At 36.2% G+C, this 144,179-nt stretch overlaps 4 protein-coding genes and 1 long non-coding RNA gene across 12 annotated transcripts in view; 3 read left to right on the forward strand and 2 right to left on the reverse strand.

The window, feature by feature from the left end:
• The window catches only part of LOC117330964 (peroxisome assembly protein 26-like), an 11,810-nt gene extending 5,599 nt beyond the window's left edge, over nt 1-6,211 (forward strand). Inside the window, exons 3-5 of the mRNA XM_033889548.1 lie at nt 2,044-2,393; nt 3,083-3,208; nt 4,906-6,211. Coding sequence (XP_033745439.1) covers nt 2,044-2,393; nt 3,083-3,208; nt 4,906-5,000 — 571 coding nt within the window. The 3' untranslated portion in view covers nt 5,001-6,211. The remainder of the gene's footprint in view (nt 1-2,043; nt 2,394-3,082; nt 3,209-4,905) is intronic.
• On the reverse strand, nt 3,964-4,432 carry LOC117330965. Its single transcript, XR_004533428.1, has 3 exons — nt 4,347-4,432; nt 4,108-4,250; nt 3,964-4,043 (listed from the first exon to the last, which is right to left on the reverse strand). It is a non-coding gene; the product is annotated as an uncharacterized LOC117330965 (long non-coding RNA).
• Nucleotides 6,212-13,847: 7,636 nt separating the features above from the next.
• On the forward strand, nt 13,848-25,678 carry LOC117330966 (DNA-binding protein HEXBP-like). Of its 4 annotated transcripts, XM_033889550.1 has the most exons (6): nt 13,906-13,966; nt 17,611-17,717; nt 18,814-18,955; nt 20,088-20,195; nt 22,246-22,510; nt 22,922-25,678. In XM_033889550.1, exons 3-6 carry the CDS (start codon nt 18,832-18,834, stop codon nt 23,040-23,042), a joined length of 618 nt encoding a protein of 205 aa, XP_033745441.1. In that variant the 5' UTR covers nt 13,906-13,966; nt 17,611-17,717; nt 18,814-18,831; the 3' UTR covers nt 23,043-25,678. The 4 variants fall into 4 exon arrangements, with proteins under 4 accessions (XP_033745440.1, XP_033745442.1, XP_033745441.1 ...); XM_033889549.1 differs by lacking the exon at nt 17,611-17,717 and having other exon boundaries at nt 13,848-13,966; XM_033889553.1 differs by lacking the exon at nt 20,088-20,195 and having other exon boundaries at nt 13,912-13,966.
• A 10,972-nt stretch (nt 25,679-36,650) lies between these two features.
• Nucleotides 36,651-93,336, reverse strand: LOC117330967 (kinesin-like protein KIN-14E). 3 transcript variants are annotated; one of them, XM_033889554.1, is made up of 19 exons: nt 92,982-93,336; nt 89,546-89,880; nt 87,995-88,036; nt 56,521-56,628; nt 55,817-55,903; nt 54,879-55,058; nt 53,545-53,767; nt 51,575-51,669; nt 50,324-50,374; nt 49,094-49,213; nt 48,531-48,680; nt 47,147-47,263; nt 46,268-46,441; nt 45,604-45,740; nt 43,911-43,974; nt 41,206-41,411; nt 40,004-40,190; nt 38,963-39,058; nt 36,651-37,709 (listed from the first exon to the last, which is right to left on the reverse strand). In XM_033889554.1, exons 2-19 carry the CDS (start codon nt 89,849-89,851, stop codon nt 37,572-37,574), a joined length of 2,481 nt encoding a protein of 826 aa, XP_033745445.1. In that variant the 5' UTR covers nt 89,852-89,880; nt 92,982-93,336; the 3' UTR covers nt 36,651-37,571. The 3 variants fall into 3 exon arrangements, with proteins under 3 accessions (XP_033745445.1, XP_033745446.1, XP_033745447.1); XM_033889555.1 differs by lacking the exon at nt 87,995-88,036; XM_033889556.1 differs by lacking the exons at nt 87,995-88,036; nt 89,546-89,880; nt 92,982-93,336 and adding an exon at nt 63,732-63,816.
• A 7,428-nt stretch (nt 93,337-100,764) lies between these two features.
• Nucleotides 100,765-144,179, forward strand: part of LOC117330968 — a 53,116-nt gene continuing 9,701 nt past the window's right edge. The window contains exons 1-4 of one of the 3 annotated variants that reach the window (XM_033889557.1): nt 100,765-101,013; nt 108,410-108,454; nt 130,751-130,817; nt 133,695-133,814. In XM_033889557.1, the coding sequence (XP_033745448.1) occupies nt 100,828-101,013; nt 108,410-108,454; nt 130,751-130,817; nt 133,695-133,814 (418 nt within the window). In that variant the 5' untranslated portion in view covers nt 100,765-100,827. Of the gene's footprint in view, nt 101,014-108,409; nt 108,455-114,567; nt 114,946-130,750; nt 130,818-133,694; nt 133,815-144,179 lie in introns of those variants that run through there. The other 2 variants (XM_033889558.1, XM_033889559.1) reach the window with 2 other exon arrangements.

The raw sequence follows: 144,179 nt of genomic DNA on the forward strand, positions 1-144,179 counted from the left end.
ATACAACTCGGACTCAGATATTTTGCAATTTTAATTAATAACTCAGGCCTGCGGCCTTCGTTATTAATTTAATTGCAAAATATCTTGTCCTCGTTGTATATCCTGCAACAATACACGAGTCATAGTTAATTATTTCTGAAACAATTCCATAATAACATACATTGTACTTTATACTCATATGGTGATGCAAGTCTTGGTCCCCACCTCGCACGTTCTCAGTGGGAGCTCGTGAGACTCATGATATTCAAAGCTTGTTCCCACAAAGAACTTTTATTTCAATCCAAGATATTATTCAATACTATACGGCATTTAAAGTGAATATTATTCCGTCCTATATGATACTCTTGTTACCTTTTAAAGCCATTAAAGTGGCATTCCTTCGTTTGATTAGTGTTTAAGTCATCAGAATTAAACTTACTGGAAAATATGTATTTTTCCAAGTAGTAAAAGTTATAATCTTTACATTAATACAGCAGTTTTATTCTCAAGATAATCCAAAGTTCTTCGAGTATTGAGTCTTAATTTGACCCAAAGTATCACTAATTACTGCAAAGACATACAGGATACGCCTTTTCCTTGTACATTTCGGTGTTAATTTCATTACATATACTCATATAATCATCATTCGGACATAGATTTCATTAATAGAAATTGGGCATGTTTCTGATGTCTGAACACATGATTGCTCATCTAAATTATCGGATACATCACAAAGTAATTCCATCCTAATGTATTTCAGGTCTTGGTATATAATTTTCATTCTGATATCAAGTGATCTGATTTAGATATTAATTTTTTGATTTGTTGAATTACCTCTATACCATGTGATTTTGTGTATGTTTGGGAGAATTTGTATTATGTGTTGTCAACAGTGAATTTATCATCCTTACCTAAAAAGTCAAACTTTGACTTATTTATATCAGACAATATGTCAGAATTATCAATGATCTAGAAATAATTTTCTATTTGTGAAAATTGGCAATTCATTTATTAAAAATGAGACCAACATCAGTGTTGAATGATATACAATGTATTGTAGTTCTACTTTCAATGTGAAAAATATGATAGAAGGGAGATAACTCTTGTAAGCCACCAGATGAATCAAATGTACTACAGGACCCTAGTAAAATATTTAATGTACATCCCTCAAGGTTTGTGACACATGTACAGGAGCCACAAATTAAGTGATTCAAATTAAGCTGTGCTATATAATTATGATAAGACAATTTTTCCCCTGTACTCACCATATATCAAATTTCTGAATTTCTCAAGTCCTCTCATGGGCTTAACATTTTACTGGAACAGGTCTGAATAGATTTCCATTTAAAACATATTGTGATTAAGTATATATAGTGGTTACACAACGAGTGGTTGCTGGATATGGAATTTATTTCACACGAGTAAGTTATTTTTTAAAAGTTACAAAAGATGGGACCTTTGCAAGTGTCTTGTGTAACTTTTAAAAAATAACTTACAAGTGTGAAATAAATTTCATATCCAAAAATTAGGAGGCGTGTGACCTGTTTCTACCACAATAATATCAGCTTGAATCAAAGGGAAACGAGGTAAAGTCTTATATCGCATATACAAATAAGGCGTAAGGCGTGATGGCCGGGATCCGGTAATGTGACGTCATTCTATTATTGATGACGTCAATAACAATTGCAGCTCGGGTCAAAGTTCGAATTCTTGATCAGTCAAAAGACCGAAAGGTCATATATTTATCCAACAGTCGGGACATTTATGCAATGGCTTGAGAGTGGAATAACACAGCGTATTGTGGTAGAAATTCACTTTAAACTGAAAAAATCTGGAGACAAACAGACATGTACTGTATATGTAACAAATTAAAATAAATTTCATTTCTTCTTTGCCTTTATTAAAAACTGATTGTCAAACACAATGCATTCTGGGAAAAATATATGGCTTCTCCACTTGAAACTCAAAAGTATTATATATGAAAATAATGCGGTATTTAAATGATGTTAACTTATTTTCCAAACATATTAATGATATGCTAAGTATATTTACCTATGTTTACAGTATCCTGTTGCATTCTAAAATCAAAGAATACACACAATGCCACGTCCTATCGGGCATTTGGCTGAAGCATCCGGGAAACGTCGGGAGTGAGGGTTACATCGATATAGTGGATGTTTGTATACAGCATATGCTCGTCCCCCAAGGAAAAGTGACTCTGATCCCGAGATATCTGGAATCTTGCCCCGGGGTGACTTCTACTCAGCAACAGGATCTTATAAACTACTACAGCACACTACACGCATCGAAACACGATGAGAGTAAATCCGTCAAGTTCAAAGATGCAAGTCAGGAAACAGACGTCAAGGAATCGTGTAACAATGAGAAGGCCGAAAAACACAAAATACAGACAGGTATATATATATATATATATATTATCCCCCGTATATAAGAAATATAAACTTTATCTGTTTAAAACAATTGCAAAATAAATTAACTTTTATTGCATTTTTACCAGTGAAATAATAAAATTATTCATTAATTTTTTGTGAAAAATATCACTTTTCTGATTTGACCAATCAAAACACTGCTTACAAATGACAATGGGGAAAATTAAAAGCTGAAAATGTAATAAACAGAATATCTAACAATATCTTCAGTAATACCAAATATATTTGACGACTGGGGCTAATATTTTAATATTTTTCATGAGTGCGGAACTATATATTGTAAATTCACTCACTCTTGTTGGTCCGGAATGAAAGCATTCAAAGAGTCTGTAGGAAGAAACTGAGAACCCAGAGATAACCCAAATGACCGGGCAGATGACCCCAGTGTCTTTTTACACCCATTTTGGTAATCAAAATGTGGCCACCTAGGGGAAAGGCTACTGTATTACCACTGTGCCACATGACCACCCAATTTATACCCATTTTTGGTATCAAAATGTGGCCACCTAGGGAATGCTTTCATTCTGGACCAACTAGAGTCACTGCATTACCACTGCTACCTGACCGCCCAACTCACACCCATTTACAAAAATATTCCCGCCATGCTACGCTGTGTTGTGCCCAGATTTATGTAGCTGCTGCCTTTGTTACAGATCATCGCCTGGTCACGTTTGCCAAGACCCTAGTGAGCCGTATGAAATTGTACAGTCTGGATACCATACTAAAGGTGGCGGCACTAACAGTGTGTCTTTACCTCCTCACATTTCAAGGTCACAACGGTAAGTATCATTCCAGTAGTAATCGGCTATCGCTTGTAATTCCTTAATCAATCCTTGGTTATGATTTGAAAGTCCAGGGCTTTTTCTGGGGGATTTTTGGGGCCGTTAATAGGCCCCATTCCCAATTGAAATTATTTCATATTCTAATTTAACTAAGCCAAATACCTAAAGTTTGAAGTTTACTCCTGAAAAAATCTTTCCCAATTCACCAATTTTCTTCCCAAAACAGGAAGAAAAAAGCCCTGAAGTCCTGTTATAGATAATTGATTATATAGGTAATCGGATGATTAGTATTCAAATTTTCTTTGAAATTAAATATTTTCTCAGTTGCTGTCATATTAGATTACAGTTGTTAAATTGTACAGGGTTTATAGTCATAACATGAACTGTTTTTCTGTGTTAAATTTCGTGCAAGCGAGCCTTGTAAACAAATGCAGTAAACACCGCTATGTATCTGTGTGTATTTATAGAAAATCTCTATTTATTTTTGCATTATATAAGATGACATGGCATGAAATCCTCCACTAAATGTTTCAACATTTAATTTTTTGGTAAATTTAAAGCCCACCTGTATACAAACACCTGTCTGTAAAGGTCACCTATACAACAAATATCTGTTTATAAAGCCCATCTGTAAACAAACACCTGTCTATTAAGGTCATCTATACAACAAATATCTGTTTATAAAGCCCACCTGTAAACAAACACCTGTCTATTAAGGTCACCTGTACAACCATACACCTGTCTTTAAAAGTCACCTGTAAACAAACACCTGTCTGTAAAGGTCACCTATACAACAAATATCTGTTTATAAAGCCCACCTGTAAACAAACACCTGTCTATTAAGGTCACCTGTACAACCATACACCTGTCTTTAAAAGTCACCTGTAAACAAACACCTGTCTGTAAAGGTCACCTATACAACAAATATCTGTTTATAAAGCCCACCTGTAAACAAACACCTGTCTATTAAGGTCACCTATACAACAAATATCTGTTTATAAAGCCCACCTGTAAACAAACACCTGTCTATTAAGGTCACCTGTACAACCATACACCTGTCTTTAAAAGTCACCTGTACAACAAACACCTGTCTTTAAAAGTCACCTGTAAACAAACACCTGTCTATTAAGGTCACCTATACAACAAATATCTGTTTATAAAGCCCACCTGTAAACAAACACCTGTCTATTAAGGTCATCTATACAACAAATATCTGTTTATAAAGCCCACCTGTAAACAAACACCTGTCTATTCAGGTCACCTGTACAACCATACACCTGTCTTTAAAGTCACCTGTACAACAAACACCTGTCTACCAAGCCCACCTGTACAACAAACACCTGTCTATTAAGGTCACCTGTATAACAAACACCTGTCTACCAAGCCCACCTGTACAACAAACACCTGTCTATTAAGGTTACCTGTGTACAACAAACACCTTTCTTTAAAATTTACCTGTACAACAAACACCTGTCTATTAAGGTCACCTGTGCAACAAACACCTGTCTATTAAGGTCACCTGTGCTACAAACATCTGTCTATAATGGACACATATTTCAATTACTGTTTTAATATATCTAATTTTATTTAATCCTCCTAATAAATACGACTTGCCTATATATATATGTACCATTTTTTCTATCATGAGTTACCTTTATAGATAAGTTGGACTGAATGACACTTATATTTTTCAGGCGATACCTCCAGCAATTTCAGTAGGCTTGCATCAATTGGACGAAATCTCATCAAAGCATTGAAATCTCTTTTGTGGCCCAGATCATCGTCATAGCAACAGAGAGAGACTTCTCTCAGCAGTATTACATTGTTATTCCAGTGACTATAATGACTAAAATAGTACCGGATCAACATGGTTGTTATTTAGTATTGATGTAGGACAACTTCCTGCATACCAGGCAGTAATTTGTATTGCCTTTTCATTTGTTTAATCACCTCATAAATAGCCAAGGTCATTTTGAAGTGGGATACCATTGTAGTAGTTGGTGGCTACCTCACTGTGATATCCATGATATCAAAGGTCTGCAGTCTCAATCGTCAAATGGGTCAGGGGAGGGGAGAGCAGACATCTTTGTGTTTTCAATAAGCTGGGTGGGCTTCAGTCGTTACTCATTTTACAAATGTAAGTTCTGCCAGTGCTCAGTATTCAGGAAGGGACAACTGGTTCGTCTGTTGTCAGTATGATCAGACTGGATGAAGTGTCTTGTTGATATCCTCAGTAGTATGCTTACTGTAAACATGGTTAATTTTGCGATTTAGATATGTAAACTATACATGTTGGGGTAATTTTCGCGATCGATATGCAAATTGATATGAAAATAATATGCGTGGGGAAATTTTCGCGATCAAAAGGACTCTATGTCATTAGCGTAAATTTCCCCCACACGTAAATTTCCACATTTATAGTAAGTGAGGAAGCACTCTCGAGTCAATATCAATTTTGTGCTCTCACAAGGAGACAAACACAAGCATACAGCAGTCTCCCAAAACACACACACACACATTCTGAGATTGCTTTTCAGGTCCGAAGGGCAAAGGTCAATGTCACTGTTACTGAAAATAGAAAATTCATTTCCTTGATATAACTTTTTAAATCACCCAACTTTCTGCACAGACAACACGTCCACTTCCATGGATTCTTGTTTTAGTGATGTAAGAGTCCACTAGGTATGGAACCTAAGACCTCTGGGTCACTAGCCATATGCTCAACCAATCGAGTTCAGACGGGTTGTCTCTAGCAGAGAAGTATATCATGGCTAGTATTAACCAGGGTTACATACCCCCCCCTCCCGCCAGTTTAGACCTGTCCCTCAAGTTTTCCAGGAGTATCAGCGATGCTTTTGGAGCAAAGCTTCCATGAGGGATCAAACCTGAGATTTCTGGCTTGCTAGTCTTAGGCATAACCAATCAGGCTAAGAGAAGTTCTCACTAGCCGAGTGGTATTTTGCGCTAGTATTGACTATGGCATCTTCGCTAGCCAAGGATTCTGATTACGTTACACTCCACGAACCCTTGGCGGATATAGTCGTGTTCAAACCGTCGCGCTCTGGAATCCCAGGGCACCCAATCAAATCGTGTTTTACATTCTGGCTTGGTTTCGCAGTAAACAAAAAATGCGGCACCCAGTACAGAGCTACATTGCCGACTATGTCATGGCATTTTACCTAAATACAAAAATCACAATCTTTGGGGGAACATTCGCAGTGTTTGATCAATTCATATAAGTCATTGATCACATATCTCATCGAAATGACACCAAACCTCGATGTGTGTTTGTAAACATCACCGATGAAGTAAATCGGTAACGCTTGTTTTGATTGCTCGAAAATTTCATGCGTGAAGGGTGGTAATTTCGAATCACCGCTAGAGGGCCAGAACTGACGCCTATATCTGCCAAGGGTTCGTGGAGTGTAACGAAACAGAAGCCTTGGCTAGCGAAGATGTGACTATGGCTACATTGATGTTAGTTATAAATGTGATATACCTGTGATTGCCATGATAGAGTGCCAGTGTTGGAGTGATGTGCTGCAGTTATAATTTTATATAAATAACAATACAAAAACAAACAAGGGATTTTTGTGCAATACACATCCAGGTTAATTTATTAGAAAATGATTGTCAAAATTAATTAAAGTTGTTTTGATATGATATTTTTGTTTGTATTTCACATTGTGACAGAATCTTTTGACAATTCAATTGGCGTCTAACTGATTATGACAATAATGACATCTGATCACAGGATTGACTACATCTGATCACATGACTCACTACATCTGATCACAGGACTCACTACATCTGATCACAAGACTGACTACATCTGATCACAGGATTGACTACATCTGATCACAGGATTGACTACATCTGATCACAGGACTGACTACATCTGATCACAAGATCGACAACATCTGATCACAGGATTGACTACATCTGATCACAGGATTGACTACATCTGATCACAGGATTGACTACATCTGATCACAGGACTCACTACATCTGATCACAGGACTCACTACATCTGATCACAAGACTGTCTACATCTGATCACAGGATTGACTACATCTGATCACAGGATTGACTACATCTGATCACAGGACTCACTACATCTGATCACAGGACTGACTACATCTGATCACAGGACTCACTACATCTGATCACAAGACTGACTACATCTGATCACAGGACTGACTACATCTGATCACAGGACTCACTACATCTGATCACAGGACTCGCTACATCTGATCACAAGACTGACTACATCTGATCACAGGACTGACTACATCTGATCACAGGACTGACTACATCTGATCACAGGACTCACTACATCTGATCACAGGACTCACTACATCTGATCACAGGATTGACTACATCTGATCACAAGACTCACTACATCTGATCACAGGACTCACTACATCTGATCACAGGATTGACTACATCTGATCACAGGACTCACTACATCTGATCACAGGACTCACTACATCTGATCACAGGACTCACTACATCTGATCACAGGACTCACTACATCTGATCACAGGATTGACTACATCTGATCACAGGACTGACTACATCTGATCACAGGACTGACTACATCTGATCACAGGACTGACTACATCTGATCACAGGATTGACTACATCTGATCACAGGACTCACTACATCTGATCACAGGACTCACTACATCTGATCATAAGATTGACTACATCTGATCATAAGATTGACTACATCTGATCACAGGACTGACTACATCTGATCACAGGACTGACTACATCTGATCACAGGACTCGCTACATCTGATCACAGGATTGACTACATCTGATCACAGGACTGACTACATCTGATCACAAGATTGACTACATCTGATCATAAGATTGACTACATCTGATCATAAGATTGACTACATCTGATCACAGGACTCGCTACATCTGATCACAGGATTGACTACATCTGATCATAAGATTGACTACATCTGATCATAAGATTGACTACATCTGATCATAAGATTGACTACATCTGATCACAGGATTGACTACATCTGATCACAAGACTGACTACATCTGATCACAAGATTGACTACATCTGATCACAGGATTGACTACATCTGATCACAGGACTGACTACATCTGATCACAGGACTCGCTACATCTGATCACAGGATTGACTACATCTGATCACAGGATTGACTACATCTGATCACAGGATTGACTACATCTGATCACAGGACTGACTACATCTGATCACAGGATTGACTACATCTGATCACAGGACTCGCTACATCTGATCACAGGATTGACTACATCTGATCACAGGATTGACTACATCTGATCACAGGACTCACTACATCTGATCACAAGACTGACTACATCTGATCACAAGACTCACTACATCTGATCACAGGACTGACTACATCTGATCACAGGATTGACTACATCTGATCACAGGACTGACTACATCTGATCACAGGATTGACTACATCTGATCACAGGACTCACTACATCTATCACAAGACTGACTACATCTGATCACGTGACTCACTACATCTGATCACAGGACTCGCTACATCTGATCACAGGACTCGCTACATCTGATCACAGGACTCGCTACATCTGATCATGAAGATAACAATATCTGATCACGAGGATCACTACATAGGATCACAAGATAAGTTTTCCATAGGACCATTTAGTGGTGGGCATCATGGTCCCTCTGGGATCCCTTGTTTTAAGTGATTACAATTTGCAACCAACACAAGTTCTTGAGAGTTCTGTCTCGCTTCACTCCTTTGTACCGCCTCAAGCCTATCGATATGATGGGTTAGATTTGAAGGGGTGCCATATGCATACACACCGGGTTCAATCGTACTGACCAGGCGCCGTTGCTTACACCTGGGCGTCGATGAATTTTACATCCGGGCAACGATTAATCCTATAGAACATGAACAATAAACACGGGGTTGAATTTTCTATCTGATAATGCAGTCCTTCAAGGAAAATTACTCGACCACGGACCAAAGATGTCCCAATCCACGAATTACAAAAAATGTATGTACAAATGTAATATATACAGAAAAATCTGCGGTCAAAATGACAATAAATATCACAGTTAAAAAATCCGGCGCCCGGGTGTCTCAAAATTACTATACAATACAATTCTTTATTAACGAATTCCGGCCCACATGGGGCAATATAGGAAATACAATCATAAAGAGGTAGAGTGGCCAAAAGACAGATGAATGGACATGCATTTATACTGATATAAATTACAAACATAAACAAAATTGCTTGTAACATGCTTATGTAATCTATGACTTGGAAGTCAGCTAGATTAGCTATTACAAAATCATTATACAATGGGTACAGAAATAGTTTGTATTATTTCAAATTTGACATAATGAAATTAGACAACAACTTTAAAATATCCCCATCTTCATTATTCATCAACCAGATGTATTTTTGTTCTTGATATAAACTTGAAAAATTGAGAGCTTTCATACAACATAAATTAAATAGCTCCTTCCTATCAGCATTGTATTTAGCACATGATACTAGAAAGTGAGTTTCATCCTCGATTCCGGGGAATGTTTGTATAGCGACCCTGTGCTATCATGAGTCTATGCGCAGATATGAGAAGCTTAGCAATATGTTTTCTTGCATGAAAATTTGCTATAGAACTAGTATAGGGTTCATCCCCAAAATTACATTTCAGCTTAAGGTAGCGTACCAATTTCCCATCTAATAGTTTTTTCTCTATTTTGATGCCATTTTTCAATATAATATTTTCTCAGGTATTTTCTTATTAAACCTTTAAATTGAGTAGCAAAGGAAAATCTGTCTAGTGTGTTCTGCTGTATGTTTAAAGTAGATGATACAAATCTAATACAATTATGACAAAGAGTTATTATTATTTTGGCTTAGCAATTTTGAGCAATTTACAGCTTCTTGCAGTAGTGGGAATTTATCTACAGAGTGTTCCAGATGGAACCAGTATAAAAGCATATTTTTTAAGATATTAAAATGTACCGGGAATCTTCCAAGTTCAGAACGAACTGCAAAATGAGTACTTTTGGCATGAACTCCGAATACCAATTTACAAAGCTTCATGTGGAGAATTTCACTTTCCCACTTGTTATAGATATCATCTAAACTTATGAACTGATTATGCTTAAATCTAGTTGTAGTGTTGTTAAAACAACCCCTTATTTCAGAGGCATACAACATTATTGGATTGATAGTATGATCATGGACGTTTAGGCTAGTTCTTACAGAAGGATCGAAAGCTAAACAATCTTTCCTTAGCTTGAAATAAGCTTTTCGTGCCTTGTTGGTACAATTCTTTCTGGCTCCAGCAAAACATCCAGTAGAGGAAAATATAATACCTAAGTATCTGTATTGTTGAGCACACTCCACAATATGATTGTTGAAGTAGACTGGATATTTGATAAGTTTACCAGGACTATTAAATATTAGAACTTTAGATTTATCAACATTGGCTTTCAGGCACCAGTCTTTACAGTATTTTTGTAATATGCCAAGTTTTTTTCTGCACGCCACTAGCAGAAGAGGATAATAAAACAATGTCATCTGCATACATTAAACAATCAGTGGAAGACGACTGGAAATACACCGGGCCAGAAGATTCATCAAAGTAATCTGGAAGGTCATTTTAAAAAATCTTGAATAAATTTGGACTGAGATTATCTCCCTGGCGAACACCTAATTCTGAAGTTATCAGTTAGTGTTTGGTTGACCTTATGATTCACTATTGTTGTACATATCTTTTATTAAATCAGAGAACTTACTGCCTATTTTCATATTGAGTAATTTAAGCTTTAGGCCTGACTGAATTATTTTTTGGTTTCATAGGGTTATGAAAAAAAAATTGTTTGCACAGATTCATACAGTTTGCAAACAATTTTTTTTTTCATACCCCGATGAAACTAAAAAAATTGACATCAATGCTTAAATATACCGTGATGATGATCTCTAAGGTGAACTCTCTATGTTTTACATGTACTACACGACCCGACTGATCTATACTGTAGTCTCGCATTCCCCAGACTCTCGTCCTCGCTCGAGACTGCCTCAAACGTTTGAGGCAGTCTCGAGCGAGGACGAGAGTCTGGGGAATGCGAGACTATCTATACTGTAGCAGAGACCTATATACTAGGTATCTGACTGTAGTTAATACTATAACTACTTGTTAAGATATTGTATTATCTTTCAATATTACGAATTGTCTTCATTTGGTATTAAACTGACTTTATTTTTTTTATGTTTCTGGTAGCGACAGAATACAGCACGACAACTAATTTGCTAGTTACGTGACTCCGCCTATTGATAGATTTCGTCACCTGTCACCGTCTTCCATTGAACACAAGGCTCATTCCCCGAACACCAACTCTGGTAAAGACAAAAGGGAGGTGTTTATGTAGGAAGTTCTTTGAAGTTTAGTTATAGTCTGTTTCAATATGAAATACCAACTCAGGTAAAAAAAAATAGGGTCAGCTCAGGTATATGAATCAGATATAGTTGTCTCAATTCAAAGCACTATCATATGGAATATTTGACTAGCAATATTGAAATGACAATATTAAATAAATAAATATATATATAATAAATGAGTAATCAAAATTTAAAAGCACTATGCCTAATTATATATTTTGCTATTGATAATTGACAATATCAGATCAGAGACCTATATAGGTCTCTGATCAGATTAAATATACAAATAAAAATAATAAATAAAATTAGAAATTGTTTTCTAAATTCAAAGCACTAATTTTAGATGTTAGCTATTAATAATGACAATATCTGTTGACGATGAAGTTATAACGGAAGACCCCGAACACAAGTAGGCGGAGACGCGGGTTAGTTGACAGCTAGACAGGCGCCAAAGTTATATAAACCAATCCAATTTAGACAACACCGCAGGTGGGCGGAGTCACCGATAGATGATCTTTCATGTCAGGGATTGTCATTTGTCTCAGTGATTGTTATATTCAATATCAATGCATTTATTGATCATTTCGAAATTGTATGTATGTATTCATGGTCATGATGAAATAATAAGTTTTTGTAAGTATTTTATTTCAGGTTTCAGATTTGAAATTCTGTAATTAACATATCCCAGGGATGGCAGAAATAAAATGGCCTGGACAGTGAAATGATCACCGAAGGCTGGATTCAGTATCAACATACATCGATATATACTCGTCCGATTGCAGTAAAATGTTGCACAATATTAGATATAAGTACAATTTGTATGTTACAGAAAAAAAATAATAAAAACATTAATTAACGAATTCCTGGGCGTTCAAAAGTCCCTGGGCACTCCCTGGTTACTCATTAGGTACACCGATATATACATTGTATATAAAATTCTATAAAAATTTTCATTAAAAGGACGTAAAAAGACGTCAGTTTCATTTGAATTATTTTTGTAAGATGGGTACGAGTTCGCCACTTTTAGGTACGAATCCGCCAACGTTGGGTACTATGGGGTGCCGTTTTACTATTTATTCCCATTTGGTGATATCACCTATTCAATCAGTGATATCACCTATTCTAATAGGTGATATCACCAATTCATTTTTCAAATAAGTGATATCACCTATTCGTTTCATTAAGTGATATCACCTATTCGAATGAGTGATATCACCTATTCGAATTGGTGATATAACCTATTCGTTTCAATAAGTGATATCACCTATTCGCATGAGTGATATTACCTACCTATTCGAATAGGTGATATCACTTAAAAAAGTTCTTAAGTGATATCACCTATTCGAATATGTGATATCACTCATTTGAATAGGTGATATCACCAAATGGGAATAAATAGTAAAACGGCGCCCCATAGGGTACGAGTTTGTTTGGGTACGGGTTGGAAAGGGTACGAGTTAGCCATAATTCTTACATGTGATATACCTTTAGTTCGCGGCTCGGGTACATTCCGGGTTCTCCGCGTCAATAAAACATTTTAAAGATGTGTCCTGTATTGGACGTTTTCGGTTCCGTCTCGATCCGTGCTCTGCGCTAGGTCAACCTCAAAATGAGAAATGTCAAAAACATTTTCAGACAAGCTCACGGTGTCATAACACAAAACATAAAAAAAGACAAGAAGATAGTTCTAAAGTTGAGGTAGGCGATCTCTGAAACCTGTTCAAAATGGCCATTCCTATTGCGGAAATTATTGGGACAATTAAAATGCTGTGTATAGATACCGAACTGTAATACGTACGTATGTACTTTGATTTATATTATTTTTGTATCCCAATCGTATGTAAATGACTTATATTTTCTCTGTAAATAATATTCATTAAAACAGAGACGTAGAAATCTGATATACAAGTCTCTGATTATTTTTTTTAATGCTAACTGGTGTTCTATATGATACCCCAGCCGAAATCTGTCCGAGTGTAATGCTACCGAATGGAAAAAGCCCGAGGAAAACCGAAATAAATGACGTATAGCATGAGTTGACACGGGATTTCTGCTAGAAAGAAAATGGAGTCGGGAGGCAAAATTCGAAGAAACGACGAGAGCAGTCCGATAAAGCTCGGATCTATTATCACATATGTGATATGGTAAGCACCCCGAAGGAATGCCTGTCTTTGTCCCCATAGGGGCCTCACAATATGCCATGTAATTTAAATGAGTTCCCCGAATAATGTACCGTGTGCAAAATCGTACATGATCACCGCGCGCAAAGGAGCTAGGCTGAGATTGAGGTGCAGGGAGAGAAGTGAGGTAAAATATAACATGAAGGAAGGAAAATATGTTTTTCTTTTGTGTGTTTTGTTGAAAACGAGACATTTGTGATAAACGCGTTGATATTTTGACATGGCATTGGTTTTAGGACATACAAATGCGTAAATTTGACCAGTGCAATGAACACCACATGGTCCCAACAACAACCGCGTGGTTTACAATACATTCATACGACTATGTTGCCGTTCTGAGTCTGTCAATAATTTCGGTAATATCGCGATAAGATTAGTCACCGATTTCCTGATATTCTTTATCCACAGGAAGACTTAATGAAATAGTGAGCAACAAATTTGAGTATTCCAGTTACTGTCTTTGGCAAACATTGGAAAAATTCGGTCAGGCGGAAGTTGTTTGTTGAACTTCCGCTTGACCGAATTATCGCTGGTGTTTACCACATGCGTCCAGGGTTTTCCCGGACGAAGGTTTTCTGCGTCTTAGACGCAAAAAAATCACGAAGGACTCGCAAAAAATGTATTTGCGTCCATGGGACGCAATAATAAATAGACAAACATCTAATGAAATAACTTTTTGTCGGTATTGTGCCGTGTTGATTTCTCGCTGGTATCAATGTTTTTACAAATCTAGGCCTTGAATAGCTATATATAGGTCATTTATGATCAGGGTAAATCTGAGTCTTCCGCGAGTTTGAAATGGTAAAAATCTTAGGTTTGGCAAATCGAAGCGTCAAACAACTATGATGTAGCTAGACAAAGTTTAATATGTAACAATGCAGCGAACCATCAGAAGTTTCTTTGGTTGCTATAATGATTACAGTACACATGACGATTTCACAAAGTTTAAAAATGGGACTCCTCAATTTCTGCTGGGACTCCCAATTTTAAAGTTGAGGAGTCCCTGGGACTCTCTAAAACAAAATGACAGGGACAACCCTGCATGCGTCTGCTGCTGGTTAAGGTCTATACAAAAATATTAGTTATTATATATATATTGTAGGCCTAGGAGTAGGGTCTAATTTTTCTTCTTCTATAAATACTAACCAGAAGCTGACACATGTGGTTCCGAATGGACGTAGCCTCGTGTTTGATTTTGTGGAATAGATAGTAGCAATAACAGGCTACTTTTTAAAATTATAGGAAACATTTCATGTTATACATTGTTGGAAAGGTCTTTGCAAATAGAGTTAAATGGTGCAAAAATGAAGACTATACCTTCAAAATTGACAGTTATGGCACTTTGAAATGTAGGAAAAACATCTGGATTCTACCATCAAAGGATACTTTCCTATTTCTTCACAAAATAAGGCAACTATCTTCAGGAAGATGTGTTTATTAGCCCATTTTTACTACCGAAATAAGGTAGTATTCCCCACTGATTTTGTTTTCCCCAATGAATAAAAACAAATTCCCCATCAAGAAAAATATTCCCCAAATCCTAGATTACCTTCGTCCTTTGATCTGAAACATGTACAAATTAACGTTCTATTTGAGTTTGGGAGCATTTCCAGCTAAATTCCAATAATTCATAAGCAGAATGTAAGCTATGTTTAGGGGTTTTAACTTACAAAGGTACTATACATCCAACATAGCAAATCATCTCTGGGGGGGGGGAGGGGGGCATTGAAAACGTGTTCTTTCATATCCGTACTGTGTACAGTACTGCCAACTATGTGGTGCGCCATATGCATTACGTCAGTGTCAATAAAACGCTTTGAAACAATAGCAACATTCCCGGTTACAAGCGCTCAACCGACAGAGATAAATTTACCATGTGGAAAGTTCGCGGTCGTTTTTATTTCATGTTATTTTACGTACGGACCCAATGTAGTGAACGTTGATTTTTTATAATTATTTGTTGGTCTTATAATGCAAATATTCCTTCTCTTGCCATTGACAATATGACAGACACAAGCTCGTCAATCAGGTAGGCCAGCCATGTTTACTTTCGCGAACTTGGTAATTTTTTTACGATTATTAAAGTGAGCTTTCGACTTAGTTCTGTCCATTCTTCAGTTGTATATATAACTGTTACTTATTTAAAGCTTTTCAGTCGTCTATTAAGCTTAGTAAATCAGAAATAATTACATTTTCTTAAGTATCGACTGTATATTCGAATGCCAAAATCTGCTATTCGTTTCAGCTCTATTGTAGGGTAAATAAAATGTTCATGAAGTACAAAGTTTCGCGGACAAAATGTTCATGATCGAATGACGCCGTTGAAATTTGACAAATTTGCCTACACTGGCAGTCTGGTGTTCCTTAATTAAGAAATTTCTTGTTTTTCTGTATGAAAATGGAAATATATTTGATTATTGAATTGATTTCTTCGTGAAAAAAATGAGTCAAGTGCAATCTGAATCTGCATTTAAATTAAAGAACATACTGTTATATTATAACCATCCATAAAAACAAGTGATCACCACTCAAATTGACCACTTTTTTTGTGTAACAACGCTATATTAATAGGCCTACCGTACATTTTTATATTCCATTAGTAAACTTCGACTACTTGATTAGAGTTATCTCCCCTTCGAAAATCATGGCGAATTACATTTCGGTGTCGGGACCCAGGAAAAACTTTCAAAAGCACTCGTCCATCGGACGAGTTGCCAGAATTAAAGTACTCGTCCAAACAAAGAATTCACTTGTCCAGAAAATTTCAGAATTATCTGCTATACAACATTCTCATTTTTCACATGGCTGTTTACCAATTGTATTCAATACGTTTACGCTTGATCTTATAATGTTCATTACGTTAGTAAAAATTTAATCCATCGATAGAAAGACCGATGATTTAACTAATACAGGAATGTAGCGAATGTAAACATCGGGAAATAGGTCACATTACACGAGAAATTGTGAGAAAGTTTTCGATGAACCAGTATAAAATATAGCTGTGACTTAATCAGTTATTTGTCAGAAATCATAAGGGTTACCATTTTCATTTGAATCGGTCGTGTCAACACAACTGCCATCCTGTTTTTCAGGTTGACTGACAATAAAAATAACCATCCAATTTTCGTTGTGCCATTTTTATGCAGACATTCTCGGACAACACCCATTATACTAACATGTCACCCGGAACCCTCGGAGGTTATTGGTCATCGTACATGACTTCCGATTTACAGACGACGATAGCCCTACTTACCTGCTATCATGCAGAAATTTTGCTATTTTTCGTAATAATGGCACAAAAAAGAATACAACTAACAATGCATCAAATTTTAAGCAATTTTATTAACGAATACTGAAATAACAGAGAAATTCTACTCGTCCGACGGACTAGTTGACAATTAAAACCACTCGTCCGTCGGGAAATCTACTCGTCGGGATGAGCGGATGAGTGCTTTTCCTGGGCCCTGCGGTGTGGAATACTCATCTTCTTTGACCCTGCCCACGGTTGCGCTTCATTCTAAAGTTTTGAAAGTTATGTTTTCTAAAACAAATGTGCCCTAGCTTTCATAATATCACTGTCAAGGGGGTGTCACAAAGGGTAAGTAAGGAAATATTAACGATTTTATCGGTACCTCTGTCTCTTTGCTCCAGTTTCAGTTGCCAAACTGTTTTCTTTCTTGTTTACCACATGGTTAGATATTGCTTTGCATTCCTATTAAGTCAAAACACACAATTGATTCCGATTAACACATGTCTTTATATATATTTTAGGCCTCTTTTGCTATCACATGGCTACCAAAATGGCAGCAATGACGCCATATTTACGCTGTGGGAGGCTATGAATAAAGGCGTTTTTGCTGAAGAAAACATCGCTAAACGTTAAGTTAACATTTTGTATAAATAATATTACTTACCGCAGTCGGTTTTGCGGGTAATGAATTATTGGCAGTAATAATTGGTGTTTATTAGGATCAAGAGAATGATCCATCAACAGGAGTTGGACGTTTTATCATTATCAAGAATATGAAATTATACAATGACTCGACATGTGTTCACACATTTAACCCTTTGAGCGCTTGTCACCGCAAATGTTGTTCCGCTAGTATCGGTCTCGTAATGTTGGTGACCGCAAATGTCTTTCTGTTGACAACCTTTTCACACGGCTCGTAGTGTTTTTCCATCCACGTGTTTATAAATATAAACAATTCTGATTGGTTGTGTAGGCCCCAAACTAACATAATATGGTGTGTATACGTATACACATTGCAGGAGTACTACGATATGCTCTGTTGAACAGGCCCCGACAGCGATCGTAAACAAATCGTAAAATTAAATCATGGCGGCCGCTTTTGACTCTGACTGGGACAGTGACAACGACGATAATATTGGAAATATCTTTAATGAAAATAGTGACATTGAACCTGATTTTGAAGGTTTTGGACACGAGGATATTGTTAGGCAGGGAGCGGTAATTGCTCACATTGATATGGACGACTTCTCGCCCGAGAATGACGAGTAAGACATAGCGGAGGGTTGGATGAAATCATCCACGGCACCTTGTGTGCCCCGTTTTCAGGCGAATGTTTGTCAATAAATAATTTATATATATATAAAATGGTATGGTTTTGAAAATTGCATGAATTCACAAAACATAATCTGATCCAAGTAAACAATATAAATATTATTAATGCAATTTGCGAAACCATTCCAATTAATATATTTTAATTATTTATTGACAAACATTTGCGAGACAAGCTATGCTGTTCTCCAACAGCTCTTGTTGTTGTTAAATCTTTTAACATTATAGGAGTACTAGCGTAGTTGTTGCCTGCATGAACACCAGTATTGGTGTAATCAAGAGAAAAATAATCCAGTATTTGTTAGCTGATTATTTGTACATAATTATCCATTTATAAAATTAAACCATATCAGACTATCATTAGTGTTAAATGGATCTTGTGTTTTGTTTTTTAGCAGCTTTGAAGAGTTAGGATGAGTTCGTTGTCGACATGTTATAGTTGTGGCCAGCCTGGCCACTTCGCAAGAGAATGTAGCAGTGGTGACCGACGTGGTGGTGGTGGTGGCAGGGGCGGAGGCAGGAGTGGTGGCAAAGACAGTAGGTCTCATTATACAATAAGTTCACCAAAAACATCAACAGTTTAAGATTTCTGTGATTTTTAACCAGTAATATCATTATTAAGGTTTAAACATTGATTGATGCTATTGGCATCCTACAGATTTTTGAATGAAACTTGATACATGAGTAGAGGATGAAAATATCTTTTTTTAACTATTAATTATAGTACCCTGCTTTTTGTTTGCTAGCCAAATATTTATTGGGCAATAATTTATTTCACTTTTAAAAAAAAAAATGAATTTGGAAGGCATTTGCTAATTTTCAGTTAATGCATGTTTTAAGATTTTTGCACATATCATTCTTTTCAGCATTCTTCATGCATTTATTCATTATTCCTTGCTTATAATTATATGTAAATTTCTGAAAGCAGACCACTGGACTGCCAGGTTTTGAAATGAGGTAGTCCTTTTAGGGGGATCCAGAGACATATCCTCGAACCTCCAACTCTGGGGGGAAATGTTTAGAATTTAAGATGCAATTGCTTGCAATTTAATTTATTTTGAGCACAAGATATTAGATCTTACTCCATGGAGTTTTATTTAAAGTTTGGAAAATGATATTTTTTTTTAAATAAATAAATGAAGAAAACATGCTTTAACATACATTTGGCTGTAAATGTTGGCAGCCCTGTGGGATTCAGTTGAGTATTAATCTCTGCTACTTTGGGGTATAAGTTTGCACTGCAGTTTATAATATGGAGGGCATCTTAGGTTTGATTAATTAAGCACTGGAATATGTTTTATATGCATAATGTAACATGTGAATGTACATTTTATATTTATATTAAGACATGTGTGCATCTTTTGATTTTATATATTATCGGACTATAAATGTCAGAATGTATTCACAGTGTTAAGAGTTCTGTTGATATATTATTAATGACATGTCACAGCATATAGTTACTGAAGACAGACAACCAAGAAAACAGCATTCTTCAAAAAAAAAATTGGTCTTACTCTAGTCTTATATAAAAACAATTTCATTGTACCTAGTTTTGCTGAAAAAATAGTCTATGAAAGTATATGTGTGTATTAGATATACTCTCGTATTTCTGATCATTATGTATAAGCAGGTACTGGTTTATATTGTTTATTTGTTTATTTAATATCAGTGAAGTGTTTCAAGTGCAATCGATTTGGCCATTTTGCTCGAGAATGTCGGGATGAAAAAGAGCCACGCTGGTACAACTCTAATGGATTTGGCCAGGAAAGAGAGAAGGGTGCGTCTCCCTTTATGGCGTCAGGGTCTACTTTTAGACAATTAACATTTTTTACCTGGTAATGCAAATGTTTGATAAAGTTAACTTTTTTTTTTCTTTTGATTTAGGCAGCATTGGTAGTCTAGGATAAATCAAATCACATTAACAAATACCTGTGGTCATGACTATGGTCTGGTGCATGTCTTCGTCTGTCACCATGTATAAAATCGAGAAAACCAGTAATACCTAATACCTAGCATCCTGGTGTCTTTGACCACTTCATGGGTTATTGAGTAAGATCTCGCTGGGCCAGAAGAGCCCCTAACAAGAAAATGTATTCAGTGATTTTTCAGCCTATATAAATGGGGTCGGGATACCATCTGGCCCGCTGAAATTCAACAAATTGCCAATTTTAATTCCAGATATTTTGACCCTGACCAATTTTTTCCCATGATGTTGCATTTCACTCACTCTAAAGCACTTGGATGATCATGAAATGCAAAAAAAATGGTTGCACTATTATGATGAAAAAAAGAAATCAAACAAATTGAAGTGATCAAAATATATCCAATATGTATGTTTAATGGCTTTTATATATGTTTCAAATTTCTCAATTTCTGCATTAAAATTTCCAAATTTGTAGGAAATATTTTTTTCCCCAAAATAGCCCGATTAATCACTGGTTTTTTGCCATGATTAATACATCATTATCCTTGCAGTGTTTTTGTTTGGCCCATTTTACTGCCGAATATCGGCTGTTTCCCCTATGCCAAAAATGTTGTATTTTCCCAAAATTTCAATGAAGTTTCGCAATTAATAAAGTTGAGGAAAAAAAATTTGTTTCTTTAACCTGACATTTTGTAATATAACATCGCGATTTCCGAAGCCATTAAGTATTTTCCAAACCTAACTAATTTGAACGTTGTCACTTCAAACATGTAACATCTTTTCGATCTTGATCATTAAAATGCTCTGTCAGTGATTTCAAGCGCTAAAATGATGCAGACATCGTAAAACCAAGTACTACACAAACGACCGACTGAAAAAGACACGGAGGTCTTGTTAGAATTAACGATACATTAATTATGATACTGATAGTAATTATCAAAACCATATATTGTTATGTAAATTCTACTCAAAAATATGTGTACATACAACCGCCTGGTGCGGGGCTTGCTACACTATCAGCTGTAGCCTGAGTAGGACGGATTTCTATACCCTGTCGGAGTGCAGTGCATGCAGGGTAGATGAATACTCGTTCTAACCAGGATTTGCCACCTGAACAAGGAGCTTTCGTTGACTGATTTAGAGGAACTTTTCAAAGGATTGAAACAACGATAAAACTTTACTAGCAACAAGTCATATCTCACCATGATGGCATATTATGGGCACATTTTGATTTTCCTTTAATAATCCTGAAAACATGGTGAACTATGTATTAATAAATTTATTTGACAAAATCGGTACTGTTTTTTTTTTTTGCAATTTGGTATTTTCCCGAATTTCTCAAAATGTCGATGAGTTTTCCCCAACTCGAAAGCCATGAGAGGCTGAAAAATAATGGGAACAAAAACACTGCCTTGTGAGCAATGCAGGCTCTTTCAAGAGTTATTCCCCCTTATCTATGTTGTATAGCTGTCGTGTTAGCATGTACATTTATGCATAAGAAATGGTCTTACAGAATTTGAATCAAGGTGCAAATCAGTTGTTAACATGATAGATTATATGACGTCTGCCTGGCGTGAGCATGGGAAATAAAAAAAGGATTGGTACAGCACAATTACTATGATCATTGTTAAAAATGTGAAGCTATTGTTTTACAGTGTAATTCCTTAATTACAAGGATTTAAGAAATTGTTAGCAGTGGTAACATCAGAGACAGAACACTACTAAATTATCCCCAAGTTTGAGCTCTTGCTGTATCTATAGTTTTGTATAGAATGTAAAATTTACTTTAATATAGTTGATGGACGAGACAAGAAGAAAGTGTTGTAAGAAGAAAGCCATTAGTGCTAGGAACAGAAAAAAATTAAACAGTTCAAATTTTGTTAACATTTCTTTTGTATTTCAGGCAGTTGTTTCAACTGTGGCAAGATTGGTCATTATAGCCGTGAGTGTGAGGAGGCTACCAAGCCAAAGAAATGCTACAACTGTGATAGGGAGGGCCATTTGGCCAGAAGTTGCCCTAATAATGATGGCCAAAGTTCAAGTGGTGGTGGTGGTGGTGGTCGTGGTCGTGGTGATGGTTGCTTTAACTGTGGCGGGCGCCACTATGCCAGGGACTGCACAGAAAATCAACAACAATCATCACGTGGTCGTGGCGGAGAATGTTACAAGTAAGGTTTTATAACATCTGCTAAAGCTAGGTTGATTAAATACATTCAGTAAGGAGTAGGTGTGTTGTCATTTCTTCACCGTCTTATCCAGAGTCTTATCTCCTACACTACTGGAACTCTGGAAAATAGCCAGGAAAAGCGATTGTAAATACATTCTGTTCATAACTTATGACAGATCTAGCCAGTTTGTGTAAGCTATTCAGAGATGAAAATGTTCAGCCGATTGGCTGATTTCAGCCTTTTTGAGAATATCAGTGTAATGTAAACTTGTAATTTTTCCCGTTGAAAAGATTGAGTAATCTAATTTTTAGCCTTTTTGCCCTTAGTCCATTTTCATCTCTGGCTATTAAACAATTAAACTTTCCTGGTTGTACCAGATACAATTTAGTAATTTTTGCTTCCTTCTTTTAGATGTCATGAGCATGGACACATTGCCAGGGACTGTCCCAGCTCCGATGATTCGAGTATGAAGTGCTATAAGTGCGCTGAATTAGGGCACAAAGCTCGGGACTGCCCGGAAAATGAAGCCTAGAAAGAGACACCCACCACGGAACTCACAAACAACACAAGTTGTGACAATATCATGGGACAATTGTAACATCTCCTTGTTTAATTACAGTATTTGTAGGAGCTGTGTGTGAACCTCCCTTGTTTTTTTTATGTCTGCATCAAATTATGGTCTACCACTACCCATTAAACTTTTTTTTGTAAGTGTTAATTTTTGCTTAGTGTCTGAATCATCCTTGGCTATTGTTGAAAACATTTCATTGTCATTCTTGTACTGGTCTGTTGTTTTGGTAAAGGGGTTGGTAATATAATGAAACTTTGATGTATTGTCTTCTAACAAGGGAGGTTGTCATACATATATAGGTGACATTGTTATATACTGTCCGTTTCTGTTTTGTGAAAAGTTTATTACTATTTTGTATTTGAATAAGCATCATCAACAACAAGTTTTGGTGATTGTAAACTTTATTTTTGGTCATTATTTCATTATGCATGCTAAACAAACTGCATTAAGGATATTGGAAAAGAAATAGGTGGATTTATGGATTTACAAAAAAAAAAAAATTGTGCCAAATTAATTTTGGAATAAATTCTAATGTTTTGTTTACTTCAGAAACTTAATTGCAAAGAAACTGTTTTGCCGAGGTCTTGTGTATTTTGGGCTTGGTTTGTTGTACTGGGTGTTGACCTCTCCCAAAGCCCAGTTCCATTCCACAAAGTGTTAGATGCTTATTCACTTTTGTACATAGATGTTTGTATTGTGTTTCTGTACTGAACTCCGAGTCGTGGTGAGGTAGGGCACGTTGGTCCAGATTCATCGTTTATCCATAGTTGCATTTTGATTTTAAAGTCTGGTGACTTTTCAACTCTCATATCTGTTAAAAAGTAAATCTGGAAGTTGAGAAGTTCTGTTTGAGCTGGAAATTGAGGAAAATTTTCAGTAAAGGCAAATTCAGGAGTCGAAGTAGATCATATTCTTGTACCATTCTTCATGTCTATTTAGGCTGATGGACTTGATGAATGAGTATAAATGGGTTTTTTGTGTGCTTTTTAAAGCAAGGATCCAAGAAGAGTTGTACTGTGTTCCTTGTTAAACAATTATTTAATACAATAAAATCATGGATAGGACATTAATTAAAGCTGTGATTTTAACTCCCTTTTATTCATTTTTGTTGAAAAAGTTCAGTTGGGAGACATTGCAGATTTGTTTGCTTTCAGACAAATTAAATGGAAATATCTGAAATACATAAAAAATAGTGGGAATTTAAAATTCTAATATTACAAAGTGTATTAAAGTATTACATTGTAAAATAAATTTCTTGACATAATGTGAAATGTCTGTCAAGTATGATGAAATGGAAGTATTGAAGTTTGGTTGTAGTGCAATATCGAGCAACTTATCCCACACGTATTGTTCAAATGTTTTGATGAAACTGATGCAGGATTTTTTAGTCATGTGCATCATTTCAGCTTGTCAATAAATGTTCATGGAAAGGTTCTAGAAATAAGGTTTGTACAGTAGGTTTGATATATTTGAATCTATTGTCTAGGTCAAAGTCATGCTTGTCAGTTGAAGTTTTTGATGGAGACATATTTTTATACATTATGAGGCAGATTTAATTTCACTTGAATGTGTGAGATAAAATTTTAATACTTTTAAAGAAATGTTGAAATATACATATTTCAAAGGAGCCATACACCAAACAAAAATTAGTGGTGTAGTTTTTGTTAAATTGTTCAGTTACTTCAGTTATTTACTGTCCAAGTAAAGTCGTATAACCATTCGCTGTATGTAACTGTTTTTGGCAGCCATTGCTCTGTTTGGTGGAATGGCTTCCGTGCTGGTGGTGTTGATGGTCGGGAGGAGATGGTGTCTAAAAAGCAGAGGATACAAAACTTTTGAGCCCTAGTGTCAAATTTTTGTGGTGATTAAACCTATCTAGTGTGTCTCTACGAGAAATCCTCGTATCATCACTTATATACCCCAACTATTTCAGCTTGGACGTTTATGTTGGGCCCAGTTTGGTATCCCCTGCTTTGTCTACAGGAGGTAGGCCTAGTAGGAGGTTGAAGAGGAGGTGGTGTTCACATTCTCTCTAAGGCAGCTTATTTTTCAAGTTGGTGGAGTGAGGAGTTTACATAGTTTATCAATTATATTAATAAGAAAATGTTTGATCAGCCCAAGCCTGGCTTGTGTTATGCTTTGTTTTGGAGATAATCAATGTAGATGATACTTTACAATACTGTGGAAATGTGGACAGATGTGAATTTGGAAAAGCAATGGTGTATCTGGTGCATAGTCGTTATGGCGTGGCCTCTCATTCGGAGGTGCCAGTCACTGGTATTTCAATGTCCTGTAGATCTGTTGGATACAAAAGAGAATCTGCAGGATTTCACATCAAATTTTCTTCACAGTTCTAAAATATCACCAATATTGATGCAGTCCACTGCTGCCAAACCTTGGTAGACTGGATAACTAGCAGTGGGGACTATTGAAATATCAGCATTATGTACTTGTCGTCCCAAAATCATTCCAAGTTGTTTGGAAGAAGTCGTTTTGTGTTTGATACGCGACTTTGCTTGTCCAGTCCAATGTATTGGAAGCAATGAACTGATGATTATGAAAATTTTTCCAATAAAACTGATGTACAAGGAGGTAAACTTGTCTTTTTGGTTGTTTATGTTTGCCGAGAAAGATAAGTAAACAGTTGTGAACTATATTGGAGTGGTTATACACACAATACAACAAAGATGATGATTCAATTACTTGATAACAATTCGCATAAAACCTGGGAGGATTTGAATTCTTAAATGTTCAGTGTTATCGGATAACAATTGTTGAAGTAACGGGTACTTTAAATAAATATAAACAAAGTTTGCCATCAATAGGCAAGCTTTGCTGAACAATTTACTCTAGTTAAAGTTTGGATTTAGGGTTTACACTCGCACTGGAGGCGGTCTAGTTGATCCTTGGAAGAACCGAGGATTGGTGTTGGTGTTGCTGAACCCCAAAAGACCTAAGCAATGGTTGATGTTAATAAACCTCGAAAGGTCTGAGGTATGGATAGTACTGTTGCTGAACCCCCAGAAATATAAGTGATGGCTGGTGTTGTTAAACCCTCAAAGAACTGAGGATGGTTGGGTTCATTTTATTTAATGTCATATCAACAACCAGGGTAATTCAAGGACGTGCCAGGCGGTGGGGGGAAAGCCGGAGTACCTGTAGAAAAACTACAGGCCAACAGTCGGTACCAGGCAAATGCCCAATGAGGATTTCGAACTTGCAACCCAGAGGTGGAGGGCTAATGGTAAAGTGTCAGGACATCTTAACTACTCCGGACAATTACTACACACTAGCCCTCCACCTCTGGGTTGCAAGTTCTATCTGAGGAATGGTGTTGCTGATCCTCCAAGGTTCTAAGGGGTGATTGACATTATTGAACCACGAAGGATATGAGGGATGGTGTTGTCGACACCTCAAAGGTTATGAGGAATGGTGTTGACTCTCCAAGGTTATGAGGAATGGTGTTGACTCTCCAAGGATATGAGGGATGGTGTTGTCGACACCTCCAAGGATATGAGGGATGGTGTTGTCGACACCAAGGATATGAGGGATGGTGTTGTTGACACCTCCAAGGATATGAGGGATGGTGTTGTCGACACCTCCGAGGTTATGAGGGATGGTGTTGACTCTCCAAGGCTTTTAGGGATGGTGTTGTCGAGCCTCCAGGATATGAGGGATGGTGTTGTCGACACCTCCAAGGTTATGAGAGATGGTGTTGTCGACACCTCCAAGGTTATGAGGAATGGTGTTGACTCTCCAAGGCTTTGAGGGATGGTGTTGTCGAGCCTCCAGGATCTGAGGGATGGTGTTGTTGGACCCCCAATTCGGTAAAAAATGAACACTGGGGGAGTAAAAATGTATATAATGAACACCGGGGTAGTCATTTTTACCGAATTATAATCTAGTTCCCCAAAACGTCTGAAAATGTGCTATACACACTATGGGAGGTCCAAATACAGCTGTAACTAATTCTCAAGTCCCTATGCCTATCCTAAGAAGACTCCTGCAGATGTTAATGTTTTAAACAAATGTCTTGTCAAGTGTTGGGAGTTCATAAATGGTCAAAATTACAACCTTACCAATAATGTTATGTGCGGGACACAAATGGAATAACAACTGAACAGGTACATGTAAAACAAAATTGTATTTTTACGTAAAAATCATAATATAGGAACAGCGTCTGGAATCTAGAACACAAACCATCCTTGTTACTCTGAAATTCACATTCCTAGATCTCTTGTATGGAAATGGCTTGTCACAAACAATGATACCTATCTCTATCTTTGCTCCATACATATATGACAGTTTATAAAGTTAACCAAAAAATGCTTTAATTAGACAATAGTATACCAGTCGTTATATTTTTCCTAAATAAGATAACAGTAGTAAATTAAACATTTTGGATACCTGAGCACAAAATCAATATATATAGAAAAAATGTGGCTACCATTCTTTGTTAAACAGAGGCCCATTAATTGGGTCTGTATATCGCTCATCTGTTCTACAGCTTAAGGAAACAAGAGGCCCATGGGTGTTAAGGGTCATCTGACAAACACTTACAGCAGGGACACATTGGTTCAGATCAAATTTAGTTTTTATCCATTTTGGCTTACAGAAGAGTAGCATCTTAAAGCAAAATTTCAGCCATGTTCCCAATTTGGGGCCATACCCCTTTGTCCCCATGGATCGGACCAACCTCATTTATATCAATTATGATTGCCATCACCTTTATTGTGATGTTTCATACAAAATATCGTTGTAATCCATTGAACGGTTTAGGAGGGGGGGGGGGGGGGGGGGCCCAGAGGTCACTCAGCCTCATTTGCATAAAATATGATCGCCCTTCCCCAATGATGTTTCACACCAAATTTGGTTGTTATCCACCCAAGTGAGTAGGGTTGTTAAGCAAAAATTCAGCAAAGTTCCCCATTTGGGGCCCCGCCCCTCCGGCTCCAGGGGTCAGACCAGCCTCATTTAATATGAAATATTATTGCCATCCCCAAATGATGTTTCACACCAAATTTGGTAATAATCCACTTTGGGGTTAAGGAGGAGTAGGGTTTTGAAAGAAAAAATCTTAACGGCGGACGCAACGGACAGAGCACGATGGCTGTAGGTCATCCTGACCCTTTGGGTCAGATGACCTAAAAAGTCACGACTATTGAAAGGTTTAATGATAATTTATTTGTATGTTAAAGCTGATTTAGTTCATGGATGGGAAACTCAATTTTATAGCTTTTCATTTCAGTTTATAGTTATAGCTGGCAAAGGGAGAGAAGCCACACCACAGCAAAAGCTTGGTTGTCCTTCAGGCAGGTGAACTAAATAGAATTTCATTTACATATTACCTGTTAAAATTAACACATAAAAGCTGAAGTGTACCCTCAGGGTAAGATACTTAAGCTGCCAAATACTCGGCAAGCCTCGTGTTTGGCAAATTAAGAATCTTCCCCTTTAAGTTGAGATTCCCGCCTACCCCCAAGGGAGTGAAAGATTCTGTAAGTCTCGTAATGGGACTGAGAAACTAACTCCTGACCAATCAGATTGTAGTTACATTTATATGCAACAATGATTTTCAGGATTCCTGACACAATACTGATATAAATTCTACAATTGGTTAACCTTTATTGACAGATTAAGACAAGGGAAACCTACATATGAAATTTCAGAAAGATCCCTGCAGTACTTTCTGAGAAATAGCAATAACAAACTTCAATTGTCAAAATCCAAGATGGCTGCATGTCTGCCATGTTGTTTTCCCGATTGGTCCCAAAATGCAATATGTGTAAATACAGACCAAGGGGAACCTGCATATGAAATTTAAGAAAGATCCCTTCAGTACTTTCTCAGAAATAGCGATAACAAGAATTGTTTACGGACGGACGGACCACTGACACAAGGCAATTTGAATAGTCCTCCATCTGATCAGATAGTGGGCTAAAAACTGATATTTCACGATATTGCAAATAGACAAACAGGTGCATTAACAGACAAGGTGATTCATTAGATAGACTACTGTACCCCGATTTGGATAACAATAACCAGACAATTCTATTTATAGATTTATCAAGAAATCTGGCTGAATAGTGTGTCAATATCTTCATAATTCACCTGACATAACAGGAGGCACATGGGCCTTAACAGTCATCTGAGTTTTGAAATAGTATCTGGCTACGAGGACTATGATAGTACGCACAGACTACAATTGGGATTGGGCAAGACTGTATGTTGGTCAAGGTGCCCATCTTGGATTTCTGAGCAATTAACTTCCCAAAAAATAACTAGGTCAGAACTTTCTCGGAATCAATCTTTTGAGTTAAATCCCACTTGTTGAACTACAGAAGTAAGAATTTTTTTCTTCAAAATATGGTAGCCATAGCAGTAATCTGGAATTTCAGATTAAGAAGAAGTTTAAAATATGTATATTATTAAATTGTTCATGAAAACCATGATTACTTTACAAAATGGCTGTAATTGCTATGCTGGCCGAAGAATAACAACACTTTGTCGGCTTCCCTTCCTCAACATTCCCACCAATTTCCAGCTGTCAATGGCAACAGTGGAACTGGAGAAGAAGTTTAGAATATGTTTTTTTTTCAGAATGGCGGCCAGTTAAGGTGGCCATCTTAGATTTTGGACCGACCCAAAAAATACCAACACTTGGTCAGGACCATCTCAGGATCATTCAGGTAAGTGAAAGCTGAATCCCACTAATGAAACTTGAGAGGAAGTTTGAAATATGAAAAGTTTTGAGATGGCGCACAGCTAGCACATGGGAAATGACGACGAATGGAGCATGATGGCTATATAGGTCATCCTGACCCTTTGGGTCAGATGACCTGATATCACAAAGCTTTCTTGAATTATATTCAGTCTGATTTTTGAGCTTTATCCTTGTTTTTTTATGATACATTTGTTGTAGTATGCAATATGAATAAATACAATAAAAATAAAGATGATGAAACACTTAACTGTCTTTACAATTATAACACTTTATAAAAATAAATTAGTATCACTAATCAACATTATCAACACTACTACATTTCTAATGTACCACACTTAAATCAATTCATAGGTATATGTCATAAATTTATAAAATTACATTTTTAATCAACTAATTGTCCATTTGTATTATGAAATAGAAATTCATGTCCTAAGACCTCTCAAAGGACATATAAGATACTACAGTACTTCTCAAAATGTCATTATCACTTGACCTCTCAAAGGTCATTTAAAATATATTTCTCTAAGGTCACAATCACATGACCTTTCAAAAGTCACACCTCTCAAAGGTCACATAAGATATAAATCTCAAAGGTCATTATCACTTGGCCTCTCAAAGGTCATGTAAGATATATTTCTCAAAGGTCATAATCACATGACCTCTCAAAGGTCACATAAGATATATTTCTCAAAGGTCATTATCACTTGGCCTCTCGGAGGTCACGCAAGATATATTTCTCAAAGGTCATTATCACTTGGCCTCTCAAAGGTCACATAAGATATAAATCTCAAAGGTCAAAATCACTTGGCCTCTCAAAGGTCATGTAAGATATATTTCTCAAAGGTCATAATCACATGACCTCTCAAAGGTCACATAAGATATATTTCTCAAAGGTCATAATCACATGACCTCTCAAAGGTCACGCAAGATATATTTCTCAAAGGTCATTATCACTTGGCCTCTCAGAGGTCACGCAAGATATATTTCTCAAAGGTCATAATCACATGACCTCTCAAAGGTCACATAAGATATACTTCTCAAAGGTCATTATCACTTGACCTCTCAAAGGTCACATAAGATACTACTTCCCAAAGGTCACAATAGCATGACCTATCAAAGGGTCACATAAAAATATTCTACTTCTGAAATCTTATTCACAATCACAGGTTTTGAAAGATCAAAAATATCTGTTAAAAGATACTGAAATTATAACCTGACAAATATCAACCGAAGAAAACATATCTTAAATTTTCTAGTTCAAATGTATTTCTCCTACAACTACAATATTACGCTATAACATAATAAATATTTAGGATAAAAATCACTGCAAAACACTACACAAGTCAAACTGTTCATTTCAATAACATCATAATGCCGATATGTTAATTACAACAGAACACGGAACATGCATACCCAGTCAATCGCTTTATGACTCTAAGCTATTGCACAAGCCAAGACAATGTGTCCCATGTAGTTTGTAACACACTACCAACACAAAGAAATACCTTAACACTTTGTCAAGGTTTCCTTCAATACATCAGAGGACATGTTGTTTAAATTACATGAATGCTGTATTTATCCCCAAATAAGACCCTCCCCTATTTATCTTTAAATAAGCCCCTCCTCTCGTGTAAAAGATCAGTACCATATTTATCCTCGAATAAGCCCCTCCTCTCGTGTAAAAGTAACGTACCATATTTATCCTCAAAAGCCCTATATCTTCTAGTGTAAAATACATGATTCCTCAAGGCTTACTTGTGGGCAGGGGCTTATATCTACAGATGAATATTCTACAAGTATACTAGTCTATTCTGTTGTGGAACAAAGTTGACATCTAGAACAACATGTTTATTAGCATGGACTAAAAATATGCCGATACATACAAAGTTTTTTTTACTGGAGTTAATTTGTCAAATTTCTAACAATTTAGAGAGGATTAAATTTATTCTATATGCTTCTTTTAACATTGTAAGTTGAATATTTTTCCAAAAGATTATAATTATTGAAAAAAAAAAGGTCCTACTGACAATATGTTACACCCGGTAGGTTCTTCATTATAAATGTAACCCATCACATATAAAGCATACTTAGAATAGATATTCATTCAAACAAATAATAAATTTCCTCATACGAAAAAAATTGTTTTTTACTACAGAAGTCATTCATGGTAGGATTTAATTGTTTAATGGTGAGTAGATATGACTAGGTATTGTCACTTGGCCCAGACAGGCAATGTTAGTGACAATTTATGTGTAGAATTGTCACTTGGCCCAGACAGGCAATGTTAGTGACAATTTATGTGTAGAATTGTCACTTGGCCCAGACAGGCAATGTTAGTGACAATTTATGTGTAGAATTGTCACTTGGCCCAGACAGGCAATGTTAGTGACAATTTATGTGTAGAATTGTCACTTGGCCCAGACAGGCAATGTTAGTGACAATTTATGTGTAGAATTGTCACTTGGCCCAGACAGGCAATGTTAGTGACAATTTATGTGTAGAATTGTCACTTGGCCCATACAAGCAAGGTTAGTGTCAATTTATGTGTAGAATTGTCACCTCGCCTAGACAAGCAAGGTTAATGACAATTTATGTTTAAAATTGTCACTTGGTCCAGACAGGCATGGTTAGTGACAATTTATGTAAAGAATTGTCCAGCAGTTTTAGGGTTAACAAAAAAATATAGATTAGATAATATTTTACAAAATATCTGTGATATTTTTTCAGAAATGATCTATGACATCCTTTGATATCTGCCATTAAAAGGGAGGTAGATATAGATCTGACTAAATACATTGTCTGAATGAGAGGCAGACAATTACCTCCAACAATCACACACATTCAAATATTTAACAAAAATTCTTTACAATGAACAGTAAATGGGATAACATACACAAGATTGCCATTTCATATAAACAAAAAAAATATGCTGAATGAGTTGATGAAATAAATAATATATAATGACCTTGAGAATACCCAAGGTCACAGATCTATCACAGAATGCAGGTCAAAATATACACAGTACATAAGTAAAAGTCTTTTAACAACTAAAAATAAATACATGTACAACAATACTTATGTACAAAAACATAAAAACACATACAGTCAATTCTTATTACTATAAATAAATTGCATGTACAAATTCTGAGAGCAGCCCCATACAGATCGTTTTTAAGAGAGAAAATCTATTTCCAGGTGACACAGAATATAAAACAAGGCCCAATGGGCCTTAATGGTCACCCAAGTTTTGATATACAGATTGTACAAATTGTTGTTTAATATCATACAAACATCATAAGTAGATCTCTAGTACATGTTTAGAAAATGAAGCAACCGTGAATTTATCAACAACATGATGAAAACAGAGTGCTCCCCAGGTGTACACTGTAAACAAGAGGTCCAGAGGGCCTGGATCACTCAATTGGACAGTAAAGAATAATGTTTTTTTTTTTTTTTTTTTTCAAATTTAACGTTGGACTTTTGTAAGCTTCAGGAATTTATTTTTTATAATAAAGATTTAAAGATTCACTGATGTATTGGTGAATTGTAAGATAAAGTCTGCTGGCATAAACCTTAATTAGGACCAGAGACCTATATACTAGGGATTCGCAACAAGCTCATTGGCTTACCAAACGTCACCGCCGAGCGGAAGTTCGGGTGATTTATCCCAGAGTGCATTGCTGCTCCTAATGTTTAGACGCCATATTGAAAGTACGCCTGAAACACGGTCAGCTTTATCACAGCTCATAGAAGACTATTGTCCGATAACAAATCACGGGAATCAAACGTAAGTGCAATTTTTTTTATGTAAACTGGTGTTTCAAACGTATTCCGCCGTACTTTATGTTCGGAAGACTGCACATGTGACCGTTCAACTTCTTTTCACGGCGATTACCGCGCTGGTTAGCTTATGTCGGGCCGCTTATGTCTGGTGTTAAGGACAGTGCTACATGGTTTCAGTTTAACTCCTTTTTTATTTATTGACCAATTTCAAAATGGTTTTCAAATAATTCTTGCTCGATAGTTACTCTATCGCGTTTAGTCAAATTTGTTGTGTAATTCATTGTGAATATTTAGTAATTGCCCAGTGAAAATAGTAAACAAAACAAATTATGGTTATACTGTGAATGGCTGGTGTTAAGGACAGTGCTACATGGTTTCAGTTTAACTCCTTTTTTATTTATTGACCAATTTCAAAATGGTTTTCAAATAATTCTTGCTCGATAGTTACTGTATCGCGTTTAGTCAAATTTGTTGTGTAATTCATTGTGAATATTTAGTTATTGCCCCGTGAAAATTGTCAACACCTGTCTTGAGGCTGGCCATGTCCATCTCCATCTCCCCAAAATACTAGAGTTTACTAAAGGCATGCTGTGCAGTATACAATCTAAATATTTACCTGTACTCTGGAAGACAAAAATCCCTCAGGTGTGTCCTCATTCCCTAATTAAACTTAAATGAGTCCATTCATATTTAGATATATATCTTTTTAGGTTAATTTTGAATTTACGAATCTGTTTAATCAACATTTGGGGTATATGAATTTACTGCAGGGTATTTGAAATTTGAATGTTTCAAATTTAAATCTTATAGAAGCTTCTCTGCCTATTTTATACCATAATGTATCAATACTTATTAAACTTTATTTTTTTTTCAGAATGCCAAAGAAGAAAAGATCTACCATTGGTACATGACCTAAGTACTATCAAAGTTTTTAATACTAAATAATAAAATATAATCAATCATCAAACATGACAGTGGTTTTTTTTTTTTTTTCATTTTACTTAAGACTTTTGCTATAGCATTTGTCTAATAAACAAGAAATATCTCTAAAAAAAGATAAAAGGCATTGTTTTTAATGCTGGTTTTTATACTGTAAAACTGCTGGTGAAATAAATCAACGAATCACTGGTCTAGTGGTGGGTGCAGATGAGCTCTATAAGGCCTATAGGTATACAAGATATATAACATTAAACAACTACAGATGTGTACAGGAGAGTGTTCAATATAAAATTATCTACACTAATAAATTTTGTCTTTTGCAAGCCAAATATAGATATTACATGTAACCTAAATTTGACAACTCTCTAACATTATTAACAGATAATAGTTGGATTAATTTAAAAACAGAATGTCTTTTGTAGTAATATTGTTTTATACATTTTACCCTCAGACCTGTATATAATGGACATATAAAAAAAAAATGAAACTCGCCCTCGATGTCACCAAAATCACAATTGTTAAAGGTTCTATTTTTTTGGGTAATATTATTATGTCTACCTATTTCTATATTTAATTTGTGTGAGGATGCTCCACATACATTTATATTTAGTTTCTATAGGTTTAAAACTGTACACAGTGGCTATCTATCAGATATCGATATATAATCTACCTTTCGACGAACTAGATATCTGTTAACATGTTTTGTTTTGTAACATCGGTCAATCTCTGCTCAATGCTTTTAAAAACATAGTCTACTGGTGAATTAGAATAAAAAATGTACTCAATACCTAAAGCGGCTAATTCATTCTTAATGTCACATATCCACACGTCATTCTCATTTACCATTTCATCAAGACATGTTTTCAATACCAGATTATCCGACTGTTTCACCAATATTTGAACACTCTTAATTTTCTCATAATAGTTAATGGTAATCTACCCAATTCACAGTAAACGAAGTCATTGCAAGTTGATTTAGGCACCTTATTAAGTTAAGTATTTTTTTTTACAGAATTTCTAATGTACGCTTTCGACATCTGGTGCTTTATGAAATCCCCATATTTCCGGTGCATAACGTAAAATACTATTTACATACGAATCAAAAATAAAACAATAAGTTTCTACATTCAAGCAATGATTTCTAAGAGAAGTTGTCAGAGAAAATAAAGCTTTTCTGCCTTGTTCTGCAAAATGTTTTTGTGTTTTGTAAAACTTCCCATTGTAGTTGAACAGCATACACAATAATTTAAAACTGTCAACAATTTCTATATTGTCATTATTATTCATTATATTTCCATGGCTCATTATTTTTTATTTGTCCACAATTTCTAAACACCATGATTTTAGTTATATCAACATTGACCTCCAGATTCCATTTTATGGTATAATATGCATATACAGAATCCAACATAATTTGTAAATCTTCTGGGCAGTTAACAAATATATCCAAACATAATTTGTAAATCTTCTGGGCAGTTAACAAATAAAGCCATGTCGTCGGTATGTATACATAAGCAAGAAAAGATTAAGCATCTGTAATTCAATACTTGGACAGTTGTCATTAATAAACTGTATTTAGATACAAAGAAAATAACACAGGTGATTATATTTCCCCTTGTAAGAGTCCGGTATAATTAGGGAAGCACTGACTGAAGTCAGTATCACTATCGAAAATATAAGAATCGTCGTCAGTATATTTCTCTATAACATCTAAATTTAGATCATCGTCTAATGGCAGAAAATCGGACGACATTTTCCATGTGTTTCTATATGAATCTTTAACGGAAAAATGGTGCTTTTTTCGATTAGACACTACTTAAATATCGTTGTTCACATCTTCCGATATACATTACAGTGCATAGGTATAACTGTCGCCAGTGTGAAGTTATCTCGGCCAAAACGCGGTGACACATGTGCACAGACAGTCGTCGCCATCTCTTGGCACGGCACATGTCACTAATATAAACAACTCCGATATCCACCTATTGCGCAGCCGCAGCGCTTGGTCTCGCTAGATCTCGTGCTAAATATACCTCCGGTTATGAGAACAATAGGTGAGGTCGTGACTATGCGAGAAAAGCGGTTGTTGCGAGTCCCTAGTATATAGGTCTCTGTTAGGACTCATGGGATGTCTTCTGGACCTTGAGAAAATTCTTTAAAGTTTAAATGAGGAAACTCTGGTGATCCATCCTAAGGTAAATTTGGACAGAAGATTCTTATGAGGACTTTTAGTCTTCTGGAACTTTGGACAGAAGATTCTTATGAGGACTACCAGTCTTCTGGAACTTTGGACAGAAGATTCTTATCAGGAATCCAAGTCTTCAGAAACTTTGGACAGAAGATTCTTATGAGGACTTTTAGTCTTCTGGAACTTTGGACAGAAGATTCTTATGAGGACTCCCAGTCTCCTGGAACTTTGGACAGAAGATTCTTATAGATAGTTGACATATTTGACCTCTTGTGGGTGAAGGGAATTTAAAGTCGGGGAGTTCTGAAATTCCACAAATTTCCATAAAGGACAAATCCATAAAATTTATTTTATTCCAGCATATATTTGTGTCTGAAGACCCTACCCAAGAGCCCTGAAGGGCATGGATCTTCTGATTCCACACTTTTGGCTATGGAAGGTTCCTGCTAAATGTTATCAAAATCAATTCGTCACTTTTTAGTAGAAGTTGAGAATGTCAATAATTTACAGATGCACAATAGACGACTCACGATGACGGACAAAAGGCAATCACATTAGGTCAAATACGATTCTGTACTGACCTGGAAATAAACTACTTATATTCACATTGTCCCCTCCTCAACTCCAAGGCCTTGGCCTTATTTTACAATGATTGCTTTTATATAAACCTTGATTTTAAAACATTTACATAAGGGCAGCTGCTCTGTAAACAAATGGATTATAGACAGTTGATATCCCGACTTCTTCAATGGTGGGATTGAAGATTGAGGATGGAGTGGTCATCGAGAACAGGAACAGTTAGAGTCCTTTGTTACGTCAGTGTTAGCAGAAGATTGTCTAGCACTGTTGCTCATCATCAAGATCCCAGCCCTTTCTTGATGTTCTGCTTCGCCTGACCGAGAGCCACTTGTTTAGCATTGGCACCAAATGTCAAAGTACTGACGGTTTCGCTGGAGTTATTCGCGTCAGGACTCACATTCACAAACAGACACGCCTGAAAAATTCAATAAACATCATGGAAAAACACTGCCTAAGTGAAATTAAAATCCAATATCAATTATAGAGAACATTTATCCATGGTTTAGGCTTTCACAGTCGCGGTGGCCGAGTGGTTAAGGTGTCCCGACACTTTATCACTAGCCCTCCACCTCTGGGTTGCGAGTTCGAAACCTACGTGGGGCAGTTGCCAGGTACTGACTTTAGGCCGGTGGTTTTTTCTCCGGGTATTCCGGCTTTCCTCCACCTCCAAAACATGGCACGTCCTTAAATGACCCTGACTGTTAATTGGACGTTAAACAAAAAACAAACCCAGTCGCCCAGCGGTCAACTAACTAGGTGGGAAAGTTCGTCATCCAGTAGAGTAATTTGCCCATCTACTATCAGTTACAGAAAACGAAATAAATCTGGGTTATTCTGCCAATCAGTATCGTAGTTATGTTCATCAATGACAATTAAATGTATCATTATTTTTGTCAAACAGAATTAATATTACCTATATAAATCTCGATCAGAATTAACATGATCAATCAGTACAAATAACTTCATCAATCAGAATTGGAATTAATTTTATCATTATAAATCACTAAGTTTATGTAAGCATAATGTTTTGATATCCAGACACCAGATCAAGCAATTGGACACCAGACAAGGACACTGGACACAAGATAAGGACACTTGACACCAGATCTGGTCACTGGACACCAAATCAGGCTACTGGACACCAGATCAGGTCACTGGACACCAAATCAGGACACTGGACACCAGATCAGGCCACTGGACACCAGATAATAGGACACTGGACACCAGATTATAGGACACTGGACACCAGATTATAGGACACTGGACACCAGATTATAGGACACTGGACACCAGATCAGGACACTGGACACCAGATCAGGACACTGGACACCAGATTATAGGACACTGGACACCAGACAAGGACACTGGACACCAGATTATAGGACACTGGACACCAGATCAGGACACTGGACAACAGATCATGTCACTGGACACCAGATCAGGCCACTGGACACCAGATCAGGACACTGGACACCAGATCAGGTCACTGGACACCAGATCAGGACACTGGACACCAGATCAGGTCACTGGACACCAGATCAGGCCACTGGACACCAGATCAGGACACTGGACACCAGATCAGGTCACTGGACACCAGATCAGGACACTGGACACCAGATCAGGTCACTGGAAATTTGGATAGTAAATTGAACATCTGTCATTGCTTACCTTTGCATCGCCGCCCAAGGAGGGCTGCAAGATCTGTGTAAGTTTGGAGTTCCTATAAGGGATGTGTAGCTGGCTGGTCCGTAAGGCTTGGAAAACCTATAAATAAACAACAACAGCAATTTAGGCCCTAGTTACAATAGTGTAAAGCTTTTGTGTTGGGGACACTTGACAGTGATTTAAAAAAAAACACTTTTTGTCCAAAATTATCCATGTCTTTTGTGTCAAAAGAAGAAATTTCACAACGCAGACATTTATGAACTAGGAAGTTTGATTGGTTTAATGCTATAAAAAACGTTGCCTGATTCAAAACTGTTATTTTTCCCTGACACAAATCAAATAGTTAGCCATGTGACTTTGACATATTCAGGGGTACCGAGAGTGAAAACAAATAGTTAGCCATGTGACTTTGACATATTCAGGGATACAGAGAGTGAAACATAGTCCTCAAAGGACCCAGGGTTGTATGGGGTGGTGTTTCTCTGTGTATAGCCGGCTTGTTTTCTTCCATGTATATTTAAATCATGATCACCTTTAATATGTTACAGAAGCATGTGAATGGTGGTTATCAAATGTTAACACAAACACTCCAGAAATCCGTTCCAAAATTAACAAATAGCAAGATTCACAGCAATAGGACTGAGATACTTTTGGAACTTTTTAACAATGAACTGTTTAAAATCGCATGCATGAACTAAATAATCGACCAGACAACCACATAAGCAATATAAACCACATTTTACGCACTGTAGACATATTTTATCTGTCCGAAGAGTGACAGAAATTTGTTTTCCCTGTCCGTTAGTCAATAAAGTTAATGTAAATGTGGAAATTTATGCGAGGGGGAAATTTACGCTAATTATGCGGAGTCCTTTTGATTGTGAAATTTTTCCCACGCTTATCATATTGATATCAATTTGCGTTATCTCGAACTACCAACGAAGGTTGATCGATGGCGAAAATTACCCCCACATGTGTAGTTTATATATCGAAATTGCGAAATTAACCCCCCACAAAAATAACCATGTGTATAGTATCTTTTACCTGTCCGAGAGCTGACAGAGATTTGTTGATTGCGGCTGCCTCTACAAGACGTTGGCCCTCTGCCTCAGTCTTTGATATCCTTTCTGACCCGGCCAAATCACACAAGGTCAGTGTGCCCCTGGTCACTGATCCTGTGACCTTGTCATGACCTTCAACTCTCAAAAGTAGAAGAAGATGTGATCGGGAACTGCAATTACAAGAAAACTAGATTGATAATGTGTTGTTACACTGGAATACGACATCTGTCTTCTGGCATTGGGACTATGGAAGACTACACTCGCTTCATGGATAATACTGATAAAGTCTGTGTTTCGTATAGGTTATTAAAAACACGTACTTAAGCTGTTTGAAATTATACTTATTAATTGTCACATTATGATATACAGTAGGTTAAAGGGAACTTAAGTTATTGCACGAAAATTTCTGTGCGGACAATGCTAACACCAACATATATAGTGATACCTATATGTCGTCTGCTTTTTGCAGGTGACACAAAAACGATTTTTTACAGAAAATATTTGTTTTTATAACATCATTGTGGATTAGATATTCAAAAGTGTGGGGTGGGCTAATTCCTGAGCAGGGACTTATACTCGGTAAAATAAGGAACAGGAATGCACAACCAGGGACCATGGAGCTCATATATAAAATTTGAGAAAGATTGATACAGTACTTTCTGAAAAGTAGTGGTAACAAACTTTAACCTGTCAAAAAAAGTCCCCGTCATCAAATTCAAAAGAGTCAGCTTGAAATGCTTCCTGTTCAAACTTTAATATTTCAGATTTACACTAGGAGAGAGATTTGAGGACTGACACAGCAAGTCTACCTAAAACAGTTACGATAAATTTACCTCTGACACAGTAAATGCACCTAAAACAGTTACGATAAATTTACCTCTGACACAGTAAATGTACCTAAAACAGTTACGATAAATTTACCTCTGACACAGTAAATGTACCTAAAACAGTTACGATAAATTTACCTCTGACACAGTAAATGTACCTAAAACAGTTACGATAAATTTACCTCTGACACAGTAAATGTACCTAAAACAGTTACGATAAATTTACCTCTGACACAGTAAATGTACCTAAAACAGTTACGATAAATTTACCTCTGACACAGTAAGTGTACCTAAAACAGTTACGATAAATTTACCTCTGACACAGTAAGTGTACCTAAAACAGTTATGATAAATTTACCTTGTGGAATTCATTTTCGTTGATGCCACCGATCTGTTCTTGTCGCCCTTCTTCATGACACTTTTGATGCTGTCTGGAGATTTGATCTCAATTTCGATCAAGCCTGGGAGGTTGACTTTGTTCCCCACAGTTTTTAAGTCGATCACTTTAGCATCGTCGGAGAGAAGGTCCACCACAGTCTCGTTATAGATTTCAATCAGCCCAACCTACGATACAATGTTGATATGTAGAACTACAATCTGACTTATTTTACACAATTGTGAAACAGGTTATAACAACTTACAGTAAAACTCGGATAAGTCGAAGACGACGGAACCAAGCAAAATATTCTACTTATCCGATGGTTCGACTTATCTGTGTCCGATGGAAATTTTTGTATAGTTTAGAAGGGAGGGACCAAACGAAACATTTGACTCATCCGATGTATTCGATTCAAGCGTGTTCGACACAAGTGAGTTTTACTGTATATTGTAACTGTATATATATTCGTCACATTTGTTGACCTGGATGGAAGCATGAGGTCTTACTGTGGGAGAAAACTTGAGTATCCAGAGAAAACTTGAGTATCCGGAGAAAACTTGAGTATCCGGAGAAAACTTTTGTTGCAGGAGACCAAGTAGCTTTTCACCTCTGATAGTGGAATTGAACTAAGGTCATCTTTTTACAAATAGTTGATTTGTAGCATCAAAATTAGAAACAACCCAGGAGTATAAGACACCCTCATTATAAAGCATAATTATAGGTGTCACCCTATACAACATACCGTCATTATATAGGTGTCAACCCTATACAACTTACCACCATTTTATAGGTGTCACCCCACACAACTTACCACCATTATATAGGTGTCACTCCACACAACATACCACCATTATATAGGTGTCACCCCACACAACTTACCACCATTATATAGGTGTCACCCCACACAACTTACCACCATTATATAAGTGTCAACCCTATACAAAATACCACCATTATATAGGTGTCACCCCACACAACTTACCACCATTATATAAGTGTCAACCCTATACAACTTACCACCATTATATAGGTGTCACCCCACACAACATACCATCATTATATAGGTGTCAACCCTATACAACTTACCACCATTATATAGGTGTCACTCCACACAACATACCACCATTATATAGGTGTCACCCCACACAACTTACCACCATTATATAGGTGTCACCCCACACAACTTACCACCATTATATAAGTGTCAACCCTATACAAAATACCACCATTATATAGGTGTCACCCCACACAACTTACCACCATTATATAAGTGTCAACCCTATACAACTTACCACCATTATATAGGTGTCACCCCACACAACATACCATCATTATATAGGTGTCAACCCTATACAACTTACCACCATTATATAGGTGTCACCCCACACAACTTACCACCATTATATAGGTGTCACCCCACACAACATACCATCATTATATAGGTGTCACCCCACACAACATACCACCATTATATAGGTGTCACCCCACACAACTTACCACCATTATATAGGTGTCACCCCACACAACATACCACCATTATATAGGTGTCACCCCACACAACATACCACCATTATATAGGTGTCACCCCACACAACTTACCACCATTATATAGGTGTCACCCCACACAACATACCACCATTATATAGGTGTCACCCCACACAACATACCATCATTATATAGGTGTCACCCCACACAACTTACCACCAATATATAGGTGTCACCCCACACAACTTACCACCATTATATAGGTGTCACCCCACACAACTTACCACCATTATATAGGTGTCACCCCACACAACATACCGTCATTATATAGGTGTCACCCCACACAACATACCATCATTATATAGGTGTCACCCCACACAACTTACCATCATTATATAGGTGTCACCCCACACAACATACCACCATTATATAGGTGTCACCCCACACAACTTACCACCATTATATAGGTGTCACTCCACACAACATACCATCATTATATAGGTGTCACCCCACACAACATACCACCATTATACAGGTGTCACCCCACACAACTTACCACCATTATATAGGTGTCACTCCACACAACATACCACCATTATATAGGTGTCACTACACACAACTTACCGTCATTATATAGGTGTCACCCCAAACAACATACCGTCATTATATAGGTGTCACCCCACACAACATACCATTATATAGGTGTCACTCCACACAACTTACCACCATTATATAGGTGTCACCCCACACAACATACCATCATTATATAGGTGTCACCCCACACAACATACCACCAATATATAGGTGTCACCCCACACAACATACCACCATTTTATAGGTGTCACCCCACACAACATACCGTCATTATATAGGTGTCACTCCACACAACATACCACCAATATATAGGTGTCACCCCACACAACTTACCACCAATATATAGGTGTCACCCCACACAACTTACCACCATTATATAGGTGTCACCCCACACAACTTACCATCATTATATAGGTGTCACCCCACACAACTTACCATCATTATATAGGTGTCACCCCACACAACATACCATCATTATATAGGTGTCACTCCACACAACATACCGTCATTATATAGGTGTCACCCCACACAACATACCACCATTATATAGGTGTCACCCCACACAACTTACCACCATTATATAGGTGTCACCCCACACAACTTACCACCATTTTATATGTCTGTGTTTCCTTCCTATCCAGACACACTTGGAACAGCTCCTTAATTGCCCTACAATCAAAATATTGTAAATAATATTGTGTTGTATTCAGCAACCATTACAGACAAATTGTCAGACACGCTCATTGAAATCCTAGACTGACGTATAAAATAAACAGAATTTTTTTCTATCTGGACCTTTCTGCCCATACAGTAGCTCTTCTGAAGCAACTTTGCTCCATAATGTCTAACAAAATGTTCACCAGTGAAAAGATAAAAAATTGACCCTGACCATGAACTTTGACCTTGACTTTCAACCAACGATTTATACAAAATAGATTCCCCTTCACCCAAGGATGCTTTAGACCAAATACCGACCAAATCCTTTCATTCTTACAGAAGAAGGATCTTAAAGAGTTTGGTATATTTCCCCTATGGCACCAGCCCTCCAGGCCCCTGGGGGCCAGACACACAGTTTACACAAAATTGGTTCCCCTTCACCCAAGGATGCTTCAGGCCAAATATTTCCCAATTCCATTCATTCTTACAGAAGAAGGATTTTATTGGGTGCCAGACCCATCACTTATGCAAAATTGGTTCCCCTTCACCCAAGGATGCTTCAGACCAAATTTGGTCAAAATCCATTCAGTGCTTCATGACTAGTAGTGATTTTCAGGGAAAGTTGACAGATTGATGATACACGGACAATGGTCCTTTCCATAAGCTTACCAGCCCTTCAGGCCAGGTCAGCGAAAAACCAGAGCACTGCAAACTGATGTATGATATGCCTTTCTGACCTATTCAATGACTTTTTAAAATTATTTTCTGAAACTGAATCGATACCATCATTGTTAGACCACACAAGAAGATTCATTTCCAATTAGAAAATGTCTGTAAGACATAAGTGCCCCTGCTGCTACTTAAAACACCCTGAAACAGTTTGGTGAGATCCCATCAGCAGTTCTGAGATTGACAGGACGGGACTAAATGGGACGGACACTGGTAACACTATATGCTCCCCCATTTCATGAAGGCAGCATAAATATTAGCACTATAACACATTTGACAGAAATGTTGACCGCTGAAGAAACCTGCACCAAAATTGTATCCAATCGTTGACAGACAGATGGACAGACAAAGATGGCGTTCCATAATATGTCCCTAACTGGTAAAATTCTCGCACTGCTGATCACTCTGCAAGCCTCATGTTGGTAAACCTAAGAATCTTCCCCTGTCTCATCACTAGGGTGTGAAAGATGCTATTATTCTCACATACTTCACAGGGTTATCCGGCGGTTGCTAGGGAAAAGATAAATCGATCTTACACAGGGGAGGTAAAGACAGCCGGTACGTGCTATATAACGCTGTCTCAATAACGTAACGTCATCATTTTACGTTGAGTAACTAAGTCGTAAATGATGACGTCATAATTTTGACGTACATTCCAAGGAGCATTGAAGATGGCGCGATGAAAAACTTTCATAAAAACTTACGTTTGGTTGCAAGTATGTGAGAAAAATAATCAATCATGGGTCTGTTCCGCGAAAAATGATATCTCAACCTTCTTGTAAGAGTTTGGCTGGCCAGCATGAGGCAAGACTGGCCGAACTCTTATACTCGGGTTGAGATATCCCTGTCCACGGAACAGACCCATGATAGATTCTATTAATCTATACAAAGTGACGACAGTATCAATAGTACCTGTTGTTGATACCAGGGTTGTTTTCCGGGCCCATCATGGTGAAAGTTTTTCCAGATCCCGTTTGACCGTAGGCCATCAGGCAAACGTTGTAACCATCCACACACGACGATATGATTGGTTTGGTGTCTGCAAATACCTGAAAATAACAAAACCATGTTGCACGATGTCGTGCATAAAATGTCACTCTTTACCAAAAAGTATGTGACGTAATTTTTATGAAGGTGTAAAATACTCCCCTCTTCCATAAATAGTAAACTCAAATTTAAGCACATAACTGAATTCTAAGAGAAGAACTGGCAAACCTACGGTAATTGCTGTAAACAAGAGGCCCAGAGGGCCTGCATCACTCACCTGGATATTTCTGTTTATTGTGGAAATATACTCTTATGTAAGTATTATAATCAACATTTTAATTTTTTTTGAGATGCTTCCCTCAAGAATAGTTCAAATATAATGTGGACCAAATACTGTCATTCTTAAACGTCATGCCATGGCATAAACCCATCAACCACCCTTCAGGCCAGGTGATCTATAGGCTATATACAGAAACTAAAATCATAGATTTAGTGGAAGGTTTTTATACTGAAATAAGATTTCTGCTCTTGTCATATATTTCCAAATACAGAATTATCGATTGTCTTTCGTAGATTATTTGAAACCAACCTGTTCTTGAGTTGTGTCAATACCAAACACACGGTCGAAGGTGAACATCTTCTTGCCCTGCTGAGGGTGTATGGCGACGATGTCCTGATCAGAAGGGAATTTGAGGCAGTTATCAACACGGTCATCCTTCCTCGCCCTACAGAATACTCGGATGTTGCCCCGAAGTTCTTGAAGCTGTGATTAATATAACAGATAACTTAATACCAGCCCAATTTGAACTATTGTGAGCTGGTAAACTAGCATGGGGGGTGGGGGCAGCAATATGAAAACTGTAATGTATACATAAAGTTTTATGGTGATATCTTTTACAGTATTACACTAAACCTCACCATATATCTGGTTGTAGATGTAAACTTTACTTATTTAACAACAACTGAAACAAGTTACATCAACTTATATAAATCATTTTTGTTAGCCTGGATGGAAGAGAGTAAGGAGTCTTATTCTATGAGGAAACTGGCCGGCAGAACCGGAACACCTGAATCTATTCACATCTGATCGGGGAATCGAAACACCTGAATCTATTCACATCTGATCGGGGAACCGGAACACCTGAATCTATTCACATCTGATCGGTGGAATCGAACACCTCCCACTGAGGTGATTTGCCTGCATACATATTTGTATGTATTATATATGTATATGAATTGTTAATGAAATATTTTGAAATTGAAAAAAAGGCCGCTGTGCCTGACCCGGCCACCCTAAAAAATATCTGGTTGTTCCATATATAAATTTCAAGTTTGATTTAGATAATTACAATGGTTTGAACATTATTACCGACACAACATTATTCTAAAACTGCAATTTGACCTTACTAAGGGTTGGAGTGACCTAATTTCACTGTCCATATGTGTGGGTGATGTATAGAATAATTACCTGGTTATAGAGGAGTCGTCGCTGCAAAGCCTCCTTTCTGTAGAGAGCTCGCACTTCCTCTAGTTCTTCCACCTGGCCTTGACCAGAATTCTTCAGCATCTTCACATGCTTCAATGCCTGGATTTAAATATCAAATTTATATTACTTGAATGATCCATAAATCATTCCCCTTCAAATGCAGAGAATCATTAATTCTAGAATAGTAAGCTAAGAGTGGTTCACAAACAAGAGGCCAAGAGGGCCTGTATTGCCCACCTGAATGCTTCAGTAATAATGGCAAAAAACTCTAATTTAAGCTATATTACAAATATTTTATATATATTGTTCAAATCCTGTAATTTTTAAAGAAGAAGGATTTTCAAGTTTTTTGTTATATTTCCCCTATTGGGCCCCCTCAATCCAGCTTCAGGGGAGCCACACTCCTCATTTATACAAACATTGAATCTCCTTTGGCTAACAATGCTCCAGACCAAATTTCACCAAAATCCATTAAAGCTTTCAGGACGAGCAGTGATTTAAAGGAAATTTTTTTAATGGACAACTAAAGACTAATGGTGGACACTGCACCATGGTATAAGCTAAAAAGCCCTCCTCAGACTTAAATATTAAACTTTAACACTACAAGAGGAGGCTTATTTGAGGATAAATATGGTAATAAACTTTTACACTAGGGGAGGGGGCTTATTTGAGCATAAACTTGGTAAGAAACATTTACACTAGGGAAGGGGCTTATTTGAGGATAAATATGGTACTAAACTTTTTCACTAGGGGAGGGGGCTTATTTGAGGATAAATACGGTAATAAACCTTAACACAAGGGGAGGGGCTTTTTTGAGGATAAATACGGTACTAAACTTTTACACTAGAAGAGGGGCTTATTTGAGGATAAATCTGGTAATGAACTTTTACACGAGGAAAGGGGGCTTTCTGACAATAACTACGGTAATGCTCGTTGGTCCAGAACACATTTCACCCCTTCAATCATTACGTGGATTCTAAAATAACTCTTAATCTTTTCCAAAATGATTACCCTATGTTTCGTTTTTATTCTGAACAAGTTGTTGAAAGTAATAATTGTCAGAGGATGTGTGTATACTGTATAGTTAGTAATATTTGTGGGGGATTTAATTTAACTCAATTTGTAGTCATTAGTCTAAGATAAAGCACGAGAAAAGATTCCATACAAATATTGTGTACATTGCAAAAGTTTTGCACAAAATTAAAAAAAAAATGAACTACATGTATTTCGGAAGAATGGGAATATTAGGATATTATCTCATGATTTTCAACAATTATAAAACATCCTGTAAGTTTAGGCGAGGCTAGTCAACAATTCAGACACTGTCTGACTAAAATCTTAACTGAACAAAGTCTATTGTAATAACCTGGGCCATCATTCCTCCGAGGCTCTCAAAGTTCCGCTGAACCTCCATCTTAAGCTGTACATGTGCTTTCCTCACAGTCTTCGCTGTGTCGTTCAGCTCCTCGATATCATCAGGGTTCACTGTTTCCTCCTTCACAACAGTTGTAACAACCTAAATTCAAAGTTGAATGAATTAATGAGACTGAACAGTTGCATGTTTTTTTCAGAATATATTTTAGTTTAATATTTCTCATCTGTGATTGTTTACCTAAACAATACACTCCGAGCAGTACAGTGTATTTGGGTTTACCTGTACGTGTCTTCTTTCATTTACTTGTGCTTACCTATATGATATACTCCGAGTACAAGGGTTCCACTATCATTTACCTTTGATTGTTTACCTATGGTGTACAAGGGTGCCACTATCATTTACCTTTGATTGTGTAACTACGGTGTACAAGGGTTCTGCTATCATTCACATTTTATTGTTTACCTAAATGATATACTTGGTGTACAAGGGTTTCACTATCATTTACCTGTGACTTTACCTATCCTACAGTGTATAATGATTCTGCTACTGCTTACCTGTGGTGTTTTTGGACGCATGCTGGATTTTGGGCGTGTCGAGGCCATAGAAGACAACTGAGCTTCAGCCTGTTTGTAGTTCACCTCTAGATCAGTCAGCTTCTCCTGTTGGTCTTTTACCTGTAAACATCCAACATTTGTCATTAAAATGTACAGCATTACAATGTACATCATGACAATGTACAGCATTATAATGTATATCATTACAATGTACATCGTTACAATGTAATCATTACAATGTACATCATTACAATGTACATCGTTATAATGTACATCATTAAAATGTATATCATTACAATGTACATCGTTACAATGTACATCGTTACAATGTAATCATTACAATGTACATCGTTATAATGTACATCATTACAATGTACATCATTAAAATGTATATCATTACAATGTACATCATTACAATGTACATCGTTATAATGTACATCATTACAATGTACATCATTAAAATGTATATCATTACAATGTACATCATTAAAATGTACATCGTTACAATGTACATCGTTACAATGTACATCATTATAATGTACATCATTAAAATGTACATCATTACAATGTACATCATTACAATGTACATCATTACAATGTACATCGTTACAATGTAATCATTACAATGTACATCATTATCATGTACATCATTATCATGTACATCGTTACAATGAACATCATTACAATGTACATCATTAAAATGTACATCATTACAATGTACATCATTAAAATGTACAACATAACAATGTACATCATTACAATGTACATCATTACAATGTACATCATGACAATGTACAACATGACAATGTACATCATTACAATGTACATCATGACAATGTACAGCATTATAATGCAAATCAATTCAATGTCTGATATAACATCATTCCAATGTACATTTTTACAACTCGTGTCATTTCAACATTACAATGTCATTTAATTACAATGTATACATCATTACACCTCACACAATAATTTCAAAACATACTTAGTGTTATTTAACCAGAAAGGAATCATTATTCAAAATAACAAAATATTTTTGGCAACATCTTGTGTAAAATAACTTAAACAAGTTCTATAATATGCTTGTCCGGCATAAAGTGTTTCTGAGTGTCCAACTGACTTTACGATATTTTGAAGGGTCTGATGTTAAAGCAAAAATCTATCAACTCCTGTTATCATCATTCTGGAGTCAGTAAACAAAACATGTACATCTATATCAAACAAACTTACAATCTTTTCTGCATCCTGTCGTTCTTTGCGTTCTTTATTAAGTTCGTTTTGCTGTGAAGTAGACAACACAATTATCATAATTACTGTGAGTCATACAAGGAAACATTAATCTGATATATTAATCCTAATCATCTCATTATCCCAGAAATCACTAATCCTGTAGTTTGTCTGTTTAGCCAACAATTACTCATTATCCCAGAAATCACTAATCCTGTAGTTTGTTTGTCTAACCAACAATTACTTATTATCCCAGAAATCACTAATCCTGTGGTTTGTCTGTCTAGTCAACAATTACTCATTTCCCCAGAAATCACTAATCCTGTGGTTTACTCATTATCCCAGAAATCACTAATCCTGTAGTTTGTCTGTTTAGCCAACAATTACTTATTATCCCAGAAATCACTAATCCTGTAGTTTGTCTGTTTAGCCATCAATTACTTATTATCCCAGAAATCACTAATCCTGTAGTTTGTCTGTTTAGCCAACAATTACGTATTATCCCACAAATCACTAATCCTGTAGTTTGTTTGTCTTAAGCCAACAATTACTTATTATCCCTGAAATCACTAATCCTGTAGTTTGTCTGTTTAGCCAACAATTACTTATTATCCTTGAAATCACTAATCCTGTAGTTTGTCTGTTTAGCCAACAATTACTCATTATCCCAGAAATCACTAATCCTGTGGTGTCTCTGTTTAGCCAACAATTACTTATTATCCCTGAAATCACTAATCCTGTAGTTTGTCTGTTTAGCCAACAATTACTTATTATCCCAGAAATCACTAATCCTGTAGTTTGTTTGTCTAACCAACAATTACTTATTATCCCAGAAATCACTAATCCTGTGGTGTCTCTGTTTAGCCAACAATTACTTATTATCCCTGAAATCACCAAATCTGTAGTTTGTCTGTTTAGCCAACAATTACTTATTATCCCAGAAATCACTAATCCTGTAGTTTGTTTGTCTAACCAACAATTACTTATTATCCTTGAAATCACTGATCCTGTGGTGTCTCTGTCTAGCCAACAATTACTCATTTCCTCTGACCAGATAATGTTTTAGAGGATAGATCAGACATTTTCTACAAAAGCAATTGTCCAATAAAAAATAATACATTCTACATTGTAATAACAATCAGCTATCAAGGTTCTGCTTTAAAAACCTTTATGAGCTCAAATGTTATGCAAATTTGTTAATTACATACACTCTATCAAAGAAATCAATATCAAAATGTGACAAGAAATACCTACCAATTCCTTAACTTTCTTTTCTAGTGCCACAATCTTTTCATCCTTTTCTTCACTACCTTTAACTTCCTTTGATGTTTTTGCTACTTTTAGCCAAGCTGGAAAGAATAATAACATCTTGTATACCTGATAATAACATTAACATATCTCATAATTTATTCTCATAACAAATGTAATTTTGAAGCTTAGACTTGAAAGTTCCAATACTGAAAATGCTTGGCATATAACACATTAATAGTCATCTTTCTGATCTTCCCTATTCCATAACCTTTTCAAAAGCATTAAAAACAGCCTACAGCCTAGCTATACACTTAGCTCACAATCCCATTTAACCACTTTACACAATCCCTCCTCACAGCCTACATTACTCACACAATCCCTCCTCACAGCCAACATTACTCACACAATCCCTCCTCACAGCCTACATTACTCACACAATCCCTCCTCACAGCCAACATTACTCACACAATCCCTCCTCACAGCCTACATTACTCACACAATCCCTCCTCACAGCCAACATTACTCACACACAATCCCTCCTCAAAGCCTACTTTACTCACACAATCCCTCCTCACAGCCAACATTACTCACACAATCCCTCCTCACAGCCTACATTACTCACACACAATCCCTCCTCACAGCCAACATTACTCACACACAATCCCTCCTCAAAGCCTACTTTACTCACACAATCCCTCCTCACAGCCAACATTACTCACACAATCCCTCCTCACAGCCTACATTACTCACACAATCCCTCCTCACAGCCTACATTACTCACACACAATCCCTCCTCACAGCCTACATTACTCACACAATCCCTCCTCACAGCCAACATTACTCACACAATCCCTCCTCACAGCCTACATTACTCACACAATCCCTCCTCACAGCCAACATTACTCACACAATCCCTCCTCACAGCCTACATTACTCACACAATCCCTCCTCACAGCCAACATTACTCACACAATCCCTCCTCACAGCCTACATTACTCACACAATCCCTCCTCACAGCCAACATTACTCACACAATCCCTCCTCACAGCCTACATTACTCACACAATCCCTCCTCACAGCCAACATTACTCACACACAATCCCTCCTCAAAGCCTACTTTACTCACACAATCCCTCCTCACAGCCAACATTACTCACACAATCCCTCCTCACAGCCTACATTACTCACACACAATCCCTCCTCACAGCCAACATTACTCACACACAATCCCTCCTCAAAGCCTACTTTACTCACACAATCCCTCCTCACAGCCAACATTACTCACACAATCCCTCCTCACAGCCTACATTACTCACACAATCCCTCCTCACAGCCTACATTACTCACACACAATCCCTCCTCACAGCCTACATTACTCACACAATCCCTCCTCACAGCCAACATTACTCACACAATCCCTCCTCACAGCCAACATTACTCACACAATCCCTCCTCACAGCCTACATTACTCACACAATCCCTCCTCACAGCCTACATTACTCACACAATCCCATTTAACCACTTTACACAATCCCTCCTCACAGCCTTTACTCACACAATTCCATTTAACCACTTTACACAATCCCTCCTCACAGCCAACATTACTCATACATTTCCATCAAACAACTAAATTATACAATCCCGAATAGCCTACACTTCACCCTGGTGACAATCCAATTTAACCACTTTACACAAATTCCCAACAGACTACACCCAGCCAACAATGCCATTTAACCATTCTACACAATCCCTTCTGAAAGAATTTGCAATCCAACTTACCCACAAACCCCTTCCAACAGCCTACATTACGCCAACAATCCCACTCAAAACACTTTATACAATTCCCTTATGGAAAACAAAAAAAATTACAGTTTTGTTTTTTTTACACAATCTCTTGTAACAGCTTACTCTACAATCACAATCCCACTTAACCACTTAACATAATCCCTTCTAACCGCCTACAGTTTACTTACGATCTCCCTCCAGTGCCAGATATGTAGAGATACATTCATCGATGTCGTAATTACACTGCCTCAGAAGTGCCAGGATGTCGCCACGGTCACCCCATGACGGCAACATTTCCTCGACTTGATTGACCAGTCGCCCAACCATCTCATGATGAAGCTCCCAGCCAATGGGCATTCTTGACCATTGGCCCTGGTCTTGGTCATAGAAGAAGTGTACATTGTGTTTCCGCTGTAGAATAGGGACACAATAATCAGTGTCATTAGTCTTATCCGACATTAGTGATATCATGGTTTTAACAACAGTGGCGGGGTTGTCTCAAAAGTGTTTTATACCCACAGGGACCAGACATTATAAACAACAGTGGAGGGGTTGTTTCAAAAGTGTTTTATACCCACAGGGACCAGACATTATAAACAACAGTGGAGGGGTTGTTTCAAAAGTGTTCTATACCCACAGGGACCAGACATTATAAACAACAGTGGAGGGGGTTGTCTCAAAAATGTTTTATACCCACAAGGACCAGACATTATAAACAACAGTGGAGGGGTTGTTTCAAAAGTGTTCTATACCCACAGGGACCAGACATTATAAACAACAGTGGAGGGGGTTGTCTCAAAAATGTTTTATACCCACAAGGACCAGACATTATAAACAACAGTGGAGGGGTTGTTTCAAAAGTGTTCTATACCCACAGGGACCAGACATTATAAACAACAGTGGAGGGGGTTGTCTCAAAAATGTTTTATACCCACAGGGACCAGACATTATAAACAACAGTGGAGGGGTTGTTTCAAAAGTGTTCTATACCCACAGGGACCAGACATTATAAACAACAGTGGCGGGATTGTCTCAAAAGTGTTTTATACCCACAGGGACCAGACATTATCAACAACAGTGGAGGGGTTGTCTCAAAAGTGTTTTATACCCACAGGGACCAGACATTATAAACAACAGTGGAGGGGTTGTCTCAAAAGTGTTTTATACCCACAGGGACCAGACATTATCAACAACAGTGGAGGGGTTGTCTCAAAAGTGTTTTATACCCACAGGGACCAGACATTATAAACAACAGTGGAGGGGTTGTTTCAAAAGTGTTTTATACCCACAGGGACCAGACATTATCAAGTACAGTGGAGGGGTTGTCTCAAAAGTGTTTTATACTCATGAAATGTTTTATCCAACATTTGTCATAATGTCACAGGTAAGACTATATACTGTGTCAACACAGTAAAATTTAAATGATTGCGACAAACTCAATTTATAGCTGTAGTTAGTGTTCAAGTTTGAGTATGTCTACCTGTCTGTGATGTCGATATATGTGGATTAAGTCTGTGATTACCTGATATATATACGTGGGTATCTTCCCCTTTGTTGGATGTTTGAGAATCCCCTCTCTGTCGTCCCCACTCCTTCGCGATCGTGGAGCCCCTTGTTGAGATGCGGCTGCCTCACCTGATCCGGATGCCCCTGCCCCGGAACCAGAAGCTGCCCCTCGACTTTGTTGTGCTGCCTGACTGGCCTGTGGAATAAACAGAAACTATCACAATATCTTCGTTTTATCTGGAGTTTCAATATAAATGGTAAAAAACATTGTATACAAATTCAATGTATTTATTCTATGTTTGATGATAATATTATGAAACATTGGAACATTGTTTTAACAAAAAACAAAAAAAAATGAAAAAAATGAAGAAAAAAAACAAAGAAAATAAACAACAACAACAAAAAAAAACCAAGAAAATACCAACATGAACAGAAACTGTAATTCTAACTCAGAATCTATAAAAAGGGGACAAAATATTATCAAAGTATAGATTTACGTAGAAACCTTTGAAAAAGTGCAAGGAGAATAAGACCAGGTGTTCTTGGGGAGTAAGCATCTTCTGCTTCATCGACGACACCCACGCACAAATCTAGGTCAAGATGACACCCAATGTACAAATCTAGGTCACAACGACACCCAACGCACAAATCTAGGTCAAGATGACACCCAACGCACAAATCTAGGTCAAGATGACACCCAATGTACAAATCTAGGTCACGACGACACCCAACGTACAAATCTAGGTCACGACGACACCCAACGTACAAATCTAGGTCACGACGACACCCAACGTACAAATCTAGGTCACGACGACACACAACGCACAAATCTAGGTCACGACGACACCCAACGTACAAATCTATTATAGCACAAGGAAATAGAATATTTACCAATGAGAACAAGGCAACCGTTAAACTCCTGGATATTTAATCAGAATATTGTTTTATTCTTACCTGAGCAGCAGCTTGCTCATCCTTGAGAACTGTGTTAGTGACGAGAAGCCCTTCATTGTACCAGCGCTTCGGGAAAGCCTGCCATTCCTGTCAGGACAGAGGAAACATCAGCCATTATAAACAGATATATCCAGTAAATACCGTATTTATCCTCAAATAACCCCATCCTCTTCAGTAAGAGTTTAGTACCGTATTTATTCTAAAAAAAGCCCCTCCTCTTCAGTAAAAGTTTAGTACCGTATTTATCCTCAAATAACCCCCCTCCTCTTCAATAAAAGTTTAGTACCGTATTTATTCTCAAAAAAGCCCCTCCCCTCTTCAGTAAAAGTTAAGTACTGTATCCTCAAATATTTTTATCAATCTTTGAAAATTTTGATATTGGAGAAAATTGCTTTTCATATTTAATACAATGTATATAAATAGAGAAATAATTTGACCATATTTATCCTCAAAAAAGCCCCCTCCCTAGTGTAAAAGTTAAGTACCATATTTATCCTCAAATAAGCCCCTCCCCTCATGGAAAAGTGAAGAACCATATCTTTTTTATCAATCTTTGAAAATTTTGAGATTGGAGAAAATTGCTTTTCCTATTTAAGGTATACGTATAAATAGAGGAATAATCTGACATCTGTTGGCTGATAAAAAATATTTTTTTTGAGGAATTGACCACGTAGTCTATGTAAGATATGTTTTTAAGGCCTTACCTTGGATCCCCAGTCGTCGAGGTAGTATCGGATGTTACCGAGGTACATACACTGTATTTCCTTCCCACTACGATGGTAAAACGTCTCAAACACGATGTCTTCCTGACCCTGTAATTCAGAGAAGACAACAGGTCTGTGTACTCAAGTTCATAATACAAGGCTATTTTTAGTAAAACAGCATATATATCTAGGTCAAATATATATACAATTTTTTTTTGTATGTTACCAATGAGTGGGGTTAAAAGTCCACAAAGTCGTTTGTTTGCATGCAAAATTGAAATAACAAAAAAGTTAAAACTATTCAGTATTCATCTCAGTTTTTAATGATGAACAAATCTGTAATAAACTTCAAAATATTTTTTTCATAAGCAGAACACAACAATTTTGTATTGCAGACAATTTTCCTTATTAGCCAAGCAATGAATAATGAGCATCTGTATTGATGTAAATACATTGCTTAATTAAAGGATTTTTAACTGATATCATTTCTTTCTAAAACAGTAATTTCCGATAAATATACATCTCAAAATTTTAGCAATCTGTCATGTTACAAATCAAATACTGACACATCATGTCACATCAGGGTGAACTGTAGGGCAAATACTGACCGACAAGGCTTGTGATAACCTCCTCAATGGTATACAGACTATACACATATTAAGGGTGCATGCATGATTACTTACACATAAATGTGTGAGAGTGATCTCCCTTAGATATTAATGCAGCATTACCTTATAACAATTTAAAATGGTTATCTATCATAGTAATCCATTCTAGTGTAACCAGCAGTTATTTCACCATTAGTCTGATGTTTTACTGAATGTCTTTAGTCAGAGCTCTTTTGGTAAGGAAAACAGTTAAACACATTGTAAGGTAGGATCGAATGCCCTTAAGTCAAATGCTTTCCATACAACAGTTAAACACATTGTAAGGTAGGATCGAATGCCCTTAAGTCAAATGCTTTCCATACAGGCACCTGAAAATCAATTCCTCCAAGACTTATTCTGCGTTTTAAATCATTTTGCCCTTCGGAATTCTGATATGCACTCCAGGATTCTTACATGTCAAAATCGAAATCTGTATGCCATCCAGAATTCTGACTTATCCAAATCAAAATCTGTATGCCCTCCAGAATTCTGACTTAATTATCCAAATCAAAATCTGTATGCCCTCCAGAATTCTGACTTAATTATCCAAATCAAAATCTGTATGCCCTCCAGAATTCTGACTTAATTATCCAAATCAAAATCTGTATGCCCTCCAGAATTCTGATATATATGTAAAATTTAAATCTGTAGAGATCCTGTGTCTCGATCAACACAGGAAAAACATGTTGAAAATTATGTAAGTACCAATTAAGTTATACAATATTGTATCACATGGCCATTACAAATCACTTTAAGTTATAAACACAAACTTACTAGTATGTACGGCGTATACTATCAGATAGCTGCAGGTTACCTGAGTATACATGTGATACGATATCATAATACCAATTAAATCATGTGATACAATATCATAATACCAATTAAATCATGTGATATACTCTATCGTAATACCAATTAAATCATGTGATACAATATCGTAATACCAATTAAATCATGTGATATACTCTATCGTAATACCAATTAAATCATGTGATACAATATCGTAATACCAATTAAATCATGTGATATACTCTATCGTAATACCAATTAAATCATGTGATATACTCTCTCATAATACCAATTTAATCATGTGATATACTCTATTGTAATACCAATTAAATCATGTGATATACTCTATCGTAATACCAATTAAATCAATCAAGTTATCAACACAAATTTCTCAATTGTAACATCATGTGGTTATTTGGCAAAACAGGTCTAGATTTGAAATTTAATTTTCAAATCTAAAATCAAAAAGTCTATCACAAATTTTTGAAACAAATCTTGAATCATGATTAGCCGAAGCTTACATAAGTTATATGAAATTTTCATTTATATCTTAGCTCACCAGATTCTGAATGACTAAAACTTATAGTGTTCAGAAAAGAAAGATTCCCTTTTATGATAGAAAAGTCAAGACATTCCTACCAACATGATGAATTTCAAACTGTGTCAATATGTCTCATGGAGTCTAGACCTGGGTCTCCCAGTCGGTCACTCCGCTGACCAACACCATGGTGTTGATATAACAGAACAATACAAATATTTTCATAACAATGAATGTAACAATGGCAGGGAAAGTAATCAAGTTTGAAATTTAAGGACAATAAATTCAGGTGACCAACTCAAATTCAACTTTTCTGTTAATCCATTTTTTGACCTTTACCGTTAGACAAGTAAGACTGCAGATCTGTCCCAATAAGCTCTAATACTGATTAGTGAAGTAATTTATCCACAAAGACAAACTATACCTATAGTTTACATACAACAAAAGGTTTAAAGGTTTAATCCCACTGACCCACATCTGTTGTCTTAAAGGAGATTAAATTACCAGGCTAATATCGCTTCATCAAGCATGCATGACTACCAAAATAGCGACTTTGGACTCCATGAATACAAGGATATAAAATTTCAGGTGGTGATATATTTTTTCTTGAAGTTATTTATTAGTACTCTCCTGACCCTCGCCGGTGTACAAACTATGTACACTTTAACCCTTTCAACCCTAAGAAACTTAAGTGGACTCTTCCATACAATCATCATTTGAAGTCCAATATGGTCAGTAGGGGTGAAAGGGTTAAATGATTTTTAGACTGATATGTCTATTTGGTGACATATATAGTACAGATCGTGTAGGCGTCCTAAGTACGAAGTCCTACTTCTTCACCCTAGTCACACGACAAACAAAGAATATTGAACTTAAATATTTTGTTCTGCTATTGTATACGTCCAACATATTGATTAGCTGTTACGTATCATCTGACGTTTCATATTTAAACACTGTTATGTCAGGATTGATCTCGAACTTTTACCTGTAGGTGTAAAAGTAGAGAGTTTAAGGTCGCCTTACCAGCTCAGACTAGCGGGAATGTCCCTTTAGGTTAGTGGTAGGATGTTTGCCATGAGAGCAAAAGGTTGATGGTTCGAAGCCCAGCATGAGTAAGGTATTTTTCAATACTCCTGCCAATTACAGATTTGGTGCCGTTGAGCACTCCAAGTGAAAGCTATAGGAGATTGAGAGGCTTCCTTGGAGCTATAGAACCTGGGATGGGTTGTGGTTGTCTTTGGGGCAAAGACTTTGTGAAGGAGGAAATAGTGTAAAAGTAGAAAGTATAAGGTCACCTTACTAGCCCAGACTAGTGGGAATTTCTCTTTAGCCTAGTGGTAGGATGTGTAGAGTATAAGGTCACCTTACTAGCCCAGACTAGTGGGAATTTCCCTTTAGCCTAGTGGTAGGATGTGTAGAGTATAAGGTCACCTTACTAGCCCAGACTAGTGGGAATTTCCCTTTAGCCTAGTGGTAGGATGTGTAGAGTATAAGGTCACCTTACTAGCCCAGACTAGTGGGAATTTCCCTTTAGCCTAGTGCTATAGGATGTTTGCCTGCTTCAGAGCGAAATGTCGCTAGTTTGAATAATTTACAATACATAATCACATAATTAGCTCTAAATGAATGCATATCAGGGCTCTGGTAATGATTGGCCTTAGGCCAGCCTAAACATGGCATAATACAAACTGAAAACAATCAGTCCTGACCAAATTCCTCTTGTGAAAATCCTGAAGAAAATGTCAGAAGACCAAATTCTGGATATTCAAACTACATGTATCATGTTGCTCATTTTCAAGCATATACAGACAATTTCTTAAAGTTGGACCCAATCTCACCTGTATTATCTTGGGACAGTTTTATTCTGTTCTTAATGACCAGCTGCACGGCCTGTTTTAACCCTGTACCTAATGACCAGTTTGACAGCCTGTTTTAACCCTGTACCTAATGACCAGTTTGACAGCCTGTTTTAACCCTGTACCTAATGACCAGTTTGACAGCCTGTTTTAACCCTGTACCTAATGACCAGTTGGACAGCTTGTTTTACCCTGTTCCTAATGACCAGTTGGGCAGTTTGTTTTACCCTGTTCCTAATGACCAGTTGGACAACTTGTTTTACCCTGTTCCTAATAACCAGTTGGACAGCCTGTTTTACCCTGTTCCTAATGACCAGTTGGACAGTTTGTTTTACCCTGTTCCTAATGACCAGTTGGACAACTTGTTTTACCCTGTTCCTAATGACCAGTTGGACAGCCTGTTTTACCCTGATCCTAATGACCAGTTGGACAGTCTATTTTACCCTGTTCCTAATGACCAGTTAGACAGTCTATTTTACCCTGTTCCTAATGACCAGTTGGACAGCTTGTTTTACCCTGTTCCTAATGACCAGTTGGACAGCCTGTTTTACCCAGTTCCTAATGACCAATTGGACAGCCTGTTTTACCCTGTTCTTAATGACCAATTGGACAGCCTGTTTTACCCTGTTCTTAATGACCAGTTGAATAGTTTGTTTTACCCTGTTCCTAATGACCAGTTGGACAGCATGTTTACTGTGTTCCTAATGACCAGTTGGACAGCCTGTTTTACCCTGTTCCTAATGACCAGTTGGGCAGTTTGTTTTACCCTGTTCCTAATAACCAGTTGGGCAGTTTGTTTTACCCTGTTCCTAATAACCAGTTGGACAGCTTGTTTACCCTGTTCCTAATGACCAGTTGGGCAGCATGTTTTACCCTGTTCCTAATAACCAGTTGGGCAGTTTGTTTTACCCTGTTCCTAATAACCAGTTGGACAGCTTGTTTACCCTGTTCCTAATGACCAGTTGGGCAGCCTGTTTTACCCTGTTCCTAATGACCAGTTGGACAGCCTGTTTTACCCTGTTTCTAATGACCAGTTGGACAGCTTGTTTTACCCTGTTCCTAATGACCAGTTGGCCAGCCTCACTGTCATGATCAGTGATAACCCTGGTACAATGTAGATAGACATATATTATCTCCTGTGTCTGTAATTAACACAAAGTCATAACACTGTGTAACACAGTACATATTTTCAGTAAACAAAGACTGAGTTAAGGTTTAAAGACTATTCATATAATGCAGGAACACTCTCAACAGGGATAGCATTGAAGATTATCAGCCAGAGAATACATACAAATTCTGATAGCTGTAATCAGCAAATTTCTCTAATCTGTCTTGTCAGAGTTGAACAGAAGGTGTTGAGCTCTTCACATCAAACCTCAGTGTTGATTAGTCAAAGACACCCCTAGGCTTCAAAAGTTGACGACAATTTTTATAATTGAATGGTGTTTCTCTTATTCCTGGTGTAACACTGTGAACCAGGAAAAAAGCTATTTAGCTGGGATGTCTTATCGAGTATAGTTCATACCAGTAAAGGTAGAAATAGCTGGGACGTCATACCCAGTAAAGGTAGAAATAGCTGGGACGTCATACCCAGTATAATTCATATCAGTAAAGGAAAGAGAAACACTCGATGCTATGGTATCCTAACATACATACAATTTTAATGAAAGATATTTTCCAATGACATTCAATATCCATCAAGTTTGATAACTATACAATCAGAGACATATATACAGAGAGATTGGCAGCTCTCTATTTGCCCTTGTGTTTACATAGTGGCCCCTGACCTTCCCACAATCCTTTGCGGTCGCTCGGTTCAGTCTTCACTAGACGCCATATTGGAGAAAACTTGAAAACCAGACACATAATTATCGATAATTTCTATTTGAAATCATCACCAAGATCCAATTATGTGCTTTAATTTTATTAATATCAAAGTGCAGAAGTGTCATCAATATGAAATATATCACAATTTGCTGTCCAAGTGTTTGTATTTTGAGTATGAAAGTCAAGCACAACGCAGGAAAGATCGGCGGGAATCTCCAATTTTCGAAAAGTCCCTATGGGGTTTTCGAGAATACGGATAAATGACAACAATGTGCATGATAATCAAGACCACATTCCATAAGTATGATAGTTTTTGGTTAATGTGGTAACTTTTGTAGTGGCCTAAATAAAACGATGTGCTTTTTGTGTGCCTTTAAAATTTACGATGTTTTGGTCTGACGTAATGGCGGCTATTTACAAACTTGGACATGTCGAATAGGACCCAATGGATTTTAGAAAATACGGATAAATGGCAACAATGTGCATGATCAATAAGACTATATCCCATAAGTATGATAGTTTTTGGTTAATGTGGTAACTTTTGTAGTGGCCAAAATAAAACGATGTGCTTTCTGTGTGTATTTAAAATTGACGATGTTTTGGTCTGACGTAATGGCGGATTAACCAGAACATGTTGAATAAGTTCCAATACTACGATACACACATGCGCATAGCCCGATTTACCTGCGCTCGCGTGTGTTTGATAGGAGACAGGACGCTCTCGATAAGGGATATGCTTGAGTGGTCACGAATATGCTTGAGTGGTCACGAATAAAGGGAGCCACTATGTGTACGGGGAAATAGCGATGTTACTAATCTCTCTGTATATATGTCTCTGATACAATTCAGCAACCTTGAACAACATTTTTGAAATAAATCTAGTTAAATCTAGACAAAGTTACAATAGGTTTTAAAGTTTTTTATAGAAAATTTCAAAAATGAATTCATTTATTTATAGTTCACAGTTTTAGATAATTAAGAAGTTGTCAGTGTATCAGCTAATACCACTACCCCATTAACTGTAGTTAAATTTGAATAAAGACCATATTCCTCTGTATAAATCGTCAGTGACACAAATGTTATACTCAAAAGACAAAACCTCTCGATATATATGGAGCAATATATCTCGAGTACGTACAATATGTATTCACTAATGAAATATTTCCAGAAAACATGTATATAACCGAATACTCATTATATACTCATCTCCAAAACAAATATATGTATTTCCACAACAAATATGTATTTCCAGAACAACTATATTTCCACAACAAATATGTATTTCCACAACAACTATATTTCCACAACAAATATAAATACAACAACAAATATGATTATATTTCCACACAAAAAAATATATTAAATTTCCACAACATATGTATTTCCACAGCAAATATATATTTCAACAACAAATACCTGGTATATATTTCCACAACAAATATGTGTATGTAGGATACACCTTCGTATACATATAATTTTGTGGTTGTAATGTTTAAGGATAAATTGTAAAAATTCAGCTAATAAAGAAACTCTGAAACCAACGACAAAGTTTACCTGGCCTTGTGGTCGCTGTGCTTGGCTCTTTTGAGGGGCCGGCTAATTAAAAAGAAACAGACCTTATTGAAAACCATCCATGTACATAATTCTGTTACGAACGATAATCCTGGTTCTAAACTGGAGAAAATTTGTGGTCTTTATTATATTCACATTATGAGATAATGTATAATAATTAAATAAAAAATACAAAATGGTTGTCAATGCACATCGCGAGGTACAGCTGTAATGGTGTTCTACAGGACCAGAGGGGTCTACAACAATATGATGGTTAGATAGAAATGAATCTGGTAACAGGGAGTTTAACATAGTAACATAGAATTGAATCTAGTAACAGAGAATTTAACATAGTAACATAGAATTTAATCTAGTAACAGGGAATTTAACATAGTAACATAGAATTGAATCTAGTAACAGAGAATTTAACATAGTAACATAGAATTGAATCTAGTAACAGGGAATTTAACATAGTAACAAAGAACTTAATCTAGTAAAAGGAATTTAACATAGAATTGATTATAGTAACAGATAATTTAACATAGTAACATAGAATTGATTATAGTAACAGATAATTTAACATACGTAACATAGAATTGAATCTAGTAACAGGAAATTTAACATAGTCACATGTATAATTTAATCTAGTAATAGTGAATTTACCATTATAACAAATTAAAGAATTCAACAACAAAAAATAGAAAATTAATCAAACTAAAAACTGAAAATTAATTTTAACAAAGAAATAGAGAATTGTAAGGCTATAGTAACAGAAAAATAGATAAGGGTACAGGCTGTATGTAAAAACACCCAAGGAAGACCAAGACACTCCAGATATATCCATCACAATTAGTAAACTTTAAGAAATGTATTGTTAATGTATTCAGAACACTCCAAGGCAATAGGAGATATGCATATAATATATGGATGTCAAAGAAATTATTTCAGTATTCGGTAGGTCGGTATTCCATGGCTGACATTCAATTATACAATATGGTGGAAGATCCATTTACATTTTATCATCAATTATTACTAAAATAAAAAAAAGGTGCTTGCCTACCGGGAAATAAGCTCAAGCTGAATTTAAATTTTTCGCATTTAAATAATCAAAAGCATTATATACCACCTATTACTATTCTACCGTGATAATTTTTTGTGTTTTCTTTGTTACTGGGACAGATTTCATATAAATGCACATTTAAACAAGTTTTAGCGGCCTGGTGAATCTTTGATTAAATATTTTCCAGTGCACGTTGAAATGATTTATATATTAATTCATTATGCAAAAAAAAAAAAAAAAGGAAATAATTTGACAAGCAAATTCATGGAATTTATATCTCTGTTTTCCTGACATATTGCAGGTAAATATTTTTTGAGGTTTGCAGTAAACATGTCATTGTCGACAGAATGATATATTCGTTGAGCCATATAATGTTTAATTTGAAACTCAAAGAAAAGAGAAAAACCTTATACAGAAGTTAGATGTTTTATTGAACATGTGTTATGGGATAAAGTAAACTGATTTTGTAAGGCTTATCTTCTTATATCTGCCATTAACAAACCTGAACACAAATTTGGCTGAACCCTTAATACATTTAATCTTGTTCCTAAGTTTGAAGACTTTCAGAAAATATTTGGGAGAGTTATTTAGTGGCAAATAACAGTTTTTTTAGTTTGATGATAAGCGGATAATAGCAGAATACAAACATTTTTGTTAGTAAAAGGGGCCATAACTCTGCCAAATAAAGTCAGAAAAAAGAGGCAATCAAATCTGGCTGAGCCCTGAGGCAATTAACTTTAATTATCAAGTTTGAAGAAAATCTGTTAATAATTGTTCCAGTTATTTCTAGGAAATGGAAGAAGACAAGGTTTTTGATTAATTACTTGGCCATAACTCTGTCAAATAAAGTCAGGCAATCAGCCTTGTCCGAGACTTAAGGCTTTAAACCTTGTTTCAAAGTTAAAAGAAAATTTGTTAACATTTGTTGCAGTTATTGCACAGGGACGAGGCATGGAGACATCCGAATGAATCCAAATTAATATTTTCAGTGAATGTGGATGATAAACCATTAGCATTCATAAGATATTTCAAGTGAAATATTAAAATAGATCAAAAATGGAAAGTGTATTTAAGCGTTTCTTTAATGACGACCTTCATGGCGCCTCAGTCAATATTGATATAAAGATCAAAGGTAAACACGAGATGTGTGATATATGTTATATATAGGTATGTAAATAGGTATAGAGTATTATACTTATATAAGCCATTGTTTGAGACTTATTACCACAAATGGGATCAGGATCAGTATACAACCAGCTATATATGTTTTAGTTCAGAGAAGCAACGAAAAAGCACCTTATAAATCTTCAAACCACACCAGTTTTAAGTCACCGTACAACCACATATAAAGCTTAAATAAAACTTCCACATGGCTCTCACCGGATACTGTGGAGGAGCGGGCTTGTTAGGAGACTGGTACAAATAAAGAGACCATTGTATAGAAAAATGGTAACAATTTAAAACATTCATTAGAAAATAAAGGATATTTTTATTCCCCCCATTTTTTATATGTAAGATGTAAGATGTCACAGTCATCATATTTATAATGTAGAGTAAAAATAACTATCATCACACCAATATTTATACATGCTGGTCAGTTATATATCTATCAAGTTGTAAATGTCAGGATTATTAATTAAAACAAGATTAAAATCTCATCACCATATAACAACCGTCTCACCTCAGACTGCTGGGGTGTGGACCCTTCCGATACCTGTGGGTACAATCAATGTTCCTTATAGTTACTTTTGTGTTTAGTAACAAATGTTCCTTATCATTACTGCACTGTTGAGTAATGTTACTTATGTTTGCTATAGCAGTAACAAATGTTACTTATGATTACTATATCAGTAAGTAACAAATGTTCCTTATCATTACTATATCAGTAAGTAACAAATGTTACTTACAATTACTATAGCAGTGTTGAGTAACAAATGTTCCTTATCATTACTGTAGTGTTGAGTAATGTTATTTATGCTTAATATAGCTGTAAGTAACAAATGTTACTTGTGATTACTACAGCAATCAGTAACAAATGTTACTTACAATTACTATAGCAGTGTTGAGTAACAAATGTTCCTTATCATTACTGTAGTGTTGAGTAATGTTATTTATGCTTAATATAGCTGTAAGTAACAAATGTTACTTGTGATTACTACAGCAATCAGTAACAAATGTTACTTACAATTACTATAGCAGTGTTGAGTAACAAATGTTCCTTATCATTACTGTAGTGTTGAGTAACACATTTTACTTACAATTACTGAAGTGTTGACTCACGTTACTTACAATTACTGAAGTATTGAGTAACAAATGTGACTTACAATTACTGTAGTATTGAGTAACAAATGTTACATACAATTACTGTTAAGTAACAAACATTACTTTTAATTACTGTAGTGTTGAGCAAAAAATGTTAGTTATAACTATTTTTGTGTTTATTAACACATTTTCCTAGCTAATGCTGTGGTGTTTTAGCAAAAATGTTCCTTACAACCACTGTGTTATTCAAATAACTTACAATCTTATTTCAACCTCAAGATTAAATCTAGATAGTAAAATTTTATTTCAGAAAATATAAATCGAGGTTTATTTTGTCATCATTATTAAGTTCTCACCTTGGAATACTGGGGTGGTGGAGCCGTCTTGTTATCTGAGTCCTGGGTAAAATAGAATCCTATCACAGTGATACAGTTACCATGTATACAGTTACCATGGTTACCATGTATACAGTTACCATGTATACAGTTACCATGGTTACCATGTATACAGTTACCATGTATACAGTTACCATGGTTATAGTTACCATGTATACAGTTACAACGGTTACCATGTACCATACAGTTACCATGTATACAGTTACCATGGTTATAGTTACCATGTATACAGTTACCATGGTTATAGTTACCATGTATACAGTTACCATGGTTATAGTTACCATGTATACAGTTACCATGGTTATAGGTACCATGTATACAGTTACCACGGTTACCATTTATACAGTTACCATAGTTACCATGGTTATAGTTACCATGTATACAGTTACCACGGTTACCATTTATACAGTTACCATAGTTACCATGTATACAGTTACCACGGTTATAGTTACCATGTATACAGTTACCATGGTTACAGTTACCATGTATACAGTTAACATAGATTTAGTTACTTTTAATTATTTTATAAAAAAAGAATTATCAGCAAACATCAGTGATAATAGCTGTCCTTTAAAACAATAAACCGTTTTGTTTATGTCAACAAATATTTTTAGTCTGCAGACAATATGACGTTGTCCTCACATCTATAGAAATACTATAAGCCAACCATAAGCTAACCATTCACACACACAACTGTTAGATGTTTAGTAGCTTAATAGATAAACTCAAATGTCTTATGTAAAGACCCATTCAACAAAACCCATCAGTTATAATAAGAAAGCGAGAAGTCAAACAACTTTACATTATATATGTACAATGTACATCACAAGAGTATGTATATCATACAAGTATGAACGTCACATAAGTATGTAGTGCATGTCTCATATAAGTCAACACCAATCCAGATTTAGAAACTCCAAACAAAATAATTGTCCATCATTTAAATAATTGTCTACAAATCAGGTTAGTATCATTATATATATATCAATACAAGTATATAGATCCACACCAGTATATAGGTCATAAGAGTATATAGGTCACACCAGTAAATAGGTCACACCAGTATATAGGTCACACCAGTATATAGGTCACACCAGTAAATAGGTCACACCAGTATATAGGTCACACCAGTATATAGGTCATATGAGTATATAAGTCACACCAGTATATAGGTCACACCAGTATATAGGTCATACGAGTATATAAGTCATACGAGTATATAGGTCATACGAGTATATAGGTCCTACAAGTATATAGGTCATACCAGTAAATAGGTCACACCGGTATATAGGTCACACCAGTAAATAGGTCACACCAGTATATTATGAGTGTATAGGTCACACCAGTATATAAGTCATACGAGTATATAGGTCATACAAGTATATAGGTCATACAAGTATATAGGTCACATGAGTATATAGGTCACACGAGTAAAGTCACACGAGAATATAGGTCATACGAGTATATAGGTCACTGAGTAAAGTCACATGAGTATAAAGGTCACACAAGTATTATATGTCATTTACATAATTTATGTATGTTACATGACTATATCATTTACATAAACACTGTACATGTCAGTAGAGTATATAATTGACATAATATATGTATTTCACATGAGCATGTCATGAGTACATGTATGCAGGTCAAATTAGAATGTACGTCTCATAAGTACTGTATGTAAAACACACAAACAATACACTCTTTATTTTCACCAAAATTTAATAGCGATTCCAAAATTAGTATGAAAGCCAGGGTACTTGTATGGCAGAGCAAAATCTGTATTAACAGGCAAAGCTGTCGATTAGAGCCAGCTCACACATCTCACCTGTACGACCTGTACGACCTGTGACGGCGTCTGTGACGAAGTCTGTGACTGTGAGGGCGGGGCATTCTCAGAGGAGGATGAGTAGGCAGGTGGAGGATTAGCTGGTTGGGGTGGGGGTACCTTCTTTTTGGTCCTTTTCAATGACTAATTAACATTACAATAACAATTAATGATATTATATGTAACATTATTGACAATCAGGATTAAACTCACATTTTCAAGTCTGTTGTAATCACTGGAATCACTTTATAACAGTTTATCAGCCATTCACTCAAATCAATTGTTACTTATACTGAAATAATTCATCAGAGATTTTGGAAAAAAATATTGTCCATCATAAGATAAATCAATGTCCACACATCATATTAGTACAAATTAAAATGATGATAAAACTCTATATAGAACCACACCAAACTCCATTACACAGTCAACTGTAGCAGGCAGATACCTGAGTTTGAGTTACAGATACCTGAGTTTGAGTTACAGATATCTGAGTTTGAGTTACAGATATCTGAGTTTGAGTTACAGATACATGAGTTTGAGTTACAGATACCTGAGTTTGAGTTACAGATATCTGAGTTTGAGTTACAGATATCTGAGTTTGAGTTACAGATACCTGAGTTTGAGTTACAAATACCAGAGGTTGAGTTACAGATATCTGAGTTTGAGTTACAGATACCTGATTTTGAGTTACAGATATCTGAGTTTGAGTTACAGATACCTGAGTTTGAGTTACAGATATCTGAGTTTGAGTTACAGATACCTGAGTTTGAGTTATAGATACCTGAGTTTGAGTTAGATACCTGAGTTTGAGTTAGATACCTGAGTTTGAGTTACAGATATCTGAGTTTGAGTTACAGATACATGAGTTTGAGTTACAGATATCTGAGTTTGGGTTACAGATACCTGAGTTTGAGTTAGATACCTGAGTTTGAGTTAGATACCTGAGTTTGAGTTACAAATACCAGAGTTTGAGTTACAGATATCTGAGTTTGAGTTACAGATACCTGATTTTGAGTTACAGATATCTGAGTTTGAGTTACAGATACCTGAGTTTGAGTTACAGATATCTGAGTTTGAGTTACAGATACCTGAGTTTGAGTTACAGATACCTGAGTTTGGGTTACATATACATGAGTTTGAGTTACAGATACCTGAGTTTGAGGTACAGATATCTGAGTTTGAGCTACAGATACTGAGTTTGAGTTACAGATACTTGTGTTTGAGTTACAGATATCTGAGTTTGAGCTACAGATACTGAGTTTGAGTTACAGATACCTGAGTTTGGGTTACAGATACCCGAGGTTTGAGTTACAGATACCTGAGTTTGGGTTACATATACATGAGTTTGAGTTACAGATACCTGAGTTTGAGTTACAGATACCTGAGTTTGAGTTACATATACATGTGATTGAGTTACAGATATCTGAGTTTGAGGTACAGATACATGAGTTTGAGTTACAGATACCTGAGTTTGAGTAACAGATACCCGAGTTTGAGTTACAGATATCTGAGTTTGAGTTACAGATATCTGAGTTTGAGTAACAGATATCTGAGTTTGAGTAACAGATATCTGAGTTTGAGTAACAGATATCTGAGTTTGAGTTACAGATACCTGAGTTTGAGTTAAAGATACCTGAGTTTGAGTTACAGATACCCGAGTTTGAGTTAAAGATATCTGAGTTTGAGTTACAGATATCTGAGTTTGAGTTACAGATATCTGAGTTTGAGTTACAGATGTTTGAGTTACAGATACCCGAGTTTGAGTTAAAGATACCCGAGTTTGAGTTACAGATACCTGAGTTTGAGTTACATATACATGTGATTGAGTTACAGATATCTGAGTTTGAGGTACAGATACCTGAGTTTGAGTTACAGATACCCGAGTTTGAGTTAAAGATACCCGATTTTGAGTTACAGATATCTGAGTTTGAGTTACAGATACTTGTGTTTGAGTTACAGATACCTGAGTTTGAGTTACAGATACCTGAGTTTGAGTTACAGATACCTGAGTTTGAGTTACAGATACCTGAGTCTGAGTTACAGATACCTGTGTTTGAGTTACAGATACCTGAGTTTGGGTTACACATACCTGAGTTTGAGTTACAGATACCTGAGTTTGAGTTACAGATACCTGAGTTTGAGTTACAGATACTTGTGTTTGAGTTACAGATACCTGAGTTTGAGTTACAGATACCTGAGTTTGAGTTACAGATACCTGAGTTTGAGTTACAGATACTTGAGTTTGAGTTACAGATATCTGAGTTTGAGTTACAGATACTTGTGTTTGAGTTACAGATATCTGAGTTTGAGTTACAGATACTTGTGTTTGAGTTACAGATATCTGAGTTTGAGTAACAGATACTTGTGCTTGAGTTACAGATATCTGAATTTGAGTTACAGATATCTGAGTCTGAGGTACAGATATCTGAGTTTGAGGTACAGATATCTGAGTTTGAGGTACAGATATCTGAGTTTGAGTTACAGATACATGAGTTTGAGTTAAAGATACCCGAGTTTGAGTTATAGATAGATGAGTTTGAGTTACAGATACCCGAGTTTGAGTTACAGATATCTGAGTTTGAGTTACAGATACCTGAGTTTGAGTTACAGATACCTGAGTTTGAGTTACAGATACCTGAGTTTGAGTTACAGATACTTGTGTTTGAGTTACAGATACCTGAGTTTGGGTTACACATACCTGAGTTTGAGTTACAGATACCTGAGTTTGAGTTACAGATACCTGAGTTTGAGTTACAGATACTTGTGTTTGAGTTACAGATACCTGAGTTTGAGTTACAGATACCTGAGTTTGAGTTACAGATACTTGAGTTTGAGTTACAGATATCTGAGTTTGAGTTACAGATACTTGTGTTTGAGTTACAGATATCTGAGTTTGAGTTACAGATACTTGTGTTTGAGTTACAGATACCTGAGTTTGAGTTACAGATACTTGTGTTTGAGTTACAGATACCCGAGTTTGAGTTACAGATACCTGAGTTTGAGTTACAGATACCTGAGTTTGAGTTACAGATACCTGAGTTTGAGTTACAGATATCTGAGTTTGAGTTACAGATATCTGAGTTTGAGTAACAGATACTTGTGCTTGAGTTACAGATATCTGAGTTTGAGTTACAGATATCTGAGTTTGAGTAACAGATACTTGTGCTTGAGTTACAGATATCTGAGTTTGAGTTACAGATACCTGAGTTTGAGTTACAGATACCTGAGTTTGAGTTACAGATACTTGTGTTTGAGTTACAGATACCTGAGTTTGAGTTACAGATACCTGAGTTTGAGTTACAGATACTTGAGTTTGAGTTACAGATATCTGAGTTTGAGTTACAGATACTTGTGTTTGAGTTACAGATATATCTGAGTTTGAGTTACAGATACTTGTGTTTGAGTTACAGATACCTGAGTTTGAGTTACAGATACTTGTGTTTGAGTTACAGATACCCGAGTTTGAGTTACAGATACCTGAGTTTGAGTTACAGATACCTGAGTTTGAGTTACAGATACCTGAGTTTGAGTTACAGATATCTGAGTTTGAGTTACAGATATCTGAGTTTCAGTTACAGATACTTGTGTTTGAGTTACAGATATCTGAGTTTGAGTTACAGATATCTGAGTTTGAGTAACAGATACTTGTGCTTGAGTTACAGATATCTGAGTTTGAGTTACAGATATCTGAGTTTGAGGTACAGAGATCTGAGTTTGAGGTACAGATATCTGAGTTTGAGGTACAGATATCTGAGTTTGAGTTACAGATACATGAGTTTGAGTTAAAGATACCCGAGTTTGAGTTATAGATAGATGAGTTTGAGTTATAGATAGATGAGTTTGAGTTAAAGATATCTGAGTTTGAGTTACAGATACCTGAGTTTGAGTTACAGATATCTGAGTTTGAGTTACAGATATCTGAGTTTGAGTTACAGATACTTGTGTTTGAGTTACAGATATCTGAGTTTGAGTTACAGATACTTGTGTTTGAGTTACAGATATCTGAGTTTGAGTTACAGATATCTGAGTTTGAGGTACAGATATCTGAGTTTCAGTTACAGATATCTGAGTTTGAGTTACAGATACCCGAGTTTGAGTTACAGATACCTGAGTTTGAGGTACAGATACCTGAGTTTGAGTTATAGATATCTGAGTTTGAGTTACAGATATCTGAGTTTGAGTAACAGATATCTGAGTTTGAGGTACAGATACATGAGTTTGAGTTACAGATACCTGAGTTTGAGTTACAGATACCCGAGTTTGAGTTACAGATACCTGAGTTTGAGTTATAGATATCTGAGTTTGAGTTAGATACCTGAGTTTGAGTTACAGATATCTGAGTTTGAGTTACAGATATCTGAGTTTGAGTTATAGATACCTGAGTTTGAGTTAGATACCTGAGTTTGAGTTAGATACCTGAGTTTGAGTTATAGATACATGAGTTTGAGTTAGATACCTGAGTTTGAGTTACAGATACCTGAGTTTGAGTTATAGATATCTGAGTTTGAGTTACAGATACCTGAGTTAGAGTTACAGATACCTGAGTTTGAGTTACAGATATCTGAGTTTGAGTTAGATATCTGAGTTTGAGTTACAGATACCTGAGTTTGAGTTACAGATACCTGAGTTTGAGTTATAGATATCTGAGTTTGAGTTATAGATATCTGAGTTTGAGTTACAGATATCTGAGTTTGAGTTACAGATATCTGAGTTTGAGTTAGATACCTGAGTTTGAGTTACAGATACCCGAGTTTGAGTTACAGATACTTGAGTTTGAGTTATAGATATCTGAGTTTGGGTTATAGATACCTGAGTTTGAGTTACAGATACCCGAGTTTGAGTTACAGATACCTGAGTTTGAGTTACAGATTCATGAGTTTTGAGGATCATGCTACATACTAAAATTGACTACAAAATGAAGATAGAGTGAACTCTAACAAAACCCCAGTATACATTATAAAGAATCTCAAGGCAATCTGTATCATTATAATGACCAGTCGTTACACCAATAAGGCAAACATACACTGTACACAATACACTTGTACCATACAACTCCCTAGATACGCATCAAAATATTGTTCATTTGTAAAATCAATTTTCTATTGATCTTAAAATCAAAGGACGGAACAAAGCTGAGACAGAATGATAGTGTTGGAACTGTTAACCTTTAGAACTGGTAGTATGTATAGCGCTCCATCAGAGAAATGGTTGTATGAATTTACTGATAAAAATCATGAAAGCTATCCTGTGTTAACAGTACTATCCTAATCAGAGGAAAACTTTCATGGCATGATCTTTGATTTCCTAGTCACCTTATACTAGACCAGTTCTGTGACAATTGACCTCTAGCTTTTTTATACTATATAGTACTTTGACCTCTGACCTCTAGCCTTTTTATACCATACAGTACTATGATCCATTACCTCTAGCCTTTTTATACCACACAGTACTTTGAACCTATGACCTCTGACCATTCTATACCATACAATACTATGACCTCTGACCTCTAGTCTTTTTATACCATACAGTACTATGAACTCTGACCTCTAGGTCTTTTGACCTCTGTCCTCTAGTCTATTTATACCATACAGTAGTATGACCTCTAATTTTTGGTGTTTTTATACCATACAGTACTATGAACTATGACCTCTAGCCTTTTTATACCACACAGTACTTTGACCTATGACATCTGACCATTTTATACCATATAATACTATGACCTCTGACCTCTAGTCTTTTTACCATACAGTACTATGAACTCTGACCTCTAGGCCTTTTGACCTCTGTCCTCTAACCTATTTATACCATACAGTAGTATGACCTCTGACCTTTAGTCTTTTCATACCATACAATACTATGACCTCTGGTCTTTTATAAAAGTCATATGACCTCTAGTTCTTTATACCAGTCTATGACCTATGAAATTTAAGTCCTTTTATACATCAACTCCTTAAAGATCCTCAAGTACTTATAAGGTAATATATGGTATTCCTGCATTACACATGTATATTAAGTAAGAAGATACAATTCAGTCTTAACAAACAAAATAAAAACAAACATCCCAATTTCAATACAAGCACTTCAAAGTTTAGGCCAGGAATTATTAGCAAACCAAATTTACTTTTGTTATTTGTAACAGAATTGCAAAATATATTGTTTCCTGCAACAGTGTTTATCATATGTTACTGATGTACTTAACATGTAGGAGGAAATTGAAAAATATATCCTGAACAAGTTAATAATCTCTAATTTAAACTGTAAGTCCAGAACAAGGTGTTCAATAATTGAAGCCAGTAATGTATTTAACATGTAGGAGGAAATTGAAAATAACCCTGAACTAGCTACCATTCAATCTCTCCAAGCACAACATCTATGGCCTTCCCCATTAAAGCTAGAGACAAATTCTAACCAGCCTCATTAAAGCTAGAGACAAATTCTAACCAGCCTAAGTTGGCTGGCACGGTGATCTATTCTCAACCCTTTCACTTTAAATAATCTCAAGTTTAAACTGTAAGCCTAGAACAAGGTGTTCAATATTTGAAGCCCCAGTAGGGTAGTGCAGTGTGAACTAGTAAACATTACTTCCTGATTACATAATACAAACAAAAGTAACACAAACAAAATTCTTAAAAGAAAAATTGGTCTGTTATAGTCAAACCAGAATGACCTGTCGCGTCGACTTTTTCGTGGAATATTCGAAGTGGGTATTCCATTTGTGCACAGGTGTGTTATCAAAATATATTGATTAGGAATACTACTGTGTCCAGCAGGGTGCTGTTTTGGACCATTCATTTTTGTTACAATTTTATATTGACATCACAAGGATTGTATATCATTTATTTTTGATGCATGGCTTACACTTATTCAAGTAACTATGTGATCAATTGTTCACATGTTAACAGTTTTGTTGCTAAATCTAGACCAGTATAAATACAAATGATGCAGCTGATGATAAGGTTTGTTACATTATAAACAACTATCAGATAACATGTATATATACAAAGCACCTATTTTCCCTAAATGACTATAGACTCGTCTGTAATCAATATGCTAATCAAACTTCAACACAACAGGTCATTCTGATCGGACTATACAAATATAGGAACTGGACATCGAAAATACATTGACGTTTTTAATTATTTGCTTTGAAAAAATGTCTTAAATTGACTTCAAATTAAACAAGAATACAAAATCGAGACACCGCCCTCCCTCTTATATCAGCAAATGTAACTGAAAATTTCCTAAATTTATACAAATATTTAAGGGTTAACTGTAATAATTTTTTTACGTTATTGAGCAATAACACAAAAAAATGGGGTGTACTCTGAATAAACCGCGAAGCGGTTTATGAAAAGAGTACATCCCAGTTTTTTGTGTTATTGCTCAATAACGTAAAAAAAATATTACAGTTAACCCTTATAATTTAATTAACAACGATAAGAAACATTTTCATTAAGTTTAACATGTTTATTTTGCTCCAGATATAAATACAAATTCCCGTGAACAACGATTACTCCGCTGACGTCACAGTCATTATTTTATGTTATGAGATGATAACATAATTTTTGAGCCAATGAAAATGCTTGTTACAAGCAAAATTAAATTATAGGAACTTGACAGTGAAAATACATAAATGTTCTTCAATTATTTGCTTTGAAAAAATGTCCGAAACTGACTTCAAATTAAACTATAATACAAAATCGGGACAACTCCCTCCCTCTGATATCAGCAAATGTAACTGAAAATTTCCTAAATTTGTTTTCAATTCCTTGCCATTATGTAGGTAAATCTATGTAAGAGTCGAGTCTATGTACAGTACTTTAGCCCAGAACAGTAAGTGGTCGTGTCCTGTAGCCCAGTTCTCCCCTACTGGGATAACGGTATCTGACTATACCAGCTATAGAAAGTCTACACAGCCTTTTAAATCTGTAGATATTTTATACTCTACTTAACTGGAACGGCAGGGGAATGTTAGAGAGTTAACACTGACCAATGTGTTTATCTTATGTAACTGTGTCAATGTTTGATGTGTGTGTCTATGTTATCACCGGTCAAGAGTGACCTTATAATGACCAAATGCTGTATGGTCAGTTTAAATCTGGGATATTTCTATACCGCAGGGTTATTACCGATACTCAGGAATGTCAATTTAACTCTTCAATGTGGCTGATCTTCAGTTATAATCTTTTAAAGATTTAATGTCAATCATTTGTATTTTTTTTTCAATTGAATGCATATAAATATGGCTAACGTCACAGACAGTTCTTATCATTTTGGAAAACAATTAGTTTTTGTGTAAATTATTCATAGTTTTTTTTTCTTTTCTTTAAGGGTTATCTACCTGACTAGTCGATGATACTTAAACACTCGGTTGTTGTTGGGGGGGATGATTTGTTGTTTTGTTGTTGATTAGATCATTTGTTGTTTTGTTGTTGGTTGGATCATTTGTTGTTTTGTTGTTGAGGGGATCATTTAGAGATTTTGTTGTTGAGGGGATCATTTAGAGATTTTGTTGTTGAGGGGATCATTTAGAGATTTTGTTGTTGAGGGGATCATTTAGAGATTTTGTTGTTGAGGGGATCATTTAGAGATTTTGTTGCTGAGGGGCTCATTTGTTGTTTTGTTGTTGAGGGGATCATTTAGAGATTTTGTTGTTGAGGGGATCATTCTGAGATTTTGTTGTTGAGGGGATCATTTGGAGATTTTGTTGTTGAGGCGATCATTTGGAGATTTTGTTGTTGAGGCGATCATTTAGAGATTTTGTTGTTGAGGGGATCATTTGGAGATTTTGTTGTTGAGGCGATCATTTGGAGATTTTGTTGTTGAGGCGATCATTTGGAGATTTTGTTGTTTATTGGATCATTCTGAGATTTTGTTGTTGAGGGGGATCATTTGGAGATTTCCCATGTTTCACCTACTGGCAGTAAATTAGTATAGCAAGAGTGAGTCCAACACGGTGTTTCTTCCAAAAATTTATTCCTGCAGTTGTTTACATGTTTCGACTGTTAGACAGTCGTCATCGGTTCTGATGACGACTGTCTAACAGTCGAAACATGTAAACAACTGCAGGAAAAATTTTTGGAAGAAACACCGTGTTGGACTCACTCTTGCTATACTTATTACCTGGATTTTATCTGAGACCTCGGTATCTACTAGGATCCACGGCTGTTTCATCAAGATCAGTACCGAATTCTACCTATAGGGACGTTGTGTCTCCACCCCCGGTGGTGGCAGTAAATTAGTTCACAGAATACATCATATCATGTACCAATGTTTTTTTTTTTTAATTTTCTAATAATGTTTTTGTACATATATTGTACATGTACATGTATCTTCATGACAAGAAAATATACTCTTAACAAAATGAAGGAGATTGATTCAAATTCATAGAAAAAAATTTATATCAAAAGACTTGCTGCTTTAATTTAGTCTGAATTCAATCATAATTTGGGATCATTTTCTGCTGTTTCATTTTCAAAATATCATTACTTTTCCACAATATCAACATTCTATAACTCCCTTTTGATGTCAATTCCCTTCCAAAATGTCGTCACCAAAATTTTAATCACCACTAAAACAATGATTTCTCAAAAAATAGAAAAACAGAAATGGTGCCAATATTATGAACAAAAAGAGGAGAGAAGTGTACAAAATTTGTACAAATCTATTAAAATAAAATCAGGAAAATTTAAAGAAAAAATTTGAAAATGCAAACAGTGACATATTTTTGGTTTGTGAGTGTAAAATTTTATATATATAGCAAAGGATAGCATGGCATGATCTATATACTGGAATGTTTTAATGATGTAGATCTTTATACTGTAAATTTCTTAATAGCAAATATCTTTTTACTGTAATTTTTAATGGCTGGATCTTTATACTGTTATTTTTTAATGGCGTAGATCTTTATACTGTTAATTTTTAATGGCGTAGATCTTTATACTGTAATTTTTTAATGGTGTAGATCTTTACACTGTTATATTTTAATGGTGTAGATCTTTATACTGTTATATTTTAATGGCGTAGATCTTTATACTGTTATATTTTAATGGCGTAAATCTTTATACTGTTAATTTTCAATAGTGTAGATCTTTCAAAGCTGAAGCATTCCATCAGATAATTAAAGTAAATGAAAATGATCCTACAGTACATATGATATCTGTTATACTTTGAAACGATTTGACAATAACTGTGAATGTCAATTTTCAGTAATGACAGGTTTCTCCTGGAAAAGTCAGTTCCATAAAATGTTTATCTCAGAACAAATATTGTTGTTTTACCGAGGCTAATTTATTACAAAATTCCAGATTCTGTCCCAGGAGGCCATTATTGATTATGTGTGTCACACATGATATCCCTGTCAATATTTCCCTCGACAACCATTGTAGACGGTTAGAAAATCGTCAAGCATTGATCTGACCTAACTCAGCTGTACATGTACGACAATGCAACTTCTCACCTCAAAGGGATTAGTATTGAAAAGTGTGATCATTTCATCTATATATTGTAAGTGTTAACAGAGACACTGGAGTCAAACCAATCGTTATATTTGATACCGTTGTAATAAGAAATTTATAAAACTTATCAAAAATTTTCATTTAAGCAGCTTGTCAAATTTTATTAAAATGAAAATTTCCTTAGACTGTTCATTAATCTCTAATGAAAATGACTAGAAACGTCACACAATTTTGAGAATGAAATCTCTCTAATATGGTATAGAACTATTGTACAGGTCACAGAGTGAAGTCTGAGTAAGGCAAATGTACCAGATTGCACGGGTGACTGAACAGGGTATAAACGACAACGACACTTTACCTTCATGGTCCTATACAGAGGAATTAATATTGTCTACATGTACAGTAGATACAGAATCTCACAAAGTCTATCAACAAAGTCCATAAACAAAGTCCATTAACAAAATCTATTAACAAAGTCCATTAACAAAGTCCATTAACAAAGTCCATTAACAAAGTCCATTAACAAAGTCCATTAACAAAGTCCATTAACAAAGTCCATGAACAAAGTCCATTAACAAAGTCCATGAACAAAGTCCATGAACAAAGTCCATTAACAAAGTCCATGAACAAAGTCCATTAACAAAGTCCATTAACAAAATCTATTAACAAAGTCCATTAACAAAGTCCATTAACAAAGTCCATTAACAAAGTCCATGAACAAAGTCCATTAACAAAGTCCATGAACAAAGTCCATTAACAAAGTCCATGAACAAAGTCCATGAACAAAGTCCATTAACAAAGTCCATGAACAAAGTCCATGAACAAAGTCCATTAACAAAGTCCATTAACAAAGTCCATTAACAAAGTCCATGAACAAAGTCCATTAACAAAGTCCATAAACAAAGTCCATAAACAAAGTCCATTAACAAAATCTATTAACAAAGTCCATTAACAAAGTCCATAAACAAAGTCCATTAACAAAGTCCATTAACAAAATCTATTAACAAAGTCCATTAACAAAGTCCATTAACAAAGTCCATTAACAAAGTCCATGAACAAAGTCCATTAACAAAGTCCATGAACAAAGTCCATGAACAAAGTCCATTAACAAAGTCCATGAACAAAGTCCATGAACAAAGTCCATTAACAAAGTACATTAACAAAGTACATTAACAAAGTCCATCAACAAAGTCCATTAACAAAGTCAATTAACAAAGTACATTAACAAAGTCCATCAACAAAGTTCATCAACAAAGTCCATCAACAAAGTCCATTAACAAAGTACATTAACACAGTACATTAACAAAGTCTATTAACAAAGTCCATAAACAAAGTCCATTAACAAAGTCCATTAACAAAGTACATTAACAAAGTCCATCAACAAAGTTCATCAACAAAGTCCATTAACAAAGTCCATAAACAAAGTCCATTAACAAAGTCTATTAACAAAGTCCATCAACAAAATCTATTGATTAAGTCCATTAACAAAGTTCATTAATTAAATCCATTAACAAAGTCCATTAATTAAATCCATCAACAAAGTACATTAACAAAGTACATTAACAAAGTCCATCAACAAAATCTATTGATTAAGTCCATTAACAAAGTCCATTAACAAAGTCCATTAACAAAGTCTATTGATTAAATCTATTAACAAAGTCCATCAACAAAGTCCATCAACAAAGTCCATCAACAAAGTTCATCAACAAAGTTCATCAACAAAGTCCATTAACAAAGTCCATTAACAAAGTCCATCAAAAAAGTCCATTAACAAAGTCCATTAACAAAGTCCATTAACAAAGTCCATCAACAAAGTTCATCAACAAAGTCCATCAACAAAGTCCATTAATTAAATCCATTAACAAAGTACATTAACAAAGTCCATCAACAAAGTCCATCAACAAAGTTCATCAACAAAGTCCATTAACAAAGTCCATTAACAAAGTCCATTAACAAAGTCCATCAACAAAGTCCATTAACAAAGTCCATTAACAAAATCTATTGATTAAGTCCATTAACAAAATCTATTGATTAAGTCCATTAACAAAGTTCATTAATTAAATCCATTAACAAAGTCCATTAATTAAATCCATTAACAAAGTACATTAACAAAGTCCATCAACAAAATCTATTGATTAAGTCCATCAAAAAAGTCCATCAACAAAGTTCATCAACAAAGTCCATTAACAAAGTACATTAACAAAGTTCATCAACAAAGTCCATTAACAAAGTCCATTAACAAAGTCCATGAACAAAGTCCATTAACAAAGTCTATCAACAAAATCTATTGATTAAATCTATTAACAAAGTCCATCAACAAAGTCTATTGATTAAATCTATTAACAAAGTCCATCAACAAAGTCCATCAACAAAGTCCATCAACAAAGTCTATTGATTAAATCTATTAACAAAGTCCATCAACAAAGTCCATCAACAAAGTCCATCAACAAAGTCTATTGATTAAATCTATTAACAAAGTCCATCAACAAAGTCCATCAACAAAGTCCATCAACAAAGTTCATCAACAAAGTTCATCAACAAAGTCCATTAACAAAGTCCATTAACAAAGTCCATCAAAAAAGTCCATTAACAAAGTCCATTAACAAAGTCCATTAACAAAGTCCATCAACAAAGTTCATCAACAAAGTCCATCAACAAAGTCCATTAATTAAATCCATTAACAAAGTACATTAACAAAGTCCATCAACAAAGTCCATCAACAAAGTTCATCAACAAAGTCCATTAACAAAGTCCATTAACAAAGTCCATTAACAAAGTCCATCAACAAAGTCCATTAACAAAGTCCATTAACAAAATCTATTGATTAAGTCCATTAATTACGTCCATTAACAAAATCTATTAAAAAAGTCCATCAACAAAGTTCATCAACAAAGTACATTAACAAAGTACATTAACAAAGTCCATCAACAAAGTTCATCAACAAAGTCCATCAACAAAGTCCATTAATTAAATCCATTAACAAAGTACATTAACAAAGTCCATCAACAAAGTCCATCAACAAAGTACATTAACAAAGTACATTAACAAAGTCCATCAACAAAGTTCATCAACAAAGTCCATCAACAAAGTCCATTAATTAAATCCATTAACAAAGTACATTAACAAAGTACATTAACAAAGTCCATCAACAAAGTCCATTAACAAAGTCCATTAACAAAGTCCATTAACAAAATCTATTGATTAAGTCCATTAATTACGTCCATTAACAAAGTCTTTTAATTTATAGACCCAGGATAGCCTCATAAATCTCATTTAAAAAATCCAGTAATTCATGCACTCATGACAGGTACCTCATGTCATATGGCTTATAAAGATGTCCATTAATTTATACACCCAGGATTTTAGAAATGTGCTGGTAAGCTGCCCAACATTTGTATAACAGCTAGGTGTGTAAGTGTTATATAGCTAAATGATGATGATGCTGATTTAGAGGGGGTATAATAGATAATTTTAAGAGATTTCAAATGGTGTCAGAGCCAACCATTGTGTGTAAGGACAGTTTCTATCTTTTTTTCTTTTCCTCTAAATATTTACAAAATATTACTGTTTCTTCTATGCACAACAAGATAAAAAGCCTACAATTTGATTTCCTTAACAATGATCCAGACAGTAATACACTGATTGGCATCCATCGCATAATATGATGTCTTTATTCTGAAATACTTTGTGGGTTGACGTTGATATTGTTAGCCACTTATTGTTTACAAAGTATTGTCCTTAAGCTGTGATAAAAAGAACAAGCAAATGAGTAAACTTATGACCAAGATATCTGCAAATGATGTCAGATTCTCTTATTACCAAATATGGAAATATTCCTGTACCAAGGGTACTTATATAAATTACAATATACTTTAGTACGGTATAATAGTTTGATAGAACTATTTTGTGGATATGATATATTAAAATTGTGCAATTAACAGGTAACTTATTAAGACATACCTGTGTAGACTATTTTATACAGGTAAATATGATTCACCTTTTCTGAGAGTCTAACTTACAGTACAAATATTCGCCAGGTGAGATATTTATTTTCGTGCTATTTTTAGCAACCATGAAGATAGCAAAATTTAATCTGAAACACATAAGTCTAACAGTACAGTATAATTGTAGCCGAATACCTGGAGACTGGTTGTCAAAACAGACATCCTGTAATTGACTCAGTGGAAGTCACGACTTTCGATCCTGGCCCGTCTTACAAAACTCACCTAGGTAGACCAATACACGAAGCAAGTGTTCAAATGATCAATATTTCATTTTGTCTATGATAGCTAGTACACAATATAAGTTCAAGCTCCCATTATAGAGAACAGTTCTAAGATCCATAGATCTGAAAGTTTAAACTAAATATCTCCTCTCCTAGTGTAGAAATTATCAACTTCAGTCAAACACCATGAAAATACCATTATTTTTAAGAAATTCTTAAAGAGATATCTCCTCTAATTACATCACTCCATATACAACACACCAAGTTACATCACCCCAGGTACATCACCCCAGGTACATCACCCCGGGTACATCACCCCAGGTACATCACCCCGGGTACATCACGCCAGGTACAACACACCAAGTTACATCACCCCAGGTACATCATCCCAGGTACATCACCCCAAGGTACATCACCCCAAGGTACATCACCCCAGGTACATCATCCCAGGTACATCACCCCAGGTACATCATCCCAGGTACATCACCCCAGGTACATCACCCCAAGGTACATCACCCAAGGTACATCACCCCAGGTACATCACCCAATGTACATCACCCAAGGTACATCATCCCAGGTACATCACCCAATGTACATCACCCCAATGTACATCATCCCAGGTACATCACCCCAGGTACATCACCCCAAGGTACATCATCCCAGGTACATCACCCCAGGTACATCATCCCAGGTACATCACCCAATGTACATCACCCAAGGTACAACACCCCAGGTACATCACCCCAGGTACATCACCCCAGGTACATCACACAAGGTACATCAACCCAGGTACATCACCTAATGTACATCACCTAATGTACATCACCCAATGTACATCACCCAATGTACATCACCCCAGGTACATCACCCAAGGTACATCATACAGGTACATCATACAGGTACATCATACAGGTACATCACCCAAGGTACATCACCCAATGTACATCACCCAAGGTACATCACCCCAGGTACATCAACCAAGGTACATCAACCAATGTACATCACCCCAGGTACATCACCTAATGTACATCACCCCAGGTACATCACCCCAGGTACATCACCCAAGGTACATCATACAGGTACATCATACAGGTACATCATACAGGTACATCACCCAAGGTACATCACCCAATGTACATCACCCAAGGTACATCACCCAAGGTACATCACCCCAGGTACATCAACCCAGGTACATCACCCCAAGGTACATCACCCCAGGTACATCACCCCAGGTACACCACCCAAGGTACATCACCCAAGGTACATCACCCAAGGTACATCACCCCAGGTACATCACCCAAGGTACATCATACAGGTACATCATACAGGTACATCATACAGGTACATCACCCAAGGTACATCACCCAATGTACATCACCCCAGGTACATCACCCAAGGTACATCACCCCATGGTACATCACCCCAGGTACATCACCCCAGGTAAATCACCCCAGGTACATCACCCCATGGTACATCACCCCAGGTACATCACCCCAGGTACATCACCCAAGGTACATCACCCAAGGTACATCACCCAAGGTACATCACCCCAGGTACATCACCCAAGGTACATCATCCCAGGTACATCACCCAAGGTACATCATCCAAGGTACATCACCCCAGGTACATCAACCAAGGTACATCACCACAGGTACATTACCCCAGGTACATCACCACAGGTACATCACCTAATGTACATCACCCCAGGTACATCAACCAGGTTACATCACCCCAGGTACATCACCCCAGGTACATCACCCAAGGTACATCACCCCAGGTACATCACCCCAGGTACATCACCCAAGGTACATCACCCCAAGGTACATCACCCAAGGTACATCACCCCGGGTACATCACCCAAGGTACATCACCCCAAGGTACATCACCCAAGGTACATCAACCAGGGTACATCACCCCAGGTACATCACCCCAGGTACATCACCCTAGGTACATCACCCCAGGTACATCACCCAAGGTACATCACCCCAGGTACATCACCCAAGGTATATTACCGCAGGTACATCACCCAAGGTACATCACCCCGGGTACATCACCCCAGGTACATCACCACAGGTACATCACCCCAGGTACATCACCCCAGGTACATCACCCAAGGTACATCACCCCGGTACATCACCCAGGTACATCTAAAATTTACATCACATAATGAAAGCTCCATATCACATAAGACACATGATGACAAAGTTGTGAGCTATTAAAATTACTTAATATATCTTACTCATTCCATGAAATCATGAATGATATTACTTTCTTAATGGTTAACTTTCATCTACTTAAATATTCTCTGTAACTTTGGTAAATACTAGCCACAATATACCACTCAGAACTTCTCTTTGGCTTGATCAGTGGAGCAAAAGACTATAGTAAACAAGAGGTTCTGGGTTCGATCCCTTGCAGGGGCAATGAAATAAATCTAATTGATAATGTGCTCTGTTACAATAATTTTCTCTATTTGAATATTTTTTATAAAAAAATTAAACATCAATTAATACTTAATTATAACTAAATTTCTTTTCAATTACATGTATATGCTTATCATTAACAATGTACTGATAAAAACATGAGATATTGGAAGAAAAGTATTTCACACAAAATCCATCCAAAAGCTACAGTATAAAAATGAAAAAAGTTAAAAGTTCCAAGTTCCACGGTTTCGAAGTTTTTCTGTCCCTTGAACTTCGAAACATGGAAATTAGACTGTATATCATAAATTTATAATATTATATATGAATTAATTATATGATAGAAACACCATTTTTACATGACATAAAGGCAGGGAAGACTCAATCACACTGCTGATAATGAATTCCTTAAGAATGATGAGTATGTGGACAGATGAAGGCAAATATATCACAATTACAGAACACCAATTGATACACTCGTGGCATGCAAAACAAAGCATGAATAGTGTTGTTGTAGGACCAACCTAGGAATCACAATTCATTGTCATTGGTACTAGTACTGTAAGTATATATCAAGATTGATCAAAATAATGTAAACAAGTGTAAGAATCTATTTCTCACATACCGTAATTAGCCTGTAGTATTTCAGCATAATGGACAATTTAACTCAGAGAATATGGAATTTTACTGAACTGTGGACATGGGCTTATCATCAGGGCTTATTGCTGTGTAAATACAATAATATATACAATAATGTTTATATTGATATATCTTTTATGTATTAATCCTCAAACAAGCCCCTCCCCTTGTGTAAAAGTTTAACATCCTATTTATCCTCAAAGAAGCCCCCTCCCCTTGTGTAAAAGTTTAGTACCATATTTATCCTCAAATAAGCTCCCTCTCCTAGTGTAAAAGTTTAGTACCATATTTATCCTCAAATAAGCCCCCTCCCGTAGTGTAAAAGTTTAGTACCATATTTATCCTCAAATAAACCCCCTCCCCTAGTGTAAAAGTTTAGTACCATATTTATCCTCAAATAAACCCCCTCCCCTAGTGTAAAAGTTTAGTACCATATTTATCCTCAAATAAGCCCCTTCCCCTTGTGTAAAAGTTTAGTACTGTAATTATCCTCAAATAAGCCCCTTCCCCTATTATAAAATTATAGTATTGAATTTGGGGGGGGGGGGGGGGGGGGGGGGGGGGGGAGGGGGGGGGGGGGGGGGGACTTACAAGAGGGCCACTTATAGTTCAATATTTTAAAATCAATGATTCTGCAAAAACAAAGAAGGGAGCTTATTTGTTGGCAGGGCCTTATTTGTTGGAAGGGGCTTATTTGGTGGAATGGGGCTTACTTTCAGTTAAATCAAGACATTTACAGTTTGATTGTGTTATGCATATATTCAGTCATTTAGCTGTGAATTCCAAACATGAGATTCAAAAAGGTAGAACTCTGCAGTACTTCACTTATGATCAAATACATTTAAAAGAAAGAAAATGTTGAAATTTTGAGAATGAATCCATGACTTTCCTTGGAAGTACAACAACACTACTCGTGACGTGTTAGTGATTCAGCCTCCGAATCCGTATATAAACGAGGAACATTCATAGCTCACCGATGCGTTCTCCAGGGTTTGGCCCCCAGGAGTGGAGGAATTCTACAAAACAAGCAATGGCTGGACCAATGAAATACAGAAACTGACCAAGCCCGCAGAATATCTTACTAATAGTGAAAAGCAGAATAAAGCTGGCACAAATTCCTGTATAAAAACTAATTACAATATTATCAATTTATCCTAAATATTATCAATCAGAAAATATAGAGTGAAATATTGTACATGTATCCTAACCTACTGTGTCTAGCCACAGGCATCTGTAGTTATAGAATAATTAATAATAATAAGCTAATATAGGTATACATGTACATGTATATGTATGAATTCTCTATTTTATCATTAACATGTATTATTCAATTCATTTCTATAAATGCCTGTGGTCGGTCGAGCTGTCACAATATTCTGTGATATTAATCAAGTCTGGTTTTATTTTCCCAGCTGATGAATATTCATAAGTTATACTCTCCAAATAAATATAATTTTTCTTTAAAACGGGGAATATTTTAATGGAAATAATAAATTTAAATTAATTTAAAATTTTGAAAATGGGGAATTTTCATTACTGATATTTGATTGATCATTTATTCTGTTACGACATAAAAAATATACAATTACTGAGAAACAAAGTTCAATTCTGTAGAAAAATAGATTCCAAATCATATATTTTGAAAAAACCCTTGATCCTTTAAAACATTCATTATTTTAAAACTGAAAATCTCCAACACAATACCTGTATGCAGAAAATGATATAAAACACAGACAAGCGAACTTTATCGATGTCATTTGAAAGCTTTGTTTTTCTAAGTAATGTTCGTACAAATCTCACGAGACAGACAATGTGGTAGTTATAATTTGCTACAGATCCGGGTGGACGGGTTGGGACTGTATGATGCGTCATATAATCAATACATGTATTCAGCTGTGTAGCAGTACTAACGACTAGCAGGTATCAAAAGCGTCAAGTCCGATACATACGAGTACAAATGGAACAATGAGCTCAGATGATCGGGAATTACATACATATATATATATATATACATCGGCTTTTTCTGTTGGCTTTTTGGGGCCTTTAATGGGCCCCATTCCCAATTGAAATTATTTCATATTAAAGCCAAATTCCCAAAATTTGCAGTTTACTCATGAAAAAATCTTTCCCAATTCACCAATAGTTTTCCCAAAATGACACAAAAAGGCATCTTCCCAAACTTGTACATGTTTTTCTTGTCTTTTTTTTTTTTCCTAAAAACAGATAATTAGTTGATAACATAGGGATGATAGTTGTCTGAAGATTATCAAATAAATACTGATTCTAGATTTTAAAAACAATGAAAATCAAAAAGAATCAATATTGAAAATATTTTTTTATAAGTTGTTACAGAATATATATATATGTATTCTACATTTATATTTATCATAAATGTATTCTCAATCGAAAAACAACCATAGGAATTAGGGAGAGGGTTTACTACTGATAAGGTGATGGCTATATGTTATATTGCATTTTCATGAAAAAAAATCTGAAGAAATCTGCCATAGCAGAGTGTAGCCTACCTTGCCCTGCTTGGCTGCAACAGAACTGGCCCCAGAATGTCCTTGACCTCTTTGTGATGGACGTGACGGAGCGCCATTTTTACGAATTTCTACCTCTTCAAATTTTCCTTTACGAGGGGTAGAAGATTCCGACCGTGTACCCCTCTGCTTAGCTTGTGCCTTAGTGGAAATATTTTTAGAATGACTAGGTGACTTTGATGACTTTGATGAAGAGGCCTGGTCCGAGGATGGTGCGGATCGGGAGCTCTCGGGAGCAGCCTTCACCTGTACCGTAGTCGGGGATTCCGCTGATGCACCGTTCCCCATGTCCCTTGATTTTAGCTGTCCTCACCCGTCTAAAAATTAAAAACGAATGATTAGGAAGAAAATAAAATTAGAGTGTAAAGAAAAATCTTGAATTTGGTTGTCTCTTACAAATCATGCGATGGGGTACTTTAGGTTAGTTATGACATCACCTTCAGAAATGACACAAATATCTAAATAATTAAGAAGTAAAACCAGGGCTCCATTAGTGTTTTATTACTCTACACTAAGTACATTGTTATCTCTTCTTTTCCTCGATCAACCAAGAAAAAGTTCAAGGTCAACTGTGCTAGTCCCTGTGGTTTTTCTCCAGGTACTCTGGTTCCCTCCATCCAGGCCAAAAAAAGTGATTATTGAATAACATAAGTTCATATTACTTGTTTTCAAATTGTTGTAAAATAAATAAAGTTTGTTTTTTTATAAGTGAAAACTTTATGCGTGGATTAGAGAGTGTTACCAAAGGGGAGATAACTACAAAAGTTAACCTTGGTAGAGCCACTCTTAATCATGGTGACTGGGGAATAAAAATAATTTAATTTTTCCTATCACTGTACTACACCAAAACACAAATCTAATCATTTCTTATTGTTCTTATAATGACTACAATGATAACTGGAATATTTGTGAAACGTACCTTTTAATACTAAATGAAATTCAAAATATGTCCGAAGTACAAACATGTTTTTCCACAATTCATTTCTCTCTATATAAACATATATATATGTGACAGTGTATCCTTTAACTGCTAAACCTGAAATACTTTATTGAACAAAATGAATGCACAGTGAACAAAAACACAATCACAATGTGTTTATAACAAATCCATTCACATGGGGAGAATTTTCAAGTAAAATCAAATTTTAAAAAAAGCTCTGGAAAAGAACTTTCCAGAACAGTATTTGGTTGAGAAGATTTGAACAGCTTATTGACAGGCCAGTTAAATAATAAGCAACATGTTAACGGTCTGAGTGACCAATGTTTAATCAATGAAATAAGCAACCTGTTAATGGGCTGAGCGTCCAATGAAACAAGCAACCCGTTAATGGGCTGAGCGTCCAATGAAACAAGCAACCCGTTAATGGGCTGAGCGACCAATGAAACAAGCAACCCGTTAATGGGCTGGGCGTCCAATGAAACAAGCAACCCGTTAATGGGCTGAGCGACCAATGAAACAAGCAACCCGTTAATGGGCTGAGCGTCCAATGAAACAAGCAACCCGTTAATGGGCTGAGCGTCCAATGAAACAAGCAACCCGTTAATTGGCTGAGCAACCAGCCAGGTATCATTCTAAAGGTTGATTATAGTAAATTGCTGAAAAACTGAATCATTTCAATACAGGATAATTAATGTACTTTATGTTGCTTTTGGGTTTTTTTTTATTGTATAACATGCCATCAATCATGTAACTTTACATTTAAAGATATAATACACTTTCTGTAGCAGTGAGTGCCAGATACATTTTAAGCAAACTGTTTATCAGTTAATGTTTTTGGGAGAACTATCATCCCCAGGGATATTTTCTATACCATACTTAGGTACCATTACAATATTTGTGTTGTTCTGTCCTAAATGGTTTTATATTATACTCTCAAAGAAAGATGGAAAGACACAAACAGTTTCTGATTTGAAAATATAAACTTTAACATTTGGTCCCTTTGACAGAAACATGATTTTTTTATTTATAAATTTATGAATAAAATTAATCAAAATATAATCTTAGACTTAACATGTACATTGTACTATGACAAAAAGTGTTTGTCTTTCAAAACATTAATGATTTTATACACATATAATATACCGCCATTATATCTCTCTACAGACCTGTGCCAAAAACTTGATTATGTTAACCAACCTTTTAAGTGTTATATATATTAACGGCATTACCTGTGTATAAACTAGACCTTTCATTATTACAAACACACACACATATATATATATATATATATATGTATATAATATTTATCACACTAACTGTACATAAATAGCTCTTTACATAATACTGAGGATTAGTGTCACATTACTTCCATAGCACTTTCAGTTTTTCTCTACAGTGAGCTTCCGCATACAGCTTTAGATATGTGTCTCTAAAAATAGATTATCTAAATCTACACAAACATATGTATTAGAACCAATTGATTCATTCAATACAATATTGTTGTTTTTTATTTTCATAATTTTTTCAATTTTTTTTTACTCTTTTAACTTTCATTATTGACATTTAATAATAAGTTGATATTCATAGAATTGAGATTTCCTTTATTAGGGGTAGAAAGCTCCCGCAGTTCACACAGGATCAGGCATCCTACTGTCATCCTACTGTCATCCAAAAGGAAATGCAAAATGCAATCAAACATGAGATTACAAGATGATGATGCTTATAACTTAACCAATGCTGGAAAATTTTGACACAGAATTGTAACAGGAGAAAGAGAAAACATAGCAGGCAGACCAGGGGCTCAAACCCAGGACCCTCCGAACTCTAGACAGACACTCTACCAACTTAGCTACCTGGTCACCAATAATCGACCCAGTCCAGTTCAGCTACATTCCTGAATTACCTCCCTCCTTTTTTTCAATTCTTCGCCCCTGAAGACAATAAGTTCAGATATCCCCTTGCTAAGTGTACTCCCAATGCTTTAAACAAGGGTTAGAAAGCTCGCCAATTTTGTAACAGGAGAAAGAGAAAATGTTGCAGCCAGACCAGAGTTCCAACCCATGCAGGACCCTCCGAACTCTAGACGGACACTCTACCAACTGAGCTACCCAGTCCAGTTCTGCTACACAACACTCCAAATGATTCCAGATACATGTACCAAGAATGACCAGTATATGAGATACAGTATGTAATGTTCGTTAGTCGTTCAGACACTGATCAATATATATATGTATATACTGTATATATACGTGATATTGTAAAACACAAGAACCGCGACAACTGACTCTATGAGATCTATAGCTAGCTGTGTAATTTTATTGATAAATTCACAAATAACACACTATTATTAGAAATTTATTCTGTGAACAATTGATTAAAATGTCACCTGTAACGCTCAGACTTGTGTTTATTTTCATGTGTAAACGTTCTACTAGAATATCTTGTTGTAAACAAAGTACATGTACACTGTAAACTCACTCTGATCCTTTATGGAAGATCCCGTCAGATGCTGAATATTATCAGTAAATCCTTTTAGAATACCACTTTTAGAAAGAACGCCGAATTAACGTCTACTGACCTTCTTCAACTGACAGCCATATTATACCTGAAGTTGGTGTTACATCCTTCACTGAATTACAAAATTCCGGCATTGGACTTGTAATTAAATTACTTTCAATTAGCATCAACCTTCATTGTAACGACATGATCATGATTCGTAAGATATCCGTTAATCCAATACAAACAACACTAGAAATAAGAATAAGCTGGTATATCCTGTAAGTAACCTTATTTGTGACACATTCCCATTCACCGAACTGAATGGCCTGATGCACATGAGCGTCAGCCCGCTACCTAGCAAAAATAAACATTACTCGTCGTCAAACACCTACTTGACTACTTCATGTCAAAAAGACGCTTCGTTCAAACGCGTAGAAGACTCTATGAAAACACGGTCTTGTCTACTTATCGATAAGTTTGGTAGCGAAATAAAATTATCTTCAGTAGAATTAGGTAGTTGTTATATGCCTATTTTAAGCCCAAATGTTTCTTAACGAGAAAAAACGTTACCTTAAAGGCATAATGACGATTAGGATGCACATATCATAGCATGTCAGATAACTATTTTATAAACTTTCCCGCCATATATACGAGTAAAGGGCAAATCATAACCGGAAACAACCAGTAGAGTCTACACAGTTTATATAATTTATGTACAGTATGTAAAATAGACACTTCTCTTTCAATAATCCTGTCTCGTCTATTTGTAATATGTATGGAAAAATATTTTATTGTAATTCCGTACCTGTGTAAAGTATTGTCTGAACCTTACATGCAATATTCCGTATTTTATTACTTGAATCAGAGACCTATATACTAGGTCTCTGCTTGAATTGGCAATATATTAGTATTGTTGCTCAGACAATTTATTTGAATTATAATTTCTTTGTTACCATGACAACCTTTGAGTGTCGATCTATTCTAGAGAGTTTTTTCAGACAGTATTGGCAAGTTTTGCTATTTATTTGTAGTTTTCCTGATAAAACTTGTCAGAGACCTATATACTATATAGGTATCTGAACTTGTACACCACAGAACTTCAGACAAATTAATCTTCATCTTTTTTCAGGTACAATTGTCGCGAAAATGACCTGCAAAAGAAAACACGTGTTTTGTGGTTAGGCGTCACCGGCCCAAGACAAGGCCAGAAAACGCATGTAAGGCCCTAATAGAGTGGAAATAATTTGTAAAAATTGACAAAATTTTATGAGTCCTCATTGTGCCTGAATAGCCGTTTCACAAGGCATAAAAAATATACAATGTTTTCCCATATTCATCGGCAGGTCATTTGGTATTACATTTGTCGGCATGTCTGAACAATAACTACGCTTTGCTTATCACGAATCCAAAAAAGTACAATTGGGGTATATATATATATATAGATAGACCTGCACACAATTCAAATTACAAATTTACTTACCGGTATCAGACTTGTATATCACAATATATACAAGATATACAAGTCTCTGCCGGTATATAACGGAAAATTTTAAGTATATAGTGTATGCCTTGTGTAACGGCTTCCAGCAGACACAGGGATGACTTGACCAACTATGTTGCGGTTTTAAATGCGTTTACTAGCATTTTCTGTGACCGGTTTAACCACAGGAAATGTTTTTTTTTTTTTTTTTTTTTTTGCTTTCACATTTTCGCAATTATAATATGTGGTATCTGAGAAAAACAAAAACAAAAAAACCTCTGATATTTATATGAATACACAAACTATGAAAGCTGTCCCTAGGTGATGGTTCTAGTCAAACTCACTAATTGATATAACTAGCCATTGGTAGGGAACGCAATCAATCGGTCGGTTAAAAAAAGTGGGACAAAGACAAATCCGAAGACCTGGAAGAAATTTCAGCTCGCCCCGCAGGAACCATATGCATCATAAACAAGTCAAAATGGTATACTTGATGTAGCAAAGCTTTCTGGTGGTTGTCAGAATTGCAAAATGTTTAAACCTAACATTTGAGAGCATTCAGGACATAAAAGATCAATGCCAAATTTATGCATTTTATATACAAAATTTGCAAGATATATGTATGAGAGGCTGGACAAATTCTAAATAGCACACAAAACTTAGTTTTGATATCCAACAGGTTTACACAAAATATGGGAAAATGAAAATAAATCCAAATAATTTCAAAATTATTTGTCAAATAAAAAAGATGCCAGATATATATACTAATATAGACTTAAAAACTTAATATAGACTTAAAAGTGTTTCGATAAGTTTGAAATGAGCTTTGATACAAAAATGTTAAGTCCTAAACATAGGAAACTTAAATTAAAAGAAAAAATAGAATAATTCAATATGTTTTTGTAACTTTACTCCACTAAATGATTATTAACTTGATTCCGGTTTGGCGTCCTCCACCTCTCTTGTCTTGATCAATCAGTCTATTTGGTATTGTACCTTCAAAATAGAGCAAATTATTTTCTAAATTCTCCTAATTTTCTTCTGTTTATCTCTCCTACCATTTCCCTTTTACAATACATATTTATTTTATACAATTCAGATTATCTTTTTTATACTAACATATTATATTTTAAATATATCTCAAGTACACGTATTTCTTTTTGCAGTTAGACGTACATGTAAAACCATTTCAGGTAAAAGTAGATTTCAATTGATTCCACGAGGAAAAGGGGTATGAGAAAGCTCTTTTACACATGTCAGACAATCTAACAGCTATATTCAGATACGTGCTGAATGTAAACTATATAGCATTAGTTTAAACATATTTTATTGACATATAATAATGACAAAGGGATTAGTCAGCAAGTTTTTCCAACTTATAGACGACTTCTCCCATAATAATAACAAAATAATTAACAATAACATAGTCACATGATGGCATATACAAATATGCAGAAATTCGAATAAAGAAAACGAAAATAATAATGAGAGAGTAGAGAGAGAGAGAGAGAGAGGAGAGAGAGAGAGAGAGAGAAGAAGAGATGGGGGGGGGGGTGGGGCAGGAGGGAGGAGGAGATAGGTACATATAAAGTTAAATGACTATATAGCATTGTTAGATCTCCCATCCCTTAAAATGTATTTATTATCTTATATAAGATATGTTATCACGATAATATGCCGAAACACAATACAGCATATAATTGCATGAAACTTGTAGAAAAAATAATCTGATACTTTCTCAATTAAGAAAAGTAAAATAAGCGCCTATATCATCTATTGTTAAAGGTACATGTAGTGAATGAGCGAATAGTGAAAATTGGAGATAATATCTCATTTACATATGTAAATTGCTCATTTAAATATGATTTAAAATTTGGGCATAGTAACATTTAAATTTTTTCTGGGGTCTGATCTAGCCCACCATCCTCCCTTTGGTGCCATTCCTATAAAGGACTACTTACAACCGGAAACCAGGGTGAAGTCTGATTTACATATTTGTTACTGTTAATCTTAAAACGAATTATAAAACATTAACCAAAAGAACAGGTCCGGAGTTATATATGCGCATAGAGTACAAAATTCACTATTGGAAGTTTCCTCATTACATGACAGTTGGTAAGATGCAGAAATGAATCAATACTTTTAAGGAAATCGTTTGCTTTCAAACGTTAGGTGAACGTTACTATACGTATGCTTAGGAATGTTATTGAATATAATGAAACACAGATTTCTGAACGCAGATAGACACAGAAATCTAATTTTCAAATATACAGATTTTGACATTATATATGTACCCTTTGTCTGATCTTCAATGAAATTAGTAAATTAATGTATTTTCAATCATTAGGTTTGCACACCAACGCTGTCACGAATGTTTTGCCTTATATATCAAGGCTGCTAAATAGTGGGATTAACGTCTCCAAACGAGACCAAGTGTGGTTTTCCTGGCTTGCCTGGGTTGTCACATGAACACAGTTCCCTGGTTAGTTAAGCTTCTGAACTCTGACCCCTATCTGAGAGAGTGTCCTAGGCTCGGCTATAACTGGAACAAGGACGTTAATCCTCGTCAATCAACCCCTCTCTGAGTATAATGATGATCGTTATAATTCCAACTTTTAACTTAACTCTAGAACACATGTCGTGCTATGTTATGACCATCGGTACAGTTGAAAGATTCATTTATATTAAATTCAATTCGACTTTACTGGAACTTTTATAACTACAACTGTATTTTTTATATATAAATGTGTTTTACCTACACATACCGTCATGAAAACATCACCCATTGTCGCAATGATCATCCCAAAACGTCGTTTACGGTAACGCGACTTAAATACAAGGTTGATCTCAGGTTTTTGGTCTTGATTTCTTTCTTGTACAGCCCTTCCCACAGGAAAGGTATTGCTTTGCCCAATGGACTATGGTATGTACGTATGGTTATTGAACACATTTTCGGACATTATGTAAACGTGTTCCAAGCGTGCAAAATAAGGTAAAGTCAACACAAATTATCATTATAAATGCTGTACAAGGCTCGCCGTTTCAAGAAAACAGGACAACGTAACTATTCGGACATCGTTCACTTAATTGTATACCATAATACGGTACTCATTCACCCCTCATTTCATTTCTCTGCATACACATACAAAATAAGTTGGCTACGCGCATGGTATTATCACCAAAATGATTCAAACTGATATCATTTTGTTATCTATGCTGAAACACATTAGTTCGTTCATTTATTTCACCAGCAGTTTTATATTATATATTTACCATTGTATGGCACTGCCACTATATAACCCTACCAATTCAGTTGCGAGTTCACCAGCTTATGAACTGCCAACTGAAATTTGAATTTGAAAACTTAAAAAAAAAATCGCACGACAAATAAAAAATCGCAGATGGTAAATATAAGCATTGAACGGCTTTCAGTTGGCATTCATAGTCAATATGAATGCCAACTGGACAGAGGCAAATTCAACATGAAGCGCTATTCAACAAGTTGAAGCGCTAGCGCGCTTCATGGAATTTGCCTCTGTCCAGTTGGCATTCATATTGACTATGAATGCCAACTGAAAGCCGTTCAATGCTTAAATAAACACCAGCATTTAAACAATGCCGTATATCTTTTTAAAGATATTTCTTGTTTAGAACTACAGTGATATAATCCCCCAAAAAATATATGATTCTTTTTTTCAGTATAAATATTAACACGGATAAAATACCACTAATTTATCACTTTAGTACCAGTTGCCAACTTCGTACACTAATTATTAGTGACGATTTTAACCCTGGGTTCGCTGAATTAGCTCAGCTTCCACTCAACTTTATATAAGATATCGTGAAACCCTGTCTCTCTTACCTCTCCCCTTCTCTCTCTCTCTTCCTTTGTCCTTCTTGTATTTTCTCCTTCTTTTTCTCAAATGTGCGTACATGTGTGCTTGTGTTTGTGAATGTTTTATTTTTAACGAGTAACAATATTATGAAACTGATAGGTTTTTTTTGAAATTACACATCAGTAAGATCCAGACGTTACGTGTTGATGTTAATGGCATGTTTTTTTCTTCTGTCTTAAAAATGCAATAAAAGCCAAAGCAATATTCATGGTGCAGTATTTCTTTGGTGGAATAGTTCCTATGGATTTTTTTTTTTTTTTTTTTTTGCTTTTTATGGACTGGTCTTGCAATATATAGTTATTCACTCATTCTCGGCCCCCATCATCCTCGGCCCCAGGTGAAAATCGTACTATCGCTTATTTACATAATGCAATTTTCACCTGGGGCCCCCATCGGCTGTCAATCTATATTGCTGACAGAGTGGCACGAAGGGACGTAACTCCGGTAGGCCAGAATGCCACTCACCCGATACCAGTATTTTCCTAGAATTAAACATTACAATTCAAGTTCAAAGTTGGTACAGAAACATCATCATCATCATTATCGTCGTCGTCGTCATTGTTTTAGGGTGAGGTGTATCGAACAATAAGGATGACGATACTTTCTGTACATGTACCCATCTATATATGCAGCATTCTGTGTATGAAAGAGAATGTGTGTGTGGATCGTTATGTGATGTAAAAAAAAATTAAAAAAATTAAAAATAATGATAAAAAATAAAAGAAAATGATTTCACGAGCCTTTCAGCTTTGGCCTTCATATTATTCAAATACAAGTTAAAATAAATAAGGAAATTGTTCAATATGGAATTTGAAAGAGGTCCAAATCAGCCGAACTGCCCATCTTTCAAGGTTAATTGCATGAAAGTAAACAATTTCGGAAAATTGAATACATACAATGTATTTTAATACATGTATTCTAAGCTAGTATTGATATTAATATGTCATGTTTTTTCTTCTCTCTTAAAAATGCAACAAAAGCCAATATGTCCAACACATGCTTTTAACAAATATTCCGATGGTGCAGTATTTCTTTGATGAAGTGGTTCCTCCCGATTTTTTTTTATTATAATTATCATTTTTTATGGACTGGTCTTGCAATATTTAGGTACTCACTCAATCTCGGTCCCATCGACTGTAAAGCTATAATTATTGCTGACGGAGTGGAACGAAGGGACGTAACTCCGATAGACCAGAATGTCATTCACCCGACAGTCAGTATTTTTCAAAAATTAAACATTAGGCCTACAATCCAAATTTGGCACAGAAAGCAATTGTGCTTATTACTTTTTGGCCCCAATACGGCGAAAAAAGCCCAAAATTTCCCCAAAGGTTAATTTTGGTAGACTTTTATTCTTCTACAACATACGTGTACACCAATATCATAAAAAGCAAAAAATAAATTCCGTTAGCATCTACAGCAAACCATTGATGATTTTGAGAAACGTACAAACATTTTGTTATATATTTGTGTATATTTGTGTATATTTGTGTATATTTATTCGCTTTGAAATTCAATATATTCTCCTTTATAGATAATGTACCCTCAATGCGGGCCAATTACACATATCAGCCCAAGCTTGTACAGCATGTAGCTATTTAAAACATTACTGTTTTGAGTGTATGGTGTTCAGATATATAATTAAATATTAAAAATGCTTCACACAGCAGACTTTTATGTTCAAATTATTGTTCCATTTTTTTTTTTTTAATTCAAGTTGCATTTTATCGCCTTTAGATTTCGGTTATTACAAACTTTTATTAACCTGAAAAAAAAATCAACCTAGGACTTCGATTCGTCACGGTTAATATGTTTTTCTCGGGTTAATAAAACTGAATCGAAGGGCGTTAATTGTATAGAACACACGGTATACTGTAGATATAATTTTTCCCCTGACAGCAAACACTTTCTTTTTGATAAAGGTGATTGACAGCTACACACGATCCTGAACAGACGGAGAAAACAAAAGAGCAAACCTTTTTTTAAAAGTCCTATCTCAGCACATGACACAATATTTTTTATATAATGCCTTGTCATTTTTGAAATAAGTCTAGACATGCCCCTGTGGTCTTTCTGGAAATAACGCGTAAATTCAACATTTAGCATGTAATCCGGAAAATCTGTCCGTCATATTATAATTAGTATTCTATGTCCCTAATATATAATCTATCAACAAATGAATAGCCTATTTATAAGATTTGGTTACGCGAAAAAAATGGTTTGTGCCACCATTTAAAATAAATAAAGTAAATAAGTTCACAGCAAACGAAGAAATACACATTTCTGCCCCATGTTAGACGTTCACTGCCCGGTTTCAGCACTCATAAGGGGAAATAACCTCAATTGACTTACACATCCGTTTAAACCCTCAGCTGATCTCGAGTCGGTATATTAGCCACCTTAGCCCAAAACAAACAGTTGGTACGGAAGTGTTCCTCATGTCGAAGGCATGGATATTTACAGAGCCGTCTCGGATTTTACTCCCCCCTCTGTTGAAGGCTCTGAGAATATCTTGTCATTTAACAAAGGCGACAGGTTTGAAATATTTGACTGTCACAAGACAGGAACGGAATGGTGGGGTGCTCGTGCACTGAGCAGCGAGACTGTTGGATATGTACCGTCTCGATATATGGAGGTAAGTACTAAAGTACTGATATATTTACCGGGAGCTTGGGGATATGTTACCGGACGGCTGGACAGCTTAGTGGGGAAGGGGGAGGGGGGGGGGGGGGGGGATACTACATACAGGAAATATTGAGGAAGGGAGGGGGGGGGGGGGTGGGGGGGGGGGGGGGGGGGGGGGGCGGGCTGATTACCAACGCAAGGGAAATATTGGGGGAGGGGGGACTGATACAGGATAGATTGGGGGAGGGGACTGATACAGGAAAGATTGGGGGGGGGGGGGGGGGGGGGGGGGGGGGGACTGATGGATGGGTGGGGGGGGGGGGATGGTCAGGATAGATTGGGGGGGGGGATATACAGGAAGGGGGGGGGGGGGGGGACTGATACAGGAAAAATTGGGGAGGGGGACTGATACAGGAAAGATTGGGGGGGGGGGGGACTGATACAGGAAAGATTGGGGAGGGGGACTGATACAGGACAGATTGGGGGAGGGGGACTGATACAGGAAACTTAAAGGTGGAGGGAAAATTATTTGTGTTACGTTTGCTAAATGAAGTAAAGAATATTGTCTTGTAATTCTAATAATGATAATCTGATCCGTTCATTGTTTTCACAATATCTGGCAAGATTAACTGATCATCACATATATAAAGTTTATTGTTAAATGGCAATATATGTTTTTCTGACAAACAGTTCTCATGGTTCACGCACATAAAATACATGAAGGCACATTATCACATAATTTTGTAATGAGTGGTTCAGTAAATATCTGGTCATTCTTAGAAGGTATGACGTTTGAGTGATTATATAATGTTCTATAACAGGCCTAGATCTGCTTTGAACCAGGCTGCCATGTTGTCATGCTGTGGTCTACATTATTGAACCCAGAATGTACTTCAGTTACAAGTACAGTACTTAAACTGCATGTGTGCTCCGGTACAGTACATTGTACATGTCGTTACATAGTACCACGCACTACATGGTACCTCAATCCATGCATTAATTATGTTTTATTAGAATCCTCAGAATTGCTGTGGGGCCGCGGTGGCCGAGTGGTTAAGGTATCACAACACTTAATCACTAGCCCTCCATCTCTGGGTTGCAAGTTTGAAACCTACATGGGGCAGTTTCCATTTCTCCGGGTACTCTGGCTTTCCTTCACCTCCAAAGCCTGGCACGTCCTTAAATGACCCTGGCTGTTAATAGGACGTTTAACAAAAACAAACAAACAAATCCCAAATCGCTACAAGAATAATAAATTGATAAAAATGGTGAAAATATATGTGTTAGCTGGTAATAATTGTGTTTCAATGTTCTCAATCTGATATGAAATTTTGATTTTTATGCGCCCCAATAAATTTGTCAGGGTATTATGGTATGATGTTGTCTACCCGTTCGTCTGGCGTAATCTTTTGTTTGTCCGTCAAATCTTCTCCTACAATTTTCGACTGATCTCTTCAAAACTTGGTGTACATTATTATCATGATATGAAGTTTTATCTCCCTGAAAAGAATTCTGATTCAATTGTTTTTGCAAGAGTAATTTCCATCTTGTTTAATTGCTTATGTTGTTAAATTTGGAATAAAATAAAGTCATTTTGTCAAAGTTTTTGTTAAAGTCAAATTTCTTTACAAAAAATTAGAAATTGAAGGAAAATTTCCAATTAGCTGAGAAGCATGTTTATTATGTTAAATGCGGTTCCTACATTTAATGTTAAGCATTATGTATTGGGATAAAGTACTTGACCCATGGATGAGATGTTTGGTTTTAAGTGTTGGTTGCTGGTTCCCCTTGATAATGTCGGGATGCCAGCAGTCCTTTCCTGGTTCTCTAACATCTTAACTGATAAACAATGTCAGCAGAGTAAATAGTGGTTGGCCAGTAGTTTACCTGGAAAAATCCTGTATCACTGTTTAAAGATAATCAGGAGAAATGTTTCCTACCTCAGCTACTAAATAATTCACTGTAGATCACCACAACTAGGGTAGCTCTCGGTGTGGTACGCCAGTCCAACTTAATTACCTGACACTCAGAAATATCTTGATATTTCAACATTTTAAAAGGTTCGTGTAAATTGTAAGATATAATTAAATATGGCTAATATGTGTGACTACAGTACCTCATTCTGGGGAGCCATGAAGCCGGAGGCTACTTTTGATTTGAGCCTCATCTTATAGTTATCAAGATGCCTAATTTAATACAGGGATATATATATATCTGAGATATGTGTTGGATGATAGATTTTGAAAACCAGACAGTCCTTTAAAATGTCGAGAGCCATTATAATATGATAAATTTAGATGAAGATTAGAAGCCCTAGTTTGAGATGGGGGAGGGCCAGGGCATTATAACACATTAAAATCGGATACAGTAAATGAGGGTTTGAGAGGTGCTGGATACAGAATAAGTTTTTAAAATGATCTTACTGGTTAATTTGAATACAAAAAATATCACTGCGCCATTGAAACGCTCTTTTTTAAGAACGCCGATGTGGCGCAGTGGTATAAGCTGCGGGTATTTCTGGCTAGGCGATTGGGTGCCGAAGATCGTGAGTTCGAGGCCCGGTCAGGACACAAGTCAAAAAGTTGTCTTCCTTCGTCATTTGTGTTGCTAAGTTATATATATACTGAAACGAAAAAGAAACGCAACATGGAAAATTGTGATTAATTTTGTATTAAATATACATATCTGTATAAAAATCGCGGAAATAAACATGCACCCTGCCTAACACCCATACCAATCTTCAAAATCACCCAAGTGTGACTAGAGACCTATGCACTTCCGGCGCGGTAAAAACATCAAAAACCGTGCCTGTACAAACATATGCGTTCTTTTTTCATTCAAACCAGTATCAATTCATCACTAACATTGAGCCACATCATCGCCAATACTTTTGCAAACAATAATTCCTTTTACAATTATGCCACGGTTATCAAAGGTTGATAGAGGACGTGCTATAGCGATGCTTCTGGCAGGGAACACGCAACTTCACGTCGCTCGACAATTCAGAGTTCACAAATCGACTATTAGTCGATTAGTTTCACGTCTTAACGCAACAGGAAGAGTCGATGACCAGCCGAGATCAGGACGTCCACGCGTAACGTCGCGACGTCAAGACCGGGTTCTTAGGTTGGCACACCTGCGTAACAGGAGATTAACGGCCGCTGAAACGGCAAGGAATACGATTGGTAATCATAACCGTCGAATTCATCCCCAAACAGTGATCAACAGACTGCGTGAGGCTAATTTGCGTGCAAGGCGACAGTACGTTGGTTTACCACTAACACCGCAACGTCGAGCACGTCGTATGCAATGGGCAACGGCACATATGCCCAGACGTTTTCCTATGAGACGTTGGAGGTCTATGCTCTTCACCGATGAATCTCGATTCACGTTATTTCGAGCAGATGGCCGTCAACGTGTGTACCGGCGTCGAGGCGAACGTTTTGCTGACGCCTGTGTTTTGGAACACGACCGATTTGGGGGTGGATCAGTTATGGTTTGGGCGGGAATCTCCCATGGTTTGAAGACGCCTTTGGTGAGAGTCAATGGGAATTTAACGGCCGTACGCTATCGGGATGAGATCCTTAGGCCCCATGTTGTGCCGTTTGTTAGGCAGCATCATCTAACCTTTCAGCAAAATAACGCGAGACCACACGTTGCAAGAGTCTGTAGAGACTTTCTTGCGACACAGAACATTGTTCCTATAGATTGGCCTCCATATAGCCCCGACCTGTCCCCAATCGAGCATTTGTGGGATGAATTAGACAGAAGAATTCGAAATCGCCGTAACCCCCCAAATACCCTCCCTCAGTTAGCAAATGCACTCGTCCAAGAATGGAATAACATTCCAATACGGAAAGTCAATGCCCTGATGAACTCAATGCAACAAAGAATTAGAGATGTGATAACTGTTCGAGGAGGACACACACGATATTAGGGCACGGTTTCAAAACTGCTGCCATTTCAGCTTGGATTCACGTAGGGTACTACCAATCATGACCTTCTAGCAAAGTGACCTGTTCTTAAAAATCTCTAAACATTTAAAGGATGTTACATCAATATTCAATATTAACTATTACATATGAAATTTAAACATAATGCTCACAAGTATTATTTTATTAAACCTACAATTTGAAGTTGCGTTTCTTTTTCGTTTCAGTATATATATATATATATCAGTTCAATTCAATTCAGCTTCATTCTGTAAATTTTACACCTTAGTTGATAACATTGTTTATACATTAAAGGACAAAGGCACCCACTCTAACATAACTTATAATTTATTCTACAAAATAGTTCTTACTGTTGTCATACATTTACATTCAACAAAATAATTCTTAATACCATCTTAAAGAGCAATAACATTTGATATATTAATAATTTAATAAGATTTATTATAAGGAAACAGAGTAGTAAATAATCTTAGAAATGAATATATATTCTTATTAAGATTTGTTTGATTTGATAACAAATCTTTCATACATTTATTTGCTAGTGATAAATAATTATATATATATATATAGAAAAAAAATAGCGAAGTTCAACAACCCTCTTATGAGCAGCGTTCACCGGTCATCAAACTTTTCATTTTTTTCTATATTTGCCAACTCAACATGAACAAAAACATTTTTCTTGCTATAGATGTATATATATTGATCCGACTGGATATACCTTGTAATGCATGTGTTTATACAAAGCCATTGATTACTGAGAAGTGATGGAGTAAACAAAATAAAACACTTCAGCTTGTGATAACATATATCAGTTGATCAAACTATGATAACTATTAAAGAGATATGGTCAGCTTTATACATGGTCAGCTTTATACATGGTCAGTTTTGCTTTATACATGGTCAGCTATCGACATGGTCAGCTTTAATTTCTACATGGTCAGCTATCGACATGGTCACTCAGTTTTAATTTCTACATGGTCAGCTTTCGACATGGTCAGCTTTAATTTCTACATGGTCAGCTATCGACATGGTCAGCTTTAATTTCTACATGGTCAGCTATCGACATGGTCACTCAATTTTAATTTCTACATGGTCAGCTTTCGACATGGTCAGCTTTAATTTCTACATGGTCAGCTATCAACATGGTCAGTTTTAATTTCTACATGGTCAGCTTTAATTTCTGCATGGTCAGCTTTATACATGGTCAGTTTTAATTTCTACATGGTCAGTTTTAATTTCTACATGGTCAGTTTTAATTTCTACATGGTCGGTTTTAATTTCTACATGGTCAGTTTTAATTTCTACATGGTCAGCTTTCTACATTATAATCTGCTTGTCAAAGTCTTTTGATCTTCAACATCCATGAGAAAAAAAATATCTTTCCAGTTTTCTGGGAAACGATTTTCAAGGTGAATATATTTATTAAAAAATACCAGCTAACATTGGCTTGTTTTTGTCGCCAACATCATAATTAAGGAGACATTAACAATTGTTTCCACTATCTAATTATTATTATATCAATGATAATTACCAATCGATTCTTTACTCCCTTATCAATTAAAACCACATTTTTGTATGTATATATATTATTAAAACACCACATTTTTGTGAGTATACTGTAGCTTCTATGCCTTTAATACAGTGCATTGCCTTGATTGCTTTATGAAGCCTTTAATTTATTCACTCAAATTTGCAAGTGGATTTTTTTCTTTTGTTTTTTTTCTTCAAGTATACTATAAGTTTTTAATTATTTCCACAATTATCTGCAATATATATAATATTTATATTGTAAGTATTTTTTAACACATTTTTTATTTTTCATCACGATTACTCCTATACAGCTAACATTTACTTAGACCTTTATCAGATAGATAAAGTGACCGGATTGGATGAAAAAGACCCTTATCATACCAATGAAGATAAAAACAACTTTTATCAGGTGTCTTCTGCAAACCTAAAGATTGTCAGAAATTTTACTACATTTTTCAAATTGGCTTTGATGTAAATATTCTTTAGACAAGTTTAAATAATATTTTACAGTAAAATAAAAAGTTTTGGAACAATTTAAGATTACAGTCCATTGTATTGCTATTTCCAGGACTTTTTAATGATCATGAGTTACTGGACATGAAAATATGTCACATGAATTGTGGTTAAAATAGGGCCCAACTAATAAAGATGGTGTCTTAAGATTCAATTTCAAATCAAAATGGCACAAATATCATTTCAATACAAGTTACCAAATTATTCAAATACAAAAGACAGATTATCACAGATGGATGTCCAGTAGCCGTCAGACCTACTGAGGATGTCCAGTAGGGGTCAGACCTACTGAGGATGTCCAGTAGCGGTCAGACCTACTGAGGATGTCCGGTAGGGGTCAGACCTACTGAGGATGTCCAGTAGGGGTCAGACCTACAGGATGTCCAGTAGGGGACAGACCTACTGAGTATGTCCAGTAGGGGTCAGACCTACTGAGGGTGTCCAGTAGGGGTCAGACCTACTGAGGATGTCCAGTAGGGGTCAGATCTACTGAGGATGTCCAGTAGGTGTTAGTCATATCTGAGGGTGTCCAGTAGGGGTCAGACCTAGTGAGGATGTCCAGTAGGGGTCAGACCTAGTGAGGGTGTCCAGTAGGGGTTAGATATATCTGAGGATGTCCAGTAGGGGTCAGACCTAGTGAGGATGTCTAGTAGGGGTCAGACCTACTGAAGATGACCAGTAGGGGTCAGACCTACTACGGATGTCCAGTAGGGGTTAGATATATCTGAGGATGTCCAGTAGCGGTCAGACCTACTGAGTATGTCCAGTAGGGGTCAGACCTACTACGGATGTCCAGTAGGGGTCAGACCTACTGAGGGTGTCCAGTAGGGATTAGACCTACTGAGGGTGTCCAGTAGGGATTAGACCTACTGAGGGTGTCCAGTAGGGGTCAGACCTACTGAGGGTGTCCAGTAGGGGTCAGACCTACTGAGTATGTCCAGTAGGGGTCAGACCTACTGAGTATGTCCAGTAGGGGTCAGACCTACTGAGGATGTCCAGTAGGGGTCAGACCTACTGAGGATGTCCAGTAGGGGTCAGACCTACTGAGGATGACCAGTAGGGGTCAGACCTACTACGGATGTCCAGTAGGGGTTAGATATATCTGAGGATGTCCAGTAGGGGTCAGACCTACTGAGGATGACCAGAAGGGGTCAGACCTACTGAGGGTGTCCAGTAGGGGTCAGACCTACTGAGGATGTCCAGTAGGGGTCAGACCTAGTGAGGGTGTCCAGTAGGGGTCAGACCTACTGAGGATGTCCAGTAGCGGTCAGACCTACTGAGGATGTCCAGTAGGGGTCAGACCTAGTGAGGGTGTCCAGTAGGGGTCAGACCTACTGAGGATGTCCAGTAGGGGTCACTTTGTGTTAGACTTTGGCTTCTAGTATAATTTGTCCTCATTTTATATTTCAGTATGAGGAGAGGAAGATCGGGAGATTATTACCGGAAGATTATGAGGTAAGCTCTTATTTCTCTATCATTAACAAAATATACTCATTACTTATATTCTGTACTTATTTTGTTGACTTAATCTGTGTTGTGATATCATCTTACAAAACTTGAAACAGTACTATACTTGTTATGTGAGACCTACTCCATATTTGATACAGTCAAGGTCAAGGTCACAGTTACTCTTTTTAGAAAATCTTTTTCAGTTCTCTTGTGTCTTCATTCCTTGGGGGATTTTGATGAAATTTCAAACAATTGCAGAGGGCCATTATGTATTGACCAGTTCTCGTATCAGGGTCATTGGGTCAAGGTCAATGTTACTATTTTTAGAATATTCAATGTCAGACCACTCTTGCGGCTTCATTCCTTGAAGGAATTTCATCAAATTTCTCACAATTACAAATTGGAATCATAATATCTTTGCGAGTGTTTAAAAGAATTTATTCTTGTAGGAATCAAACTTAAGACAGTTGTAAAGGACCATGATAGCCAGCGGGGAGCCGGTCATATAATTTTGTCTGTCTTGATAATTTTTCTGTGGTAAATAATATATAGGGCCCTTCAAGAAAAGTGGTAAATGTCTTTTAGTGCGGCAATACGGCTTCAAACTTAAATCCTAAATTGGTACATCTGTTAATGTGTATCATCTGCTTTAAGTTCTGAAAGCCTGTACACCGATACAGCTTTTAGTTTCTGGCCTCTTCCTATTGAGGAAGCGCCAGAAATCCCTACTTTGAAGTACTGATCCATAAAACAACCACAGCCATATGTTGAGGTTCTAGAAACGTTTATGAGTAGCAGACATTCAGCAGGTCAAATCTCTTCACCCAGACATGTGTTCTGGGCAGGTATCTGTACACAGCATGTCTGTTAAAAAATTCATGTGGTGGGTCGTGAAAATCAAGCACTACGCACACACACACTTTTTTTGTGGAAATTTTTTTTTTTTTAAATTCACACAATTATATATTATTGAACAAGAAGTAATCTGTGTGCTGTTTTCATGCTGTTTTTAGATATTGACAATTTCGAAATAAATGTTAGAAAAGTTTAGTTTTAATGCAGATCTTTGTTAAAGTTAACCAAACTTGGCACATGGTTAAACTAATTACCGGTAGTTAGTATGGCCCTGTTTTGAACAACTATTTCCCTGGTACCGTAGTTAGTATGGCCCTGTTTTGAACAACTATTTCCCTGATACCGGTAGTTAGTATGGCCCTGTTTTGAACAACTATTTCCCTGGTTCCGTCCACCAATTAGAACCAAAATCATCTGCCTCAGTAAACGATGACCCAAGGTCGATCATAAGTACGGAAGTACATTTCTGTTGTCAGAGGTCAATAATAAGTACAGTTCTGTTGTCAGAGTCAATGATAAGTACGGTTCTGTTGTCAGAAGTCAATAAGTACAGTTCTGTTGTCAGAGGTCAATGATAAGTACAGTTCTGTTGTCAGAGGTCAATGATAAGTACAGTTCTGTTGTCAGAGGTCAATGATAAGTACGGTTCTGTTGTCAGAGGTCAATGATAAGTACGATTCTGTTGTCAGAGGTCAATAAGTACATTTCTGTTGTCAGAGGTCAATGATAAGTACGATTCTGTTGTCAGAGGTCAATGATAAGTAAAGTTCTGTTGTCAGAGGTCAATGATAAGTAAAGTTCTGTTGTCAGAGGTCAATGATAAGTACAGTTCTGTTGTCAGAGGTCAATGATAAGTACAGTTCTGTTGTCAGAGGTCAATGATAAGTACGGTTCTGTTGTCAGGGGTCAATGATAAGTATACAGTTCTGTTGTCAGAGGTCAATAAGTACGGTTCTGTTGTCAGAGGTCAATGATAAGTACGGTTCTGTTGTCAGAGTCAATGATAAGTAGGGTTCTGTTGTAGAAATGGTAGATCTATATAGAATGATTTGAACACCATACAACCAGGTATCTTATGTACACGACTTACTTGGTATGTATTGTTAGTTAAATCCTGAAAACCGAATAATACATACATGTGTAGTGGAACTGGACTAGATCAATCATTGATGACCAGGTAGCTCAATTGGTAGAGGCTAGTGTTCAGAGGTTCTGGGTTGGAACCCCAGTCTGGCTGTGGATTTTTCCAATCTTCTTCCACATGTCCCCTGAGCAGTTCAGACGTGGTCTACTGATAATTATGATTTTTTTTTCCCCCAATATTTTAGAAAGGATTGAAAGACTAATATATCTGGACTTACATGGTACTTGTCTCTGATTGACTTATAATTAGGCACAGATATATGCACCAAACTTCAGCGTATTGACTTATAATTAGGCACAGATATATGCGCCAAACTTCAGAATGACCAATTATAAAATGACGTATGAGAAACATCAACATCCTGGATTAGATGTGACACATTGTTATTTCACCCAGGCAACGGAAAAAGAAAATTCATTGTTATTGTGTAATGTATAAGATATCCACACAACTGTACATCTCACATCGTAACAAAACCTTCTCATTGATGTAGCAGTCCATCATCCTCGAATCGTTCAAAGAAAAAAATATCCTATCGAAAATCAGCTGGTTTTCAGATCAAAAGATTCAGATGTTATTGACTGTGTAGTGTGTGTGTATGTGTGTGTATGTGTGCATAAGGGACAGTAAGGTGTCACATCCTTTCTCTAAGTCGTCTCTCGTCCGGTTCCTGTCCTTGTCGTCACTGTATATAAAATGTGTTCGGTTGGCCTATATTCTGCACACATTTTCGTGTCGAACACTACGCTGTTAGAAGGTTGATTTCAGCTCATCAAGAATTTTCAATTTAACATTCATTCACGGTGAGTCTTATCGATTGCAAAGTTTGATGTAGGTTTTTTACCAGGCCATACTTAATGGATATGATATATTGTGTATTGATAAGATGTTTTGATGTAAGATGTGTTTAGCTGTCATACACATATTGATAACATGGTTTGATTTGCGAGGTAACTGGCCATGGCTGTATTGATAAAAGTGGTTTAATATGTGATATTTTGCCTGTTTTTATGAATTAACGAGAGTGATGTTTGGTTTTGCCTTTCATATTTGTAAATTAGAAATTTTTTTTTAATCTTTTTCTAATGATATCTTTGAATTGGTAAATTTTTGTCAGGTGTTGTAAAATCTAAATATAGGATGACAGAAAACATGATTGGCAGTTTAATTTGTCACATTGTCATTATTTTCTCACTGAAAATGATATATATTGGATTTAGAAAATAAAAATGGGTCAAAAAAGGATGTCTGCTTGTGACATGAACAACTGTATCTCTTAAGGAGTCTTTCAGTTATCTTATTTGTCTTCCTTTATCTACAAACTAAAACATCAGATTTCCGCCGTACTTAGAGACATGATAATGCTAGAAGTACATGTTCATCCATAATCCTAGCTCGATAAAACTGCCAGTAATTGCAGGCTCCGAAATTCTGACTGGTAGCCTCTAATTATAGACATGCAGTTTTAGTGGATTATGCAGAAAGGTCAGAGGATCTTTAAGACATTTATAGAGATACTGTACATATACATGTATAGGTATGTGTGCATTATCTTAGTAGGATAAAATTACAATTGTAAGGATTTTGTGTACTTATTTTGTTTGTTTTGTTTATTTGTTAAAAATTAAATTTAGAAGAGGGTGAAGTACAAAATCTGTGATATAATAGAATGTTTTGGTCAATTTAATTATCCAAATTTTAAATTTTTTTTTTTTAACCTTCAAAAATTTAAGTTTCTATGCATTAATGTCTTGATCTGTTTCCATTAAGTCGTTACACAGTAATTAGCTGCATCATCAGCATCACCTGTGCTGGGTGTACATGTGTGTAATTTATGGAGGTACCCTGGAACAGGAAATTGATAATCAAATTAACTTAAGTAGGTAATCATGTTTAAGAATTCACCAATACATTTTCTTTTTGACTGGATCGTTATACAAATGGACACAAACTTTCACATATTGCCTTGATTGAGGAAAAAACTGTACTCAGGATCTCAAAGGAAGTAAAAACTTTTGAAGACTATAAACCCAGTGGATTAGTATAGCACCAGTTAGGGCCTTACATCAGCTGATCCCTCTCCCTAACCAAATATCCTTAGACAGCTGTGTGAGTGGCCCTCGGGAGTCATCTCCTCACTCCATCACGGCTGGTACCGTGTAATTGATTCAGACAATATGGCTGCACATTCACTCCACAGATGAAATATTGAGGATGTTTTACAAGTTAATTTTCTGCTCACCATGTTTCCATGGTAATATTGCCACATCATTCCAAATGTCTCGCCATCGATTTGAAGAAAAAATGGCTGTCAGTGACCACAATACGTTGATGACATTATGGTTTGTCAGTGGCTACAGGACAGGTATAGTGGTATGGAGTAGGACAGGGTCCTAAAATATAAAACAGGTCCTATCTAGGGTCCTAACTAGGATCCTGAAATATATAACAGGGTCCTAAGTAGGGTCCTATACTATATAACAGGTCCTAACTAGAGTCCTATAATATATAACAGGTCCTAACTAGAGTCCTATAATATATAACAGGTCCTAACTAGAGTCCTATAATATATAACAGGTCCTAACTAGAGTCCTATAATATATAACAGGTCCTAACTAGGGTCCTATAATATATAACCGGTCCTAACTAGGATCCTAAAATATTAAACAGGTCCTTACTAGGGTCCAAAATATATAACAGGTCCTAACTAGGGTCCTAAAATATATAACAGGTCCTAACTAGGGTCCTATAATATATAACAGGTCCTAACTAGTGTCCTATAATATATAACAGGTCCTAACTAGTGTCCTATAATATATAACAGGTCCTAACTAGGGTCCTTAAATATATAACAGGTCCTAACTAGGGTCCTTAAATATATAACGGGTCCTAACTAGGGTCCTATAATATATAACAGGTCCTAACTAGGGTCCTTAAATATATAACAGGTCCTAACTAGGGTCCTTAAATATATAAGGGGTCCTAACTAGGGTCCTTTAAATTGTCCTATCTAGGGTCGTAAAATATAAAAAGGTCCTAAATAGGTCCTAAAATATAAAATAGGTCGTACAGGTGTATTGAGTATGACCACATCTTCGTTTTCTTAATTTTCCCATTTAATAGATCTGTGTCTCAGACAGCGAAATCCAACTTAACCAAACTGGGCCTTGGTTGGTTATCGGCTCCTATCATTGCCATCGAGGCATGTGATCTGAGGCCGCATTTAGAGGGCCAGTGGTCGAGGCTTCTTCAGTAGCATTGGTACCCTCTCAGGTGGCTCTCATCTGGTCCAGTAATTAGCATGAGAGCTGGACAGCTCCCAGGGATGGACATGGGCCCAACAGAGTGGTCCTCATTAGTCCTGTGTTGACCACCATATATAAAACATGTGTACCTTGGTTGGTTGGCTACTGGTTTAACGTCTTCCTTCACTGTCATCCACTGTGTCCAAGTGATATGGGGCCGCGGTGGCCGAGTGGTTAAGGTGTCCCGACACTTTATCACTATCCCTCCACCTCTGAGTTGCGAGTTCGAAACCTACGTGGGGCAGTTGCCAGGTACTGACCGTAGGCCGGTGGTTTTTCCCGGGTACTCCAGCTTTCCTCCACCTCCAAAACCTGGCACGTCCTTAAATGACCCTGGCTGTTAATAGGACGTTAAACAAAAATTTAACAAACCAAACAAACCAGTGTCCTAGTGATGGCCATATGGTCGAGTCCTCCGGTACCTGTATCCCCCCCCCAGGTGAGACTTGTCCAATCCATCCAGTACATCCACAGGGCCGGACATCTCCCTGGGACGGACATAGGCATGGCTAGGTGGTCCTTCTCGGTCCTATATCGAACTCCATTTGGACCTTACTGGTACAGTTATTAGAGTGTAGGTGTAATTTACGATTGGTCACCAGTTGTTGACTGGTATTGTTTGTCGACCAGTTTTCCTGGTATATCTATATGGTAGGGTATGTATAGACCTTGTTTGACATAGGCAAATGAAGGCCACAACTGTTTAATTAGCAAGAGTCAACAACTTTACCTGAGGCAAGAACCACTCAACGCACTGGACCAAACTCTTATCTACACTGGCAGAATTTAGTCAGTCAGGCAGATGATGGCTTTTTGTTGTCCAATGACATGTTAGTGGCCTTTCTGAGAGCACAGCCTACCTGTACAGGTAACAATTGTCTACCTAGTGTGATTAGCAGTCACCTTGGAGAAGTGCTGTGACTGAACCTCCCCTCAGAGTCCGGGAGCTAGTTTACCATTCCACGATTCTACAGCACGGACGTACATGTTTATATTATGGATTACCTGTGTGTTTTGGAAACTTTGATTTGTTAACTGTTTTTGGATACGGTTTTAATTTTGGGTTCTGCCTGGGAAAATACTACATCTTAACGTTCATGATGATGCGGAGATCGAGTGCTCCGAGTAGCTACAGGCCTGGGGCGGTATCCAGTTCTTACAAATATCGTCCGACGGAGATCTATCGATCCAAGGTAATTAGTTGGGTTACGTATATATAGCTTACCTGTTTGAGCTCCACACCTGATGATTAATTGGCTAATTTCTTACGGAGCTCAGTTTTTATTGTTTGTCATCAATTTATCTTTAACAATGGTGTAAAATTCACGTTGGAAGGTAAACTGAAATTTCTCCAGGATCAAAATTCACCAGTATTTTTTATCTTCATTATATGAACAATTCCTTGAGGTTGCTGAAACTGGAAAATGTGGGTGTGACTTAGATCATTGATAATTTTGCAATTTTCATGAATAAAACAAATTTAAAAAGTTTATATGAGGTATAAACCAGGTGATTTTTGTCATGATACATCTACTGCATGTTTTTGTCATAATTCACAACTAAGTAAAGATCCAGTGAAATTCCTAAGATTTTGTTTCAATGTGTGACAAACAAAATATATAGAGAACCCTAACATTAAATTGACATTTATTTTAAAAAATGTTACCGCTTCATTGAAAATGTTGTAAGCCTATTTTCAGATTCTTTTACTAATAAATACCAGAGTATGTGGTATTCTAGTATCACATACGCAACGCTGTCCCGATAATTCTCCAGGTTTTTTTTTTGGAAGTGAAGGCATTAAGACTATAATGAGATTCCAATTAATTGTCCTTTATACCGACTCGTGACGCCAACTGATATTTGAAAGTTTCTATTTAGCATTCTGATGTACTGGAATAGCAGAACTCTGGTATAAAAACTGTCATCTTAGTGTAATGATGTTTCCTTATGGAAATGAGTGTTTAGCTGTGTTGAGCCAGACCTAGGGTTTACTAATGTTACTAGGGGCATGTGTATTAGGTCCTCGACAATACTGTGTTGTATTTCAAATATTCCAGTCTGTCAGTTTTATTAAAGTTGATTACCAGCCATAACATTTTAACATAAATAAAGGCTTCAGTAGAACTGTAGTGGCACAGTATTGCTGTAAGGAAATGCTTTCTTCCTTGTTTTATCAGTTTTGAGCAAGATTAATTTTAACTGAAAATAATCTAGGCAGGCTATGTTTGAATGTCAGTATGATATTGTCAGTTGGTTATTTTGATAGCAGGTTCAGAGTGTTTGTTGAAAGGACCAACATTTGATAACAGTTTGTTTGTATCGCCCTGTGAACAGCCAGGGTTATTTGAGGCAGGGTCTCCTTGTAGTAGTTGGTGACTACCTCACTGAACTATATATGGGAGGCCTGTCACATGCCATCCAGAGCAATTAGGGTAAAGTGTCTTGCCCAATGATGCACAGGCCCAATGACAGCACAGGCCGGCCTGTTTCTCAGTTTCCCAATTAAAGAAATACAAAAGTTAGAGCAATTTTGCAGTATATTGGTAAACATAAAAACACATTTCTTTGTAGAATTTCCTGAATTTTGTAAGAGATTTGTGAAAGTAAGCTTACAGTTTCAATCCATCATTTGATCCTCAGATAAAAAGTGTCATGTTTGCACTGCAATTTTGATTTCACATGATATTGTTAGATTTTATAAGATGTTAACAATTATGTAGAATTGACGTAAAACTTTATCTATAGATACTGTACAGTCAGTAATTATATAATTTTCTGGAACTTAATATAGCTCATGAAAATAAATACCCAACAAATATTCATTTTTCATAATTATTAACACAAATGTATAAGGGGGTGGGGGAGGGTGTCAGGATAGCAAAAATATGTTCCAAAAAATAGCCAGTAGCAAGCAAAGCCCTGTCAATGTTTGGGACCCTCAACTCAGTATATTCACCAACACTGGTTTAGAATTTTATTGTCCTGGCCAGGAATATAACGACATAATTCAGTGTAACATGTGAGGGAACCAGATGGTTATATGATGGGTGTGTCTGTCATTTGATGCTGGGAATGTCTGGGGATCAGCCTCAATTATGTCGTATGAAATTTCTGAAGCTAAAATACCAAAGCAAGTCAACATTTATGAAATTGATTTACTGTCTGTGAAAATACTGATATGACTATATACATATGTTTTTTGGATTAGGGACATTATTTTGAATTGCTTTGCAACTTTATATTTTATTTTTAACTTAATCAATAAAAATTTTTTTTAAATGCTACATACATTTTACAGGAGATTATAAGTGATTAATCCTTCAGTTTAATTTCTTAATGAACATAAAACTTTCTGGAAGTTATCACATATCAATTAACTTACACTATAGTACGGCATTTTATTTGTCGTCTGTCTATTTTCCGTTCATCATTCTGGTTTAGTAGCATCAAGTTTTTTCATTAAAATGACTTCTCAACATAGCACGGAGCACATGTAGGGCAATGATATTGGACCAGTAGCATGCTGGGATGCAGGACTACCAATGTTGTTCAAGTGAATGACCTTGACCAACTTCCTAGGTCAAGGAGTCAAGTGTGTTTAAATCTTAATCAATTTCTTCTGAGTATCCAAAAGACCAAGAGTCAAGATGGTTTTTCCAAAGCATGTTGAGATGAAAGCATGTCCAGTTTGTTCAAATGATTGACCTTGATGTACTTTTAAGGTCACAAGGGTCAAATGCGCTTAAATTTTAATTGCTTTCCCTGGAGATACCAATTACTTAATTTGGGGTTGAAGTAGTCTTCACTGGACATTGCATGCAGGACCATTGGGCCTCTTGTTAGTTAGGTAATCACTATATTATATTGATATTACCGTAAAAGATGCTCGTAAACAAACAGCTGTTGTAGATGTTATGGATTTTAGAGATGTTAATGACATCGGCATCATATGTCATTAATTTTCATATACATTTGTATTTCCAATGTTACTCTACCAACTCAATTATTTTGTCAGTTGGTTATTTTGATCACAGGCTCGGAGCATGTATTGAAAGTACTGTCATTTGAGTACAGTTTGTTTGCTGGATATATCACCCAATGAACAGCCAGGGTTATTTGAGGCAGGGTCTCCTTGTAGTAGTTGGTGACTACCTCACTGAACAATATATGGGAGGCCCATTGCATAACATCCAGAACAATTAGGGTAAAGTGTCTTGCCCAATGACACAAATATGACAGCCCAGACCGGCCTGTTTCTCAGTTTTCCAATTGAAGAAATACAAAAGTTACAGCAAGTTGTAGATGTTACCCTACCAACAAAATTACTTTGCTGTATCTTTTATATCAGCACATTTTTATTCATCAAAATTGATTTTGTGTCATTCAGTAATATATTTGGGTTGGAAATTAATTATAAACAAAAATAAACCATCTAGAAAGTTTATACAAGTTTTCAAATTTTGTATTAAACATAAAAATATGGCCTTTTTAAGTAAAGCCATGTTTTAATGTAGATATGGCCATGGTATGTAAAGACATGATTTAATGTATAAATGTTTTCCATGATGTATGATACAGCATAACTCTATAACAAAATTAATCTAAAAAGCTGATTCAGTCATCCACTCGGCTGTGAGAGGAATGAATCCCAATTATTTCATCCACCAAAGCTAGATGACATCTTCGTTCCTGTATTTGACATTAATGCTAGCACTATCAAGAACTGTCTGCCTTATCCAGCATTGATACACAAACACATGTTCATATTCTGCACCAGAATGTAAATATCAGTTTGGACCTGACTGGCCACCAGTCCGTAAATTTTCTTACTTAAGATCCATATTTTTTAAAAACAATTTACAGGCTGACCCCTAAGGGTCAGAATATATATCAAATACTGAAATTTTGTTACTAGATCCATATCTTAAGATGTAAAACGAATGCACAGACTGACCCCTTAGGGTCAAGTATATCAGATACTGAAATTTTCTTACCAGATCCATATTTTTTAAAACATTGTACAGACTGACCCCCGAGGCCTTTCTGGTTTATACACCAGGCAATATGTCCACCAAAAATACCTCGAGGAGATAGATCTAAATCTAGTATATTTATTGTTTCATATTTTCCTTGACAATGACTTGCTAATTTCTTATCTATTTTATACAATTTTATGTATATTCCTTTTGACAGATATGGAAGTTAGACAACATGCAGCTTAAGGGGATACAGTAGACCTACAGTACATATAGATTCTGTGTTTGTGGTACTACCATATTTATTCTAAAGAAGCCCCTTCTGAGCAAAAATCTTTATATTTAAAGGAAGGACTTGTTTGTGAATCAGTTTCATGACCCAGCTATGAAATAGTGGACATATAGTGTTACCCATGTCCGTCCCATCCCGTCACATCGCGCACCATCCCGCCATGTCACATCGCGCACCATCCCGCCACGTCACGTCGCGCCCCGTCCTGTCACGTCACGTCCCATCGCGCACCATCCCGCCACGTCACGTCGCGCCCCGTCCTGTCACGTCACGTCCCATCGCGCACCATCCCGCCACGTCACGTCGCGCACCATCCTGTTACGTCCCTATGCAATGTATCTAGCTAATATCATGAACTGCTGATGCGATCCTCACCAAACTTTGTTTCGGATTGTCAAGTGGTAAAGCAGGTGCTTGATGTCTTTCAGACATTTTCTAGATTTTTATTTGTCCATCATTTAACAGGAGTATTATGGTATAACTTTCGTTTTTCTGGAGATCTCCTCCTAAATTTTTCAACCAATTTTTTTTCACTTGTTAGGTTTTATGATCACGGTAATGAGTCAAAGACTACTTTATGATAACTCTTTGTTACTGGATTTCCTCAAGTTGTCTGAAAATTAAACTTGAACTTTGTAGCGAAAGATGAGGATAAGTGATGCAAATGTTATTTTAATGTAACACTACAGATATATGGAATTTGACAGGCCTATATTGTTCCTCACAGCAGTCTGTTGTGCAAGATGACCGAATAGATAATGTTATATACTCATTATCTAGATTGCCAAAAATGGCAGTTGAAGTCTACGATCACACAAGTATGGGTGTGTAAAATATGTCCGTGTACAAGGCTTGACCAAGTGCAGACTACACCGATAGTGGACATGCACGGCCGAACATCAACTCCGGGACGAGGTGACATAAACACCTTCGTTTAGAGAAGTCAGCTCGTCACTTACATTCACAACAAGTCTCTTGTTACTTTCTTTTCTAAAATTGATGATTCTGCGAAAAATGTAGAAGATGGCTTATCAAATGCAGGCAGGGCTTATTTGTGAATAAATACGGTGTAGTTGAAGAGGTAGGAAAAACCTTTCACTAAATCTGGTCATGAACAGAATCATTTGACATCCCTGAAGGAAGTTAAAGCTAAACTTCCTGCATATCTTTAAAAATCTTCTATTTCTTTTTTCTTGGTAGGCTAGAGCTTTAAGGTCCCGAGGAGGTATTATATTTACTGTTTTTAAGCGAAGCATGTTCCTGTTAAGGGCTTGGTCTGGAATGTTTATACAGACAGATTTGAACTGAGACAGAATTCCTGATAAACCTGTACAGGACGATATTCTTAGTGTCTTTTATCTTTCAGTCTCAGCAACCTTGACATGTTCTGTGTCAAATTTCTGAAAACGGAAATTAAAAGACACCTGCAGCTGAATTGAAATTGAGATACCAGAGTTTTAAATATGTAGGGCATGAAACAAGGACGCTGGCCCCAGGGATTACTGTGTTACATGTGTTTGTTTAGGTCCGATAGAAGTTGAGGCTTTTTTTTCGCTTTACATGTGAATTCCTTGATAAGCACATTTGGTGGGTGTGTCAACAATTATCATAAAAAAACTATGGACCCTGGCCCATGGCTGCTTCTGGATTTTTATGAGATGTGTTTATATGTTTTCACATACTGGGATTCGATCAAGAATTAAAAAAACATTTTCATGTTGAAAAGAATACTATTGATTTAGTTTTTATCAAATATGAAATTGTCACACGAATTCTGGTCTGAAATAAAACACTTTTCATTTGAAGAAATTAAATTGATCAAGAAATCATTCAAACATGTAGATTTGATTTATAATCAAACGATCACTCTAGACAGCATATTTTGAACAATGATCAAATGATCACTCAGATATTTTTATTTATTACATTTTTACCAGTGAAATATCAAAAATTATTCATTCTATAAAAGTGATATTTTTCACTAGTGAGAAATATCATATTTTTCACTAGTGAAAAATATCACTTTTGCTGATTTGACCAATCAAATTAATGATTAGAAAATACCAAAATAATTGACCAATCAGAAAGCCCGACATATATGTCAGCACCTGGACAGGGGGAACTACTTTTTTGTTTACAAATTATCGCTGTAGGCCTAGTTAGCATACGGGGTAGGTTTTTCATTGATAAAAAATGTAATAAACAGAATATGTAACAGTGTCTTCAGTAATACCAAATATATTTCACTCGTGTGGCTAATATTTTGATATTTTTCACTCGTGCTGCGCACTCGTGGAAAATATCAAAATATTAGCCCCACTCGTGAAATATATTTGGTATTACTGAAGACACTGTTAGATATCCTCTATCTATGCTGCATGAAATGATGACTTTTACAGGAGATCATGGTCATGTGATCAGTCTGACAGGAGATTTTGATCATATGATCAGTCTGACAGATTATGATCATGTGATCAGTTTGACAGGAGGTTATGATCATGTGATCAGTCTGACAGGAGATTATGATCATGTGATCAGTCTGACAGGAGGTTATGATCATGTGATCAGTCTGACAGGAGATTATGATCATGTGATCAGTCTGACAGGAGGTTTTGATCAATAATCAATGTGATCACTCCAACTGGAGATTTCAATCAATGATCACTCCGACGGGAGAATTTGGTGGATGCTCACGTATCAAGTGATGACTCGTAAGGAAGCTGCCAGTGTTACATGCAGATCGATAGAAAATCTCACCAGACAGAAACTGTTTATATTCATCACAGACACAGCTGTGATAGAAACCGTTCAATTGTTACAGCCGATCGCCATCTACCAGACGCAAAACTCTCCAGAGAGATTTAACAAATCAGGACATTTCGACAAACCTGACATCTAATCATTATACTTATTTGACAGAGGCATGCTTATCAAAACATCGCCATCATATTCCATACAACGACTTCAGGGGTGAAATCAGTAGATTGGCCATTGGCGATGAGATTGGCTGGTTTACTGATGGGTAGAATTCTGATTTGGAATGAAGATAATAGATAGACAAATGGTGTCATCTACCATACCAGGATATATAATATATAGTCTTAAGGTCTTACAGCCTGATAAGGTTTTTAGCTGTAGGCTACCTACATCTGGTATCAGACGTTATACTGTACAGTCCTGTTAGCTGACAGTCTATCATACACTGTAGTGTTCATAATGATGTCTCGCTGTCATAATCAAGTCAATGAAGTCCTGAAGCTAGACTATAGTGTGGCATTAGTTACGTTGTAGTATGGACATACAACATATTGAAATGAATTTTAAAGGGTTTTTTTGGCACATGTATTAAATTTGGGTTAAATTTTTTTTTACATTTTTAGAAATTTTCAGATGTAAAATCTGTATTGCTTTTTTTTCTCCAAATAAAATCTGTATTGTTTCTCCAAATAAAATCTATCGCTTCTCCAATTGTTTTATAAGTTAGCTAGTTTATTGCCATATTGGAAAGAATTCTATAATAAAGCAGGCATGTTTTCTTCATACTTTCCAGAATCGGAGAATTTTGGGATAAAAATGACATATTTAAATGAATTTTGAGAATTTTTAATTTTTGAAAATTTGATATTTTGTTTTACAATGCATCAATATCTACACATGTCTTAAGATATATATAAAGCATGCTTTCATACTATCGTGTAAAGGTTTTTGGTTGTTTTTGGAAAAAAATACTGAAATTTTAGTGAATATTGGAGTTAGCTTCATGTACTACACGGCCAAAGCGGGAAAGGCGAGACATATAATCATGTGTAATTCTCGTATTATTATCATGATGCTGGGTATTATACTATAAAGGTCATCCGTCATGAGTATTCTCATTTCCTGTTGCGCTGAATAAATATGAATGCTACGAGTTACTGCAAATTCCTGTCCAAGTTAACGAGTTGCAAATATTCATTCATAAATAAACATGAACAGGATATTAATTCCTTTTAAGGTTAAGATGTCAAAGGTCAACTAAGGTCACGGGTTGCTATATCATGTATTATTGAAATTCAGTATTTCATATATTTCTGATATTCTTGATCAGATATATAAAGTTTTATTATGATTTCCAACTGTTTGTTTTTGTGTAATTTTTACATATGTGAGTATTTTTTACTATCAACCTTGCAATGCTTCTATGCATTAATTATATGGTGTGTTTGTTTGTTTATCCACCGGTGATTTTAAGTTAATCCTTGTAGTAGTTGGTGACTACCTCAAGGTCAAAACCACACAAACACAGGATGGTCGGTGAATTATCTCATCTTTCTGGGGGGCCGCGGTGGCCGAGTGCTTAAGGTGTCCCGACACTTTATCACTAGCCCTCCACCTCTGGGTTGCGAGTTCGAAACCTACGTGGGTCAGTTGCCAGGTACTGACCATAGGTCAGTGGTTTTTCTTCAGGTACTCCTGCTTTCCTTCACCTCCAAACCTGGCACGTCCTTAAATCACCCTGGTTGTTAACAGGACATTAAACAAAATATAACTTAACTTAACTAAAGCTTTCTGGGAACATCCCGAGTAGGGATTGAAAACTCACCTCGGATCTTCACCTAAGAATATGTTGTCTGATGCTCAACTGACGGAGCGATCTCGTCGTACGAAATGTTTCCCTATTGATTAGTGCTACAGTTCAGCTTCATTAGGATTTTATATCAGGTTTGTAGAATGTAGTTTTCTATCGATTACAACCGAGATAATGCTAAAATGTGGAACATTGATGACGTGTTCAAATGATGATGTATACAGCATATTTGTCATACAGCTGCCATTCTGAGAGATAGTATTTAGTACCAGCATTCTCAGGTAAAGTATAGATGTCATTCTTTTCTGTAAGACTTGAAACGAGCTAAAAACCGAAACGAGCTAAAAACCGACTGTTCTTAGCTCTGAGAATGTCAGATGTCTATATGGTAGTCCCAACTGGTTATTTATACTACAATTTAAACATGTGGTATATATATATAGAAAATGTTTAAGTTGACGATATGCAAGAAGATCTAATAGAGTGAAAGCGCTAGTGCAAAATGTAACGTCTTCTTTTGTCAATTATCAGTTTTATATATATATATATATATGCTTCTGTCCTTTCGGGCCTGAAAACTCAGTTAAACAAAAATCACAGGTGTAATTTGTGAGGTAGCATACATATAGAAATTGAAGTTGTTTGTGTAGATAATATCAGTTTAACTTTTTGTTTGTTTGCTGTGTTTATTGTCCCATGAACAGTCATTTTGAGGCAGTAACTACCTTACTGAACAACAGCCTGTCTTAACTCTTATACACTACAATTAGGTTTACAAATTCACTATAACAAACTGATTCCTTTTGTGTCTCGCCTTTGAATGAAGGGAGATAACTGCCCTTTAAGGTAGGACGTAATAATTGTACCTGCTGCCACGGTTGTAAACGAGAGACAATTAAATTTGGGCTATTATGTTTCCCTTTTTCTCTAATCAACTTATTTCTTCCCAATGCCTCGCCTGACAATGCCTCATTTTCGGCCTTTAGTTGAGCGTTCGCCGCTGTGAGGAAGGCTTTGGGTTCTGTCCCCTGGCCGAGACATACCAGTCTATAAATATGGTAGTTGCTACTCCTGCTTAGCCTTTTTGGGAGTTGGGAAACTGCTTTGCCTGTTATTTGTCAGTATAATATAGGTCTGTAATGACCTTAACTGTTGACAGAACTTTTAAAATACCCAAACCAAACCAAATATATTGTATTAGTACCGCTTTTCTGGCTCTTCTTCTTCTGATAATTTCTTGTCCAGGCCATAACTTTTAAACTGTTGACAAGTTAACTTGCATCATCCTAAAGCTGATGTGCAGTGCACTGCCGTTAGGTCACTGTGACCTTGATCTCAAGGTCAGAGGTCTAATAATGCAATTTTGTCCAATAATTTCTTTTAGACTTTTTTGAAAACTGACATTTGATATTGATATTTGCTATATGTCTATATCAGTCACAAATGATTTTCAATGAAGCAAGGAATATGTGTTAGTGCTGCATGGTTCTTTGGTTCTTGTTGATGGTCAAATGTTAGGTGTTTGAAAAAATGTTCAGTGCCTAGTTATTAAGGGAAAAGTACACAAAAAAAACCCTCTAGTTAGGTCATCTGAAGGGTCAGGAAGACATCATGTCATGTTGTTATGCACCGTCTGCAATTCGTAAACATTTACTTTCAAAAACTAATCCTCCTGAATGCCAAAATATATCTTAACAAAATTTGGTCTGAAACATCACTGGGGAGGGATTTATATAAATGAGGCTGGTTTGACTGGAAAAAGGGACAGGGCCCTAAAATGGGGAAATTAGATCAAATTCGGCTTTAAATGATTTTGATGACTATACTGACAAGTTATTACCCACAGCTGATCAAAAGTACTGTAATGGAAAACAAATTCTTAGTGGGATTTTATTGAAAGAGTTTATCCTTCTCCCTACTGTAAGTCTTAAAAGTAGGGCCGCGGTGACCGAGTGGTTAAGGTGTCCCGACACTTTATCACTAGCCCTTCATCTCTGGGTTGCGAGTTCGAAACCTACGTGGGGCAGTTGCCAGGTACTGACCGTAGGCCGGTGTTTTTTCTCCGGCTACTCCGGCTTTCCTCCACCTCCAAAACCTGGCATGTCCTTAAATGACCCTGACTGTTAATAGGACATTACTGGCTGTTAATAGGACATTAAACAAAATAGGTCTTATTTGTAGTCAGATGACCATTTAAGGCCCACGAGCCTCTTGTTATAGACTTTTAAAGTGTATCATTGAAAATTATGACATTTATATACATCAAATTTCCCATTCAGATTTTAACACTGTTCTCGACCTATTTTGAGTTTCACCCTTCACCTTGGAGGTATCCCTTTAGGCTCGGCATCACTGACGGGTCATGGAAGGATACAATAGCTGTATGACAGCTTGATTCATTTTTGGCTCAACTGTATGTAACCTCCAAATGGTTATATTGAAAGATGTTTATATTGTGTAAGATTTTTATTCAATCTTAAACATTACATCATACATAATGGAAAGGTTTTTATTCCTCCAGCTTTACTTCATACTACCATAATTTGCATATATTATTAAAATCAACAAAAATCATGAAAATAAAATCCTATCCAAATATTTGTTCTAATTTTTTTCTTGATTTTATTGCATTAACCATTGTTATGAAGGTCTGATAATCAAGATTAAAGTCAAATTTCAATTAAAATCCTAATTTTTGGCAAGTCAGTTTATGTTACCCATGATGCATAAATCATGTACGCTTTTTAATAAAAAAAGAGGGGAGAAAATTCTGTGCCTTTAATTGTGTTGCTAGTCCAGTATAACTTGTCCCAAGCCGACAGGTTAGGGACGAAATGCTGCATCTATAGGGATTTTAATCAATCACGAGAAAACAACTGATTGTATTCAAATGAATTTTAATGCTTTAGCTTAAAATAAAACTCAGCCGGGCTTTCAATGCCTGTGTTATTTGTTGGTTCCTTAACCTTTTAAATCTTGACGATCAAATTCTCAGCACATTAACTATTCCGCTCGACACTTCTTGCCTTGTTGGGGAATGTTTCCGTGTGATAAACAGATTACTTCTCCTAATCGTTTCCTATTAGCTACAAGGAAAATAAACATTATTTTTTAATTAGAAGGAAAGGCCAAAGAAACATGCTTTTAGCATACTTTTTTTTTTATTTGGGAGACCTTGGCTGTTTTCATTAGATTTTACGTTGTTTAACAGAGGTGTTCCAAATATATTTTTTTTTGTGGAATTCCTGTATAAAATGGTTCTTCCACAGTGGTCTGGTTTCAGAGGCTGGGTTATTCAAGATGGCCGGGAAAGCATGCATCAATATATTCAAGATGAAGCTGATGGTTTGTATAGGAATTGAAATTCTGTCTTTTTCTGATCAAAATGTAGAGTAATATTTATTGGTAGGCGAAGTTCCTGAAGAGTTCCATCAGCGTCTCAAAAATGATGATAAGTTATGCCTTGTTAGGAACTGAAATTCTGTCTTTTTCTGATCAAAATGTAGAGTAATATTTATTGGTGGGTGAGGTTCCTGAAGAGTTCCATCAGTGTCTCAAAAATGATGATAGGTTATGACTTGTTCTGCGTTGCTATGGTGACCCTGTATTACTATGGTGACTGAGTTTGTTGATCATTGAATGTGCTAAATCATTTCACTAAGACCAGGATAAAAACAGATTTTTGCATCACTATGACCTGATCAAGTTTTAGGTAAAAATTGGAATTTTTTGTGGATTTTGAGAAATCGCGAGAATATCTTCAAAAGTTTTTAGATTTTGTTAAACAGAATTTGAAATTGAACATTTTTTACAGTCTTATTTTTGAGATCATTTTTAAAATGATATATTTGTTTTTTCTTTTGTTCGTGTTGGTGAGATATAATTTTATACCGTGATTGTAATTTTAACATTTTGGTGAAAAGCACTAAGCAGTGTATGTTGACAATGTAACTCTTAAAATGATGAAATATTAACTCTGACATTTTCATATGCAAATCAGCAGAGTTCAGTGTAATATTTGATGCAATCAATACAAAGTTGAAATACAAAGAAGGAAAAATCGGGGCCTGAGAATTTTATGCATATAAGTGGATTATGCAAATATCCTATACACAAATAAGTGGATTATAAAAATAAACAATATGCAAATAAGTGGATTCCTCTATATATAGTTGTAACAGATCATGATATATAACGCATTTCATTTGTCATCAAGAAACTTAAATGTTCGTAATGATAAATAATTGCCAAAGTGAAATAGGGAAGAAATCAAAATAGACATTTTTAATGATGGGCATTTTAAAGCGTCGGTCGTATATGGTCCTTCTGTCCGTAAACAATACAATTATCAGATTTTTGTGTGTTCATATATGCTTAATTTATATACATGTACAAGTAAACAGTATAGTATGCAGGAAATTTTTAAATTTTTAAAAAGTTTAAAACTGATTAATTTTCATCTGTGTCAAAGTTAAATGATTAAATGTCAGCCATGATCGTTTTTCTGAAGTTTTATTCTTCATTTTGAAAATTTTTGCCCTTGAGGATCGCGATCCAGAGTTATTCATGTTGTCTATGGTTTTTCAGGTTCTAGTAACAGTTATTTATTTCTACCTGTACAATACTGGTGTAAAGAATGTGTACATATTCATATTTTATAGAATTTTTAAATGCTGTAATATTTATTTACATAATGAACTTATAATGCAATTCATAATTTTTTAATATAAAAATTAGCAACTTTCACTATACTGAATAAATTATCTGAATTTTGTGGGTCAATTTAAACAGTGATATAGGACATGTAGATCTATATAGCTCCTTAAGTATAATAAAAAAAGTTTGCTCAGCTTATTAATGTCATGAAATATATGTGATACATTATCATATGTCATAACACTACATATTTCCTCGTCAGGTCAGGTGTCGTTACTACAGGTAAAATACTCCCAGGTGCGACTCCACATGTATATATATAACAATGAAGCAGTCGGAATGATACAAAATAATTCCGTACACACCCGGCTGTGTACACACACAATGAGTTGATAAATGTGTCTGAAATACACACACAAACCTGATTTTGACAGTAGTGTATGGTAGGTAAAATTATGCGTGGTCACTCATCCGTGTCATAATGTGACACAGATATAAGCCCATCACAGCAGTACCCTGGACTAACACACAGCATTTTCGCATTTTCGTATGTATATTTACCTACCTGTCTGTTCATTAGCACATTTATTGCTAAGTGGCTTGTGATTTGATAGACAAATCAGCCGTATACAGGTGTGATACAGGTGTAACGACAGGTACAGGTGAGTGCTATCCGGAAGTTTATTCTGTACATAATTTCCTAGGGGGAATTCCTTACATTGATATACAGGGTATATACTGCTCTGATTGTACAACATCTGCTGTGGTCAGTGTCAATGGTCAGTGTTAACGGTCAGATGGCCTGGATTGGTGTATATTTATGAATGGTCACTGCAGTAGCTATATCCTCGGGTGGTCAGCTGTACGTGTTTACATTATTTTACCTGCGCCTCATATATAAATATACAGGTAATGTTGTTTTTATCAGAATGATCAAGAACGGATGTTGTATTTGTCGTGTCACGGGTATCAAGTCTTTCCATAATTTACTTATTTAGGACGTAAAGCTTTAAAATTTACACAGTTGTTTTATATGATAGTGTGAAAAGTATTCTTTCATTGTGTTATGGTAGATGACCAGAATTTTAATATTAATGGAAATACTGGTCTAGAGATACCTGTTCAGTGAAGTATGACTGGTATTTCAGCGATGTTGAAGTACATTTCCCCCATTGTATATAATCATCCCCCCAAATCGTATTCTGGGGACATATTGTTTTTTCTCCGTATCTTTTTTATTACCCAAATCGAGTTGGGGAAATATATTGTTGTTGCGTCACTTTCATTTTGAGTCACCTCAAACTCGGGGAGATGTATTGTTGTTCCGTAAGTTACATTTCGAGTCACCCCAAAGTCAGGAATATTGAGTCACCTCAAAGTTGGGGAGACGAATTGTTGTTCCATTATTTACATATTGAGTCGTTGTTCCGTTACTAACACATTGAGTCACTCGAGAGTGGGGGAGACATATTGTTTTTTCCGGAGAAGTTTTGATTGAATTATCAACCTATTAATGTATGTACCTCTAAATCATCTGCTGTGTTAGCCTTTGAACTAGTTATTAAAAGATAAAGGTATATTATATAGATTTGAGCTTTGGCAACAGCTTGTGTTAATGTTGTGCACTGTACATGTGTTGTCCATATATAGGAGAAAAGATTATACCGGTAGGTGGTGGGATAGCTTTAAAACTTCCTGCAAAAATATGTTTGTATGTTGTTTTTTTCTTGTGTGTATTTAAGTTATTTATTGAAGATCAGGTCATTTTGAGACATGATGATATGTTTAAGGGACCAACCAACCAATTGTATTTCCATAGACTTTAGTGTTAACATTTTGGAGTATATCATTAAAATTCTTGAATTCAATATGGCAATTATGGTTTATAACAAAAGTTTAGGGTCTCATAAAACACTTAATAAAAAAAAAAAATTTCAGGGTAGCCATTTTGAAAATGGGTGAATTTCGCAGTAAAAATTCTCAAAAATCTGAAATGTTTACCTGTTAATTATTATGGCCTGAACTTTTGAAAAAAAAGATTCAATCAGACTTACGAAATTTATATCAACATTTCTTATGGATAGTTTCCTATCAGACTACATATCTATTTTGTAACTTCATAACATACTGGCCAATCAGTGGCTGCCAGACATTTTATACCTTGGCTCAACTTATAGGGGATGATTCAAAAGTCTATTTTTTCAATTGGTTGGTTGTTCTCTATAACACTATATAATTCCCCACAGGGCAGAATCTCCAGGCACTGTGGTGCTATATCTTTAAGCCATCTACATGTCTGGTGGTGACAAGTCTCGACACACACACATTATCACATACTTAATACACACTTAAACAGTATCGGCCTGGCAAGGTTGTTGATCTGTGTTTGAGAGTCTTGCAACTCACGACACTTCCTGTTTATGATGTTTTGAGTGGATTTGAAAATTATGTAATGATTTTAACTTCCTGGAACTTTCTTAATCAATGTCTTATTTCCTTTACAGAGTCAGAGAGAGGAATCATTGAGGAAGTTCACCAACATGCAGAATGCTGCAAATCATCAATCACCAGGTAGAGTTCAAACCATTTAATACCAGGAAGTAAAGCTATAGTTAAAAATGTCATTAAAACTTCATTAAAACTTCATTAAAATTTCATTAAAACTTCATAAAACTTCATAAAATTTCATTAAAACTTCATTAAAATTTCATTAAAACTTCATAAAACTTCATTAAAACTTCATTAAAAATCTTCCATTTATTGGAGGATAAAAGGTGAATACATTTTCTTTCAGATAAGAAAAGTGAAAGATTTTGATATCAGATGAATATTAGTTACATATATATTACATAATTAATGCAATCACATAATTAGCATAATCAAAACATAAAGAAAAGTGAATGATTTTGGTATCAAATTAATATTAATTACATATTAATTAGCATTTATTATGTATCAATCAAAACTTACAGAATTATCAGATGCATGGACTAAGTATACACATCTTACTGTTTAAAATATATCTTTAGCTATTTACTACTTTTCTACTTGAGTTTCTCAGCTGAGATATCAAGGATTTCTTATACTTTTCAAATTTCTCAACAGTTAGTTGAAGAAGTCATTAGAGAATTTAGAAGTCTTTATATTTGTCCAGGATAGACTCTTTTGTTAAAGAAATAATTTCAGGAAATACTGATATCAAATAAGGAGAAAAAAATGATTTGTTACTGCATTTAAGCCCCTGTCCACAAACATATTAACATGGCCTTCTTTATTTTTGCAGAATCATCAATTTTTAAATAATAAGCTAAAAGCAGTTCACATATAAATCTAAAGGGAGGGGGCTTATTTGTGGATAGATACGGTACTAAGCTTTTACACTAGGGGAGGGGGCTTATCTGAGGATAAATATGGTACTAAACATTTACACTAGGGGAGGGGCTTATTTGAGGATAAATATGGTGCTAAATTTTTACACAATGGGAGGGGGCTTATTTGAGGATAAATACAGTACTAAACTTTTACACGAGGAGAGGGGGCTTATTTGAGGATAAATACGGTACTAAACTTTACACAAGGGAGGGTCTTAATTGAGAATAAATATGGTACTAAACTTTTACACAAGGGTAGGGGGCTTATTTGAGGATGAACACGGTATAAACTTTTACACTAAGGGAGCTAGGGCTTAATTTGGGATAAATTTGGTAATTTTGTCATAAGATTTACAACTGTCATGCTTACAAGAGATAATAAATTTGCTTTTGAGATAACCTTTTGGTGACCTTTTCATAGATCAATATGCAACATGAATAGGAAAAAATTATTGATTATATTTATGGTAATGATGTACACACAGTAAGCCTGATGTCAGCAGTTTATGTACAGTTTTGATAGACAAATATCCTGTCTAGATCACAATGATCATGTTCAAATATAGACAATAATACAGGTGTTAAAAATAATTATTACCGTAATTGATTAGTGATAAGCCGCAGTATAATTTGTCAGATAGTAGAGACATGATTAAGTTTGTGCATTTTAACCTTATTTTTATACTGTAGTTTTGAAATTGGTTTTGTGTGAAATACTTTTATTTCAATATCTTATGTTTTTACATCAGTACATTGTTAAGCATATACAGTCAAAGTTGGATGTTTTGAAGTTCAAGGGACTTACAGAAATAGGACTTCAAATTACTCATGGTTGACTATAAATCAATGTTTTCTTGATAATGACCATAAACTGTTACATATAGATGTTACATGTCAAGGTCTTAGTGTTGATCGTCTCCTGTCAGGCTCACGTCGAAAAGTTTAGTTAATTTACTTAAAGCACAACAAAATGAAAAATATTTTTCATCAATTAAGAATTTTACAATTATCATTTACAAAATAATTTTATCACATTTAACTAATATCTGATCTGCTTGTTAGTAGCGTTATATAGAGAGAAAATTTGGGACCAAGCAAAATGTTTCATGCAGTGAAAAAATTGAATCAACAAAGTTTGAATCATAGAGGTTTGACTATATACAAACATGGACGTCATGGACCAAATATATATGATCAAGTGATATCTTATTGTTTTTGCTGTAGAAGCTTCAATCCTCTTCTATGATAGTTTAATATCCCTTTATAATTTTATAATTAGCTTCATAGAATTTAGAATATATGTTGTGATTTTTAATCCCTTTAAGTTTATAGCTAGCTTCATGAGATTTAGGATATTACATGTATATGTTTTATCCATCCTTACCTGCCCAGTGAGAGCTTGTGCTGTGATGCTGCCTCTATGGTCCGTCCGGGATCAACTTTTCATTTTAAACGTCTTCTTAAAAACAGATCTCTGGGGTAATGATATTGGGCAAGTAGTACGCTAGGATGAATTTAGGGCTACTGGTTTGTTAAAATGAATGACCTTGGCATGCTTACAATGTCAATGTATTCAGAACTTTAAACTTTTTCTTCTGAACAAGCACTAGGAGACCAATGATCATGATATTTGTCCTGTAGCATGTGGAGATGAAGGGCCTCCTTAAATAGTTCATTCAATAGAATGACCTTGACCTTGACCTACAGGGGTCAAATGTGTTAACAAAATTCAAACAACAACTTCGGAATGTTCAGAAGGCATAGGGTCATCATATTTTGCCAAAAACACTGTTAGTTTGTTGAAATGAATGACTTTCTGAACCTAAAATGTAATTGATGTCATTTGTGCTTAAATACTTCCAAAATCAAGGGATAATGATATTTAGACCTGTACCAATTACCGAAAAGAACAAGTATTAATTAGGGTTTGAAGTGTCTACTTCACAAGCTACACTGACCAGGTGAGCAGTACAGGCCCATTTGGCCTCTTGTTACATTTAAGTTACATTTTTTTTGTAAGGCTGATTAATGCATGTGATGATCTCTAGTTACTTTTCTCCTCCCCATCACGACTCAGTCACACCCGAGACACCTTTACCAGACTACGAGGAAGAGTCGCCATGGACACAAATCAACGAGAATCATATACGTTTCGCCCAACAGTTTGGAAACGTATTGTCCAGTATGGCCGACATAGGTATACCTGTGTGAACAGTGGAGTTGTGTGACCTATATAGCGACCTCTAACTATTGTGGCTGTTGTAGCAGTGACCTACTTTTCTTCCTGTGTATATCTTTTATGTGTGTTTATTATGTGATACTAACCTCACTTTATTTAATTAGCTTGTAATGTTGTTTGTGTTGTATCATGCTTTATAGAAACACTGACATAATGTTCAAGTTATTTCTTTTTTCTTTTTCCTTTTTTTTGGGGGTCACCCTGAGACAACGTCTCAAGTGACCTGTTCCAATTGCCTTTTGTCTGTCATCGTCTGTTGCCGTCTGTAAACAATTTACATTTTCGACTTCTTCTCAGAAACCCTGAACCATTTTCAAGGAAATATTGCAGAAACCTTCCATGGCAAAAGGTCAACCAAAATCATGAATTATATGGTCCTTTTGCCCCTGGGGAGGGAGAAAACTTCACTATAGTTCATATAGGGAAATTTTTGACTATCATTTGTTCGATTTCAGAATTCATTCAAACTTGGTTAACACTATTAGCATGGGATAACAGTTTGACGGTATGCACATGTTGGCCCTGACTGGTCCCCAGGGGCTGATGGGCGAGGCCAAAAATGATCAAATTAACTGAATTATTTCATAACTCAGGTGACTGTTAAGGCCCATAGGCCTCTTGTTTCAAGATTATTTGTACTTCATGCAGTTAATGCATTTGAATTCCAGAGCATGTTAATTTTATTTTTGTGGTTTTAGTGATTAAGATATATCTATATTTTTACGTCAGTGAATCATTATAGAAGCGTGATACAATATGAGACAATCACTTGTATATTTAACAGCGGAGCCCCACTTACTTCAACTAGGATATTACTTAAATAACCAGTCAGACTGTAAACGCCATTATTATACTTCTCTATACAATGTATATTCCTTATAATCCAATCTTGGATTACTCTAGCCACTATTTATGGAGTACATACCTAAAACTTATATAGAATACATTTTCTACTTCTCAAAAACTTCTGAACCAAATTTTAAGATTTTTTGTCTGAATCCAACCGTGACCAAAGGTCTTGCTGCGAAATTGATAATTATATGATGCCAAACCCCTCAGGGCCTGAGGGGCAGGGCAAACCAATCTCCTAGGGGCATGAGGGGCAGGGCGAACCGATCCCCTAGTGGCCTGAGGGGCAGGGCAAACAAGGGTTGACTTGATTGAAATTTCGAAAATCTTCTTCGCAAGATCCGAATATATGGCAGAGTCTCATAACATTCATGTTGCGCATATATATTTCAGATTTCTTTGTAGGAGAAATCACAAGTCTGATTTTCATTGAACATATGACCCCTTGCCGTACTAACATACTACTGCAGAGAAGATATTTACATATTTACATGCAATTCAGCTCGGAGACTTAAATATGTATCTCAAGCAAAAGTAAAATGGTTTCCTGTGGATTTTCTCCATATTTTCAATATAAGATGAAGATAAAACTGTCGGAGACTGTATAGAAGATGTTACTTTTGAATGTTATCAGATAATGTAGGAATACATTTCTGCCCTAGACACATCAGAATAGTTGGCAATGACAAGATTCTGCAGCAGGACTTTCAATTCTTGTGATAGTTTGTTTTTATTTGTGATAGTGTTCAGAAATGGTTAAGATTCTATGCTGATCAGATAATTACTAACCACATTGCCATCTAAAACCTCGCCTGTTACTGGAATAACTTTACAGACATAGTAAGTTGTTTAGATATCAAGATGCCAGAAACAGTCAAAAGCAGTGAGCTAGGGCTTAAACACAGGACATGTGGGACGTGGACTGGTGCCTGTCACTCCTAGGGGGTAGGCATGGACTTGTTAATGGCTAATTAATAGAGCTGGGCCTCCCGGGGTAGGACTGGTTACTGGTTACTAGAGCTGGCCCTCTCGGGGTAGGACTGGTTACTGGTTACTAGAGCTGGCCCTCCACTGGGGTGGACTGGTTACTGACTACTAGAGCTGGCCCTCCACTGGGGTGGACTGGTTACTGGTTACTAGAGCTGGCCCTCCACTGGGGTGGACTGGTTACTGACTACTAGAGCTGGACCTCCACTGGGACAGACTGGTTACTGGCTACTAGAGCTGGCCCTCCACTGGGGTGGACTGACTACTATAGCTGGCCCTCCACTGGGGTGGACTGTTACTGGCTACTAGAGCTGGCCCTCACTGGTCTGGACTGGTTACTGACTACTAGAACTGGCCCTTTACATGGACAGACTGGTTACTGGCTACTAGAGCTGGTCCTCCACTGGGACAAACTGGTTACTGGCTACTGGAGCTGGCCCTCCACTGCGATGGACTGGTTACTGACTACTAGAACTGGCCCTTTACATGGACCGACTGGTTACTGGCTACTAGAGTTGGCCCTCCACTGGGGTGGAATGGCTACTAGAGCTGGCCCTCCACTGGGGAGGACTGGTTACTGGCTACTACAGCTGGCCCCCCACTGGGGTGGACTGGCTACTAGAGCTGGCCCTCCACTGGGGAGGACTGGTTACTGACTACTGGAGCTGGCCCTCCACTGGGGAGGACTGGTTACTGGCTACTAGAGCTGGCCCTCCCGGGGTAGGACTGTTTACTGGCTACTACAGCTGGCCCTCTCGGGGTAGGACTGTTTACTGGCTACTACAGCTGGCCCTCCACTGGGGAGGACTGGCTACTAGAGATGGCCCTCCACTGGGGAGGACTGGTTACTGGCTACTACAGCTGGCCCTCCACTGGGGAGGACTGGTTACTGACTACTAGAGCTGGCCCTCCACTGGGACTGACTGGTTACTGGCTACTAGAGCTGGCCCTCCACTGGGGTGGACTGGCTACTAGAGCTGGCCCTCCCGGGTAGGACTGTTTACTGGCTACTACAGCTGGCCCTTCACTGGGGTGGACTGGTTACTGACTACTAGAGCTGGTCCTTCACTGGGGAGGACTGGTTACTGACTACTAGAGCTGGCCCTCCACTGGGGAGGACTGGTTACTGACTACTAGAGCTGGCCCTCCACTGGGGAGGACTGGTTACTGGCTACTAGAGCTGGCCCTCCACTGGGTTGGACTGGTTACTGACAACTAGAGCTGGCCCTCCACTGGGGAGGACTGGTTACTGGCTACTAGAGCTGGCCCTTCACTGGGGTGGACTGGTTACTGACTACTAGAGCTGGCCCTCCACTGGGGTGGACTGGTTACTGGCTACTAGAGCTGACCCTCCACTGGGGAGGACTTGTTACTGGCTACTAGAGCTGGCCCTCCACTGGGGAGGACTTGTTACTGGCTACTAGAGCTGGCCCTCCACTGGGGAGGACTTGTTACTGACTACTAGAGCTGGCCCTCCACTGGGGTGGACTGGTTACTGACTACTAGAGCTGGCCCTCCACTGGGACAGACTGGTTACTGGCTACTAGAGCTGGCCCTCCACTCGGGTGGACTGGTTACTGACTACTAGAGCTGGCCCTCCACTGGGACAGACTGGTTACTGGCTACTAGAGCTGGCCCTCCACTGGGGAGGACTTGTTACTGACTACTAGAGCTGGCCCTCCACTGGGGTGGACTGGTTACTGACTACTAGAGCTGGCCCTCCACTGGGACAGACTGGTTACTGGCTACTAGAGCTGGCCCTCCACTCGGGTGGACTGGTTACTGACTACTAGAGCTGGCCCTCCACTGGAACAGACTGGTTACTGGCTACTAGAGCTGGCCCTCCACTCGGGTGGACTGGTTACTGACTACTAGAGCTGGCCCTTCACTGGGGTGGACTGGTTACTGACTACTAGAGCTGGCCCTCCACTGGGGAGGACTGGTTACTGGCTACTAGAGCTGGCCCTTCACTGGGGTGGACTGGCTACTAGAGCTGGCCCTCCACTGGGGTGGACTGGTTACTGACTACTAGAGCTGGCCCTCCTCTGGGACAGACTGGTTACTGGCTACTAGAGCTGGCCCTCCACTCGGGTGGACTGGTTACTGACTACTAGAGCTGGCCCTCCACTGGGACAGACTGGTTACTGGCTACTAGAGCTGGCCCTCCACTCGGGTGGACTGGTTACTGACTACTAGAGCTGGCCCTCCTCTGGGACAGACTGGTTACTGGCTACTAGAGCTGGCCCTCCACTCGGGTGGACTGGTTACTGACTACTAGAGCTGGCCCTCCACTGGGACAGACTGGTTACTGGCTACTAGAGCTGGCCCTCCACTCGGGTGGACTGGTTACTGACTACTAGAGCTGGCCCTCCACTCGGGTGGACTGGTTACTGACTACTAGAGCTGGCCCTCCACTGGGGTGGACTGGCTACTGGCTACTAGAGCTGGTCCTCCACTGGGGAGGACTGGTTACTGGCTACTAGAGCTGGCCCTCCACTGGGGTGGACTGGATACTGGCTACTGGAGCTGATGTTGAAAATGAATAAGCTTAGGGGAGGGGTCATTAGCAGAGTCAGGATTTGCTAAAAATTTTCTCAAACCCAGACAGGCTTAAATAGGATACTTGATTTTAAATCTGTATTCTATATATTGGATAACGCTAAGTTTATTTTTTTTGTAACATTTTGAATAATTTTCTTGTTTTAAACAGTTTACAAAACAAGATATCAGATCTCAGTTGATCCTATCTGACTCTTGTAAATGTGTCAAAAATAGCCTTTGTGTAAAACCAGTTTTCTGTGAATCTTGGTAGGATTTACTTCCATGACATCTGTATCAAGTTACACTCCAGCATACCTACACATGTATCATAAACTACATGCCGGTATCTATACGTTACATTTCTGTAAAATCATCTAACTTTTTAGGGCACATATGATAATAATTTAATTTTGTATTATTTCGAATCTTTTTAAATTCCTTCCACGTCCTTATTCTGGTATTAACACTGAGAATGAATAAATTTTACTTTTATGTGAGATGTATCAGAAATGCTGCAGTTTATTTCAAATGCAGACAAGAAAAAAATAGAGGTTAAAAGCAGTCTGTAATTACTTTACAAAGTGGTGTACATGTTCCATCATTCAGTTTAAAAGTAAAATGTTGTAAACCTATATATCTACATGTACTGGGCGTATGTCAACAAGTCGATACTTCAGTACTGGGGATATTGTTAATTAAAGGTAAACATTTCTATAAATACACCTGTGTGTTTACTGTAGAGAGTGGCCTTGACTCGGTACAAATTCACCCAATGGACTGTATTGTGAAGTGTGTACTTACTAATACATAATTTACACATGGCGAATAAGAACGTAGAAACATCACGGCTCGTCGTTGTAACCTGTACTTGGATGTGAAGGGTTTCTATAAAAATGATAAAATACAACCCATGAATTCTGTACTTGCTAAGTCACTGCAAAAATGTATTCAAATTTGAAAGAGTATTGAAAGTTGACTTTATCTACAAGTTATGAATAAGTTAGATATAGGCTATGTGTCTATAAATAGACTGTACATCTGTTCGTTAAGCCAGGCCAGATTATATGCGTATTACAACACCTGACAATTTTCATTGTCGGCTCCATATATCTTTTAACAGTCCGGTGTTAAGTTTCTAAACATCCAACATTAAACTTATACATCAGATTTAGTACAGCTGTTGTAGTCATAATGGAAATTAGCATATGAAATTATTGAAAAATAGATTTTTTGAGAATTTAACTTTCTTGGCAATGAATTGATGAGGGTTATCTCCCTTGTCTAAAAAAGAGAAAATTTATACTCAAAATGTTTTGCAAGGAAAAGGAACTTAAAAAAATGACAAATCTTTTGTCATAATATGAAATAAAAATAACTGCTTGGGACCCAAATTATGAATGAAGGCTTAGTGCAATCTACTGGTGGTGTTTCCACCGTCTGTACTGTGGTTATTACTACTTGACAATTATCTTTTTCTAGTAATACGCATCCAACATTTGTTTATTAGGATCCAGTACCTATATTGTATTATACGTCATTATTACTTACTAGACCCTACATATATTATATATATATATATATCTGATAAAGAAATTCTGACAATTTTGTCCAGCCGCAGCCTCAAGCTCAGCTCCAGTAGCACAACTTTTGAACCAGAAAGTTTACCTACATACAATTTTATTTTTGAATTGTTCGGAAAGTGATTTTTAAAAACAAATCTTCAACATTTTTATAATCTATATTTCATATATAATATACAATGTATATATAATTATATTCTATAATCTATATTTCATAAATTATATATATATTCTATAATTTATATGTTATATCGACCAATGTTTATATTAATTATGCCCTATATAAATACTGTTGATATGTATGATATTACTGTACCATATTCAGCCTAATAAAAACCCTGTCCACCTGATCACGGAGGGCAGACCCATGCTGCCTATGATGTCTTTAAACTTTTAAAGGAAAAGGCTATAATTCGATATGAAGTCATGATTTTAAGAGAAAAATCTGTGATTATTTTTGGTTCATTGGAACACAAGATTTTGGTTTAAAGAATGAAGAGTGAACTGGCAGATAAGCTATAGATGCCTGTATATTTTAAGGAATTTTTATAAGCAAACCCATCTTTTTCCCCTTAAAAAGGTTGGATGTGTTATAATGGTGGACTAATTAGGTTGATTATAGTAGGCTAACTAATGTTTATCTGTTAAATGTCATCACAGCTTGTCTCACAGGCTTACAGCAGTTTTATTATCATTACTTATACTCTATCTATTATATATCATAATAAATGTATATAAACTAATTTTAATAGATTAATTAGATTATGTAGCATCCAGATATAAGCTCAGCAGGACATAGGTTTCTGTAAGAACAACAGTTTGTGTTCAGTCTTTGAAAGGTTAGCAAGGTTTTAAATGAAATTTAGTTTAGAGATAATTACTTGAGAGAATTTTTTGTTTGTTAAAGTTTAGAATGTGTTAAGGATTTTAAGACACAATCAATCCTCGTGTGTTTAGTCTAATACAAGATCAATCATTGTGTGTTTAGTCTAATACAAGATCAGTCCTTGTGTGTTTAGTCTAATACAAGATCAATCCTTGTGTGTTTAGTCTAATACAAGATTAATCATTGTGTGTTTAGTCTAATACAAGATCAATCCTTGTGTGTTTAGTCTAATACAAGATCAATCCTTGTGTGTTTATAGTCTAATACAAGATCAATCATTGTGTGTTTAGTCTAATACATGGACAATCCTTGTGTGTTTAGTCTAATACAAGATCAATCCTTGTGTGTTTAGTCCAATACAAGATCAGTCTTGTGTGTTTAGTCTAATACAGGATCAATCTTTGTGTGTTTATAGTCTAATACAGGATCAATATTTGTGTGTTTAGTCTAATACAAGATCAATCCTTGTGTGTTTAGTCTAATACATGGACAATCCTTGTGTGTTTAGTCTAATACAAGATCAATCATTGTGTGTTTAGTCTAATACAAGATCAATCATTGTGTGTTTAGTCTAATACAGGATCAATCCTTGTGTGTTTAGTCTAATACAAGATCAATCATTGTGTGTTTAGTCTAATACAAGATCAATCATTGTGTGTTTAGTCTAATACAGGATCAATCTTTGTGTGTTTAGTCTAATACAAGATCAATCCTTGTGTGTTTAGTCCAATACAAGATCAATCCTTGCGTGTTTAGTCTAAGACATGGACAATCCTTGTGTGTTTAGTCTAATACAAGATCAATCCTTGTGTGTTTAGTCTAATACAAGATCAGTCCTGTGTGTTTAGTCTAATACAGGATCAATCTTTGTGTGTTTATAGTCTAATACAGGATCAATATTTGTGTGTTTAGTCTAATACAAGATCAATCCTTGTGTGTTTAGTCTGATACATGGACAATCCTTGTGTGTTTAGTCTAATACAAGATCAATCATTGTGTGTTTAGTCTAATACAGGATCAATCCTTGTGTGTTTAGTCTAATACAAGATCAATCCTTGTGTGTTTAGTCTAATACAAGATCAGTCATTGTGTGTTTAGTCTAATACAAGATCAGTCATTGTGTGTTTAGTCTAATACAAGATCAGTCATTGTGTGTTTAGTCTAATACAAGAATAATCCTTGAGTGTTTGTCCAATACAAGACCAATCATTGTGTGTTTAGTCTAATACAAGATCAGTCATTGTGTGTTTAGTCTAATACAAGATCAATCCTTGTGTGTTTAGTCTAATACAAGATCAATCCTTGTGTGTTTTTAGTCTAATACAAGATCAATCTTTGTGTGCCTTGTGTGTTTAGTCTAATACAGGGTCTGAGTCCTTGTGTGTTTAGTCCAATACAAGACCAATCCTTGTGTGTTTAGTCTAATACAGGGTCAATCTTTGTCTGTTTTTAGTCTAATACAAGATCAATCTTTGTCTGTTTATTTTATTCCATTTATACTTTCACTGTAAAATCTAAGCTAATTTTCAGACTTTTTTAGAGATTACTTGGTAGATGTAGCTAACAATTTCATAATTCTTTATGTACAATACTGTCTAAACTGTAGAATATTAATACATAGATACTCTAATTCTTTATGTACAATACTGTCTAAACTGTAGAATATTATTACATAGATACTCTAATTCTTTATGTACAATACTGTCTAAACTGTAGAATATTAATACATAGATACTATAATTCTTTATGTACAATACTGTCTAAACTGTAGAATATTAATACATAGATACTCTAATTCTTTATGTACAATACTGTCTAAACTGTAGAATATTATTACATAGATACTCTAATTCTTTATGTACAATACTGTCTAAACTGTAGAATATTATTACATAGATACTCTAATTCTTTATGTACAATACTGTCTAAACTGTAGAATATTAATACATAGATACTCTAATTCTTTATGTACAATACTGTCTAAACTGTAGAATATTAATACATAGATACTCTAATTCTTTATGTACAATACTGTCTAAACTGTAGAATATTAATACATAGATACTCTAATTCTTTATGTACAATACTGTCTAAACTGTAGAATATTAATACATAGATACTCTAATTCTTTATGTACAATACTGTCTAAACTGTAGAATATTAATACATAGATACTCTAATTCTTTATGTACAATACTGTCTAAACTGTAGAATATTAATACATAGATACTCTAATTCTTTATGTACAATAATACTGTCTAAACTGTAGAATATTAATACATAGATACTCTAATTCTTTATGTACAATACTGTCTAAACTGTAGAATATTAATACATAGATACTCTAATTCTTTATGTACAATACTGTCTAAACTGTAGAATATTAATACATAGATACTCTAATTCTTTATGTACAATAAATACTGTCTAAACTGTAGAATATTAATACATAGATACTCTAATTCTTTATGTACAATACTGTCTAAACTGTAGAATATTAATACATAGATACTCTAATTCTTTATGTACAATAAATACTGTCTAAACTGTAGAATATTAATACATAGATACTCTAATTCTTTATGTACAATACTGTCTAAACTGTAGAATATTAATACATAGATACTCTAATTCTTTATGTACAATACTGTCTAAACTGTAGAATATTAATACATAGATACTCTAATTCTTTATGTACAATACTGTCTAAACTGTAGAATATTAATACATAGATACTCTAATTCTTTATGTACAATACTGTCTAAACTGTAGAATATTAATACATAGATACTCTAATTCTTTATGTACAATAAATACTGTCTAAACTGTAGAATATTAATACATAGATACTCTAATTCTTTATGTACAATACTGTCTAAACTGTAGAATATTAATACATAGATACTCTAATTCTTTATGTACAATAAATACTGTCTAAACTGTAGAATATTAATACATAGATACTCTAATTCTTTATGTACAATAAATACTGTCTAAACTGTAGAATATTAATACATAGATACTCTAATTCTTTATGTACAATACTGTCTAAACTGTAGAATATTAATACATAGATACTCTAATTCTTTATGTACAATACTGTCTAAACTGTAGAATATTAATACATAGATACTCTAATTCTTTATGTACAATAAATACTGTCTAAACTGTAGAATATTAATACATAGATACTCTAATTCTTTATGTACAATAAATACTGTCTAAACTGTAGAATATTAATACATAGATACTCTAATTCTTTATGTACAATACTGTCTAAACTTTAGAATATTATTACATAGATACTCTAATTCTTTGCCAGTAGAAGATTTCAAAATGCATGAATTTGTTTCAACATGAAAAGCAACAAATGCATAATATCTTGGAAAATTTACATGAATTGTTTAAAAAACAATGGATTTTCTTCAAAAATGTTTATGAAAGTTTCAATATTTGGTATTAAAATGGGCTGAACCAGGA

The sequence above is a fragment of the Pecten maximus genome, chromosome 7, assembly GCF_902652985.1.
Source record: "Pecten maximus chromosome 7, xPecMax1.1, whole genome shotgun sequence".
Classification (NCBI taxonomy): Eukaryota; Metazoa; Mollusca; class Bivalvia; order Pectinida; family Pectinidae; genus Pecten; species Pecten maximus.

Coding starts and splice junctions, on each gene's coding strand:
- LOC117330966 (XM_033889549.1), top strand. CDS start 18,832: ATGAGTTCGTTGTCGACATGTTATAGTTGTGGCCAGCCTGGCCACTTC. Junction 18,956..20,087: donor CAGGAGTGGTGGCAAAGACA/GTAGGTCTCATT, acceptor ATTTAATATCAG/TGAAGTGTTTCAAGTGCAAT. Junction 22,511..22,921: donor CGTGGCGGAGAATGTTACAA/GTAAGGTTTTAT, acceptor TCCTTCTTTTAG/ATGTCATGAGCATGGACACA.
- LOC117330967 (XM_033889554.1), bottom strand. CDS start 89,851: ATGGGGAACGGTGCATCAGCGGAATCCCCGACTACGGTACAGGTGAAG. Junction 53,768..54,878: donor TACCCACGTATATATATCAG/GTAATCACAGAC, acceptor CCTATTCTACAG/CGGAAACACAATGTACACTT. Junction 43,975..45,603: donor AACCCTGGTATCAACAACAG/GTACTATTGATA, acceptor TTTTGATTGTAG/GGCAATTAAGGAGCTGTTCC.